The sequence below is a fragment of the Phragmites australis genome, chromosome 4 (assembly GCF_958298935.1).
Source record: "Phragmites australis chromosome 4, lpPhrAust1.1, whole genome shotgun sequence".
NCBI classification, from domain to species: Eukaryota; Viridiplantae; Streptophyta; class Magnoliopsida; order Poales; family Poaceae; genus Phragmites; species Phragmites australis.
The window spans coordinates 19,503,076-19,647,254 of NC_084924.1; the positions used below are offsets into that span (position 1 = coordinate 19,503,076).

At 43.8% G+C, this 144,179-nt stretch overlaps 4 protein-coding genes and 1 pseudogene across 4 annotated transcripts in view; 2 read left to right on the top strand and 3 right to left on the bottom strand.

The window, feature by feature from the left end:
• The window catches only part of LOC133914656 (actin cytoskeleton-regulatory complex protein PAN1-like), a 16,866-nt gene extending 7,934 nt beyond the window's left edge, over nt 1–8,932 (bottom strand). The window contains exons 1-3 of the mRNA XM_062357713.1: nt 8,793–8,932; nt 7,645–8,244; nt 6,996–7,546 (exon numbers count right to left, since the gene is read on the bottom strand). Coding sequence (XP_062213697.1) covers nt 6,996–7,546; nt 7,645–8,244; nt 8,793–8,932 — 1,291 coding nt within the window. The remainder of the gene's footprint in view (nt 1–6,995; nt 7,547–7,644; nt 8,245–8,792) is intronic.
• Nucleotides 8,933–26,519: 17,587 nt separating this feature from the next.
• On the top strand, nt 26,520–32,598 carry LOC133915880 (kinesin-like protein KIN-12C). The gene is made up of 15 exons (XM_062359255.1): nt 26,520–27,091; nt 27,201–27,344; nt 27,434–27,517; nt 27,603–27,728; nt 27,811–27,864; nt 27,972–28,025; nt 28,112–28,204; nt 28,995–29,090; nt 29,260–29,408; nt 29,643–29,789; nt 29,870–29,999; nt 30,068–30,997; nt 31,067–31,165; nt 31,243–32,004; nt 32,096–32,598. The coding sequence occupies exons 1-15, from the start codon at nt 26,822–26,824 to the stop codon at nt 32,345–32,347; spliced, it is 3,390 nt and encodes a 1,129-aa protein (XP_062215239.1). The 5' UTR covers nt 26,520–26,821; the 3' UTR covers nt 32,348–32,598.
• A 5,574-nt stretch (nt 32,599–38,172) lies between these two features.
• On the bottom strand, nt 38,173–55,662 carry LOC133914657 (uncharacterized; annotated as a pseudogene).
• A 19,247-nt stretch (nt 55,663–74,909) lies between these two features.
• On the bottom strand, nt 74,910–76,242 carry LOC133914262 (uncharacterized). The gene is made up of 4 exons (XM_062357388.1): nt 75,787–76,242; nt 75,465–75,708; nt 75,107–75,389; nt 74,910–75,076 (listed from the first exon to the last, which is right to left on the bottom strand). Exons 1-4 carry the CDS (start codon nt 76,110–76,112, stop codon nt 74,997–74,999), a joined length of 933 nt encoding a protein of 310 aa, XP_062213372.1. The 5' UTR covers nt 76,113–76,242; the 3' UTR covers nt 74,910–74,996.
• Nucleotides 76,243–89,265: 13,023 nt separating this feature from the next.
• Nucleotides 89,266–97,250, top strand: LOC133915881 (lysine--tRNA ligase-like). The gene is made up of 17 exons (XM_062359256.1): nt 89,266–89,527; nt 89,629–89,704; nt 89,933–90,004; nt 90,099–90,264; nt 90,342–90,435; nt 91,624–91,709; nt 92,212–92,294; nt 92,561–92,641; nt 93,768–93,893; nt 93,966–94,248; nt 94,403–94,499; nt 94,623–94,779; nt 95,143–95,286; nt 95,375–95,443; nt 95,680–95,823; nt 95,939–96,006; nt 97,007–97,250. Exons 1-16 carry the CDS (start codon nt 89,400–89,402, stop codon nt 95,975–95,977), a joined length of 1,845 nt encoding a protein of 614 aa, XP_062215240.1. The 5' UTR covers nt 89,266–89,399; the 3' UTR covers nt 95,978–96,006; nt 97,007–97,250.
• Nucleotides 97,251–144,179: the final 46,929 nt, after the last annotated feature.

A 144,179-nucleotide genomic window follows, 5' to 3' on the forward strand; every position in this document is an offset into this window, starting at 1 on the left:
TGCGTCGCCCCATAAGCCTGGAGGCAACTGTCCAATGCTACTGCACTAAAGAAAACACCACACTTTAGTTGCAACTTCACCTCACTGTTGCCTTGGATTGACAGTATGAGAACACTATGTTAGAACTGAAGGCCATTCGACAACACTTTGAAGATGTTGAAGAAGAGAACATGGGACATCGTCATCACCTACAAGATGATGCTACACCTACACCAACCTCACCCCCAAGCAAGAGATCACGCTCCGAGCCTGTTGGTGAATCAGGAACCAGGGGTCCCCGAATCCCGAGGCCAGGCCAGCAATCCGCCACGTGGCACCATCTCGCGGGGTCACCTCCGCAAGGTAAAAAAGACTAAGTCCTGGGAGAGGGCGCTCAGGGCCACAATCAATGGTCCCCGAGTACCCGGGTTCCCCGATGATCTGCGAAGATTAAGTGACCGGGAAGAAAGTGCTCAGAGAGGTAAACAGTGACCCCTGAGCACCCAAGTCCCCCGACGACCAAGAGAACCAAGTACCGGGAGGGGTATGCCCGGGGCTGCGAGCAGTAGCCCCCCGGGCACCCAAGTACCCCGAGGACCCACTGAAGGAAGTTCCGGGAGAGAGTGCTCAGGGCTGCGAGCAGCGGCCACCGAGCACTCTATTCCATAAGGATCCGTACAAGCATGCCCGGGAGAGAGTGCTCGGGGAGGTGAACAGTGGCCCCCGAGCACTCGGTTCCCCAAGGACCAAGGAAGGGCGTTCTCGGGAGAGAGTGCTCGGGGAGGTGAACAGTGACCCCCGAGCACTCGGTTCCTCGACAACCCAGGAAGCCCCTCCGTCAGTGGCCCCCACAGGGGTCCGGCGATGAGGTGTCAGCCGGTGAAAGGCCCGAGGCCGTATTTAAGAGCGCGCGCCATGCTCGGTGTCAGTTCCTGCCATATTCTGGCAGAAGGGCATGGGGACATTAAATGCACGGGTCCCATCCCATGCCATCCGATGCGCCTCGGGATAACGTCGCAAGGCCCGAGGTGTTCCGTCTGCCGCGCTGCGGTGGCAGGAGAACAAGATAGGGCTGGCACGCCGGGCCGCTCTGTGGCTGCCTGGTGGGCCCTCTCCACGGCGCCCGTTGCCAATGACATCATGACGGCTAATGACCGAGCGCGGGGCATGTTTTCAACCCCCGTCCTTCGCACAGAGGCTATGATGACGCCCTTTCCATTTATGGTGCCTTGGAACTTATGCCCTCCCATTCGGGGCACGCTACTGCCGGCGGGTATTTAAAGCAGCCGGCAGCACGGACAAAAAAAAAAGCGAAAGAAGCGCTCAAGCTGAAAAAACTCGGCAAGCTCTGCACGGTTGAAGAAGTTAAGGAAGTAGAGAAGATCGAGAAATCCAAGAGCACTCAAAGCCAACAGATACACACAGACCGAAGAACAAGGAGCCCCAGGCTCTAGGATAGACAAACATTCTTGTAACTAGCACATTCCTGAGAGACATTCTCAGGACATTTATAGCATCCACACAGGAGTAGGGTGTTACGCCTCCGTGCGGCCCGAACCTGTCTAAACCCCCAGTGCATTTACTTCGTTCCGCATTAGATCACACCACCCGACCAGCCATCACATTCATATCCATTTATTTCTTCGGAAAACTTATTCAGAATCATCACCCCGGCTGAATCTCTAAAAAGGGGTCCCTCAGGATCCCTGCGACAGGAGTTAACCCTCCGACAGCTGGTGCGCCAGGTAGGGGGAGGTATCCCTGAATTTGTTTGTTTGTTTTCTCCTACAGAAAAAATGGCTGGCAGTCATCGTCTCCAGCGCTCTGGCTCCAGCTCCAGTGAGGAAATGAAGCCCCTCGCTCAGGAGGCCCTAGTCGCTGCTGCATCCTAGCAGCAGCCACGATCTGCACGCACAGTGTTCCCCTCTCAGGGGGACCATGGCGCTGGGCCCAGCAGGGCCACCGCCACCGTCACCGGTGCACCATCCAACCCCCAACAGGTGGCCGAAACTCCTGCCGCCAGGTCCGCGTCTGGACAGCGCCGGGCGCTGCTGCGGCGTAGGCTCGCCTTCAGCGAGGCCAGTACTGGGAGCGTGTTGCTTGCGGCGTAAGCCCTCCTCAGGCACCCGCCAGTCCAGGCAGCGGGGGAAACCCCGGAAGGCCGCTGGCTCCAGGAAGTAACCGCCTTAGTCAGCACGGCCCACCGCCAGGTGCTGGCCGAAAGTTCCCGCGCTACCTCACACCGCGGCGAAGCTAAGACCGGCCCATCATCAGGTGGTGGTCGCACTGGTCGGGGGGCCTCCAAGCGGAGCGCTGTCCCACTGGCCACTACCGGAGCCCAGGACCTCCAGTTGCACCTCAACGAGCGGAGGGGCATCGAAGAAGCACGCGTCACCCTCGAGCGCTAGCGGGAGACTTAGCATGAGGCTGAAGCCGAGGACCAGGCCTCCTCTTTGCCGGCCCATGATCGCCGGGGCTCCCCGGCTCGTCGGCGTTCATCGCCCAAGGGCGCTGCCCACGCCGCAGGGTACGGCACCGGTTGCCGAGCCTTCACCAGTGAGCTCCGCCAGGTCAAATGGCCCACCAAGTTCCGCCCAGAACTTCCGGAGAAGTACGACGGGTCCATCGACCCTGTCGAGTTCCTCCAGATATACACCACTGCTGTCCAAGCAGCTGGCGGCAGTGAAAAGGTGATGGCCAACTACTTTCATGTCGCCTTGAGGGGCTCTGTCAGCTCTTGGCTTATGAACTTACCCCGAGGATCTATCAGCTCCTGGGATGATCTTTGCCACCAGTTTGTGGCTAACTTTCAGGGCACATTCATGCGCCCCGACCTGGAGCTACGGTACATCTCTCGCCGCGATAACGCTCTGGCCGATGACCTTTCTCGCCTGGCCTCCTCTCGTAAGTGTGTCCCTGCCGAATTCTTTGAAAAAAGACTCACACGGCCTTCCATCCTGCCTGCCGAACAGAACGAAGGGGAAACCTCGAGCCCAATTCAGGGGACCCCGGCGGTGCCCTCAGTGGGAAGCCCCGACAGGGTGCCACCGCCCGGCGAGTGCGCTGCACTTGCTGGCTGTTCTCAAGATGCCTCGTGGATGGATGAGATCCGAGGGTACTTGAAAGAAAAGTTCCTCCTCAGGGATGATGCCTCTGCGGAAAGAGTTGCTCGACAGTTCAAACGCTATGCCATAGTAGATGGGGATCTCTACCGGCATGGTGCAGGCGGCGTCCTCCTGAAATGCATCACCCAAGCAGAAGGCGGCGAGCTTCTCGCTGAGGTCCACGAGGGCGAGTGCGGTGGCCATGCATCGTTCTGCACGTTGGTCGGGAAGGCCTTCCGGCAAGGTTTCTACTGGTCTACAACCCTCCAGGATGCTTTTGAGCTGGTTCGGCGCTGCAGGGCGTGCCAGCTCCACGCAAAGCAGATTCACCAGCCAGCTCAGGCTCTTCAAACCATCCCCCTGTCATGGCCTTTCGCGGTCTAGGGACTGGACATTCTGGGTCCATTCCCCCGAGCAATCGGGGGCTATGAGTACCTTTATGTCGCCATTGATAAGTTCACCAAGTGGCCGGAGGCGGTTCCAGTCGTCAAGGTGACCAAGAACACGGTGCTCTAGTTTATCCACGGTATCACCAGTCGCTTCGGTGTCCCGAACCGGATCATCACCGACAATGGCACTCAGTTCACAAGTGCCCTATTCGGGGACTACTGCGAGGACCTCAGCATCAAGCTCTGCTTCACCTCTGTCGCTCATCCTCGGAGCAATGGGCAGGTCGAGCGCGCCAACGTGGAGATACTGAAGGGGCTCAAAACCCGGACCTACAATGTGCTCGCAAAGCACGAGAAAGAGTGGATCGACGAGCTGCCTGCTGTGCTATGGACCAATCGGACCACACCAAGTCGCGCTACCGGGGAGACTCCTTTCTTCCTTGTGTACTGCGCTGAGGCGGTCCTCCCCTTCGAGCTCACTCTAGGCTCCCCTCGGGTGCATGCCTACTCTGAAGAAGAACAGGAATAGCGAAGGCGCGATGACATCGACTACTTGGAGGAGCTCCGGTGGCGTGCCACCGTCCGAGCAGCCCGTTACCAGCAAAGCCTGCGGCGCTATCATCAGCGCCACATCCGGGCCCGGTCTCTCGAGGTGGGGGATCTAGTTCTCCGACATGTCCAATCACGCGAAGGAAGGAATAAACTGTCCCCTATGTGGGAAGGCCCCTTTACCGTGATCAGAGTCCCGCGAGAAGGCTCCTTTCGGCTGGCTGCAGAGGATGAGCAGTCGCTCCCCAACGCGTGGAACATCGAGCATCTGCGCAAATTCTTCCCGTAGATGGCATGTATGCGTGCTCAGGTCAACCAGGCCGGGGGCTTCCCCCCCATCCAAGTTGACTGGGGGCTACCACTAACCGGGTAAGTCACCCAGTCTTGCAAAAATTGTCAATACAATATATATGTTATCAATGTGCAGTTCTTATGTCAAATTTTATTTTTTCTGGAAACCATATGTTTAATCTGTCTGGTGAGATGCTCAATTGTGCGAGAAAAAATTTTCTCTCTCATTTTCCCCGCTGATAAAAGAATCCCGATCGGTATGCGCACGGGCAGTTGCCGCTGACTTATGTTTGTCGTGGTAGGCTGTGGTGTTCGGTGTCATGGCTGTTCCCCGGGCATCACCGAGTCCCTGGGGTTCTCGGATAATCCTATCACTCGAGCAAAGAGTAGTCCGGAGCCTAGGCCCCAGGGGCGGGCTGTCGGTGCTCGGTCTGGTCTGTCATACCCGGGCGCCACCGAACCGTAGGACCTCTAGGTTATGCCTCTGCCTGTATAGTCCGTCATTCTGGGTATTCGAGAGGTCTCAGGTCGAAAACAAGAGTAGCCTATAATAAGTACCGCACTAACAGAGCGCACCAAGCAAAGAATTTTTCTATTTTTCTCGAATCACAGATCAATAATCAAAAGCAAAAGCAGCTCGACCTCGAGGGCCTCAGTGCCTAGGTCGCTGCTCGGGCCTAGGGGTCCTCGGGTGGTCCTACTGCTCAGGCTTGAGTGGTTGGGATCGCCTGGTCCTGGGCTCCCCATCACGCTCCCCAGTGCTCGGGTGCTCCAGCTAAAGGAACCAAGTTCCCGGGCACCCCGAGCTCGGAGTGCATACCTCTCCTCGAACGGTCGGCCGAAAAGCTGACAGCTGTCCATTGAGTGGTTAAATTCATACGAATTTACATTCAGTAATATATTGTTCCCGAGTTATCCTCGGGGCCCTCGTATTCTAATCTGTTCGGCGAGATGGTCTCCTCGCGCACAAAACCCTGCCACGTGTCCGCTTTTCCCAGAACGACAGAACGGACAGTAGAAAGGTGTACCATACGAACGGTGATGTCTGACCGAAGTACTTCATGGTGGTCGTGGTGTTTGGTCCGCTTAAAAGGCCCCGGGTACTACCAAGCCTCTAGGGTTCTCGGGTAATCTCACCGCTCGAGCAAAGAGTGGTCGGGAGCCTAGACCCTGGGGGCGGGCTCTCGGTGCTCGGACCGGTCCATCCTAGCCCGGGCACCACCAAACCGTGGGGATTCTTGGTCGCATTTCCGCCCGCACGTGTCTCCAGTCTACCTGTTTGAGTGGTCACAAAATGGGAAAGTGTTCACTGGTCGTGGCGTGCTCTGTGCTGGATCGACATATCTCCCGAGCAAGGAAGTTCGTGCCTTTGTCTCTTGACTTAGCCGCTGAGGACTCGCGAGGGCTCGGGGGCTGAACGTGCAAAGAAGGCCTCACTACTCGGACGATGAGTGGTCGGGGCAACTTCGTTCTCGGGGAGGGAAAGGTCGGGCTCGGTCTGACTGAGTACTCCTCGGGACATCAAGTGAAAAGAACAGATACTTCATCAAGCATTTGGAAGAACACTGGAGTTGCGACCCCAAAGAAAGGCTTCAATTATATTCACAAGAAAGGACAGCTATTCTGAGGGATCACTCCCATATTTACATCAAATCAATGAAAAAGAAAATTACAAAAGCCTAATCTAAGTCAGAGCCGTCGGGCTCAGAAGATAGCGGGGCCTCCTCACCGCTGCTCCCCAGGTCCAGAGTCGGCGGTGCCTCCCGCATGAAGCAAGCCACCACCTCGGCGGCAACACCCTAGACTGCTTCTTGGGCGGCCTCCTCCTCAGCCTCGACCACCCCTTCCCGAGCTGGTTCCAGCGAGAAGTTCGGATCCTGGCTCCGGTAGCAGGCCAGGACGTGCTCGGCCACCGCTTGGGCCAAGCCACGCCCTTCCCGGGCGGCTAGCTCCTGCACAGCCTGGGGAAGCACCTCGAGTCACTGGCTGATTTTCTGGAAGCCAAGGGCGATATGGCCGATGCCCGTCCCCTTCGCTCCCACGTGGACTCGCCCGAGCCCGGCCACCCTCACGAACCTCCGTGCTTGCCGAAGGATGTCTTCCATCATCAGCTTCACATTGGTCCATTCGGCCCTAGCGGTCTCGAGCTCGTCCTTCATGCTCTGCAGCCGCTCCTCGAGGCTCAGTCCCTCGGCCGTGCTGGTCAGGGCGGCGTTGGGCGCCGGGGCTTCGGCCTACTTCTGCTTCACCTGCTCGGCGAGGGTAGAGAGGGCCTGCTCCTGGGTAGTCAGCTCTGACTCCCACATGGTGGCCCGCTCTTCCCGAGCAACTGAGGCCACCAACGCCTCGGCAGCCTCTGTCTCCCGGTGGATCAGTAGCTCCTCCCGGGCGTCCAGAGCCGTCGCCGTGATGCTGACGCTGGTCTCGCAGATCGCGATGTCCTCCTCCTGGCGCCGGAGTTCCTCCTCCCGACGCTGGAGCTCGGCGCGGCTCTGCTCAACCTCGCCTTTCTGGCGGGCCAAGTTCGCCTGGGAGGCCTCCACCATCCTCTCGCGAGACAGGATTGCCTCCTCCTGAGCCCGCACCAACCTCTCCCTGGCGGGCACCTCGGCGGCCCGTCGCCGCGATGTCTCGGCCAGGCGGGCGGCTTCTTCTTGCTCCTGCACGGCCTCCGTGCGTATGCCCTCCAGGGCCTCCCGCTCCGCCTCTATCACGCGCCGCTCATTCTCGTTGACGGCGCGTGCCGCGGTGACGCGGGCCTCAAAAAGGCGTCTGCCCTCGGCCAGTCGCTCCCTCACCTCAAGAAGGGCGGTGCGGCCCGCCTCAAGCTGCGTCTTCTCCCCCACCACGGCCGCCTCTAGCCGCTCGATCACCTCCCGGGCGCTTCCTAGCACGTCCAAGAGGGGTTCTGCAGGCCGGCTGGGTGACGGTCGGGCGCTGGGTCCCCTGAGAGCCCTCTTTGAGGGGCTCGGGGTCCCCGAATACTGCCACGCAGGCACCACACTCGATGTGCTCGGGGCGGGCTCCGCCGGCGCCGGTTGCTCGGGCGCGACCTCTGCCATCGGCTCAGGGCAGGGCGGCGCCTGTGGCTCTGTTTCTGTCGGCGCACTCTGCGGCTCCGGCTCCTCCCGCATGCTCAGCGGCTCTGGCTCCACTGGTGCGCTCAGCTCAGGGGCTAAAGCCGGCCTCGGCGCCTCCGGCCATCCTTGGTCTCCGGCGGTGTCTATAGGCGGCCTGAAAAAGAAAATAAGGTCAGTCTTCGAACTCACTCCGGGCAAGGCATGCTCAGGGAAAAGGGGGAAACTTACGCAGTTTTGGGTCTTCGGTATTGCCATCTTGATTCCGGGATCCTGTATTCTGGGCCTGATGGCTTTGGCTCGGAATCCTCCCTCCTCTTCTTCCACGGGAGGCTCTGCGGGGCCGCCGTGGGGTCCGTCTCTTCCGGCGGGCCGGCTTGGGCACTCGCTGTGCCCGTGCTCCCGAGCCAGCCTTGGTCTCTGGGTTCCAGACCAAGCCCAAGCAGATCAAGGTCTGGTTCCAAAACCGCAGATGCTGCCTCCATCGCCGGCCCCGCGCCGGACGGTTGGCCGCCCCGGCCTGCCTCCTTCGCGCCACCCGCCAGCGGCCGCTGCCGCGGTTGCAACGACGACGACGAAGACGTCGGCGTAGGAGCGAAAGTCCGGGGGCGCTTCCCTTTGTACCCCGGCGCTGTCGCCGCCCCACTGCCGGCGGCGCCTCCTCCACCGGCCTGGCGGCTGCTTCCATCAGCAGCCCCACGGCTGGCCTGCGGCCCGCCACCCGCGGCGCCTGGGCCGCCGGTCTGCGCTGGGCTGCTTGCGGCCTCCTCGCCGCTCGTCTGCGGCCTGCTTCTGGCGGCGTCCCCGCCGGGGGCAGTCGGAGCGCGGCCGGTCGCCTCATCCACCCCCGGGAATCTGGATAGTCCTGGGGTTCCGGCGCCCTGGCCGGTCGACCAGCCCCTGGGCGTCGAACTCCGGCAGCGTCGCTTGTAGCGCCACCCGGTTCGGGTCGGCGCAGAGCACCAACTCCTTCCATGGAAGCTCCACCCGGCCCAGGTCATCCACTCCGGTCACCACCCGGAGCAGGCCCCTCAGCGCCGCGTCGTCCAGGTCCCACTCCGCGCCGATCTGGGTCCCACTCCGCGCCGATCTGGGTCCTGGTGATGTCCTGGGGACCCGTGTACACCCAGCAAGGCCGGGCCCGCTCCCGCAGAGGCGCCAGGCGGCGGCGCAGATAGTTCGCCACCACCATCACCGAAGTGAGCCCGGCCTGGCGCAGGAAGTTGATGCGGTCCAGGACCGGCTCCATCCGCTCGTCCGCCTGTGGCGGCGCCTCCCAGGTTGGCTTCTGGGGCTCCACCGCCCTCTCCGGCAGCGTCAGGCGGTCGTGGGGACTGACGTCGACGTAGAACCAGTCGCACCGTCAGTCGTCCCATTAGCTCCACAGCACCTAGGGAATGTACTGCTCCCCCAGGCCGTCCCGCACCCGGAAATTGCAGCAGTCGGCGACGTCGGCGGTGGAGAAGCCCCTCTTCTTCTCGGCCGGCCGCAGCACAAAGAAGTGTCGGAAGAGCGACACCGTCGGCGGCACCCCCACAAACATCTCGCAGAGGTGGGCGAAGACCGCCAAGATGACGACGGAGTTCGGGCTGAGATACACCAGCTGGGTCCCGAACGTGTCGAGGATCTGGAGAAAGAAGGTCGAGAACGGCGGCACCAGCCTGGCCGCCATGAAGGAGGTGAAGAGGACGATGCGCTCTGGCCGGTCCGTCACCAGCGGAAAGCTCGCCGGCATCACCACCGAGGCCTCCCGCTGGCCTTCGGGCACCATCAATTTCCGCACTTTGTCCGCCGCCTCCTCGTTTACGAGCCGGGACTCCGGCAGCATGCTGTCGGGTGTCTTGTCGTGGCCGCTTCCTCCCGCTCTCAGCATCTTGTCAGGGTGGGAGATGATTTGGACCGGTGGGGGAAAAGTGGTGCTCTGATCGCCTAAGGGAGGATGAGGGCTCAGGAGCGCAAGGAAGAAGAAGATTTGATCGCAAAGATGGCGTAAAGAGGGGGGGGGCGGTTCGCTCCCCTCCTCCTTTTATACTCCAGGGAAATTCAAACGTCACCTGCCGTGATCCGCACGGTGAGACGGTTTCCTCGGCCAGTGCAACCGACAGGCAAATCTCCCTCGGGTCGTGCGGTTGTCAGCGGTTGCCAGGCGCACTTTCCTCGATCTGCACGGTTACCACGCGCGCCGCCTGCCTCGTTATCGCGCGCCGCCCGCCTCGTTATCACTCACCTCGGGAGTCGGCTGGACGCGCGTCCATTTGGCTCCCCGTTGGGCCGTACCAGAAGCCCAGACCGGAAGGGCCAGCGCCTAAGAGCGCGCTGCGTGGCGTCGGTGCTGGGTTCGGCCTCGTTGATGACAAAGGGCCCATCCGCAGTCTCTGGGCCATCACCTGCCAATGGGCCCGGGGGCTGCTGTCGGTGAATCAGGAACAGGGGTCCCCAAATCCCGAGGCCAGGTCAGCAATCCGCCACGTGGCACCATCCCGCGGGGTCACCTCCGCAAGGTAAAAAAGACTAAGTCCCGGGAGAGGGCGCTCGGGGCCACAGTCAGTGGTCCCCGAGTACTCGGGTTCCCCGATGATCTGCGAAGACTAAGTGACCGGGAAGAAAGTGCTCGAGGAGGTAAACAATGACCCCCAAGCATCCAAGTCCCCCGACGACCAGGAGAACCAAGTACCGGGAGGGGTATGCCCAGGGCTGTGAGCAGTAGCCCCCCGGGCGCAGCCCCGGGCACCCGAGTACCCCGAGGACCCACTGAAGGAAGTTCCGAGAGAGAGTGCTAGGGGCTGCGAGCAGCGGCCCCCGAGCACTCGGTTCCTCGAGGATCCGTACAAGCATGCCCGGGAGAGAGTGCTCGGGGAGGTGAACAGTGGCCCCCGAGCACTCGGTTCCCCAAGGACCAAGGAAGGGCGTTCTCTGGAGAGAGTGCTCGGGGAGGTGAACAGTGACCCCCGAGCACTCGGTTCCCTGACGACCCAGGAAGCCCCTCCGTCAGTGGCCCCCACAGGGGTCCGGCAATGAGGTGTCAGCCGGTGAAAGGCCCGAGGCCGCATTTAAGAGCGCGCGTGGCCTGTCACCTCCAACTGCTCCCGCCACGTTCGGTGTCAGTTCCTGCCATATTCTGGCAGAAGGGCGTGGGGACATTAAATGCACAGGTCCCATCCCGTGCCATCCGGCGCGCCTCGGGATAACATCGTAAGGCCCAAGGCGTTCCGTCTGCCGCGCTGCTGTGGCAAGAGAACAAGACAGGGCGGGCACGCCAGGCCGCTCTGTGGCTGCCCGGTGGGCCCTCTCCACGGCGCCCGTTGCCAATGACATCATGACGGCTAATGACCGGGCGCGAGGCGCGTTTTCAACCCCCGTCACTTCGCACAGAGGCTATGATGATGCCATTTCCATTTATGGTGCCTTGGAACTCGTGCCCTCCCATTTGAGGAACGCTACTGCCGGCGGGATTTAAAGCAGCCGGCAGCACGGACAAAAAAAGCGAAATAAGCGCTCAAGCTGAAAAAACTCGGCAAGCTCTGCACGGTTGAAGAAGTTAAGAAAGTAGAGAAGATCGAGAAGCCCAAGAGCACCCAAAGCCAACAGATACACACAGACCGAAGAACAAGGAGCCCCAGGCTCTAGGATAGACAAACATTCTTGTAACTAGCACATTCCTGAGAGACATTCTCAGGACATTTATAGCATCCACACAGGAGTAGGGTGTTACGCCTCTGTGTGGCCCGAACCTGTCTAAACCCCCAGTGCATTTACTTCGTTCCACATTAGATCACACCACCCCACCAGCCATCGCATTCATATCCATTTATTTCTCCGGCAAACTTATTCAGGATCATCCCCCCGGTCGAATCTCTAAAAAGGGGTCTCTCAGGATCCCTACGACAGGAGTTAACCCTCCGACAGAGCCTCTCTCATATTCAGGATCTAAGTACCAGAATAGTTACTTAGAAGGAGAACTTGTAACCCCACCATGTGTAATTGATAGCGGATCACCAATTAAGTTAGAAAAGCTCGATCAGTAGTGATGTGTAAGTCGTTTTGGTGTTTTTTTTATGGATCTTATTGCTTGTGTGTGCTAGATGTGAGTTGCAGGATCACCCCTAAGCATCATGTCTGCATCCACATCTTAGAAATTGGGTACAAAGATATTAATTAATATAAGAAGAGTTTTAAAGTAAAGCAATTCTCTATCAACATAGGCCTTTCTTAGGCCCTTGTCCTATCTTCTTACATATGCCCTACCACTACCAGATGGTCAACACTAGAAACAACCCCACAAGCAGTGACAACCATTCAACTTCCCACCTCCTCCACCACCCCCTATGCAAACCTAGATCCTGCAAGGAATGGCCGAAGCAATGGCCAATATGCAACAAGCCTCCCAAACTCAACCTCCACCACAACCACAGAACTACAACCAATCTAAGTTGGAGAATTCATGAGGATCAAGCCACCTATGTTCACCCACACAACAAAATCATTTGCTGCTGATGATTGACTGTAGATAATTGAGAAGAAGCTATTGATCGCCCAATGCAATGACCATGAGGACCATGAGTCAGTCACTTGGGTGGAATTCAAGGGAGCTTTTCATTGCCACCATGTACCAGCAAGCACCATCACCATGATGAAGAAGGAATTTCGCAACTTAAAACAGGGTTCTATGTTAGTGAATAAGTATGTGAATGAGTTCACTCGACTTTCCAAGTAAGCACCAGAGGAGGTGGACACAGATGAGAAAAAGCATGAATGTTTCTTGGATGGACTAGTCTATGGCATGCAAGCACAGTTAGGCACCCAAGACTAATCAAACTTTCAGCATTTGGTGCACAAGGCACTGGTATTGGAAAACAAGCATCACACGCTTGGAGAAGACCATAAGAGAAGGATGACTTCACAAGGATGGTACTCAGATAGCAACTCTCTCACATACATAGTGCCACAACAGGGACAATAACAACAGTCATCCACTCATTTCAGACCTCAAGCCTCAACATCACGCCTTGCATACCAACAATCTCGCTCCAACAACAACAACAACACACCGGCCCCAGCTAAGAACCCTAACCCTCAGACTATAGTCGGACACCCATGCTTCAATTGTTAGGAGATTATACACTTCGCTAACCAGTGTCCTAAGAGGAGGCAGCATTAGATACCAGTGCCATTCAACTTGAACACTCCAGTGAAGACTCCTGCTCTAGCTCAAAACTGCAATCAGTACATGACACCTGCTCCACCCAACAGAGCTCAGTAGAACCATGTGAAAGGACGTGTGAACCACGTCACCATAGAAGAATCCCAGGATGCACCAGACGTTGTACTCGGTATGCTCCTTGTCAACTCAACCCTTGTATCTATTTTGTCTGATTTGAGAGCTTCACATTCATTTATTACATCCAAGTGCATGGCTAAGTATAGTATGCAGTAACAACCCTAAAACATAAGATGGTAATTAGTTCACCTGGTGGAGAAATGAGAGCTACTCTTATATGCCCAAAGTAAACCTTAAATTAAAAGGGGGTACATTTTCTAGCCAACCTAATCATCCTAGAATCAAAAGGAATAGATGTGATCCTTGAAATGGATTTCCTAGTGAAGTTTAAAGGAGTGATATAGTGTGCCAGAAGGGCATTCACCTTGGTTAATGGAGAAGGAGTTAAGGTGGAGTTTGTGGCAGACACACCATCAAGTGGAGGAATGCAAGTTGAATCATGTGGGAGGATCGATAGTGGATCAGACTTGTGTAGTCTGTGAGATTCCAGACATATTTTTGGACAAATTGTCAAGTTTGCCACCGGACCGAGACTTAGATATTGTTATTGATTTTGTACCTGGAACTGCTCATATAGGTAAAAGGCCCTATAGGATGTGTGGTAATGACCTGCTGAACTAAAGAAGTAAGCTGCAAGAGAAGGGTTATGTTCACCCTAGTTCCTCACCTTAGGGAGCACCCATGCTTTTTGTGCAAAAGAAAGACGAAAGTCAAAGAATGTGCATAGACTACATAGCACTCAATGATGTCACTACCAAGAACAAGTACCCCTTACCAAGGATCAAAGACCTATTTGACCAACTCACCGGTGCTTGTGTTTTCTCAAAGATAGACCTAAGATCAGGTTATCACCAGCTAAAGATTCGGACATCATATATACCTAAGATAGCCTTTATCACATGATATGGATTATATGAGCTTACAGTAATGTAGTTCGGTTTGACTAATGGCTGGCTTATTTCATGTACCTCATGAATGAGGTTTTCATTGAGTATTTGAATAAGTTCGTGGTAGTTTTCATCGATGACATATTGGTTTACTCTAAGTACGAAGAAGACATGAGGACCACCTAAGAAAAGTTTTGGGAAAGCTTAGAGAATATCAATTGTCAACTAAGTTCAGGAAATGTGAGTTATGGTTAAAGGAAGTGCTATTCCTCACACATATCTTATTTGTTGGACGAGTTGCAGTGGACCCATGTAAGATGAAAGATGTGTTGAATTAGAAATCACCTACAAGTGTCATAGAAGTACGAAGTTTCTTTGGTTTAGCCGGATACTACCGTCACGTCATATAATGGTTCTCCAACAAAGCTAAACCATTCAAGGAGTTACTCAAGAAGGAGAAGAAGTATATATGGACTGCCGCTTGTTAAGCAAGTTTGAAGGAGTTTAAGAAAAAGCTGATTATTGCCCCAGTGTTAGTGTTAATTGATATTCAAGGAGTTTACGAAGAAGCTGATTATAGCCCCAGTGTTAGTGCTACTTGATATTCATGGAGTTTAAGAAGAAGCTGATTATAGCCCTAGTGTTAGTGTTACTTGATATTCAGAATAATTTTGACATATATTGTAATGCATCTCGACATGGACTTGGATGTGTTTTAATTAGGGATGACAATGGTTACAATACTTGTGGGTAGAAGCTATACAAACTCATACTCACGAGCTAATTTCTAAACCCGTACCTACACCCATTACTTGCCATGGGTAAAAATTGACACATGCACCCACCACTTGTGGGAACGCCCGTATGCCCACTAATATAGTAAATATGCATTGAACGTAAGAGCAAGTATGTAACAATAATATCATCAATTTAAATATGCATCTAAACTAATATAATGAACAATCATCTCACAGATACATAGCATAAATATCACATTAGTACATTACCACATAGCTCACACATACAACATATTGTTTCAGAACTCAACAGTGCTTAGTGCAACACAAATGAATTTTGTTCAACAAGACAACAAGTGTGGAGAGGGTATACAGGTGAAGCGACCATGGCTAAGCCTATTTCATACCCGTTGTCTTTAGCTTCAAACCTGCATACATACCCACAAGTAAAAATTGCATCCCAAACACATGCTCATTTGGGTGTTTACCCACCGACACACAGATAAAATATGCCCATTGCCATCCCTAGTTTTAATGCAAGAAGGACAAGTCGTAGCTTATGCTTCTAGATAGTTGAGAACTCATGAGAAGAACTACCCTACTCATGACTATGAATTAGCAGTTGTAGTGCATGCTTTAAAGATATGGAGGCATTACCTCATTGGTAAAAGATGTGATATATATAAAAATCATAAGAGCTTGAAGTATATAATCACTTAGATGGATCTTAACTTGAGACAACACAAATGGTTGGGGCTAATCAAGGACTACGATGTGGGAATCCATTAACATCCCAGAAAGGCAAACATAGTTGCAGATGCATTATGTTGGAAAACCTACTGCAATATGACCATGTTACAAGAAGCTCCACCAACCGTACTCGAAGAGTCTTGATGACATAACCTAGGGTTTGTCGCAGATATAGAAGCAATATCCATAGGAATGGAACCTTCTTTGAACGATAGCATTCAAAAAGGTTAGGCAGAAGATGAGAACCTCAAGGAGATCAGGCAGAATGTCAAAGTAGACAAGGCCTCAAAAATTTTGAAGGACGAGAAAGGCATAATATGGTTTGGCAAGTGTATCAAACCAGAAGCAATTTGAGGAGATAATACTAAAAGAAGGCCATGCATCAACTTATTCAATTCATCTAGGCAATACCAAGATGTACAAGATTTGAAGGATCAATATTGGGCCTGGTATGAAGCAAGAAATTGTCGAATAAATGTGTTATATATGCCAGCGTGTGAAAGTAGAACATCAGAAACTAGCCAGTTTCCTACAACCTTTGAAGACACCTGAATGGAAATAGGAAGAAATCAGTATAGATTTTATAGTTGGTTTACCATGTACCCAATCGGGATATGATTCTAGATGGGTCATTGTGGATCACCCTAAAGTAGCTCACTTCATCATGGTTAAGACTACCTATAATGGAGCTAAGTTAGTAGAGCTATGCATGTCAAGGATTGTATGTTTACATAGAGTTTCAAAGAGAATAGTGTCAGATCACGGTACCCAATTTACCTTAAGGTTTTGGAAGAACCTACATGAGTTTCTCGATACAAAATTGAACTTTAGCTTGGCATATCATCCACAGATAGATGGACAGACAGAGAGAGTAAATAAGATACTTGAGGATATGTTACGAGCATGTGCTCTCCACAATCGTAATAGTTGGGATAAGAATCTACCTTATGCAGAATTTTTGTATTAGAATAGTTATTGATCCAGTTTACAGATGGCCTCATTTGAGGCATTATATGGAAGGAAGTGTAGAATGCCTTTGCATTGGAGTGAAACTGAGAAAGCCAAGTGTTTGGACCTATGATACTTAAAGAAGCTAAATAACAAGTACGGGCAATACAAGAAAATATAAAAATAGCTCAGTCTAGACAGAAAAGTTATGCAGATAATCGTTGACAAATGTTAACAATTGACCTTGGAGATTATGTGTATCTAGAGGTTTCGCCTTTAAGAGGACTTCGTTGTTTTAAAGTTACAAGCAAACTAGCACCCCGATACATAGGACCATTTAAAGTAATTGCTAGACATGGAGAATTGGCTTACCAGTTGGAACTACCACCAAAGCTAGTAGATGACGATGGGTAGTATAAAACTATCGTATATCATTATCATATGCATATATAGATCCCATAAGGTTTTTTGTATTCTCGGAGCATTCATCCGTGCCTGGGAAGGAAATTCTTAGATGTATGTAAACTTCCCACATGAACTGGAATATCTCGTAAACATGAAAGTTCATCTCTAAGGATGATAAGAAATGAGTCCAAAGATCATACAGTGGCCTTCATATATATACAAAGCAAGGGGACCCTACAGAGGACAAGTCCATTGAGATCCATTCAAGCCTATAGAAGCCTCAAGCTCTCGAGCCTTCTGTACTTTGGATCTTCATCAGGAATTCACCGAGACTACACACAGGGAGCCCCTCGACAATGTTTAGATCCATCTGGGCTATCCAAGACCCCTCCCCTTTGTAAATAGTCTCGAAGATCAATACAAAATAAACAGGATGTAGGGCTATTGTCCTAAGTGAAGCATGAACCTGTGTAAATCTATGTGTGTGGTGTGTGATTCGATTACAGGGAGTACCCCCTACTTCATTCACAAGTTTGTATGATCAGAGGTTCACAAATCGTCGACAACAGATGTGCATGATGTGTTCCACATATCATAATTGAAGAAGTGCCTAAGAGCACTAGATGAACAATTACCATCAGAAGAGGTAGATCCTAAGGAGAATTTGACTCATTCAGAATACACAGTCAAAATTTTGGAGACAGTAGAGTGTGTGACTCGAAGAAAGGTCATAAGTATGTTCAAAGTGTATTGGAGTCACTATATTGAGGATGAAGCAACATGGGAATAAGAAGAAGAGTTAAACACAGAGTTTCCTCATCAATTTGGAGATTAGCCTGAATCTTGAGGACAAAATCTACATAAGGGGGTAGGTTTTGTAACAGCACAAAATCTTGAACCAAAAAAATAAAAACTATTTTATAGATGAAATAAAAACTTTTGCAAAAGTAAAAAAATCTTAAGTATATATATGTATACATGCTGAGTCTATGTGTGTGTGTGTATATATATGGTGAGTCTATTATGCGCCTAGGTGCACTGTAGTTCACTGTTGTGCCACTCTTCAGTTATAACTCAATCAACTGTCAGTTACAATCTGCTACGTAGACCAGTTACAACCGGACGTTCCGAAGTACATAATTGCAACACGAGAAGCTAACGAGTTACGTTTTAGATTGTACTACGATTACAATCATGTTCCTTAGGTTGTACATTATTAGGCAAGGAATTCATTAGGAGTTACGTTAATCCATAACACAATTGCAACTCAATTTTTTTATTTACATCTGGTTGTAACTCCTTGTCTTGCGGATTTTAACTCTACTATTTTTTAGATTGTACCTGAGGGTGACGCAACAATAACTAGAGTTAAGCCTAGGCACATAATATATATACTGTGTGTGTGTGAAAGGCTTTTCCTTTATATGAGTGTATATATATATATACATATAAAATGACAAAAAAAAGGTAAAGAAAAAGAGAAAACCTAACTGGGCCATTTTCCTCTCTCTCTCTCTCTCTCTCTCTCTCTCTCTCTCTCTCTCTCGGCCCGGCAGCCAACTAGCTCACCTTCTTTCCTTCTCTCCCACTCTCTCTTTCTTTCCTGGCCACGGACGCCATCCTCTTTCCGGCCCAATTTTGCCCACGCATCCGAGCAAACCCACCAGTGCCTTCGTCTTCCTCCCATCAATCCCCTCCTCTATCTCTGTAACACCCCAGGGACCACCACAAGCCCAGAGTGCTACTAAAACCAACCTACAGGACCACCAAACCTTAGAAAAAATTCGACAGCACCTTCCCTACAACTGGAGGTATAACTAACCAAACACCACACAAAGAAAGATAAATATCATCACTAACAAAATTAAACATCCTAGCAAAATGAGGAACAAGCCTCGATCATACATTCATGCCACAACTAGACAGCCAAACAACACAACTAAGAGACACCAAACTGATAATACAATCTAAAAGACAACAAGAGATGATTTGTACAAAAGTCATGATGCTACCTATCCCGCGTACTCGACGTCATCTCAAGGTACACCTAGAAAGATAGCAAGGGTGAGATTTAAAAATCAGCAAGTGAGTTGGTTTAATAAGCTATTGAGCTACAGTTGATTAAACATTCATCTTTAACAAAGATAATAAGTTGAACAGGTTGACAATAACTGAAAAACATAATTAAGTATGACAAAGCAACAATGTAACACCCAAAAATTAAATTTTGCAATAATTTAAAATTTTGCTAGAAATTTAATCAGATGTTGCAACTTAGTTCAATAGGAAATTAATTTCTAAATTTAACTTGGCCTAGGATAAATGTTTGAATGCATTCATGCCGTTGTAGATGCAATAAGGTTTTATTGGGTGGAAAAAGTTTGCAAAATTTCGCTAGGATTCACCGCTTTAAAATCTCTTTTGATAATGTGTTGAAATTCAATTGGAAAAGGCTTTGAAAATCAAGAAAATGCTTTTGGGCTGAATTCTTTTTCCCGGCCCAGCTCACCCCCTCCCTCCTCCCTTCTTTCCCCACCCGCATGGGCCGGCTATCTCCCTCCAACACGGCCCAAGCCAGCTAAGCCGGCCCTCCCCCTATCTCTCACCGCCCGGTGGGCCCAGCACCGAGCCGAGCCGAGCGCCCGCCTGAGCCGCCCCCTTTCCTTCCTCTCTCGCTACGCATGGGTCCCGCCCGAGCCGCGAGCCGAGCCGCCACCCGGTCGGCTCCCCTTCTCCGTCCTCCCGCCACAAGACCCCCGAGCTCCCAAATCCCGCCACCGCTTCAAATCACCGCCTCCCCGCGCATTGATTCGGCAATCAAAGTACATGGCCACGTTCCCCTCTTTCCTTTACCCCCAATCCGACCGTTTCCCCCTTGATTCCCCTCTCTCTTGCATGGAAACCGAAGCTTTGATTGCATTTGGAGCCGCCGGCCAATCTTCTCGAATCCAGCCGTCTCCCTCCCCCTCTCGGCTATTTAAGCCCTCCTTCGGCTTCCTTGCTCCGTCCCCCACCCGAACCACCCCTCTCCCCCTTGAATTGCGCACGGATTTGAGCTCTCCGCCGAGTCCACCATTTTTTACGGTAAGAAGCTCACCGCCGATCGATTTCTCCTCGGTTGGACCATAATTGACCCCTTTTCTTTATTTTCCGGTGTCGCCGGACCTCAAGGAGTTCACCTCGGTGCTTTTTGGAGCATCTCTCGCAGCCGGACGCCGTTTCCGCCGTGACCGAAGCACCGCCGGCCTTCTTCTCCGTCATCGGCTGTCTCCGGAGCTCCTCTACCGCCGTCAAGCCCATGGTGAGACTCCCCTTTCCCCCTTTCTCTCCTGCGCTGCTCGCCGTTGAGTTCCGTGGCCGGATACACCATTTGGCGCATCGTCGGCGAGCTCGCCGCCGCCCCTGCCGGTGCCGGCTGCCACCCCCCCCCCCCGGTTGATAGACGCCGGCACCGCCCCTTTGAATCTCAGCCGTCGGATCTCCGACCAACGGCCCAGATTAGACCGGTCGGTATCTTACCCCTTCGGTCCATGGACCGGTGGACCGATGCTCTTTCAGTGGTCCACACGCCCCGTAGACCATTTCCATGTCTTTTTCATTTGGGAAATAAATCTGGTTTCATTTTATGACATCATAAATCCAATTTCCAGTATAAAACCAATTCAAATTTTCTCTGATAATAAATAAAATTTGCAGAAACACCCCTGGAACTTCAAACGCTCATAACTTTTTGCTCGTAGCTCCGATTTAGGCGATCTTTGCGCTCATATTCTCGTAGCGACGTGTAGATTCTGTTTATAGGGTTTTTTTCTCTAGTTTTAGGACTGTTTGGTGAACTGTTCTTATGTATGATTGTGTGCTCGTGTAGACAATTCAGTCCAAGAGTTCGGGAACTTTCAAGAAGAAGATTTTGAAGGACCTGTGCATCACTTCAACGAAGGCAAGTGTCTTGACCATGTTGTGAACCTAGTTTTTACATAAAGATAGTTTTTATCAAATATGCATGCGGTTTTACCAAATGGGTAGTATAGCAAACACTAGTGTTAGTTGTAGATGTTTTATCCTTAAAATAACATCATGTTTATGCTTAGCCATGTTTTTAGATGAACATGTAGCATGTAGGCGATGAATCATGAGTTATGAACTAAAAGGTGATATAGGAAGTATGATATGAAAACTGATGTTGATAAGGGAGTTAATAACAAGGATATTTGGGGTTTTGGGCAAGAAAGGGGTTATTCTCGGCATGGTTGGTTGAATGGAGATGTTTGGTAATCTACCCTTATAGGGTTATTGGTGGTCTTGCCCAGACCTTTTTAAGGACCAGTTCGTGGAGTGACCATCCATGGCAACAGAACAACCACGAGACCAATATGGTACAGCTTGGCCTAGTAATTAGATGTTCTCCCAGTGTTGTATGAGCCAATTGGATGTGTAGATAAGGAAGGGTTACTTCCAGATTCTACCCGGCACAAGAGGGGGCTTCTGGGGTGGAGGGTTACTCCACTTATGTACAGCGGTGAAACCTCAGTGAGCAAGTGCATACTGGGAGAATCTTTGGAAAAGCCTCGTAGTGATCTCTTGGCGCACACCCCGGAAGTGTGTAAGGTACCAGCAGGTACCAGCAACAGAGAAGATCACAACTCGTGGGTAAAGTGTACAAACTCTGCAGAGTGTCAAACTGAATATTCAGTCGTGCTCACGGTTATGAGCAGCATAGACCCTCACATGATTAGTCGGGTGGATGTCTTACATGGTTGAGAATTGGTTGGATTCTCGGAGGTTAATGGAAATCTTTTGTACATCTTTTCCTTTTTAAAATAAAATTATTTTTCCATAGTTCAAGGATAAAAATTGGCTTTTATGCAAATAAAACCCTAGAGAATAGAAAATCTTGGTTCAAGCCACCATATCATAGTTTTTCCCCACTTGTTGAGTATTGGAAATACCTACGCTTGCTGTTTTAGAAGGTGAAGCTTTTGAAGATTTCCCTGAAGATGATGCCGAGTTCTAGGCTTGTGGAGTTTCCGGTCGACTGCCTATTGTCGTGGAGCTGCGCTGTGTTCTGTTCCGCTATAGTGTATTTTCTTTTAGACCCGTGTGTGGTTATTTTGTAATAAATAACGTTGTAATAAGAAGCATTGTGTCTGTTATGCACTGATGACGTCGCTATATGTATGAATAAACTGATCCTGGCATACATATAGTTTACACTTGATTTTAATCTTAAAATCGGGTGTGACAAACAACAACCACATACTATCATCTTCTAGCTATGATTCACCATATCGGTTTCATCCAATACGGTATTAAAGACTTCATTGCAATAAAAAAACAACGTCGAAGCAATTAAAGACTTCCATATGAATGCATATGTATGAATATGCCATGCTCTTTCTCACCTTTACCCCTCCACTAGCAATGTAAGGGTGTATCCGTGTATGCCATACCTCTCCATGGGCAACATACGACATTGTACCGGTACGGTCGTGGCTATAAGACGGCGACATAACTTTCAATGCACGAGATGCATATGAATGTCATGCTTCATGCATAGCCAACAACATAACTTCCAATATATGTGTAATACTTCAAGAATTGCATGTTATAGTAAATGAACAACTTCAACGTGACAAATCTCGCTTACTTCGCTTCTTAATTCAATAAATCAAGAAACTTCAAAAAAGTAAAAATTAAAGCAACATGCTCAAGCATAATCGAAGGATATAATTCCAATAGAGGTATATGTGTCATGCTTTGCATACGAGAGAAATAAACAACTGCAAGAAACAATACCTATCCTACTTCCTTTACCTGATCAAGGAAAACATTCAATCTTCAAAAGATGGAAAGTAAGTAACATGTTCATATTTCATTTAATAAATTATTAGTAAGTGCTACAATTAAAAAAATGAAGGTAACCAAATAACAAGTTATAGCGTAGCCATCCACTGCATTCACTTTCCTTCATCGATGAAAAAGGCGGGAACTAGCTGCATCATGAAGTGGCACCACCTGTACAAGTGCATAGATTAACACTAAAAAGACGCAACAACAAAATCAAAAGGAGACACGCTCCTACGCCTGAAAACCCTGCAAACATGACAATCGAGATCTATGGAAACACTTCTACCATGTAGCTTGCAAGACGCCAAGTGAGACTTTCTCTAATGAGGTCAAAGACCGAAGAATAAAAACACCTCGTAAACCACTCATCCAAATCGAACAAGAGTGGCACCATCATAAAGAAAATGACTAGACATATAACTTTCATTTTAAGCTTATGGTCGAATTCGACACCTATTCAACCTCAGAATTAAAATGCTACACGCTAGGCGGATCATCGGACACTAATCCGAGGATGAAAATGTTCATTCCTAACTATCCACAAGCATTTAAGCACTAATTAGAAGTCACCTTCGTGACGAAGAACTTGAATTGATGACGGATTCGATGATTTTCCATGAATGCTCCTCTTCTTTCCTATTTATCTTCTCTTCTTCTCTTCTCCCCCTTCCTTTCTTCTTCTTCCTCTTCCTTCTCCCTCTTCCTCTTCCTTTTGCTTTCTTTCTTTCTTTCTTTCCTTCTTTCTTCTTTCTTTCTACTTTCCTGGCTATCATCGCCAATGCACCTCACAGTCGCTCTGGTGGGGTGACAACGGGCACGGGAGCAGGCAGTAGGGCTGGGCGACGGCGGTCATGGTGGCTTGGCATGATAGCCGTGATAGCCAGTCAACGGCAATGGCCAGGCAAACAGTAGTTGATGAGCTGTCGATGGCCAACGGGCGGTCGGGCTGACAGTGGCTAGGGTTCCGGGGGAAATGGGCGAGGGCATCGAGCGGTTTTGGGTGCAGATTGGGGTGATGACCAATCCTTCCTGGACTTATCCTCTTTTTTTTTATTTTCATCAAACAATTTAGATTTATTGGTCTCGATGCGGCTTAACCGAGTGCCCAAACGAGATGTTAGATAGCAAAACAGATTTGTCTCGACAAGATCTACCATCCATTGTCTCCGATAGCCCCATCCAAGCAATGGAACAAAAAGTTAAAATTAACGCTTCTCACGGGTCCCACGACCAACTTCTGAGTTTGCAAATTTTCAGGTATTACAATCTCTGTTGTTCACTGACCGAAAAGGCTAACGGAATACAGATGAACCCGCCTCAACTACGAGTTGTCAATCATCTAGAAGGTCACCAACAGGACATAGGAGGACTCCGTGGTAGTTAAGCCGCCTGATCTCCCACCACGAGGGACTCAAACGCGAAATCCAGTCAAGATTAGAGCAGTGCCTCCACCGAATTCCTTTGAGACCTAATCCAACATGATCTCCCTTTCTCTTGCCCTCCTGACTATATAAACCAAGCCATAGGCTTCCTTGGAGCATTCCAAGCCTTTTCCCCCACTTCTCGCCATAGATTCCCTGCATGAAGATCACCATTGCCGAGCTCCGAGCACCATAGCCACCTCGCGCCACCGTAGTCCTCTCTGCTCATCCCCGACATTGACACGTAGCTCAAACGGAATCATTGAGGTCCACTTAGCCTTTTTCACTGCTCATCGGAGAACTCCGTGTAGCGCAATGTGCTCTCGATGAAGTTCTAGCAGTGCACCGCCCCGGGAAAGCTAGTGTAACCACTCTGTTTTGACCGGATACCGACAAGGTAACAATCCACCATCTGATCTCCACTTGATGATCTAGATTAGAAACTCGATACCTCTTCAAGCCGATAGATTGCAACCACTTGATCCAAAATCAACAGCTCAGATTTTATGTAGTTAACGGTGTCACTAGCAACCGTTGACGCCATCTATTGGCCATGTAGGTGTCCATGTAAGCTAGCCACATCAGCCTCTGTGCTTGCGTGTCAGTCAGCTTGTTTTGCTTGCATGGCATACACAACCAGTAATTGGTTATGTTTATATTTTAGTACTGGTGATGTCATAAATAGAGTTAATAAAATCATATATAAATTTAAATAATTACATTAATTCTGTTAATGTTTAAATAATTTGTTCCTTTAGTAAAATAATTCTAAAAATTAGGAATAAATTAGAAAATAATTTTAATAATGTTATTTATTAATTTTAATGTTTATATAGTTTATAATTCAAATAAACGCTAATAAATTCTAGAAAAATCCTAGAAAATCATAGATGACTTCAAAAAATTTTAGAAAACTTTCTAACCACATAGTTTCATCTATAGTTATCCTTTTGTCCTATTTTAATCTTTCAGAGGCTATAACTTGTTAAATGTAGCCACTATTTAACCCATTTTTTTGCCAAAATGTCTGAAAAAATGCGAGCTTGTGTGTGATGATGATTGCTATGTAATATTTTGTTCCTTTTAGATCTTGGTGTTTATGTGTTGCTTTTTTTGCTTATGTACGTGAGTAGATGCCAATGTTCCAAATGAGCTAGAAGGATTTCAGGATCAAGATTTTAAAAACTTAACTGAGTATAGTGAAGGCAAGTTGTATTCTTGAACATATTTATCTCAATTTTTAAAATATTTTTATTTTACAAACATACATGCTAATAATTTAGTTTGGAATCTTAAGAGTAAGCTTTACCCTAGTTTTCTCTTATCATCTTGTTGACATGGATTTGGGTTATGGAAGGATAGATGATGCTTAGCTTTGCTTTGAGATGGTGATCACGATAATAGCTCAATGAATATGGTAATGATCCTATGCAACAATGATAAAAGATGATTGTATAATTTTTGTAGAAACATGGTATACGGGTTTAAGCAGGGTGCGTTTAGTTGGAGAGCGATGTTAGATATGATACCATCCATATTTTTTTTGGATAGGATGATCTAATTTTCTGTTTAATTGGAATGGATGAGATGAGCGAGTTTTTTGTTTGATTAGTGAGATTAAAGTGGATAGGAGAGCCAATCTTCTGTTTAGTTAGTGGGATTAGATTGGATAGAATGATCCATTTATATTTATATGCATTCCATCAGCATTTGGATGAATTTGTGCATGTTTGAATTTGTTTAAATTCAAACTGAATTAAAAAAATAATATCACATGAAATGATAAAAAAACATATAAAATAGAGTATTACAAAGGAACTCACTTTTTCATCAAATAACCTAGGGTATTGTAAATATTTTTATAAATTAGTACATCATATGAGAAGAATATTAGTAAATTTTCCTAGACTTTTAGGAATTTATTTGAGGCGTTAAAAATTAATAGAATTTACAAAAGTAGGCTGCTTTGGAGAATTTTAATTAAATATTGGCTTATGCATTTTGGATAAAACTAATTAAAACGTGTTTCTAATGAGCTCTAATTTGCTTATAAAAATATTTAGATTTCTTGGACCACTCTTATACTTCTAAATAAAATTGAGAGTTAAATAAAAAAAAATCATAAACGCATAGTACGAGAGCGCGGATGAGCACCAAAACTGGATAGCTCGGTCCAGTTGATTTGGCAGGAATCAGCTCATCTAGGATCTTGAGGGAATATTCCTCCATCCTAGCCGCCCTATCCAATCTATTCAGCAAATCAATACCAAGAAAACTAGATAACCATCTCTCGGATGGGTTTATCCATCAAATAAAAAAAACCCGTAATAGTTTGATAATACTGGTATATGTTGTACGGTTAGGTTGTGATAATTCTACTTAAATCTAAAATCAGGTTCTACACTAGCTTTGGATTGCTAAAAAAAGTGGGACAGAGGATTCTCTTTGAAATAAATAAGAGATGATTCCTCTCATGCCACTACAAATTTGCCCAATCCTTTATATGTCATCGTAAATCCCTTATGCTATTGGTTTGTAAAATTTGAAGCATAATTCAATGACTGATATGAGGTAAAATTTGAAGCATAATTCAATGACTGATATGAGGTAAAATTTGAAATACTAAAGAAGCTAAAGTATGAAGAAAAAACGGGTACAAAAATCGAATCAGTTAAAGCAAATCACAAACGACCCGGGCGCCAGCTAGCTTTCACTGGGTATCCGACACATGGGCGCGTGCTTGCGTTCCAGCATTTGGCCTTTCCGCACGCACCAGCACCGCTCAACGCCTAGTTACGGTCCGGTAACCCTGCGGACCAGTGCACGCTACCATCAACCAGCCCACATGGCCCGCCCCACGACCGTCCATCGCTGATCGTCCCGTCGGATCGAGCCGAGCGCATCCCACTCGTTTTCCTCCCGTTCCCCCAGCGGCGCGGCGCACCGCACCCCGCCGCATGCCCGTTTCAAAAGTTTTCGAATTAATTTGAACGGATAGTTCCTCGGAGACACACACCCACAGATTACAAGCAGGCGTCGGATCCCGTCTCGTCTTCCTTCTTTCCTCCTCTCGATTTCGTTCTCCGTGCGCTTGATTCTGCGAGCGGATCGGCGTCTCGCCGTGGTACGCAGCAGAAGCAGAAGCAGCAGCAAGAAGCGATGGAGATGCTGCGGCGGAACCTGAAGCGGCAGGCATCGCGCTCCTTCTCCGCTCTGGCCGCCGCCTCCTCCCCGCGTGCCGCCGACGACCAGGAGAACCTCCACCCCAACCTCGCCTCGCCGCCGGCGTCCCCCGCCAAGAACTCCTCGGCGACGGACCGGTCGCTGCGCCCGAAGCACCCGACTGGTACCGGGGCCGCCGCTCCGCCGACGGCCGCCATCGAGGAGGAGCATGCCGCTGCGCCATCGGACGAGGAGTCCTCCGTCAAGGTAAGGATCTGCTGCAATTGGCTCACCGGATTCGCCTTCCTCCAAGGGTAGTTTGAGATCTTCTCGCTAGGGGTTGCGAGCTTTCCGTGATTTGTGGTGACGCGCGCAGGTGGTCGTGAGGGTACGGCCGACGGTGAGCCGGCCGGTGGACGGCAAGGATCTGTGGTTCGTGCGCAAGACCGCCCCGGACTCCGTCGCCGTCGGTGACCGGTCCTTCGCGGTGAATGGCGTCCTCGATGACAGGGCCTCCCAAGTAAGCAAGCTAACCCCATTACTGTGTGGAGATTGCCCAAGTGTGAGCGATCTTGAGCGAATTCTTTGAATCTTGGTGGTCATTGGCAGACGGATGCGTTTGATCTGCTGGGACTGCCCATGATCGAGAGTTCACTGGCCGGATTCAACACTTCCCTCGTTTGCTACGGCCAGGTACTGCTGATCCAACGAGTCGTTTTCGTGCTCTCTGCTTCTCTGTTCCTGTTGCTGAGCTTGTTTATGTGCTGAATACTACTAGAGTGGAACGGGGAAGACATACACCATGTGGGGGCCTCTCGCCGCCATGGTGGACAGCGTCTCCGACCACGCTGACCTGGGCGTCGTGCCTCGCGTCTTCCAGAATCTCTTCTCCCAAATCCAAAGTGTAAGGCAATTCTTCACCTGCCTTGCGTTCCATTATATCCTGCGAATGATCGTTGGCTTGATGTTGCTCTTTCCCGGTGCAGAGGCAAGAGAGTTCACCGGAGACAAGCTACCAATGGCGGTGCTCGTTCCTCGAGGTGTGTAGTATTCTGTTTGTCTCAACTGAAATGAAAACGTCTTCATATGGTTTTCAGAACTGAAATGATAAATGAATTATATTTTTCGCTCTTCAAACTTCTTGCAGGTTCATAATGAGCAGATTAATGACCTGTTGGATCCATCTCAACGCGATCTTCATGTATATTTTTCGTCCAGAAACTTATTCTGCATTTTGCAATTGCTGTTGGTTTTATGCTAATATCTTATCCAACTTCATTCTTTCAGATACGAGAGAATGCTGGCAATGGCATCCATGTCGAAAACTTGACTGATGAGTATGTGTCAACGGTAGAGGACGTCAATCAGATTCTGATGAAGGTATAAGCAGCAATGGCTTCCAATTTTTCATGCCGTTTGCTCTCTGCTTATGCACAGTCAATGCTCTAATAAGGACGTTGTTGCTTGAATCTGGAAGTTTATCTCACAAAAGAAAATAACCAGATACTAGAAGCACACATCTAGTTAGTAATATGAAAAAACATTAAGAATTTTCCAAATTATCGTTGGTTGATTTGATTATTCATATTTATCTGAAGCAGACTTTGGGCACTCATAATGTGGTTTAGATAAACTTTTCTATGCTTTCATAAAGGTTATGCTTGGAGAATAGAGTAATCCAACATTACTATTTCAAATTATGATTATGCTTTTGTACTGACTACTTTGAGCTATAAGATTAACACAAACACGTTGCCTTTTATTTTCTCTTATCTTCTTGAGCTGGAATTTTTTCATCTCTATATTGTTGTGGAATAAATTAAGACCTCACGCCTCCTGTAGCCCCACACTACATTTGGAATATAAAAGATTGCCTTGATAACAAAATGCATTTAGTTTGTATTCAGTACGTGCGCCATGATCTGTCAAAACTGCTATTTTATGCTGCATTTGCTGTAATAACTAAAGTGACTTCAGTATTTTGTTTGCCATAGTTCTAGTGTTATTTTGCCTACTGTTGACTAGTATGTTTTGCGAGGATGCTTCTCTTGATTAGTCATTTTTCCCAGGATACTTCTCTTGATTAGGCTTTTTTTTTTGTGCTTCTCTAGATTAGTCTTTTTTCCAATAATAGTTCTCTTCATTAATCTGAGCTTGTTTTCCTTTACAGGGACTATCAAACAGAAAAGTTGGCACCACTAGCATGAATTTGAAAAGTTCACGTTCTCATGTGATATTCACCTGCGTCATTGAAGCATGGAGCAAGGTAAACACCTTTTCTTCTGTTGTTTCTTGATCTTTTGATTGCTTATAGTAGTAGCCACGCCCTTGTTAAAGCCTTTGTGAAGCTCGTTATACGGCTCTCTTATTTTATTCTGTTTTGAAGTTTTTGTCAGTTGTTTAGCAGATATTACATTCTTCAACTCATTTTATAGGGATTTTCTTCAAATGGCATTCGCACTTCAAGAACTAGCAGAATTACCTTTGTTGATCTTGCTGGCCCTGAAAATGATGAACTCGATGGTGCAGCAAAGCATTGTACAAGAGAGGAAAGACATGTTAAGAAGTCCCTCTCAAGGCTTGGGTATGTAAATTTATATAACAGCTTTTTCAGTCAAATTGATGACCTCATGAGCATCTTACATTTTTTTCTTTAATAACTTGATTCATTCTTAAAGTTAGTCATACAAATACACCAATGCATGTTCTTAGTCATACCAATAAACCATACAGCATGCATTGAATGATAGAGATATACTCTGCAGTAAGAACAAAATATATAGGAAAGCATAATCCTGACAGCATATCGTTGTTTCAGGAAACTAGTCAATATTCTTTCAGAGGCACCAGAGTCCCGTAAAGTTGACTTGCCTTATGAGCAGTCTCGTTTGACTCATGTCCTGAAGGATACGCTAGGTGGCAACTCAAGGGTTACATTTTTATGTTCCATTTCTTCAGAGCACAGGTACTATGTGTTCTTGTATTTCTTTTGTGCCTTTTACATTTTCTTGGGTTGACATGTGCATCTGTACCTGGGAAATGCAGATGCAGATCTGGAACTTTAAGTACACTAAGATTTGGTGAGCGAGCAAAGCTCATGCCAAATAAAGCTGTGATAAATGAGATATCAGAAGATGATGTTAATGGTTTGAGCGATCAGATACGTCAGTTAAAGGTACTACCTCTGAAGCACATAGAAGTGACAACAATTTACACTCTTGCTAATTATTTAATAACTTGCAGGATGAGCTCATAAGAACAAAGTCTGGAGGCACCACAACTTGCAGGGCTGGATACTTCAGTGCACAAAATGCTCGTGAAAGCTTGCATAATTTGCGAGTGAGCCTCAATCGCTCTCTAATCTTGCCTCACATAGAAGTTGATTCAGAGGAAGAAATGGATCTGGATGAAGAGGATGTGCAAGAACTGCGTGATCAAATTAACAAGCTTCACTCTTCATCTGAAGATACTTTTGAGGACTTCATGGATGCAGAGAGTGGGGATGACACTCCTTGCTCCAAGGGGAATACAAAAACAAGTGAAGAAGATGATCAGCCTATCATAGATGATTTTGAAGGTCCACGACAGGAAGAACACAAAGATGTGGCTAACAATACAAATGCTGATGAAGACCTCCTTTCCGACAGGAAATCTAATCTATCAATTGGTGCCTCCCCACGACTGTCACTAATGAAAGATCCTACATTGTGCTGTTCTCCAAAGATCCACAACAAGGCAAGAAAGAGCATCACCTCACTAGGGCTATCACCAAGCAAGCTTAGAGTATCTGACAGCCCAGGTGATAGAAATGTTGAAGCATGTAGAAATAGTGCAGTTCGTTCCTCTCTACAATCAAGCAAGCTTAGCCCCACTGATTCGTTGGCTGCAAGTCTCCAAAGGGGCTTGCACATTATAGAGTACCACCAACAGAATCCAGCCCCACGGAAATCATTTGTTGGCCTTTCATTTGAACATTTCGCACTAAATCCCCGTCAGTCAATAGCAAAAGTCAGTTCAGCTGTTCAGACGCTTGAGGACCAAGGAACCATCCTTTGTTCATCCTGCAAGAAACCAATGAATACAAATGGGGACGAGACAGAAAAAATAAATTCAGACAAGATTGTGTTGGCCCTAGGTGCCACATCTAATGAATCAGCTACTGCTTCGTTTAAGGTATGTAAAGTTATTGGATTGGACTTCTTTTCAAAACTTATCGTCTACTTACATATTTAATTCGGACAGGGCGACAACAACACTAAAGCAATTGCATCGAAGAGAGAGACTGAGCTTGAAGCTTTATGTGAAGAACAGGCAGCAAAGATTAAGGAGCTGAGCATTTTGGTATGTACAGTGATCAATCAAATATTCTTCAGACAGTGATTTCCCTTTCCTTCACATTTTCCACTGTTAAATTGCAGGTTGACCAATATAGGAAGGGCTCAGAAGATGGTCCAGATTTAAATGGTATGACACCTGCAGAAGAACTAAGTAATGAAGGCAAGAAATCTGAACAATGTGATGATAGTAAGGTGTCAGTCAATGAGAATAAGAGGGAGGCACTTCTTTCTGAAATCGAGAGTCTGAAGGAGCAACTAAAACACCAAACTAACATGTCAACAAATGGTAGCCTTCTCGATCAGATAAGGAATGGCAGCACAGACCAGGAGTATGAACTAGACAAAGAAAGACAGAAATGGATGGAGTCTGAGAGCAAATGGATCTCCCTCACTGAAGAGTTGAGGGTTGATCTAGAATCAAACCGGATGCATGCAGAGAATACTGAGATGGAGCTCTGGAATGAGAAGAAGTGCACAGCAGAGCTGGATGACGCTCTCCAACGAGCGATGTACGGTCATGCCAGGATGATTGAGCATTATGTTGAGCTCCAGGAGTTGTACAACGATCTTCTCAAGAAGCACCGCCGAGTGATGGAAACGATCTCGGAGGTGAAGAGGGCAGCTGCCAAAGCAGGCAGGAAGGGCTGCGGGACTGCTTTTGCTGCTGCGCTTGCCGCGGAGCTTTCCACCGTGAGGATCGACCGAGAAAAGGAGAGGGCGCAGCTGAAAGAGCAGAACAGAAGGCTCCGTATTCAGCTCCGCGACACTGCTGAAGCAGTTCATGCTGCTGGAGAACTACTTGTGAGATTGAGAGAAGCTGAGGAAGCATCTACACAAGAAAAGGTTAGGTGAAACTTCAAAGCAGTGTTGAATTTTATTGTAGTATGGTACTACAACAGCACCACACTCAATTGGGTACTTTGCCTTTGTGCAGGAGAGGAGCGCAGCTTTACTCCAAGAGAGCGAGAAGCTCAAGAAGCAGTTGGAGAAGCTGAGGAAGAAGCACGAGATGGAGTTGGAGACGATGAAGGTGCACCTTGCGGAGAGCCGGCTGCCGGACTCGGCGTTGGGACACTTCTACCGACACGAGAAGGAGGAGACGCCGGAGTACGCATGCGATGCTCCGTCGACGCACGACGACGACGATCAATCTTGGCGGGCTGCGTTTACATCTTCATACGAGTGAATGAAGTTACCTGATTGCTTGGGAGTTGAGACCTGTCAACTGAGCCTGGTTGACAATTAGGAAATGGGAATTTCTTCGACCTTTTTTCTACTGGTTGACAATTCATATGCCCTCTGACTGGGCGAAAATTCTTATATACTGTTGTAAGGGAATATGTATTTGAATTGTATTTTTGAGTTTACAGATAGTCTTGGGTCTCTGTGCGTACCGAATAATCAGGGGGTTGAATCTGAAGAGCAAATTTCTGAGCACATTTCTTTATACTATTACTCATTATTAGTTACTTGATGGTCTGAGTACATCTCTTGCAAGCTTAAACATAATTTTATTGCATTCATCACCACCGTTGTTAGTCAGACTAAAATTCAAACGTACATGTCACGAATGTTAATTCATCAAAATGTTGCCTCCACTCGAAGAACTTGATGCAAAAGCTGGAGCAGTGAGGATGTTCAGCCTAAAAAAAGAAAATCAAAGGGGCACATAAGCAAGAGAATTGTTGGATTGTGATCCAAATTCTTGTTGAGCTAGACAAAGGACGCCTTCGATCCATATTTCGAAACAGTCCGTATTAGACTAGAGTCGTATGTGTCCACCCCTATAAATATATCTTGTAAGCTGCAAGAAGAGCCAAGACGTTCATTGTAATCCCCTGTATTATACACATCCCTGATATAGTGAAGATCGCCGATTGACGCTCGTGGTTTTTTCTCGAAAGAGTTTTCCACGTAAAAATCGTGTCTCGTATTCGATCCTGTCGTGCTTTATTTCTAACAAGTGGTACCAGAGCCGGATTAAACACACGAGCACAAGAAAAAATAGATCGGTTTTGTTCTTCACCGAATCGATTCGCCGCACCTCTTCGTCTGGTTCGTTGCCGTCTCTCTAGATTCGTCGAATTCGCGACCCTCTCGGCCAAATCCAGCAGCCGCCGTCGTCGTCCGTTTTTCCTGCCTTCACACAATTCGACGTCGCGCAACCGGACGCCATCTGTTGATCGCTGTCCAAGACATCGACGACATCCAAGATCAGTACACGTCGACTGCGCCGATCCACACGTCGCCTGGTTTCCTCATCAGAACCATCCTCACGGAGTTCAAAACGCGAGTTACTGAACTCTCACGTGAAAAAGGAAAAGCGGATCAAGTCCCGAGGACTAGTTGTACTGGCTGCTCTCACGTGAAGAAAAAGGTGCGTGTTGTTCCGTTGCCTGTGGAGGAGAAAAGCAAAACTACACATCAATTCCCAAGGAGATTCTCTTTCCAATTGGTTCCTGCTTCGTGCACACCAGAATTTCTACCAGGAGATTGGTTTTGGCTTCATTGCTAAGCGTACACGAAGCGTACCAGGACTTCTTCAGTTTATTGCTTGCTACACACAGGCTGTACCAGAAGCGCTGCAGATTATTTTGTGCTGATTATTCTTCGCCATGGCTTCTATGAAATATGATATTCCGCTGCTAGATCATGATACAAGATTTTCTCTATGGCAAGTAAAGATGCGAGCTATTCTTGCGCACACTGATCTGGATGATGCGCTTGATAATTTTGAAAACAAAGATCAAAAGTCTTGGTCCGATAAAGAAAAGAGAAAGGATCGTAAGGCTTTGTCACAAATTCATCTTCATTTATCAAAAAATATTTTGCAGGAGGTTTTGCAGGAGAAAACCGCTGATGCTTTATGGCTAAAGCTGGAATCGATCTGCATGTCTAAGGATCTGACCAGTAAAATACATCTGAAGATGAAGTTGTTCACGCACAAATTACAGGAGGGTGGTTCTGTGTTGAATCATCTTTCGGTCTTTAAGGAGATCGTTGCTGACCTATAGTCTATGGAGATAAAATATGATGATGAGGATTTGAGTCTTATTCTTTTGTGCTCATTACCTACTTCTTTTGCAAACTTCAGAGATACCATATTATACAGTCATGATACACTAACTTTGAAAGAAGTTTATGAGGCCTTGCATGCCAAGGAAAAGATGAAACAGATGGTGTCTACTGATGGCTCTACTTCCAATGGAGAAGGTTTGATTGTGCGTGGCAGGACAAAGGAGAAGAATTCGCATAATAGCCAAAGAGATAAAAGTTCGAACGGTTACAGGAGTCGTTCAAAGTCCAGAGGAAAAGAAAAATTCTGCAGGTATTGCAAGAAAAATAATCATGACATATTTGAATGTTACAAGTTGAAGAATAAAGAAAAGAGAAAAGGTAAATCTAATGAAGAAGGTAAAACATCTGTTGCTGCTTCCGATAATAGTTCTGATGGAGAGACTCTCGTTGCTTTTGCTGGATGTGCTAGTAGTGGTGATGAATGTATTATTGACTCTGCTGCATCTTTTCATATATGCATACATAGAGATTGGTTCACCACTTATAATTCTGTTTAAAATGCTGGTTCTGTTATGATGGGTGATGACAACCCATGTCCAATTGTTGGAATTGGATCAATTATGATAAAGATGCATGATGGTATTGTTAGAACCTTGACAGATGTGAGGCATGTTCCAGGTATGAAAAGGAACCTTGTTTCTTTGAGTACTCTTGATAATAAAGGGTATGATTGGTCAGGTGGAGATGGTATTTTGAAGGTGAAAAAAGGTTCTCTTATTGTAATGAAAGGTGATTTGAAATCTGCCAATTTATATCATCTCCGAGGCACTACAATCACAGGTGATGCCGCTGTAAGTTCACATTCATTATCAGATTCTGATGCTACTAATCTTTGGCATATGCGTCTTGGGCATATGAGTGAACTTGGTTTGGCAGAATTGAGCAAGAGAGGTCTTCTTGATAGACATAGTATTGGCAAGCTGAAATTTTGTGAGCATTGTATTTTTGGCAAGCATAAGAGGGTGAAATTCAACACTTCAGTTCATACAACAGAAGGTATTCTTGATTATGTGCATTCTGATTTATGGGGACCATCTCGTAGGTCTTCACTAGGTGGTTCTCGTTATATGTTAACTATTATTGATGATTACTCGAGAAGAGTTTGGCCTTATTTCTTGAAGCATAAATCAGAAGCATTTAAAGCATTTAAAGAGTGGAAGGTTATGGTTGAAAGGCAAACTGAAAAGAAGGTAAAGAAGCTTCGCACTGATAATGGGATGGAATTCTGTTCTGATGAGTTTGATTCATATTGTAAGTCTGAAGGTATTGTGAGACACTACACTGTTCCTGGTACTCCACAACAAAACGGTGTAGCTGAGCGTATGAACAAAACTATCATCTCGAGGGCCCGTTGAATGTTGTCTAATGCAGGTATGCATAGACGTTTTTGGGCTGAAGCCGCTTCCACTGCTTGCTATCTTATTAATCGATCACCCAACATTGCTATTGATAAGAAAACTCCAATTGAGGTATGGTCTGGTTCTCCAGCTAATTATTCAGAATTGAGAGTTTTTGGTTGTCCTGCTTATGCTCATGTTGATAATGGTAAATTGGAGCCTAGAGCTGTTAAATGCATATTTCTGGGTTATAAATCTGGTGTTAAAGGTTATAAATTGTAGAATCCTGCAACACAAAAGGTGGTGATTAGCAGGAATGTTGTCTTTAATGAATCTGCTATGTTGTCAAATGCTCCTGTTCAGAGTCAGCAGAGTTCTAGCGTGCAGGTGGAGCATTTTATTAATGCAGAAAGTACACCAGATACCGTTGTCCAAGATACACCTATTGCTGAAAATTTATTTATTCATCATGATGCATCTAGTGCTCCACCTCCTTCATCCATTATGCAGCCTACACAACATTCTATTGCAGTTGATAGGCCTAGAAGGCAAATTAATCCACCTAAGAGGTTAATTGAGGAGTGTAATATTGCTGCTTATGCTCTGAGTTGTGTAGAAGAAGTTGAAGGTAATGCAGAACCTTCTAATTACAATGAGGCTATTACTTCTGCTGATTGCAATAATTGAATGACTGCAATGCAAGATGAGATTGAGTCACTTGAAAAGAATGGTACTTGGGATTTAGTCAAATTGCCAAAAGAGAAGAAGCATGTTCGTTGCAAATGGATTTTCAAAAGAAAGGAGGGTATTTCTCCTAATGAAGCAGCAAGGTATAAAGCAAGATTGGTTGCTAAAGGCTATAGCCAGATTCCAGGTATTGATTATAATGACGTCTTCTCCCCTGTTGTGAAGCATAGTTTTATTCGCACTTTACTCAGTATTGTTGCTATGCGTGATTATGAACTTGAGCAATTAGATGTTAAAACTGCATTCTTACATGGGGAGTTAGATGAAGATATTTATATGGATCAACCTGAAGGTTTTGTTATTCCTGGAAAAGAAGACTTTGTCTGTAAATTAAAGAAATCTCTTTATGGTTTGAAGCAGTCTCCTAGACAGTGGTACAAGAGGTTTGACTCATTTATGCTCTCTAATGGTTTTAAGCGTTCTAATTATGATAGCTGTGTCTATTTGAAGACTGTTAATAGTTCAGCTATTTATTTGCTTCTCTATGTCGATGATATGTTGATTACTGCAAAGGATAAATCAGAAATAGCCAAATTGAAATCACAGTTGAGTAATGAATTTGAGATGAAGGATTTAGGTGCAGCAAAGAAAATTCTTGGCATGGAGATCATTAGAAACAGGAAAGCTGGCAAGTTATATCTTAGTCAGCAAGGTTATATTGAGAAGGTCCTTCGTCGTTTTAATATGCATGATGCAAAACCAGTGAGTACTCCATTAGCTACTCATTTCAAATTATCTTCAGCTTTATGTCCTGAGTCAGAGTATGATATTGAGTACATGTCTAGAGTTCCATATTCTAGTGCAGTTGGTTCACTTATGTATGCCATGGTCTGCTCTCGTCCTGATTTATCTCATGCACTGAGTGTTGTTAGTAGATTCATGGCTAATCCTGGCAAAGAGCATTGGAAAGCTGTTCAGTGGATTTTCAATATCTACGTGGTAGTTCTAATGCCTATTTGCAGTTTGGAAAATCTGGAGATGGACTTGTTGGTTATGTTGACTCAGATTATGCTGGTGATTTGGATAAGAGGAGATCTCTCACAGGTTATGTTTTCACCGTTGGTGGTTGTGCTGTTAGTTGGAAAGCATGTTTGCAGGCTACTGTTGCTTTATCAACTACTGAAGCTGAATATATGGCTATTTCTGAAGCATGCAAAGAAGCTGTTTGGCTAAGAGGTTTGTACACTGAGCTTTGTGGAGATAATTCTTGCATTAATATATTCTGTGATAGTCAGAGTGCTATTTGCCTTACAAAGGATCAGATGTTTCATGAAAGAACAAAGCACATTGATGTGAGGTATCATTATATTCGAGATGTCATTGCTCAAGGTGATATTAAAATATGCAAGATAAGCACTCATGATAATCCTGCTGATATGATGACAAAGCCAGTTCCTGCTACTAAATTTGAGCTATGCTCAAGTTTAGTTGGTGTTACAGTTTGAGTTCTAGAGACTTTTGGCGTCGGTGATATTTATTATTGAAGGGAGTTTATTGATGATTCTTTATTTGCTACAAGATGGAATTCGTCTCAAGGTGGAGTTTGTTGGATTGTGATCCGAATTCTTGTTGGGCCAGACAAGGGACGCCTTCGGCCCATATTCCGGAACAGTCCGTATTAGACTAGAGTCGTATGTGTCCACCCCTATAAATATATCTTGTAAGCTGCAAGGAGAGCCAAGACGCTCATTGTAATCCCCTGCATTATACACATCCCTGATATAGTGAAGATCGCAGATTGGCGCCCGTGGTTTTTTCCCGAAAGGGTTTTCCACGTAAAAATCGTGTCTCGTATTCGATCCTGTCGTACTTTATTTCTAACAAGAATTCTAACGAAGAGCCTCCATCGTCAACTCGTGGCATATGAAGTTCTTTGCTGCTTCAACTGTGGCGATAAATGGTAATTTCTTTCGGCAGCAGGTACATTGTAGAACTCTGCCAAGTACTCCAAAGCTTCAAAATTCCCGTCACAAACCTTCCAAAGGGATGCCACTTCCCCTAGAGCAACCGTCCCCCACTCTTGGCAGTCATTCAGAAAGTCCAGAAGCTTGGAGTAATAAGAATCGTAGTTGAGAAGCAAGAAAGGGACCGGGAGCGCCGACCCAATCCTCTCCAGCTGAATCAGCGCCATGATCTCAAACTACTCGTCCAGCGTCCTGATCCCTCCCCCGGTAACACAACCACGGCGGTTCTGTCGGTAGGGATGCTCCACACCGCAGCATCCACCAGTCCGTGCTTCCTCCCTGAGAAGAATCTGAAATTCAGTTTAGCACAGGGTGATCACCTAAGTTTCTCCGATACGGGTACGGAGACACGGCGATACAGCGATCAACAAAAAATAAGGATATGCTCAGTATATAAAAATATTTATTTATTTTTTGCCAAAATGTAAATAATTGAGTATGCTAGAGAATGAGATTGATATAAAATTGCAGGTGTCCGCATACAACAACATAACACGATAAAATAGTTCAAGTTCAAAGGGGAAAACATTATGACATTGCATCACATTACAGAACGGATGACAATAGTAAAAAAAATAACAGTGGCATAGCCTAGAAAGAGAGAACGCGACCGAATTGAGATTATGAGAGATGGATTGTGGGCTGATTTTGTTCTGTTACACTTGGGCTTCGAAATGAGATGTTGTGGCCTAAAATATCGAAAGGAGGTATCGACAAGTATCAACGACGTATCGGGAATTTTTTGTTTTTTTGGTTTTCATATTGTAATTCCCCGATACTCCCGGATACTTGTATTATGACGTATCGATGTATCCCGCCGTATCAAATATGGGTATGTCGGTCTCCGCCATGTATCGGTGAAACTTAGGTGATCAACATGTGTGGTTCAATCTTATTCCTGCATCGTCAGGCTTCATGTACCTACAGGTGAGGTAGGTCTTGTTGAGAAATTCATGAACTTATAATGTTTTTATGGCTTTCCTCAGTTGGACCGGCTGACCCTTTTAGCCTTTGTTTGGCCTGGGCCCATTCGACTGGGAATACAAGGGCAGGGGCATCGGTGCAGCTAGGGTTGAGCAGATAAAAAAAACAAAAAAAGAGCAGAGGGGAGCGAGCGACGCTCATGCGGCGGCGGCGTAACCTCCCTCTGACCCTTTCAGGGGCTCGGGTGGTGCTGGAGGGCGCTGCTGCCAATATAGAAGGTCGCTTTCCTTCTCTCTATCCACCGATTGAAAATCCTCTCTGTGCTCTTGCTCTCACACCTTTATCTCTTTCGGTTTTTGGGGGTTTACCTCCTGGGTTGGATCTGAGTGGAGCTCGTGCTTTGGCTCGGTGATTCGGTGCTGAAAGTGATTGGATGGAGAAGCTCGGTTGTTGGGGCTCTTTGGTGCTATGGTTGCTGAGGCTCGCCCGCACGCGTCGGCTCGGTGCGGTGAGGCTTTGTATCTTCATCTTCCTCGCCGGCGGAAATGACAGCGAGTAGGATTTATAGGGTAGGGGCATGTGTGTCGTGCCTTGCCTCACTTCTTTGTGCATACTTTGTGAGTATTTTGCCCTTTCTATGTTCTGGACAACAGGTTCATACTTTTGTATGCTCGAAGATGATTGTTCTGACATTGGGATTATTTACTGAGTACACTAGCTTAGCCTGTGATTTCTCATGTCATCTGGTTGAAATTGGTAGTTCTGGAGGCTCAGTGGTGTGTGCATCGGCTATGTTCCTGTTCACAGTAATACACTTGTTGATTTGGGTCATTCATATACTACATGTTATTCTTATCATTGGATTAGTGCTGCAATGAGTTCTAAGTGCTCTTTACATGTTTGTTTCTATTTGGATTGCTAGTGCAAGCTGTTGTCTCTGTTCTATGCAACTTGCTGTACAATCTCATATATGGCTCAACAGTGATTTATTTCTATTGTTTTGTTTATGAGCACTCTGATATTGAACTGCAGCACTGTCCTTGATGAGCCTTTAGAACTTGAGAATTAAATTCAGGTTATTTTGCTAACTGAGATCTTAGAAACATTCCTCAATCGATAACTTTCTTTCTAGGACAATTAGGGAGAAGGACATTGAAAGTCCTAGGGCCAATTGTTATGTTTTTACTGAGAGCACTTTTAAACATCGTATGTATCTACTGTCCAGCTTTTGAGATATACATGAATATGGAATCTGATAGTTCTACTTTCCTGCAATTACATTCAAAGGTCATGTATACTTGGTTCATATTGTTAAGTACTTGTTTTTATATATATGGAATAATATCAATGCTCATAATATGGCATTATATACAACAATTCAGAAATCCTATTACTTCTGAGATAGTTAGTTCTAGCTCCTCTATCCTACCACCGTTATCCTCGAACGCAATTAAGCCTGAGAGTTTGAAAGGATAATGATGTCGCCTAGAGGGGGTGAATATTTTTACAAAAAATTATTCTCTTTTACTGTTTACCTAAACTTGCAGCAGAAGATAAATTAACAGATTTTTCACAAGTGAAAAAACTAAATATACTAGACTCAACTAGTGCACAACCACCCTAAATAAGTGTGAAAGTTACAATCCTAGGGTGACAAAAATTATTTAATTCTAGCAAAAGGTCTGCAAGAAAAACTCTAACTGAAAATCCTTAAAATACTATTCATCTAGAGTATCCGGGTCAATCCGGAACCTCTGGGTTGTACAGTATCTGGAACCTCCGGATTGATCCGGAATATCCGGGTTCTGTACAGAATGAGCTCGAAGCTGATATTAAAGAACGGCTAAAGAGTTCTAGCTCAAACCAAATGAAGTCGTGTGTTCCAAGTGATGATTTCAAGTAAATCCATGGAGAACCTACAATCGAATACACACGAATAAGTAGATCGAGCAAAATGCACAAATATTAAGCAAGAACACAAGAACAAGGAAATAAGAGAGGAGACACAAGGTTTATTTCCCGAAGTTCGGACACCTCCTCTAGAGGTGCTTATGTCTCTGTTGAGGGGCTTGGTCACACTTGAGCTGGGTCTCTCTCAACCATTTTCCTCTCCAAACTCGATCACACTTGAGCTTGACTTCTACTCTTGATTTCTTCCCTTGCGGAGGTGAAATCAAAGCATTCACAAACTTCTCGCGGCACACCACAACCTTGGGTGCTCGCCGGCGACGTCTAGCCGCCTAGGAGCTCAGAGCTCCAATAGTAACAAACACGACAATGAACTTCTTGTCGATGAACTCAAGCGCTCAAGAATGGATTTTAGCTCACTTGCACTCAATCTTTCAATCTCTCAACCCAACTCACTTTTCATCTCAATCTCACACTAAAATGGAGTGAGAGGGAGTTCTTTTGGCTTTGGCTTTGAGTATTTCGTGGGAAGCATCAGCAGCAACCAAAGAAGGGGTTGACGGGGTATAAATACCCAACCCCCAAAAACTAGCCGTTAAATAGCTTCTTGTACTGACTCAGAGTATCCGGGTTAGCAATAGAATGCATTATTGAAAGCCCTGGCTGGAGCTCATCCCGGAGACTCCGGCCAACCTGGAGTATCCGGGTGAAACATTTATACCCTAACAGACCACCTGGCTTGAAGCTAAACCCGGAGTCTCCGGCCAACCCGGAGTATCTGGGTCAACCCAGAGTATCCGGGTAAACCAAAAAGGCCCTAAAAGACCACTCGGCTCAGAACTTCACCCGAAGACTCCGGACAACCTGGAGTATTCGGGTTAACCCAGAGTATCCGAGTTCAACAGAACTGACCCTTGAAAAACGGCGATAACTTTTGATCCCGAGGTGCGATTTCAACGATTTTGGACTCAAAGGACTACAGAACGCTACTGAATTCATGATCCCAAACATATTTGATCAAACTAGGAACACTCTGAAACCCAATTTGGACACTTCCACACTTTCTGCATCGGATTTCTAAAAAGAACACTCACTTGGGTTTGGTTAGAAACTCTTGAGCACTGAGACATGACAATTGGCTCTACATTACATCCCTCTTAATAGTGCGGTATATCTATACTCAAATTCAAAAATAAAACTCATTTGAAACACTTTGAGCCTTTGAATACCTTCAAGTACCGCTTCTTTCATTCAAACCTTGAGGGTTGCTAACTTCCATATATTGTTCACTACATCTCTTCTTGATTCTTCAAATAATTGATGCGAACCATTCATAGCTTCCCATGGCTTCACTCGCTTTTCACCACCGTCTTAGCCTTCTACGTCAAGCCATTTGCTTGCCCTTCACCACGGATGGTCCATCGCAGCTGAGTCTCGCTTGCCTTTCATCGTCTTGCCATAGAAAACCACTTTGTATTCGACATCTTCAATAAATTCACTTTATCATATATGGAGTATAATCTTGTTCTTCACTCTTAGCAAATAGAATATCTCAACTCAACTCATGCCTTCTTATGGATCCTAACCTCAACTCACTGTCAAGCACAAAGCACATGCGTTAGTCCATAAAACCCAATTGACAATGTCATACCTTTAGTTACTTGATCTCCATAAGTAACTTAGTCTTCAAGTTTATCGCCAATCTTATCGAGCTTCTCCTTCTCCTGAGCATCACTAAGAGCTCAATGACAACGATGCATTTCTTTTGTTCTCATGGCATTTCAAATCCATGATTCATCACTTATGCATCTCATATGGAATAACCTAATAATAATTCTTAACAGAATTGTTAGTCCATCGGTATTATCATCACTTACCCGAGCATCACCTAGAACTCATTCATTTTGATGCATTTTCAATCTCCCCATTCACTTAGAGCTCATGCATATCTCTCTGGCATACATCACCTATGGAACAACTACTAACAATTCTCAATAACGTTGTTAGTCCATTGGTATTGTCATTGATTACCAAAACAACACATAAGGTCTATATGCACTTTCAAAGTTTTGATGCAACCGGCTTTAAGCACTGGCAAGCCCGGATGAGGCTATGGTTGATAGAGCTCAGACTTTTCTAGGTCCTCATCAAAGAGCCACCCGCTCCTCTAGGGGAAGTCATGCAAGATGAGGTCGAAAGAACACGTCTCAACGCGTTAAGGGCCCGTTGGGAGAAGGCAAATGCCTCATCCTTAGCACGTCTCTTAGTTGTCCTATTGAACAGGCTCTTCGACGTCTATGTGGGGTTCGGGGAAGCACGGAAGGTGTGGACGGAGCTGAATGACAAGTATGCTAAAAGCGACAATGGCAACGAGTCCTTCATGGTGGTAAGCTACCTAAACTTTCGTATGGGAGATTGCAGACCAGTCATGGAACAAATCCATAAGTTGCAGCTGATCGTGCGAGACTTAGGCCAGTACGACTGTGTCCTCCCTAAGAGTTTTTAGGATAATGCTATTCTGGCCAAGTTGCCTACTTCTTGGTGTGACTTTGTCACTGCACGTTAGCACTTAAAGCAGCGATTGACTCTTAATGAGCTCATTGCTGCTATAAATATTGAGAAGAAGTCTAAGGTAGGATATGGTGGGGGGAAGGTGCCCGCTCAAGCTAACCTTGTCGAGCACAAGAACCAGCCTGGGAGAAATATGAAGAAAGAGAAGACCAAGCCTGGCTTTTCAGGACAAAAGGCTAATGCTATGAAGAAGAAGAAGAAGAAGAAGAAGAAGAAGAAGAAGAAGAAGAAGAAGCCCGAGATTGTTTGCTACGTCTGTGTGGGTTGGATCACAAAGCCAACAAATATCGCGACCGTAAGGGCAACTGGCTGACATCTGAGCAGCAAAAGGCAACCAAAGCCCAAGTGCATGTGACAGTTGCCACAGCGGATGATACCGGCAAAGGTGACTCCACCAGTGGGTATGTACCTGAGGCCTTTATGGAAACTTCACTAGTAACTTGCTGGGTTGATATAGGTGCTATAATGCATATTTGTGCTAATCAGATATGTTTTACTTCCCTATAGGGCATAGATGGTGGATCCGTACTGATGAGGAACATGGTCTAAGCAGCAATACGCAGAGTAAGACAAGTGAGCCTGAAGCTGACTTCCGGCAAGACTCTTGTCCTAAAGGACATGCTGTTTGTGCCTGCTATGACCTGTAATCTACTTAGCGGATCGATGCTATTCTAGCAAGGAATAAAGTTAGTTTTTGAGTCAAATAAAGTATTAATGACCATGTGTGGGTCGTTTGTAGGAAAAGACTATGATTACCGAGACATGTTCCGCATTTCTAGTCTTGATAGTTTTGCAAACATTTTCCATTCTTCATATTGTAATAAGAACATTGATATTTGACATTCTTGTCTTTGTCATGTTAATAATGAAGCAATAGTGCATTTGAGTAAGATGGATCTTATTCCCTCACATAAATATGATAAGATCCATAAGTGCGAGGTGTGTGTGCAAGCAAAGTAGCCTCGCAAACCATTTCACTCGGTCGAGGGGAGAAGCACCTCGCAACTTGAGCTGATCTATTCTGATCTGTGTGAGATGACTGGAATTTTAACTAAGGGTGGCAAAAGATACTTCTTTTCTCTTATAGATGATGCTACTAGGTTTTGCTACATATATTTTCTTAGAACAAAAGATGAAGCTTTAGAATACTTTAAGATCTATAAGGCCGAGATGGAAAACCAGCTGGGGAAGAAAATAAAGAAACTAAGGTCTGACAGAGGTGAGGAATACATTCTCAGGGATTTCTCTAAGTTCTGTGAAGAAAGTGGCATAATCCATGAATTTACGTCACCATACTCACCACAGGCCAATGGAGTAGTCGAGAGAAAGAACCAAACAATTTGTGACTTGGTTAATGCCCTGTTACAAAGTTCTGGTATTGCTAACTCGTGGTGGGGTGAGGCTGTTCTCACAGTTAACTATGTCTTGAATAGGGTCGCTCCTCGAAATCGCGAGGTAACCCCCTATGAAGGATTGAAAGGGAAGACACCTGTAGCATCTAGGCCCCTAGGTAAGTGGTAAGTGTTTCGGTGATTAATGACAACCATATCATTGTGACTAACAATTTGTTTTGAAGGGAATCAAAAATTTAGTTTACAATGATAATTGGGCATCCTTGGTCCTTAAGACGATTTTGTAGACAATCAAAGTACTTGTGCATCAAAATTAAGGATCTTCTAGTTCTAAGTGTCATAAAGGAGATGAAGGACACTTAGAGTAGTTTAGGTTATTTTTCTTTAGTCTTTTGACCGTACTATAAAGAGAGGCTAAGAGTAGTAGCTTGACCTATTGAGTCTAGACTTAGTTTGATGTACACTTATGAAATTCTAGCACTAGGCATCTCATACAAGCCCATCATGTCGAGAAGCTAGAACTCAGGAAAGTTCGAATTGGACAAGCTTAGAGAAAATTTACCTCACCGGATGATCCGGTCTATGTGAAGTGATCTCACCAGAGCATATGGTTATCTCAAGATAGAAAACACTCTAGATGCACTGGATGCTCCGATGAACAAAGTGATGTAATGATCGGATGATTTTCTGGGTGACACGTGGCCAAAATTGTTAGAAGTGTTACACCGGATAGTCTGATGATAGTGTGGTGAGAGCACCAATCTATTTTCAGCAGAAGAGGCATTGCCAGGAAAAATTGAAGTTCAACTCACTAGATTATACAATGATGCAATACTGACTGCACCAGACTAATTATTCCAGAGGCCATTCCAAGGCAAGAATTTTGAAGCTAAGTTTACCGAATGGTCCGGTGAAGATGGTGTGTACACCGGACCAATTCTTGCAGAGAACAGTTTCTGGTGGCAGAAGAAACTTCAATCACCGAATGGTCTGGTGAAGGCAAGAATGGATCATTGGAGCAATATTTCTAAAGAAGGCTGTTTCGATTGGATTGAAGGAGTTCTACTCACCGGATAGTTCGGTGATTGACACATATGCACACTGGAGCTTTTCTACCAGGGAAGATTTTTAGCGCAAAAGAAGTTTAACCACCGGATAGTCCGGTGATAGACACATATGCAAACCGGAGCTTTTCTACCAGAGAAGATTTTTAGGGCAAAAGAAGTTTAACCACCGGATAGTCCAATGATGGCAATGAAATCATCACCAAAGTATTTTTTTTTCCAGAGAGGGTTGCAATGAGCAAGTTAGCTAGTTTGTACGCACAAGATGGTCTGGTGTTAGGTCGATGTTCAACGGATGATGTCACCGGACTATTTCTCAGCAGTAACGGCTAATGATAGTTGGCACAGTGGCAATAGAAGTTTATACTCACCGGATTGTCTGGTGTGAGTAAGGAGATATTCACTAGATTATCCAGTGTTAACAGAAAAAGTGGGTGGTTATGCAATAGCTAGGATCTCTAACCTATAAATACCCCTCCATTTGGTTTCATTTGGCTCTCTCGCGACTTAGAGAAGCTCATACACCGTGTGTGTCATCAAGAAGAAAGATAGAGCACTTGATATTATTTTCAAGTCCCTTATTGAAGATTAAGGACATCATTAGTGCTTGGGGAGTAGCAAGTGTGCATCTAGCTGTAGTCTAGACTTGATCTTGGTCAAGTGAAGCTATTGGCTTGTCATTCTTGGTGGTTAGCAACACCTAGCTGATCTTTGGTGATTGGTAGTGTCTCGGTGAGCTCTTGGAGTTCTTGTGAGAGCACTTGGTTTGATGCCCGCCAAACATGAGGGAGCACTTAAGTCTTAGTGACTCAAAGGGGAGTAATATCCTTAGTGGATGCTTCAATGAGGACTAGGGGGAGTGACAACTCCTCAATACCTTGGGAAAAAATCCGGTGTTCTCTTGTCCATTTCTTTACTATTCTGAAATTTAATTCGAGCATTTACATTCTTGCAAGATTTCAATTCCGCATTTTCTTAGTATCTTTAATTGCTTATTTAGTTGCCTTCTCCTAGCTTGTTCGTGCAGTTGCATTTCTTTTCATCTAGGCTAAGGTTGCTATTTGTTCTAGTTTTTTGTAGAAGTTTTTAATTGCCCAATTCACCCCACCTCTTGGGCCATTCGATCCTTTCAAAACTGAATCTGTCCTTTCTTCGCACTTGGGGCTTGTCGATGTATCAGGAACCGGGGGTCCCTGAGTCCCGAGACCAGGCCAGCCGTCCGCCACGTGTCACCATCCCGCGAGGTCCCTCCTGCAGGATGAGGAAAATCTAAGTTCCGGGAGAAGGTGCTTGGGGCCACAGCCTCTGGTCCCCGAGCACCCCAGTTCCCCGATGACCCGCAGAGTCCAAGTACCGGGAAGAAAGTGCTCGGGGAGGTGCCCGCTCGCCCCCGAGTACCCTAGTCCCCCGATGGGCCGAAGAGCCAAGTGCTCGGGAGAGAGTGCTCGGGGCTGCACATGGCAGCCCCCGAGCGCTCGGTTCCCCGAAGGTTCTACAGAAGTGCTCGGGAGAGAGTGCTCGGGGCTACACGTGGCAGCCCCCGAGCGCTCGGTTCCCCGAAGGTTCTACAGAAGTGCTCGGGAGAGAGTGCTCGGGGCTGCACGTGGCGGCCCCCGAGCACTCGGTTCCCCGAAGGTTCTACAGAAGTGCTCGGGAGAGAGTGCCCGGGGTTGCACGTGGCGGCCCCCGAGCACTCGGTTCCCCGAAGGTTCTACAGAAGTGCTCGGGGCTGCACGTGGCAGCCCCCGAGCACTCGGTTCCCCGAAGGTTCGCGCAAGAACACCCGATGCCCCGACGACCCAGAAGGGCCCGCCGACGAGGTGTCAACCAGTCAGAGGTCCAAGGCCGCATTTAATGGGCATGCGCGGCCTGACATCCTGACATCCTGATATCCCCAACTGCTCCCGCCGCAGTGTCAGTCCCTGCCATGCTTTGGCAGGGGGGTGTGGGGCCATTAATTGCACAGGTCTCGTCCCGTATCATCCGCGGTATCTCGGGATAACGTTGCCAGGATCAAAGCGTTCCGCCTGCCACCCTGCCCTGGCAGAAGAACAAGATAGGGTGGGCGCGCCGAGTGCCTCTGTGGCCGCCCGGTGGGCCCTCTCAACGGCACCAAGACGTCCACAGTGACGGGTGGTCGGATGCGCGCCGCGTTTTTCCACCGCCCCTGTCACTTCGCCCAGAGGGAATGATGACGCCTTTCTCAGTTGTGGCATCTTGGAACCTGTGCCCCCTCTTTCCCATTTGGGGTATGTCGTGGCCGGCGAGTGTATAAAAGGAAGGGATGGACAACACAGGACCGGTAGAGACAAAAAGGGAGACCAAAGAGAAAAATCGAGAACACAGACCAAGACAACCCGAACACACGAGAAAACATCCGAAGACAGATTGAGACGATCGAAGACATCATCCGAAGAACACCGCAAGAAAGCTTGAGCAGAGCTAGAGCAAGGGAGCCTCAAGCTCTCAGTTAGACAATATATTCTTGTAACCAGATATATCCCTGAGGGATCCCCTTCAAGGAAGGATATTGCATCCACACAGGAGTAGGGTATTACGCCCCCGTGCGGCCCGAACCTGTCTAAACTCCGGTGCATTTATTTCTCTTTGCACTAGGTCGACCATCCCCCACCACCGGCCACTGCATTTATTTCCAGTTCCATTTATTTCTCCGACGAACTCATTCAGGATCATCCCCCCGGCCGAATCTCTAAAAAGGGGTCTCTCGGGATCCCTGCGACAGGAGGTCATCCTCCGACAGGGTTGTTTAGCTAAAGTACATGTTCCCCTGCCAAAGAAAAGGAAATTAGGACCAAACAATGTTGATCGTGTCTTCCTAGGGTATGCACATCAGAGTACCGCATATAGATTCCTAGTGGTCCATTCTGAAGTCTCAGACATTATCGTCAATTCGATAATGGAGTCTCGGGATGTGACATTCTTTGAGCACATCTTTCCTATGCAAGCAAAGGAAGATGATATCCCGGATCTTTTAGTTGATGACCATGCTCCTCAGAGTGTTACCGACACATTTCCTGAATTGGAACTTAGGAGAAGCAAGAGGCAAAGAACTGAAAAATCATTAGGAGATGACTTTGTCACCTATGTCGTGGATGATGAACCATGAAACCTTCAAAGGCATACGCTTCTTCAGAAGCGGAGTACCGGAAGGAAACAGTCTGTAATGAGATGGATTCGATCATCACTAATGGAACCTGGGAGTTAGTAGACCTCCTTAATGGCTACAAGCGGTCGGCTGCACATGGATCTTCAAGAGAAAGCACAAACCCAATGGCACTATCGAAAAGTACAAGGTCCAATTAGTGGCTAAGGGTTTTACGCAAAAGGAAGGTGAGGACTACTTTGGTGCATATTCTCCTATTTCCAAATTGCCCACTATCCTCGTGCTCTTAGCACTGGCAGCTTCGCATAATCTCCTTGTGCATCAGACGGATATCAAGACCGCTTTCCTTAATGGAGAGCTGGATGAGGAGATTTACATGCAATAGCCAGATGGATTCGTGGTAACAGGACAGAAGAGTAAAGTATGCAGGTTAATCAAATCCTTGTATGGTCTCAAACAGGCCTCTAAGCAGTGGCATGAAAAGTTTGATACTACACTAACCTCGATCGGCTTCTGTGTTAATGAACCCAATAAGTGTGTGTATTCGATATGGTGAGGGACGAGGTTTCATTCTATATTTATGCGTGGATGAAATATTTTTGTTTGGGACAGACTAGAAAATGATCAACCAGACCAGGTCTTTTCTATCTCAGAACTTTGATATGAAGGACCTAGGAGAAGCTGATGTAATTTTAAACATCAAGCTGCTAAAGGGCGAGAATGAGATAACATTAAGTCAATCTCATTATGTGGACAAGGTGCTTACACGTTTTGGAATGACAAACTGTAAGCCTGAAGCCACACCCTATGATCCAAATGCTAAGCTGAAGAAAAATGCAGGCCACGAAAAGGACAAGTTAAAATATTCATAGGTGATAGGTTCTCTAATGTATTTCGCCGGTGCAACTAGGCCTGACATCTCGTATGCAATATGCAGGTTGAGTCATTATATATCCAACCTAAGAGATGATTATTAGATAGCACTAGAGAGGATACTTAGGTATCTGAAGGGGACAAAGAACATAGGGATTCATTATTCTAGCCATCCTGCAGTCATAGAGGGATTTAGTTATTCTAGCTGGATAAGTGACTCGGATGATATGAAGGCTACGAGTGGATATATTTTCACTCTAGCAGGTGGAGTTGTATCCTGGAGGTCATCTAAATAGACCATCCTTACTCGTTCCATGATGGAGACTGAGCTAGTAGCGCTAGACTCAGCAGCCGTAGAGGCAGAATGGATTTGAGAGCTCCTTTCTAACCTGCCGATATTGGATAAGCCAATTCTGGCCATTCTCACCTACTGCGATAACCAAACCATTCTGGTTAAAGTGAAGAGTAGGAAGAATAATATGAAGACTTTGAATCATATAAAACAGTGACTCAAGTCGTTGAGGCATGCAATAGAGACATGTATAATTGTTGTGGATTATATTCAGTCTGAAAGGAATCTTGCAGATCCTTTCATAAAAGAAATGGCTAGAACAGTTATTCAGGCAGCGTCAAGAGGAATAGGATTATTACCCACTGATAAGGTTCATACTGACAACAACCTATCCTAGGAGATCGGAGATCTCATAAACTAGGTTCTAGGAAAATAAGCTGTGTGGATATAAGAGCAAATTGATCCCACTTGCTACTTTGCTCTTCTGTAGGAGAGGGTGAGCCGTTGGCTCTTAATGAATTCAGTGTCGTATGGCAATAGATGTCGTCCTACATGACGTCTAGGAGAATTCACCTATGTGAGTGTGATTGTGTGGTCGCAATCATAGAGAAGTTGGATACTTCTCTAAGTGACACTCATGAATTAAGGTACATGGATATGACCGTAACGTCCAACCCGAGAGCTATGGCAAAAGCAGCCTCGTACAGAGTGTTGTATATGAGGAGGCTCTTGCATCAAGGCTGAGGATAAAGTTTCTTTCCTCCTCATCCTGTGTGAGCCAATTTATATTCAACTAGGTAACTTGTTCAAACCCGAAAGGTACTTGTAACTCAAATCTTGTATATCAAATCGATAACTCCAACATTAAAATCTTGGTGGGGCTTATTGAGAAATTCATGAAATTATAATATTTTCATGGGCTTTCCTCAATTGGACCGATTGGCCCTTTTGGCCTTTGTTTGGCCCGGGCCCATTTAGCTAGGAGTACAAGGGCAGGGGCGTCGATGCAGCTAGGGTTGAGCGGATAAAAAAACAAAAAAAGAGCAGTGGGGAGCGGGCGGTGTTCAAGCAATGGTGGCGTAACCGCTCTCCGACCCTTCTGAGGGCTCGGCCGGTGCTAGAGAGCGTTGCTACTGCTATATGGAGGCCGGTTTCCTTCTCCCTATTCACCGATTGAAAATCCTCTCTGTGTTCTTGCTCTCACACCTTTATCTCTTTCGGTTTTGGGGGTTCACCTCCTAGGCTGGATCCGAGTGGAACTCATGCTTTGGCTCCATGATTTGGTGCTAAAAATGATTGGGTGGAGGAGCTCGGTTGTTGGGGCTCTTTGGTGCTGTGGTTGCCGAGGCTCGCCCGCACACACCGACACAGTGCAGTGAGGCTCTGTATCTTCGTCTTCCTCGCCGGTAGAAATGACAGCGAATAGGATTTCTAGGACAGCCACAGGTGTGCCATGCCTTGCCTCGCTTCTCTGTGCATTTGAGGAAATCACTTTGTGAGTATTTTCCCCTTTCTATGTTCTGGACAGTAAGTTCATACTTTTGTATGCTCGAAGATGATTCATTATTCTGAGATTGGGATTGTTTACTGAGTACACTAGCTTAGCTTGTGATTTCTCATGTCATCTGGTTGAAATTGGTAGTTCTTGAGGCTCAGTGGTGTGTGCATCGACTCTGTTCCTGTTCACAGTGATACACTTGTTCATTTAGGTCATCCATATACTACATGTTATTCTTATCATTGGATTAGTGCTGTAGTGAGTTATAAGTGCTCTTTACATGTTTGTTTCTAGTTGGATTGCTAGTGCAAGTTGCTGTCTCTGTTCTGTGCAACTTGCTATGCAATCTCATATGTGGCTCAGCAATGATTTGTTTCTACTGTTTTATTTATGAGCACTCTGATATTGAACTGCAACACTGTTCTTGATGAGTCTTTAGAACTGTCCAGCTTTTGAGGTATACATGAATATGGAATCTGATAGTTCTGCTTTCCTGTAATTACGTTCAAAGGTCATGTATACTTAGTTCATGTTGTTAAGTTCTTGTTTTTATACACATGGAATAATATCAATGCTCATATTATCGTATTATTTATAACAGGTCTCCAGGGGCAGGTAAGGGTTGAAGTTTTGAGCTTGTCCATTCGCCTACCTCCTTGTTAATCTTGAAGCCGCCGACCAGCTTGTCTGCCTCAAGGGTGCCTTGGATGTCAACGTCCATGAGACAAGGGTTGGTTCCACTCCATGTGGTGCAGTCCAACAACTGAGCTATCTGTTGTGATGCAAAGACATGTTGTTCCACAAACTTCCAAATAAATGCGCACAGCTATAATGTATGATACCAATTGCGCATTTTACCTATAGTTCATGTCGAATTCGATATTATGCCTCATTTCTGAATAGACTCATCAACAGAATTCTCTCACATTGAAAGTGAAAATGGGTGAATAATGCGTAGAATTGCTTTCTAATATTGAAGTATAAGTGAATTATCTATCTTTTTCTATTAATTTAGTTTTTTTTGTTGAACTAGTTGATACAAAGTTCAATATGATATCGGAATCAGAAGTGTCGAGGTCAAATCCTACCACATACATTTAAAACAAAAGTTACAATCTTAGGCTTTTAGTCATCTCATACAGCTCAATATCCAATTCTCTGGGGGGGGGGGGGTTTCAAATCTAGACTGGATCGGTGAAGCAACAATCCCCACCTGTGACACCAATCAATCGAATCGATTGATGCTCACAGATGAACTGGGGTTGTTTGGAATGAGCGAAGGACAAGGAGAGGTGGTGGCGACCTCAGGGGTCTGCTCCTAGAGTCCGTCCACGGGGCTCCAAGCCAGCTTCCACCTCCGCATCGAGCTCTCCCAGCTGCCACTGCTAGTCGCGAGAAGCAGCGGCGCGGGGACGGGCTCCCCTGCCGTAGATGAGGTGCGAGGGCGGACTGGGTGAACGCAGGCACGAACGAGGATGCGAAGGGAGCATTGCATGCGATGCAAGTCCAACACCAACCGAGCAAGCTACCATGGATGTTTTGTACTTTGTCCTTCCCCTCATGGATACCTCCAGAGATCAGGTGCGGCTTTATTCCCTCCCCCCACCCAACGGGTGGCACTTGCCACAACCAGTTGCCAAATTGGCAAAATCCCTTAGCAAAAGCGATAGCACCACAGACAGCACAGCAGGGGGAAAAATGTGGAAAAGAGAAATGATCATCACAACATTTCACTCAAACATCTGATCAGATATACTGGGATTTGACATAGTGCCTTTGAAATTACTTTATTTCTTCTTCCAATCCATGACAGTGGAACAATTGCTTCAATCTGTGCACCCCCATGTCAAAACAAAGAATACCAAGAGGAAGGAAAAACTGGTGCTGTTATCGTGTCCAAAAAGGTTGCGCAGAACAAAGCTGCTGATGTAGAATTGCATGAAACATTTGCCTCGACAATAGATTATTAATGATACGACAAGGCAACTTTATTTTCTTGTTCTACTTCATCAACAATCCTAATAGTTATTTCAGCTTGTATCGCCCAATTCTTTGATGAACTGATCTTTCAAGAAACTGTTTGATCCCGCAATTCTTCGCGCCATCGGATTGAATTCTCTACCACTTCTTCAAGTCATAACGATAGAATAACACAATCAAAGACACTCATCAAATTATGGTCATAAGAGCTGGCAATATGTTTGACAAAAATTGATGACTTACGGATAAAAAACAAGGCCGCCAGCTTCCTGAAGAATTACAGCTCCAGCAGCGACATCCCTAGAGGAGAAAAATTAGCAATTTTGGATCAACAAGCTACTATTTCAGTAGAGTTATTGTTAACAATTTGGTTAATCATGCCAGGGGTCACCAAACCCAATCCCGTAACACAAATCAAGCCTACCACAGGCAACTCCACACATGTTTAACGCCAAGGAGACACACATCCGTATTGATCTAGTCTGAAAAGGTCAATACTCTGTTAAGAATATTGATGTGTTAAACTGTATCCATATTTGAGGCACCTAATGTAGCTTTACAGGGTTTACCTTGAATAGTAGCTTGTTGATTCTGTTGGTTGTATCATCCACAGTGGACTTGTCTCTTGTGGTTCCAGCCTGCACAATTGGTACTATTATCAGTTTCATATTTCCAGTAAGTTCTTTTAAGTAAAAGGTCTTCAGATTTAAATCGTTATGATATTCAGAAGATGTATCATATGCAGTTACATGGGAGCATGTGCCATACAAACAAAAATCAAGTTTCAGCTAAAAATGTATCAAGTATGCTAAGTGATGATAGTTCCTGCTGATTTGGTAGATGTAGTAATTCTTACAACTAGATTGTTCTGATGAAATTATGAAATCTTAAGAGGGAATAGCAGCAATAAAGTTCCTACATATACTTATCATCTTTTAGTTAAACAAACTTGAACTGAAAAATATGACTTTATTTCTGCATACAGGTTGGTTCTTGACGGGGCAACCTACCTCTGTTACCAGAAGAGCCTTCACTAACTCGTTTTGAGATGATGCTGCATATGAAAGATACACATAATCAAATTAGCACAAGCAATTGGATAAAAAGATGTTTACTGATACTAGGAATACAAAGGATGTTATTAAGAGCAAGAGAATTAGAAGAGCTGAAAATCCTACAATGGCCAATATGCAAAATAAGCAAACTTGCACTATTAGCTATTTGAACTTGATCCTTGCCGGTGTAGCGCTCGTGCACTTGCAGGTGGTCGAGATCGCTGGTAAGATAGTCGGTGGCACCTGAGTCGATGTGCAAGTTGTTGTCGATATGTCCAATAGTGGCCAAATTTCCAGAGAGGTAATCATTTGATTGATATGTGTGATTGAAATGTTGACGGCATTTCAACTTCTTGTGAGAAAAAATGCCACAAATCTTGCACTTAGGCCAAGAATGACCACCTCCATTGCGGCCACAACCACGTCCCCGTCCTTATCCTCCACGTCCACCCCCATGGTTTCCATTGGCCATTATGGGAGCGAGAAGTCCTGCCATTGCTATCACCATGACAGAAGGTAGCATTCACTAAAGAAAGATAATCATAGTCTTTGGACAGGGTGTGCTGCTCCTCTATAGCTTCATACGAGAGAAGATATGCGTAGAAATCATTGAGGCTTACTACAGTGTTGACGATGGTGAGGGATGCCATGAGTGCATCATACTGTGTCCCGAGACCGGTGAGGATGTAGTTGATCAACTCATCATCAGACAGAGGATGTCCGACAATCACCATGGTGTTAGCAAAGCCCTTCATCTAATGGAAATATTTGGTAGCACTCATGTCCTTCTTCTTTAGCGTGGACAGTTGAAGCCGAATTTGCCAAGCGGGGAAGCAAGTTGTAAGCTCTCATCCATACAAGTCTATGATGTCTAGATCAAGAACCCTAGAGCTTCTACACACGGACCTCTTCAGACCAACTATCTAGAAAAGTCTTGTGGTAATCTCTATTGTTTTATCATTGTTGATGATTATACAAGATACACTTGGACTTTCTTTTTAAATGACAAGAGCAAGACCATTGGGATCTTCAAGAAGTTCGCGAAGAGGGCTCAAAATGAATTTGAGGCCACACTTGTGAAGATCCGGAGTGACAACCGGATGGAGTTCAAAAACACACAAATTGAAGAATTTTGTGATGCTAGAGGCATCAAGCATAACATGTTCAATGTCTAGTGTCGCAAACTTGAATCCATAACATGTTCATCAAATTGATATAAAATTCTTGCTTATGATTCAAATTCGGGTCAAATTCATTCTAATTTCTTAAACCCAATGCATTCGTTCATCTTGTTATTCATGTTTGATCTGTTAGATAGGTCATGAGCACCGTGACAAGGGCAAGGCAGTTGAGAAGTCGAAGAAGAAGAAGACAAAGGCTCAGAAAGGGTGAGATCGTGCCTTTGCAACAGCAGATGTGTTAGATGTTCAATGAGGCTTTCAGAATATAGATAACGCTTCTACGCCGTGTCAGTGCACCCGCACCCATTCTACTGCAGGGTTAGGATCAACACCTTTTGTCCAGTCAGGTAGCCGGAAGAGGGCTCGTCAGGAGCCAGAGCCTTAAGGGGAGGAGGAGGAGGAGAAGTAGACACAACAACAGTCAGAGTAGCTGCCAGCTCAGGTGGAGATTCGCTTGCTTGATTTGACAGCATACAAGTTTTCGAGGACCAAGAAGTTGCATTTTGTGCCTATCGAAGAGTGGTTTACCTCAGACAGAGATGATGGGGTAAATCCTAGATTTTGGATAGTGCTGCAGGAGAGCTTCAACGCGTCATTTCTCAGGAGGAAGGTCAGCTTGAGTGAGCACAAGACACTCAACTGGCATTACATGCAATTAGCGTTAGGGGGAGTGGATATGAGGCAACACTTTGACGCCTTCCCATGACTTTCAGCTCTGCTGACATACATGAATAGATATCTTGAGGAGCGGGTCAGAGTGTTCTACCATAGTTTGGATTGAACCAAAGAGAAACTTCATACAGTTCATGTTCCAGGGCGATTATATAAGGCTCTATAGGAATAAAATGCTCGTGGCATTGGGGGTTCAGGCGAGTTCCATGTTTCTACAGGAAATTTTCCATTCGAACGCCAACCCTCCTCGTCGTCCTCTCGTTAGCGGTGTCTTCCCTATAGATGATGAGATTCGACCACTGTTCAGACATCGTTCATTCCAGGATCGCCGAGAGTTCTAGATATGTTGACACCTGAGGCGAAGGCTATTCACATGACGAAGAGACATAGCCTGCTGCCAAGGATTGGAATATGCAAAGGCTATTACTAGCTTGCAGTAATGACTCATCCTTTCTATTCTCAGACACCAGCAGTTCAACATCGTAGACTTGATATTGTGTGAGATAGAGGATGTGATCACATACAGGATGACGTTGGTTAGACAATAGCCTTACACACATTTGATATCACATATGCTTGCTTATTCCATCAATTCTCAGAGTTCCTATAGACCTATGAGTGGTCGTCGAGATACTTCAGGCAGTATGCCCCTACTGCACCCTACGACAGACATAGTGGTCAGTGTGCTATGTTTCACACTCAGGAGCAGGTCGCAATTGCCGAGAGAGAGAGAGAGAGAGAGAGAGAGAGAGAGAGAGAGGGAAAGAGAGAGTTTCAGTTGAGGATCGGGCCCTTGTAGAGGCCGAGGCAGAGCTGTCGTATGCCTTCTTCATCAGTGATAGCAACTCAGACTCTTTAGATCTCGAGTACTTCCCTCCAGTGCCAGGTCACACGACGTTGAGGCAGGAGGATCCTCTCAGGCTGCACCACAGACTTCAGTGCCTCCCTCCTCAGCACTTGAGATGACACCTCCTGTGACTTTTGCTACACAGCCTTTAGAGCTCACTCTTATTCTTCAGTAGATGCAACAACAACAGGTAGCTTATGTGGAGATGCAGACGAAGCTTCAGGCAGATTAGGTAGAGATGCAGAAGAAGCTTTAGGAAGATATGATTCGCTAGCAAGGGCAGCAATTGGTTCTTAGTCACTCCAGCAGTAGCAGTAGCAAGTGATGTTTGTAGCTCTTCTGTATGATAGAGAGAACAATGACATGATGTTCAGTTTCATCTCAGGTTGTTTGGGATCTCTGCTTCAGGCTCCAGGCCGAGCTGCCAGCTGCACCTGCTCTAGTCGTTAGTCCTCTCTCAGGTAGTGTCAGCAGTCTCTTGGGTACTCTAGTGTTAGGCTTATCGCTTTCACCACTCTTCTCCACTGGAGTCTTCTCACAGTCTGTTGGGACTTCTCAGAGGCCAGTGTTTACTCCTTTGTCGACACCTTTGACTACTAGACTTCTCAGTTTCAAGGACTCACCATAGCTGACTGTCCCTGTTCAGTAGCCGCCAGTTGAGCCTCCTCTAGTTGTGCAGTCAGCATTTGATGAACTCAATGTTACGCTTCAGGAGTTGGTTGATCAGGGTCACGATACTTCCAACTCCGTCCCCTATCTCAACATAGTGTCGTAAGAGGTTCCTGCTCCTTTAGCTTCTGATCAGCCTTCAGTAGGATCTCTCTCACTTGTCATCAACACTACTGCCTCCGAGCTCGATTCTTCTGCATTTGACTCGGAGTCAAATTCCGGCTCTCGGTTCGTGGTGCGTCCTTCTTCGGCAGTGCCAGCTCCTCCGTCTCCTCCGACCCCAGGTGTTTAAATGTGTTATCTTTTTGGTGCTTAAATGCCAAGAGGGGAGAGAGTTTAGTGTTAGGGGGAGTTAGGATAGGAGAGAGAGATAGATAGAGAGAGAGAGAGAGAGAGAGAGAGAGCTAGCTTGAGTGTATAGAGAGTTTCTTAGTTTTAGGGGGAGCTTAGCTTAAGTGCTTGGGTAGTTAGGGTCTGCTTGTTGGATCTTCATAGATTTTGATGTTATGATAGGCTATTTGGCTCTCTCTATTGATGTGTTTTGCTTATCATCACATTGTGTTTCCTTTCATGCTCAGATTATTTCTTATTCTACTAGCATGATAGGTTGTTCTAGTTCTAGACTTTCTCTTATTTAATTGCTTTATGCTATAAATTGCCTTATGCTATAAATTGCCTAGTTTGATAGGGTGTACTTCAATTCATATCTTAATCTTCTAATTTGTGTTGTTATCAATCATCAAAAAAGGGATTGTAGTATCTAGATCCCTAGGTAAGTGGTAACTATTTTGGTGATTAATGATAATCGTATCATTGTGACTAATAAGTTTGTTTTGAAGGGTATCAAAAATTTTAGAGAAGCCTATGGTTGAAATGTCAAGAAATTAGAGCCCAAGTAAGTTCGAATTGGACAAGCTCAGAAAATTTTGTTCTTACCGAATGGTGCCCTTAATGAGTTAAATTCACAGGAGCATTCTTGGCTCAGGTCAGAGAGATGATAAGTACACCTGATGGTCTAGTGATCAACAAGTTACTCTCACCGAAGTATTTTGGTTGGAAAAATCACAAGTCAACATCGGATGGTCTGGTGTTAGAGTGAAGTGAACACCGAAGCATTTTACAGGACTTGTGCAAACTCACTGAAGATGGAGTTGAATACACCATATGGTCCGGTGTTCAATCGGTTGTAACACCGAAGTATTTTCCAGTAGAATTGCTTTTTAGCAAAGTGGATATGCTACTCACTGGATGGTTCGGTATGTAGATAGCAGAAGCACTGGAGCATTTCTCAGTAGTAATGACTAATGACAATTGACACAATGTGGGATTTGAAATTTATACAACACTGGATGGTTCGGTGTGTGTGAGATTATGTACACCAGATCATTCGGTGTTCACAGAAAATATGGGTGATTGGGCAACGGCTAGATTTGTACCTCTAGCCTATAAATACCCTCTCATTTTATCTCACTATGTACTCTTGCTTACCCAGAGGAACCTATACACTATGTGTGTCATCAAGAAGCAAGAGACTACACTATGGTGATTTGCAAAGTTCTTAATTAAATATTAAGGACATCATTAGTACATAGAGAGTGGCAAGTGTGCATCTAGCTGTAGTTTAGGCTTGATCTTGATCAAGTGAAGCTATCGACTTATTACTTTTGATGGTTGGAAACACCTAACTGGCCTTTGGTGATTGGAGGTGTCTTGGTAAGCTCTTAGAGTTCTTATGGGAGCCTCGAGAAGAGCGATGTGCTTGGTTTGATGCCCACCAATCTAGAGATGGAGAAGTGACAATCATGAAAGAGTACTTGAGTCTTGGTGTTTCAAGGAGGAGCGATATCCTTAGTGGGTGCTCTAACGAGGACTAAGAGGGAGTGACAACTCCTCGATACCTTGGGAAAGAATTGGTATCTTCTTGTCCATCTTTTTATATTGTCGCATTTACATTCTTGCAAGCTTTTAAACTCTACATTTACTTTGTATTCTAGCTTGTTTGATTACTTGCTTGTTCGAGTAGTTGCATTTCTTTTCATCTAGGCTAAGGTTGCTATTTGTTTTAGAATTCGGTAGAATTAGTTTTTAATTAGAGCCCAACTCACCCTCCCCTCTTGGGCCATTCAATCCTTTCACCCTCTTCTTTGATTACCTAAAATAGCATGCTTATACATTTGACAAATAATTGGTAGCAGGCTATATAATTTCAAGAAACAAGATTTAAAGAAGATTACCTGAATTTTTTAATTAAATGATATCATCACCATTTCCGATCACATTGCTAGCTATGTTGTCTCGAGTAGCGTCTAAAACATTTGAAAGGGATTCAATATGTAGTTAAACACAAAATAATTAGTTAGCATATATAACAAAAGCTATACTCTTAGTATGGAGGAGAGTAAATGTACCATTTGTTCTAATCTAATCTTGGAGACAAATAAGAGCTTCTACGGTATCACTAGCTAGTCTGCTTTTATAATCATTGATCACCCTCTCTTTGCAAGAAAATGTAGATTCTGAAGCCACTGTTGATGTGGGACTACCAATAAATCAAGTGCCATATGTGCAAGTATAGGATACTTAGCTGAATACATCTTTTAAAACTATAGAATATCGAAATCAACACCTACGTTCATAGTTTCTTCTTCCAAATACTTGTCTAGCTCACTAACTCTTTTCATTTGTTGCGCACTTTGATGTTGGCTCCAATCTGCCCAAGGGCCACTTCCATCAATATTTAACTCATTATTGTTGCATGTATGTGCATTCTCAGAGACTGAGTCACCCATTTGTAAGTAATATTCATCAAAGAGCTTTCTAGTTGTCTTCTCAATTATGGAAAGGCAACTAGATATTGTACCCTTAAAGCTTTGCCTCAAGTGAAACTCAAGAAACTTCAACTTAAACTGAGGAACAAGAACATCAGGAATGCAAATTTTCAAGAATAACAGATCCCAATATTTCTTAAGTTTTTGCTTCATCTCAATCCATAATGGTGTTGGAGATGCATGTTTACTTGTCTAGTGTTGTGCAAGTGATGTATGCAACTTGGCGATCGACGGCAAGATGATTGGGGCTAAGAGGGGTGCTTAGTGCCGAATGATCAAGGAGGCCGGACGGAGTCAAGGGTAATCCTAGCTATGCACATTGAGGTCAAGAAAAGCGTGTGAAGATGGATGAAGACGACATGTTGACAAATTCAAGCAAAGGGATACCCAGAAAGGTGAAGTCTTTCTTTTTGTTGCTAGAGCCATAAAATTCACATACAAATGTATGCAAGTGGGTCTTGAATTCCCTTGCCTCTAGATCATCAACTTGGAGAATTTCTTCTTTCGGTGATCTTTTTGATTGGTTCAAAGGTTTCTTCCTTCTAATTATTATCTTTTGTGGCGATTTCATGAGATGAGTTTCAATGAAACCTAGGGTTCATGTACATCCACGACAACCATGTCTTTCCTTGAAAATTTCTATAGCAACTTGTCTCTCTCTGATTTTTGCTTTCACTCTTGGTTTTGAGGTGTATTGGGTGACGAAAATAGGAGGTCATCATTTCGAAAGAAATTAATAAGACACCTATTCATCCTCTTTAGTCGTTATTCTCGGTCCTACAAAAGATAACAAATAAACATAAAGATCCCAAAAGAACCAAATAGCACAAAAAAACATCACTAGATAGATTAGGTTTTTCTAGAAATTTTGGAGAAAGAACAGATCAAAACAGAGGTACAATTGACAACCTATGGCTTCTAGAAGATTAAAATAGGACAAAAAGATTAACTATCGGTAAAACTAAGTGATTAGGAATTTTCCAGAATTTTTCAGAGTAATCTATGATTTTTATGATTTTCTAGATTTTTTGGAATCATTTTGAATTATTTAACCATAGAAAAGCATTAACATAATTATTAGAGCATTATTAAAACTATTATCAGATTAATCCTATTTATAAGAATTACTTTTATACTAAAAACATATTTATTACATCATTAATCTATTTATGATGTTAATAATAGAAAACAAATAAACAAGAAAATGAAAAGATGACTAAGCTGCTGACTGCAATGACACGTGGTTGCCACTGGTCTGACACGTCGGATGATTTGCCAAGGTGGTTGTTGATGTGGATGATATGTGGTGCTGATGGGTCTGTTGAGATGGCATACCAACTAAGCTAACAGGTGCTGAGTAGGGCTGACATGGTGGCCGAAGTCATTGTGCTGGTGCACACGTGGTAAGCTAATTGGGATTATGAGCTATAGATATGGGCACTCGATCTAACATCAAATGGTCAAGATCTAAAAGGGACAGAGAAGTATGCATTTCTAATATGAGTCGTTGGGCACAGATTGGATGGTGGAATCCTCACCTCATTGGTTTTCGATGAGAAGATAGTGGCGGCACTATGTTCCACGGCGGTGCATCACCCGAGTATCTCCAGAATTGTGCGCTACGTGATCTTCTCCGACGGGTGGAGCTACACTTCTCCAATGCACGATGACGAACCCGTTTGAGCTACACATCGACGTCGGCTATGTCTTCCGAAGGCTGGTGACGATAGAAGGCAGAGGAGGAGCTTAGGTGGCGTAGAAGATAGTGCTCTAGCTTCGATTTCTCATCGAGAAGAGTGGGGATTTCCTTGGTCTAGTTTGGGAATGGTGTAGGGGCCTCTCTTGAACCGATTTGGTCTAGGGTTTGGGGAGTCCAGCGGCGGCTCTATCTCTAACTCAATCTCTTTCTTTTGAATGTTGATCTGACTAGAGATAAGAGAAGATTCGGAGGAGATGTCCCTATCCCATCCGTGATGAACTTCTATAGGTTCCTCCCTTCGTATCCGACACGGATTCTTGTGATCCATGTTATTGTCGGAGGGATACAGAAGAAGGGGATCGATCCAACACGGAGAGGAAGGAGACGATGGTGCTATGGGTTGGCTTGCATCTTCACGCGGAGATGGGCCAACTTGGGTTGTGGCCTATAACAGAAAGGGAGGGAGAGTGAGATAGAGCAGGAGAGAGAGGAGCAGAGTGGGCCGAATAGATATGGCGGCCCAAAGAAGCGAAGGCTCCGTGGGCTGAAAAGAAGAGAGGAGGGAAAGGTGGGCTGGGCTCGGATGGAAAGGGAGGAGAGGGAAGAGGTCGGCTGAGGATTGGCTGAGAGGAGGAGGTCTCGGCCCAGGTTTTCAACAAGGGTTTTCCTTCATTGCATTTCCATGTATTTACATATACATACATGTATATGTATACTATATATTATTTAATGTACACTACAAAACAAAAGCAGCATATAATCAAATAATTCAACAAACATACATCAAACTATTACAATAAAAAATTAGAAACCCTATATACGTCTATTTATATATGTATGAATTGATTTTGTTTATTCCATTTATTTGATTTCCTTTGTATTAAAATAAATCTTTATTTATTCCAATTAGGGCTGGTACAAAAGAATCCAACCATAAATCTATTATTAAAGTGATTAATAATACCAATACCAGAACCAGTTTGTCACGGCAGGCGACAAGTCCCGAACACATCATGATCAACTCACCGAGAAGATCAGCGCCGCAATAGCAGCAGCGCCTCTACGGTATCCACATATACTGGGTAGAAACACCGAGCGTCAATGTGCTAGCACCGCACACACGGCTAGGGTTTTGGGAGATTGTGTAGAAGGTTGCGGTTAGGGTTCGGAAAGGCTCAACCTTAGCACGCCCTACCCATGCCTCTCCTTATATAGAGCTCGCCAATAGGCTTTCACGTTGGAAGCCCTTTAGGACTCTAACTTATCACTAATCACAATCCAATCCAAACCCATATACAAATCCAATTCGCATGTTTTGTTCCAACCCATTAAGTGTGTGACCCGTTAGGTTCATGTACAAACTGCTACGACTCGGAAACCCATTCCAAACTGAAATCAATAGTGATCCCTAGCATGACATGTTGACTCCCGAGTATACACAAAAGATTATATCGGTTGAACCTTGATATACACATGCACCGATCTCTTCGCCTCACGATATCAGTCAAGCTCAAGGAGAGATATGTGCCACCCTTGTGATAGCTCACTCGATCAAGTAGTGGATTCATCATGACTAACTCTTTAATCATATTGGTATGGCCATGCACTTTCTCAATCCAACTACATCGAGGGGCACAGAGATATCTCTCCCGTTATCAAGGAGGGGTAAATTCTATCTTGATGTCTCACACCCCATGACATGTTTTATGACAAGCCTAAAAACTACATTTATGACTACTCAGTTACGAAATAGCGTTTGGCAGCCTCAAAGTATGCACTACACATTTTAGGATCAATAAAGATCTCAGGTCTAAGGATCCTATAGGTACACCATTTGAGATAACAACTGATAGCACATCATAAATAACAATCCCAGCAGTATCTCAAGGTGGATCTATCCAACATCATGTTCTCTAGCATAAATGTTCACATTATTGACTTAGTATCTTTATACCTGTGATCCATGAAATGTGATCATCAATCAATACATGTGCTGGTCTTATGTATCATCACAAAGATATGCGACAAGGAATCGATTAAGAATAACATCATGATATAAACAAAGAGTTTCATGAACAAGTCACAAAAGGTAGTCATTCTTAGAATAACATATTATTCAAAAGTACATTAACATAAATATGTGATATAATCATCTTTATGATACCCTTAGGGGCATATCACCTTCATTTATAACATTACATTGCTATAAGCTGAGATGAAGAAATTGGCTATAAAGACATGGGTACAAAATCATCTCTAGTAACACTAAGAAAATCATAACCCGAGATATCTTGACCGGATAAACATTGAACATTCCCGTGTTGCCAATCTACCAAAGCATCGTCTAAAGCAACAAAAACTGATGTATCCGTATGGACAACCTCTACTTCATCATCTATCCATTGAATCAAGAATTGGTGCAAACTAGAAGGTACATAATGATTTGCATGAATCCAATCACGTCCTAATAACACGTTGTAGTTACCTTGCATATCGACGACGAAGAAATCCATAGGCACCATCCTGCTCCCATTGGTGAGCTCCATAGAAATCACACCCTTAGCCTCCGTAGGATCACCAGTGAAGACATTAAACACCAAGTTCGTCTTCAAGAGCTCATTGTCCTCCTGGCATTAAGTTCATGGTAGCTCCACCATCCACTAGCATCCTAAAAATCATCCTTCCATCAATATGTCCCTTAACATACAATGGTCTCATATTTAGCCAAAAGTGTACTAAATTTAGGTTTGTCCTTTTCAAGCTTCTTAGTGGTTTTGCTCTTGCTTTCATTGACATTCCAATGACCAACCTTTGAACTTCTAGGCGTGACCACCTTTGGCCTCACATTATCCTCACTAATGATTACATTCTTGCCTTTAGTCAGTTCGTCTTGAGATGGTCGAATCAAGACTTTTTTCTCCTCAAAGTTCATCATGTTGATAGGATCAATATCAAGCTTCATCTTAGAATTTTCAGCAAAGTTCAATCGTCCTTCATTATTGGCCGATTGAACCTGTCCACGAAAAACATTACAATAATTACTAGTGTGAGAATACGAATTATGCCTTTAAAATATGCATGCTTTTTAATCTCCTCAAGTGGTGGAATGACATGATTAGGAGACAAACTAATTTGTTTTTCTTGTAGTAAGGGATCAAATATTCTATCACACTTAGTAACATCAAATGTAAATTTCATCTCTTCTTACCGATTCTTTTGTGGAGTCGGCTTTAAAGCAGAGCATACAAATGGCTTAGAATTAGAGTTATGTCCATTCGGCTATGCACATGTCTACACTATCATAATCTGATGAATCATCCTCATATTCAACTACATTAACACTCGGACGATCCACTTTGTGCTTTTCATTAATTTTTTAAACTTTTCTATGCTCTTTGGCACAACTTTCTTGAGCTAGAGCCAACTCAAAATTTGGTTCACATCTAAAAATTATTGTCCTTCTAATCTCTCTTTGATGTGTGCATGCAAACTAGCAAAAACTAATTCAGCTAGATCCCTATCGGAGAAAATTACATTAAAACATCAATTTTTAGTATCTCTAAACCACCTAATGTATTCAGAAATAGACTCATTATACTTTTGTGTAACATACATCAAGTAAATTAACCTCAACTCTGTGTCTCCGGTATAGAAATATTCATGAAATTTTTCCTCAAATTTTTCCTCCAGAATAGAGTTAGGCGCAAGCGAAGTAAACCAAGTAAATGCATTGCCGAAAAGTGATAACATAAATAAGCGTAATCTTAAAGCATCACTACCACCGGCTTTACCACATTGCGCAAGAAATTGTCCTATGTGTTCCATTGTGGTTCTACCACCCTCCTTGTTGAATTTAACAAAATTAGGAACTTTAAACCTACAAGAATATAGAATTGTGTCATAATAATTAGGGTATAATTTTTTATAAATATGTGATTTACCTTTAAGTGCTACCCCAAAATAGTTTGCCCTCAAAATATTAGTCATTTGCTCTTTGATGCTTTTAGGCCACAAAAGCGTTTCGGCCATGGGCCGATTGGATGGCACATTAGAATATGGTTGTGGCCTAAAAGGTTGTGGTTGTGACGTATCATGAGAGTAGGAAACTATGAGCTGCACATGTGGAGTATTTTGTAAAGAACCATTAAAATAAGTATCCAGTAATGGACCATAAGGCATGCCGGTACCTTGTGGGGGTATAGGAGGTGTGCTATATGCCACGGTATTGTAGAGAACTAATGGCATGCTTGCTAAAATTTTATTAGTTTGGCTATTAGTTGCATGTGGAACCAAACTAGTTATGCTAGATGAAGTGTTTGGGAAAAAAAACAAATGAAGAGACATCCGGTTTGCTAGTACTCAGTGTATTTAATGGAGGTGTCACCATGTTGGACGAACCTTCATTGGTTCAGTTATAGGTTTGTTGCATCGGTATATTTTGTTGTGTAGGCAAAGATGTTGCAAATTATACTGATGAAGCTAAAGGTACTTGTTGAAATTAGTTATTACCATTGGAATTCAATGTGCTAGCATCATGCAATTGGGGCTATTTTTCACCTTTTTCATCTTGCAATTAAACAAACAAAGCCCTAACACGACTAGATAATACATGATCTAGACTTTTAACCAATGTTTCAGAATTATTAAATATAGCAGCACCAACAGAATGATCAACGGTATGTGCAATGTGCTCTTTTAAATCACAAGTGAAATCACTTACATTGGTCTTTACCTCATGCTTGGCACGGACAATTGACATCAGATCGCCCTTCTTGATGATGCCTTGACGTGTTCTCTGATAGCATGCAAGCATAATCTTCTCCACCTTTCGCTTTTGAGCTTCAATAGCTTGGTGATCCCTCTCGAGAAGCTCTTCAAGCATCGATGCAATAATGTTGTCAGGAGAATTTCGGCCTCCTTGCCGTCCATGGCCGAACGATGGTGCAAAGGGAGATGGCGCCAAAACCCTAGGTGTGAATGTTGATGGAGAACCGTCGATTCCTAGTGGAGTCACCAATTTGTGTTGGGCGAGGAATTTAGCAATCCCATGCAACATACAGATCCGTCCTGGATAACTATCGCTTTTGCAGCGACACGCGACCTATTTATAAGCAAATAAGCAAAGGATTTTGACCAGCAACCTTGGGGACCATCGCTCGGACGATTTATGAGCAAATCGACAAAGAACTACTACCCAAATCACAAGGATTCGAAGTAGGAACGAAGAACTACTCTAAAACTATCCTAAAGTGCAGAAAAGTAGATGTAATAGTTACGATTTACTAAGTTGTTGTTGCAACCGATCACCACCCTCAACTATTTATAAGGGGGACATGGTCTTGGTCCTAGGGAATCAATGTAGGACTCTATTCCAACCCTACACGCCCTGTTCAACCAAAAACGTGAAAGAAATCTGAACAGATCTTCGAATCTAAACCGACTCGGATTTGGTCTGAACACCGGATGTTCCGGCGAGAATAAATTTCTGAACACCAGACCTTTTGGCAAGTTTAATTCGGCTGGAACTCTAAACTGTGTCTTTACGTACAAAGGATGTTCCGATGGCCGAAATGAACTCACCGGAGGCTTCACCGGATGGTTTTCCAGAGAATCAATTTTCGACAAAATATCCCATTTGCGCGCACCGGATAATCCAACGTCCATCAAATACCTCATCGGACTGTTTTTTTCTTGAGAGTATGTTATTATGCATGAAATCTCCGTTGTTCACACTGGATAGTTCGGTGTCCGCTAGATGCACTGCCGGACTAATTTATTAAGAAAGCATGTTTTCAGCACAAACTTGAGCTACATTGGCCGGATAGTCTTACGTTCACTTCATGCCTCACCGAACTATTTTCCAGAGAGCATGTTTTTTCAACAATAATTAGCTTAACTCACCGGATAGTCCGGCAACTACAAATTCTCCACACAGGACTATCCGGCGTTAAAAAAACCTGGATCGTGCCACTTCTACTATCAACAACCACTCACAAATTATTTATTTCGAGCAATTAATTTGTCGAAAAGTATGCACACTTACATTTGTTACTTACATTTGAATATGTGCACTTGCTTCTGTCGTAATCTAAAAAAAATAAAAAAAAACAACACCAGCCTGCAACTGCCCAGAGCATCGGTGTTGCCTGCCTCCTTCATCATCGCTTTTTCAGCTTGCCATTGCCAATGCCTCCTGACCGCTTCTCCAAGTCCCCTCTGCATTACCTCATATCCCATGGCTCACCGTCGTCGGATCTACCATCCACTGATAACCATAACTCACACTACCCTCTAGTCCTCCACCCACAGTCCTTGTGCCGTTAGGGTTGCTAGTTGTGGATCAAGAGATTATCCAACACCAATTCAAAACATTATACAAGTACTATATTATTTCTGAGAATTGCAAGAGCACTTCTATTTTACCCAGTTCCTCTGTTTACTCGCACCATCACACACTTACGAGAAGGTGCTAATTCAATGGGTTTGTGAATATGGTTGCAATGTTATAAAACCTTGATAATTCCAGCACACTGTCGAAAAATAAATAGGAGCTTAGACGGATCAAGAGATTGGATGAATATGATGCAGATTCTATCCACGGCAAAAGATAAAAGGCGAAATTTGCTACATGACACTCTGACTATGTGGGCAAATTTGGAAATTTAGACAACATACGCGACCGTATTTGCGAAATTAGACAACATATTGACGTATTTGCAAATCTAGCACTCGTATTCGGTATCTCAAATTCCGAAATTTGGATTTCGGTAACTAAAATTCCGAAAACACCCCGGGCCCACTGAATTCGGCAACTGAGGTGTTGAATACGGCACTGTGGGCCGTATTCGGCACCTCAGTTGCCGAATACACCCTGTACTCTGCTGTATTCGGCAACTGAGGTGCCGAATACGGCCCACAGTGCCGTATTCGGCACCTCAGTTGCCGAATTGAGTGCATATGTCACTTTCACGTCCTGTTGATGCTTTCGGTGTGTGCGTGCCAGCGGGATGCTGCTTTTGCGCTTAATAAAAAGCCTTGACTCGCAGAAGAGAGAAGGGAGAAGAGAAGAGAGCAGCAAAGGAGAGAGGGGAGAAGAGAAGAGAGCAGCAAAGGAGAGAAGGGAGAAGAAAAGAGAGCAGCAGTGGAGAGAAGAGAGCAGCAGCGGAGCAACGCTAGGAGAAGCAGCTCGAGTAGAGGGGGCAGCCGGAGAGGATCAACGCGAGCAGCAGCCGCGCTCAATTTCCTTAAGGTAAGTTTTTAGATTACGTAGTTAATTAGTAATTGTAATTAGATTTTTCTTAGTTCGTTCAGAAGTATATTAGTCCTTTCGTCAGTATATTGTTAAATTCATTCAAGTACATTTGATTAATTATATTATTTTGGTAAATTAGAGTATTTAAATTAATGATTTAGTTGGGTTATATAATTTTTATTAGTAAGTGTGATTAGATTCTTTACTTAATATAGTAACATGAATTTATGTGATTTAATCTAGGTAATTAGTTTTATTAAAGTAATATAATTAATCAATTAACTTGATTAATTAGTTTAATCACTTAGGTTTGGTAGAACCGTAGAAGATAGTGTCCAGTAGCAACAAAGATGCATATTAGTTGTATATTGCACTATTTAATTAGTATTATTTTTGTACTTATTATTTATTACATGTACATTTATTTAGGAGATACGGTATGATTTTCCATATTTATTATGGAGAACGTCCCACAGTTTTGCACGGGAGACTTGTAACAATTCAGAACTGTCAGCACATAGAGAGTTCGGTTGAGGTACCTATTGATCTAGATGGTCTGAAATCACATATTATGCGCCTTTTGCGTGTGAACCTGCAGTCCCATACTGTTGTCTTAGAGGGTGTACGGCCGCGGCTTGTTCCAAATAGCTCGGTCGTTGTCCATACGTTGTTCGAGATGAGTAGGAACAACGCATGGGCTTTGTACTCACGCAAGGCATTGGAGGAGAACTTTGATATGGCGGTGTACGTAAACATAGTGTCACGACTGGTGCAAGGTGATGCAGTGACCACTGTGGAAGGCTCAGGCCAGCAGGTGATGCATGAAGAGGATGGAGGGCATGTCGGGGAGGGCAGTTCCAGTATAGAGGGAGGTAGAGTGGACCCTTGTGAGGTCGATGCAGGATGCATGGATAATGAAGACGGTGGTAGCGGGGATGAAGAAGCTGCTGACAATGATGACCCGGTCCCGGCGATCCAATACTTTCGTGGTACTAGGCTCCTGATTGTGTCGTCGTTGAGTATAACACCTTATCTAACTAGGGATACTAGAATAGCGACATTCAGGTCGGGCAACAGTTTCGTAATAGAGGGGAGGTCATCCATTTTATTAGCAACTATGCTGTAATAACAAGAAGGGACCACAAGTGCGCCCGGTCTAACCCTACGGAGTATGAGGTCAGGTGTACGAAGCACCCGAATTGCCCTTACTTCGTACGAGCACATCAGCCGAAATATGAGAACTATTTTGTGATCAGTAGACACACCCCACATACATGCAGCGAAGAGGCTATTAGGAATGTGAGCCACGCCGTTGATGCGAGGTTCGTACCCCAACTCCTCATCACGCTTATTGGCACAGAAATTTGTTTGTCGCCAAAATCGATTATGGGAGAGGTGCACACTAAGACTGGCATGCTTATCAATTACCACACCGCGTGGCGAGCGAAGCAGAAGGCGTTGAAGATGCTATTTGGAAGCTTCGAAGAGTCATACAACAATGCTCTGAGACTGCTGCAGAAGATTGCCATGACGAATCCAGGGACTCAGTGGGCCATGGCGGATGAGCCGATCAGGCTAGATGATGGGTCATATAGCACCACTGACCGATACCTCATTAGGTTATTCTGGTCCTTTGGACAATGCATCGAAGCATTCAGGCATTGTAGGCCGGTTGTATGCGTGGATGCCACATTTCTAAGCGGCAAGTTCCATGGTACCCTTATGACAGCAATGGCGGCGGATGAAAATAATCAGATCATTCCTCTCGCCTTTGCAATGGTTGAGAGTGAAAACAATGATAGTTGGTTGTGGTTCCTCACCTTGGTAAGGACACGTGTCGTGGGAAATAGGGAACGAGTTTGCGTCATCTCAGACCGCAACAAGGGTCTTCTGCATGCATTGGACGTGCTGCATGATAGCACAAACTGCTCCATTGCATGGCCTGATGTGGAGAGAAAATGGTGCATGCGACACTTGGGCGCGAACCTGTACACAAGGTACCGCAGCAAGTCTCTTGTAAAGAGATTCAAAGGGCTATGTCTTCAGAACCAGCAGGCGAAGTTCAATGAGATATGGAGAGAGTTAAATGAGACCACTCGCAAGATGATGGCAGACCAGCAAGCAGGGGAGGATCAACTGCGGGCGCAAATGGTTGGGGGCCAAACTATCGTTAGTCGTTCACGTGGTACATTTAGCCAGTGGATAGCGGGGAAGCCGGCGGAGCGTTGGGCCCTTATCCATGACACTCATGGTGCCAGGTTAGCGCATAGAATTGTAATGATCATATTGTACCGATTCTTATGCAAATAGCCATTCTAAAATTATTGTATCCCATGTTAGGTACTCCATCATGACAACGAACATAGCGGAGGCGTTCAACAATGTCCTAAAGGGAGTACGGGGCCTCCCATTGTGTGCCATTATTGAGCTCACATTCTACAGAACGGCGAACTACTTTCGAGACCGTGGTAATGCTGCTATGAAGTGCAGCACACGGTTTGCACCTAAGGTGGAGCAAATCATATCAAGAAGGAGGAGCAAGGCACACTTTCATCAGTCGAGGATCTACGACTTGGCCAACAATGACTTTGAGGTCATGTGCCGCCGTAGGTATGCTTCAGGGTATAGCGCCGGGGACACCGTGCAGCAATGTCAACTTGGACCTAACGAGGTGAAGTGCACATGCAATAAGCCAAAACTGCACCATATCCCGTGTTCGCATGTCTTAGCCGCTTGCAGGGATATAGATGGCAATGACGGATCACAGTACGTATCACCGTACTTCACGATCGATGCATTGAGGAGCACATGGCTTCCAAAGATGCGGTCCTTTAACATCGGAACCAACTACAAATCGATCGAGGGCCCTAAGTGGGTACCTTATCCACGAGCACGACGCACAGATCCTGGAAGGCCTAGATCTATGAGGCTGCAAGGTGACATGGATGAAGCAGATGCTGTTGATGGCCTTCGCAGGTGCAAACTTTGCAAACAACCTGGCCATGACAGGAGGACTTGCCCGACCCGTCAGTAAACTATCAGCCCACTGTCAAACTGAACTGTCTTAGAGACTTTGTATTGTAAAATGTTATTCACCTGTTAGTTGTACTACTTATTGTGCATTATGTGGTTTGCATTGTACCCCTTTAGACAAGAAGTGACCATTGTATTGTAAATGTAATTTTATTTATTTATTTCGTGTTTCTTAAATATTCATGGATCCGTGTTTTGATGCAGAGATAGAGCGTAGGTAGTCAGTGAGCAAGAAATCTATGGCGGAATCCTCTAGTACAGGCTTTCCATGGACACCTGCAATGATCGCTATAGCACTTAATGCCTCCTTACAGGTTATGCGCGAAGGAAACGATGATCCGTTAAAGGAGAACAACATAATCCAAGCCGTGGCGAAATTGCATGCAAGACCCATATGTTCTAGGTTAACCGCGCCGCTCCAATGTGTAACCACCGAGGACCTTAGGGCCCTCTTGTATCACCGGCGTCAAATGTATCTGAGGGTCCGCGAACTGGCCGACCATCCTTCTGTGATAGGTTTCTCTAGGAGGCAAAGAACGATAGTAATGTCGCCGGACCAGTATGCATCCCATATTCAGGTATGTCATATAAACATTTGGTCACCCTACTTATCTTATTTCCATTTATTCGAACGGTCCTCTTCTGCGTCAGGCTTTCCCGGAAGATGAACAGTTGATCAACAAAGAAATCTCACACTTCTTGACGATGTATATGCTCTTCGGCGGAGGTGTGATGCCTGGTTCGCGTAGAAGACGACGATAGTCAGCGAATCAAAGGGGTACAGAGGCGACCTCTACGAATCATCCAGATAATGACGAGGACGAAGACGATGACGATTTCATGCCCCCCATGCCTAGACGTTCGAACAGAAATACAGGAGAAAGTTCTAGGAACACTGCAAAAGGACGTTCACGCACAACATCGAGATGCCATACAACTGATAGGGAAATAGGACGTGGTACCACCTCGGAGAAACCTCAAGATGATGACGACGACGACGATTTCATGCCACAACGACCCCGCCCTCCGAGGCTTCCATCTCCGGAGGACACCGATGACCCTGAAAATGATGATGGATTTGCTCGTACTCATTTTTACAACTTTCCAGAACCACCTCGGAGACGACAACCATCTTACCCGGAGAGCTTTGACCATCGCACCTGGAATTCTTACGCTAATTTACGTCGCCACTTTCCTTCGCCCTAAGCATCTATTGTAACCCTATATATTTTATTCCCTTAAGGCATGTTATTATGTTCTTTAGGCGTATCGTACATGATAATGTTTGTTGTTGTCCGCTCTTTATGTGTAACCTCTGTACCGGGTTTCATGCTACTTATGCTTTACAACTACTATTGTTTCCTCTGTACTGAGAATTTCTTAAATTAACAATACAGTGAATAAGACATAATAGGGATGACCTTGACATTAAAATCAATAATACATGTGTCATGACAAATTGTCCTGGCTACTCAACGGCGACGATGCCTCACACAATCTCCAGGCGTGTAAGCGTCTGGCGGGTGTGTGGCTCTCATCCCAGCAGCCTGCGCAGGCCCCTGCCTTGCGTGCCCTTGGTCGTCTTCATCATCATCTGCCTGCCCTGTGGGAACCCCACCGAACGTGTATCCCGCCCCGCTTACTCGACTCTGCATGTACCATGCCGAAGGATCCTCGTGCGGAAGTGTGGACGGCCCTAGAACGTGCTCCGATGGAGTCCAGTGTGCCGAAGGCTCGCCATGCTGGTACCAATGTGAACTTCCAGGTTCATTGAGATCATGGGAGGACTGTCCACCGAGTAGATCAGTGAAGGTGGCGGTCGCATGCATTGCAGCACCCCAGTCAAAAGCATTAGGGTCGCTCCAGCAAGGGGTCTGCTGCGTGTAGTCAACGACGTCCTCCTGATGAGTAGATGCTGCAGCCGGAGGTGTCATCGTAGCCGGAGGTGCTAGTGAACCCAGCGTAACCTACTCGGGCACCGGAACATGAGACATGACGCGCCGAAGCTGAAGATGTATGTCGTGATTCTGACCGGACGGGTTCCTCACGAGCACTGGATGACCGCCTGCTGTGGGAGGCACGAGACGGGTCCATGGCATGTTGGTCGTACCCCCTCCATTGCGGGGCACACCCACCTAGACCACGTATAGCGTTTAGGAAGCGGGATCCTCTTGTCCTCATGTACTCCCGGAGAGGGTTACGATCCCTCCGCGATGATGACCTGCTTGGTTCCCCACAAGCTTGATCCGCTTGAGTATGCATCTCATACGCCTCTTCAGTCTGTATAAGATGAGGGACATGTCAGTAATACAGAGATTTTCCAAAGAAAACCATTATAAGTAACGCATCACTTACCACAACATGAAGTAGGCGGGCACGATCCTCGGGGAAGGGTCTGGGGCCTGGCTGTACAGGTCCGCTGAGTAAGGTGGCACGTGTGCGCGGACGGTACCAAGCAAGGTAGTCCCAGTACGTGGCCTCGTCGTATTGTCCAGCAGTAATGATGACATCGACCGCAGCTGACTCTGTCCACCTCCGTATGTAGTCGGCATTCTTGGATGCCCAGTTCTGCATGCCTCCACCCCCCTGTGAGCTCCTCCTGTACGTGACATAAACAGTTATAATTTGTTAACATGGATAACCAATGTACTAAGGCAACATACAATAACACACTTACTCGTGCGCCCGTCCGGCGTCTCGTGGTGGTGGTACTGGCACTACCTGTCGATACCCGAACTGCCTCTGTACACGTTCTGGAGAATATACTTCTACGCAGTTCATGTACAACAAGAAGCATGTGGTCAACCATAAGTCTGCGTCACGGCTACAAGAGGATGCGATGAGTCCACCATCTGCAATTTCTTCTACTCGTGCCATACGCCATGGATCCCACTCCACTAGATCAGCGCTGAGGACGTCCAGGTCACTGATCACCCTGGAGTAGTTACCATGGTCTTGCTGCTGACTCCATCTTAGCCTGGCATGAATCCACCGATACCCCATCGTTGGCCTTATGTCATCGGCAATGCCATCGGAGATGTGGACTGGGTAGTAGCACTTGAGCACCCAAGGTCTGAAAACCGGGAGGTATTCCCAACTCCATAGCTATAAGAGGTGTAAGCACCCTGTAATAGTTGCCTTCCTCTTTGTTCGCTGGGTTGCATCACACAAACCTCTATAGGTTGCAACGAACACTGCAGATCCCAACTATAAGATGTAGGCTCAAAAGGATGTGACGCGAGGTGGGCTGCTAACTATACAATATGGGGGACGACATAATCGCCTGCTGTATTGCAGAACATGATGCCTCCGAGCAGGATGTACAAGTACACCTCATAGTGCTGCATAAGTGTAGCCTCGTCCGCATCCAGTGGGCAAGGACCGAACTGTGGGAGCCCATGAACCCAGGACATGGAGAGGTCAACATCCTTCCCGTCGTATTGCACACCAAACCTATAAGATGCAGATGGTCAGATGAAGCTTTAATAGCACTATAATATTTGAAGTGCATTACATAACAAATAATTACCTATCCGCAACATAACCCTTCCACTCCTCCCTTGCGGGTCACGAAACTATTAACGGGGCGCCCCTGATTGGTAGCCCGGTCAGCACGGCCACGTCCCTCAATGTTACAGCCATCTCGCCAAAAGGAAAGTGGAACGTGTGCGTCTCAGGACGCCACCGGTCGACGAGACCTGTGAGCAGTGCCTCATCAATCGCCGGCAGAGGTGTCCTACCGCCGACCTCCATGGGAGCTCCGGCCATCATGAGAGCGAAAGGTAGTAGTCCCGCCCGTGCGAGTGGCTCGTGGAATCGAGGGTCCAACTCCTTAATCTTGTGCACACTCCGGGCTCGTAACGGACCCAACTGCATGAGTTATCCAATACATGTACAGAGTTAGTTCAAAATTATCATGGCAATAAAATAGCACATATAAACGTGGTACCTGCTGTCCTGTGAATATCATCATTCCCCTATGGTTCTCGTCGTACCGCTGCTGAAGAAGCTCGAGAAGACCACCATGAGCCATGATAATGATTTAAGACTTCATGGTTCAACAAATAGGTGAACAACATATTAGAATAATCTAAGTACTCTAATTAAATAAACTAAGTACTCTAATTAAATAATCTAAGTAATATAATAACGTAATTAAATAATCTAATTTGTATAATCTCAAAACTCTAATTAAATAAACTAAGTACTCTAATAAAATAGTCTAAGTAATATAATAACGTAATTAAATATTCTAATTTGTATAATCTAAGTACTCTAATTAAATAAACTAAGTACCCTAATTAAATAATCTAAGTAATATAATAACGTAATTAAATAATCTAATTAGAATAATCTGACTACTCTAATTAAATAAACTAAGTAATCTAATTAAATAATCTAAGTAATATAATAACGTAATTAAATTATCTAATTAGAATAATCTGAATACTCTAATTAAATAAACTAAGTACTCTAATTAAATAATCTAAGTAATATAATAACGTAATTAAATTATCTAATTTGTATAATCTAAGTACTCTAATTAAATAAACTAAGTACCTAATTAAATAATCTAAGTAATATAATAACGTAATTAAATAATCTAATTAGAATAATCTAAGTACTCTAATTAAATAAACTAAGTACTCTAATTAAATAATCTAAGTAATATAATAACATAATTAAATAATCTAATTTGTATAATCTAAGTACTCTAATTAAATAAACTAATATAATTAAATAAATGTAATTAAACGGATTAAACAATCTACTACCGAAAGAACTAATCTATTTCGAAACTGACTAACCAAATAAGCTAATTACTCTAAATATTATTACTAACCTAAGTATTAAATAGGTAATCTAATAACTAACCGGTACGAAAGTGACTGATCTCGAAGTATTAAACTGCCGCTGCTGCTGCTCGCGTTGCTCCTCTTCTGCTGCTCGCGTTGCTCCTCTTCTGCTGCTTTCTCTACTCGAGATGCTGCTCCTCTGCCACTCCTCGCATTCCTTGCTCCCTTCTCTGCTCTGCTGCTGCTCTCTTCTTCGCGACCTCAATTTATTTAGCTCTCCGCAGACCAACGTGCATGCATCCTGCACCAATAATTCACCGGCCGGCCGAACTCACGGGATGCAAAAAAACGAACGACGTGACGTGACAAAGATTGATGTGACACGGCAAAAAGAAGATGGGACGCCGGCCGGCTGTATTCGGCAACTGAGGTGCCGAATACGGCTGGGCCGTATTCGACACCTCAGTTGCCGAATTCAGTGTTTTCGGAATTTCAGTTACCGAAATCCAAATTTCGGAATTTGAGATACCGAATACGAGTGCTAGATTTGCAAATACGTCGATATGTTGTCTAATTTCGCAAATACGGTCGTGTATGTTGTCTAAATTTCCAAATTTACCGACTATGTGGTTTTTGCTACAGGGCACTAAATTTTTTGCCTTTTGCTACTGGACACTACAAAACAATGGATATTTGCTTCAAGACACCGAAGGGCAAAATAAACATTTCAACCTGTTTCTCTCTCCTATTCACTGGGATATTACTATTTTAATAGGAGCGGTGTCTTCTAGAAAATTTTCAGTTTTATGTAGAGTCCAACAGCAAAGATTAAAACATTGTGTCATTTGGCAGAAGTCACAAAGTCAGAGTGTCCTGTAGCAAAACTTGCCTCCTACACTATTCCACTCTCTTGCATTTAACATTTCGCTCCAATGATGCTGGCAACCGCAGAAAAACACATCATACATTCTTAATAAAAAGCAAAAGATCGTCTAAAAAATAAAAATAAATAAAAAGCAAAAGGTAGGTAGGAACCAGAGCATTACAATGGCTTCCCATGAAGCTCCTATCTACTGGTTTCCATGGATATGCTAGTTGCTAGATGCCATCGGGCACACATGCGCTGCCAAAGTGCCACTCCACCTCTCATGTGCAAGAAGATTGACAAATCAATCACAATTCGCAGGAATATTTTCACTGAACCGAGTTTGCGTAGAAGTGCGGATATCATGGCTGCCACACCAGTCAGGTGCTCTGGTATTCTGATGCGCTCAAGTACTCCCAGTTCTCCTCAAAGTATTCAACCAAGCGTTTCAAGAATCTGTCGTTGCTCACAGTCTCCACGTCGCACACCAGGCAGCACTGCCTCCTCGCTCGTGTGACGGCCACATTTATCCGCCTGTGATCACTCAAGAACCCTACCCGATAGAACCAAGGTTTGCTAAGCAATGGCTATAGAAAAGTGTCGAAGACAACCATTGTGTCTGGATCAGGATTCACCTTACCGACCGGAGCTCGGTTACCGAACCCAGCAGTAACCGAAAATGCGCGATAACCGCGATTACCGGTCAAAAATTCAAAAAAAATCGGAGAAAATTCATTTGGCAAAATTTAAAATTTAGAAAAAAAAATCGCGATTTTAGCCGTTCGGTAACCGCTCGGTTTTGGTCGGTTACCGAGCAGTTTGGGTCGGTTACCGAGCGATTTTCTCGCATTTTTGAATTGGTTGGTTACCGAGCGGTTTGGGTCGGTAACCGCTCGGTTTTCTCGATTTATCGAGCGGTTTTATCGAATTTCAGCGCAGTTCAACAAAAAATCCAAAAAATGGCTCAACCTTGTAAAATCAATAATTAATTCATCTGAGCTTCAAATCAAGTGAAACAAATTTTGTTGGTTTCCTTGTAACATGATCTACATGATAAAAGCATTTATACTAAAAAAAAGTTCAAAATTTTCTGTGAGAAATTGTATTTGTTAAACCAAGTTAAATGCATAGTTTACTCGTTGCTAATCCAAAAATCATGAAACTAATTTTGTTAGTCTTCTTACATGATCCTATGTCTTTTAAAAATACATGAACTCATGAATTAGTTATTGTAACATGCATGATTGTGTAAATATGTTACGACTAGATTAATTCATAACTGACCCATCACACCTCAAAAATTAGTGAAACCACTTAAATTAGCTTATTTATACTATGATTTACGTAGAAAAAATAATAGTAGACATGAAAAAGTTAATTACAATGATGTTTCTTAACATATTCACTTTATGCTTGTGAACTTTGTAAAAATCATAGAGAATTTAATAAAATTCTAAATAAAGTGAAATCAATTTTAAAGATTCTCTTAAAATACGTTTTACACAAGAAAAATATGTGTTTGCATGTTACACTTTTCCTTAACGTGAGTTAATAACTGAGCTGCACGCTTCAATTTTTTTTCATTTTTTTCAAACTTTCTCCCTATAGAATATGATGCAAACGATATTATTTTTGAAAAAAAATTCACAGAAGGTCTTACAATTATGTCTAGTTTTTTTTAAGATTTTTTTGAATTTTTTATTTTATTTTTTTTTTCGAATTTTTTGGATTCAAATTTCGGTTACCGTTCAGTTTCTGAAACCGGATCGGACCGAGAAGGTCGGTAACCGCGATTTTTGGGCGGTTACCGACGCATTTGTGAACCGTGGTCTGGATTCGATGGCGACATGAGTCCCCATCTTATATAATAAAAAACAATTAAGAACATCTTGTTTCAACAGTGAAGTCAGATTATTCCTTCTATTTTATTGGATCTGTAGGAGAACAGATATTACACACCAAACCATTTGCTAGTTGGTTAGCTTCTTACAGATTCTCACGGCTCTACTGCCTACCCTCCTGATCTCACGTTCACCATCCACGCATGTAGGCCAATCACTTCTCACGATCGGCTTCTTGCCCTTGTACAAATACCGGTAACTGAGTTGAATATAGGTGTGCTTTGTATCTACTTCTTTCTCAACATGGTATCAGCGAAAACTCGATCCAATCTCTAACTTTTCCGCTGCCTCTCGCTTTCCATGGCCAGCCCCTCTGGCTCCTCCACCTCCGGTTCATCTGTGAACCTGTCCAACCCGTTTCTTCCTCTGACGTGACTTGAAGAGCAGGTAGTACATATAGTATATGGGTGCAAACTTTTACAGACAATTAAAAAAACAAGGACTTGATGAAGCCTTTCAAGAAATTATGTAGCCAGAACCAGTAGAAAAAGTTCAAGGCCCTATGAGTAAGACTAAACGAATTAACCATAAAGCAGACAGCTGAGCTAGTAGCCACAGGTGATGAACCGATTGCTCTTGAACCTCTCTCAACAGATACTCCTCAGATAGTTCAATGTCCTATGGGCAAGACTAGACGAACTAACCATAAAGCAGACAGCTGAGCTAGTAGCCACAGGTGATGAACCGATTGCTCTTGAACCTCTCTCAACAGATACTCCTCAGATAGTAAGGAGGTCAGGATCATCTATTAGGAACTTTTTGCAGTGGATACAAAATGAGTCAAAAGAAAAATGGACTTTGATGTACGACAGTGGTGGGGCAAGGTAAGAGATAATGATAACTAATCTTGCTGAGATCTACAATTGGGTCACACGGGGTATGAGGTCCCTCCCACTTGTTGGAATTGTAGAAGGTATTATGCATGGGCTTGCAAATATTTTATTAATCGCTACGCAACTACTTCAAAGGCAATGAAAGATAACCATATGCTGTATAGATCGATGCTATGTGAGTACATAGAGAAGGCCACAAAGAAAGCACATATGTACCGCGCCAATCAGGAGGGAGCTACGGAGCACAGGTTCGGTGTCATGTGCCGTGATAAGGGTCATAGGGGTGGCAATCGTGAGCGACATGTGCAATAGTGTGTGCTTAGGATTGAAACATACATCTGTACGTGCCAGAAGCCACAATTACTACACAAGCCATGTACACATGTCATAGCTGCATGTGCGGAGCACAATATGCTTCAATATGTTTCTAAGTACTTTATGAAGGATCAGATACTGAATATATGAAACCATGAGTTATATAGCTACGACATTGTTGATACATCTACAAGTAATCCAAGTCCCTCACAAATCTATGTGCCAGACTTCGAAAGGATGAAGAACACACCAGGACGTCGACAAACTCGCCGGATTCAAAACGATATGGACGAATCCGAGGCGGGTCCAAGGGTGAAGCGATGCAACAAGTGCAAAGAAACAGGTCACATATACAAGTATTGTCCGAAAAATGTACATGTTATGTAGGTGGGGGCATAACCTCGGTTAAGTGTGAATGTATTTAGCGTATCTCACTCTTATATTTGTAAGGTATTACCCTTAGTTACCTACGTTGAATTTGGACCTTAAATTTGTACCTGATTGTGTACCTACATGTTGCAATATATTTATATAACTTTTCGTACGTGTATGTTATATGTTATTCACATAACTTTTCGTACGTGTATGTTATAGTTGGTTTCAACACAGATATGGCGCACCCACCGACCCCCGAGCTTCTTGACCCTGCAGTGGACAAGAAGTACCGCAACTTCTTGTCAGCCGTTCACCAAACGGAGTTAGGGGTTTTCCGACCACGTGGCCCTTGGAAGCTACTTACGATTGGCGATCGTTGAAAGCATCGGTATGTCGCTAATTAGCTATGTATGTGCCAATTTATTTATTTGTTGCATGCCCCACATTCATGTGCTATTCCCAATGGTGCAGGTTGGTAGCATCTGGACTCCTACCGCTGTGTCATTTGGTGGAGGCCCGAGCGACAAAAAACCCTGAGGCAACGGCAAGACGATTCTATTTCGACCGCTCGCTGATCGCTGCACTGGTTGACCGATGGAGGCCTAAGACCCATACTTTCCACCTCCCTTGCGGAGAGATGGTTCCAACGTTGCAGGACGTAGCCTACCTGTTAGGCTTACCTTGCGCTGGAGCTGTCGTTGAAGTCGTTGACATGGATACAGACTAGATGAATGTCATGCATCACTGGTTCCCACCTACGTGCCTGAGTTCCTGTCGGATCCGCGAGGGCCCACGAAGAAGTGGATCCTACAGTTACAGATACCTTCCAATTTACCTTCCCAATTACTTTACGATTTTTTAGATATTTTACTCATCATCATTTGCATTACTTGTAGCCTGCATACATGCACCCGAAGGCCGGCTTGTACTCGGTCTCAAGGCACTTGGAGGCCTACCTGCTTTGGTTGTTTGGCTGGGTTATGTTCACCAGCGGCCAAGACCTTCTGTACGCGAGGTGGATAGCGGATGCGGAGCCCGATGATGTCCCACAGTTGAGCTGAGCCTCTAATGTCCTTGCTGTGACGTATCGAGCGTTATGCGATGCGTGCACGAAGAATGAGTCACTAACCACATTTGCTGGGTGCCCACTACTGCTGCAATTATGGTCTTACGAGCAATTCGCGATAGGCCGACCTATTGTGGACCAGTCCCCATACCCTGAGGAATGGTACGGCGAGCCTGAGGAGGACAAGCCCACCATGGTCTCGTTGTGGTGTCAACGCTGGGTACATACACAATATTTTAATGCTTTACTTGCCATATATTTTTTCTGGATTTTTACTATGTTTCTCCACAGCCGCACTTAGCGTATGAGCAGGCCCATAGCGCATACGAGCTTTTTAGGTCGCAGTTCGACCGTCTTCGTCTAGACGACATGGTGTGGACCCCCTGTAGCTACTTGTTCATCCAAGTCTGTGCGTCTTTGGGTCTGTCTCCGTTGTGTAGCCGCAATGAGGAGTACTTGCTTACGAAGAAGCCGCTCTTCTTCGATATCTACGTCGAGGAGTACTGTCACACCGGGTTTTAGAAAGGGGCAAAACCAGATGTAAACCACATGTATGCCAGGATTAAATTTCATACATGCAACGACTTCATCAGTGTATCACACCCAGTGTCATTATTACAACGCTTTAACTATAATAAATAATGAGACCAAAAGTCTTTAACCAAAAAGCACACAGCAAAACTCCGCGAAACTCCAACTTCCACAGGCATTTGACCGGGGGAAACGCCAGCCTAGCAGCCTTCCTCTTCATCATCAAAGAAATCTGGATCTCCTTCAATGTCTGAGCAGCGCTTGAACAGCATTTGGGGTAAAAACAACAAGTGTGAGTACAACTAGTACTCCGCAAGTGTGGGAAATAAAATGCTATGCAAGCTTAAACAAGGAGCAGGCCATAACAGTTATAGTTTTGCATAAAAGACAACTGTACTAACGAAGTTTTATTGAAAGCAACCTACTTAACTAGGTTCATCATCATTAGACCTCCAGCTCCTAGAACCATCTCCACGGTTTTTCCCTCCACCTGAGTTCCCACATCAGGCTCCCAACAGACCAAAATGACCCAACCCTCTTGGCTAATCATGTGAGGATCCAAGTCACTCATAACCGTGAGCACAGCTGTTATAACAGTTTTTACACTCTGCAGAGGTTGTCCAGCTTTCCCCGCGAGTCGTGATTTCCATGTTGCCATGTTAGCTAGACACTTAACACACGCCAATGGTGTGTCGCCCGGAAAGTCACTTCAAAGCTGTTACAAAGTTTCATCCAGTACGTGCATCCCCGCTAGGTTTCACTGCCGTCAAAGTGGCATCACACCACCCAGAAGCCCCCTTTTGCACCTTGTAGCTCCAAGAAGTTTTCACCCTTCCCTTCCACTACACATCTCATACCACTAACCAAATAGTTCTAGCCTTTGCCGTCTCCACACATCCACTCTTCCGTTTGGCACACACAAAAACTGGAATTCACTAATTAATAGGCTAGGCCTGTCCCATACCAGGTCTCGTGGTTGGTACGAAATTTCTTGGGTTGTCGCTCCACGACCTGGTCCTTACTTAGGTTATTTGAGCAAAGACTAAACCAACATCATAACTTCATCATCACTGACCCAACTTTGCTCAAGGCCTAAGATTCCATGTTGCTATTGCCATCATTAATATTCCCAACTCATAATTGCATTAATTAGTTAATCATGTTTAACCCTTAACCCTTCAATCCCCTTGTACGAAGCTAAGCATGATTACCTATCATATCCTCTACTATCAACATGGCGACAAGGAATTATATGGAACAGGGTGCTATACATACATAGGATTCAGGATTAACAGCATACATGTTTGAAAGAATGCATTTTAAACAAACTGGGATCAAAATGTTCAAGGACACTTGCCTCTCCCAACTTGCTGCTCAGACTCTTCAAAAACTTGGTCCTGAAGGTTCTCGAACTGCTCTTCGTCTACTTTCGACACGCACCGGAAAAGCAAACAACAAAATCAACTAAGAACAGTACACCACATAGTAGCTCACATCTATGAAAAAGGTACTACAAGATAGTACACGTTGCTACGAACATGTGAGCGCAAAAATCATCTAAATCGGAGCTAAAACGAGAAAGTTATGCTATAAATACGATTAGGGTTACATCTGAAAAAATAACAAGGGCTTAATTTAATTAAAACAGAGAGGTTAGGGGCCTTTTTGCAAAAATTGAGGGACCTATTTGTAATTAAGAAAAAGTTCAGGGACTAATCTGCATAATTACAAGGATTTTTATTTAAATATAGGAAAGTACAGGGGCTTAATTGCAAAACTGTCATTATTCCCGAATTAAATCAAATAGAAAAAAGGACTGGAAAAGGTGTGCTGACGTGTCATTGCCACGTCGACTAAAAGGATGAGGTGGCTGGCTATGCAAGCGATGATGTGGCATGATCTGCTGACTAGGATTAAGTGGCCACGTGGCAGGAGGTGATTGGACACCGAAGGGGTATGGGAAGCTTTTAATCCGGGCCATCCAGGATAGATCTAACGGCTACCGGTGTGGGGGGGCTTTAGCTGACCAGCACCAGAGGAGAAGCGGTGGCGGACTGCTCGGTGCGGCGGCGCTATTCGCCGGAGGGGCGGCGGACCTCGTCGCCAGCTACGGGGGGTGACGGCGAGCGGCGGCAAAGAGAGAAGGGAGCACGGGGGTTCCGTTTTAGTCACGTACCGACGACGGCGCGGCTCGGGTGGTGTGCGGCGGCGGGGTTGACGTCGGCGAGCCTCGGGCGATGTCGGGGAGGGAGTTCCGGTGACCGAAATTCGACGGAGAAGGCGGAGGCGGGTGCGGCAGAAGGTGTAGATGCTCAAACGCAGCTCAGCTACGGCGAGCGAGCGTCAGAACGGCGGCGGCGATGCTTGGGGCGGCTCGGCTATGGCAGCGGCGAAACGACTTGTGCAGGCGCGATGCTTAGATGGGAAAAGGCCAAGGGTGTTCGGGTGTTTATATAGGCGGGTATGCGGCTACGGATAGGCCTGAGTCAGTTGGGATTCGGACGCGGAAGGTTCGGCGAACGGCGCTGGTTTTGATCCGATATCGGGCGGAGTCCGGCGCAGGCGGGAGAAGGAAGAAGGCGCGGGCCCCACTTGGCAGCTTCTGCGGGTGAAGACGGAAAATGGCCAGGCGCCACTGGAGAAAAACGCCCCGGCATTGCCGGGCCGCGGCCTTCGGCCGGCCCAAGTGGGGAGGCGGAAGAAAAAGCAGGCCGGCTCGGGCGGGGAGGAAGAAAAAGGCCGGGAAAAGAAGGTTTCAGCCCAGAGAGAGAAAAAGGTTTTTCTTTAATAGCATTTTCCAATTTCTTTTTTTTGTTTCTTTATTTTATTTTCTTTTTAATTACAAATAACGCGCTCGGGGATTTTCAAAAGTATATTTTCCACACAATAAAAACTCTAATGTAGATAAACTCAATTATGAATGCGACAAACTATAATAAAGCCTAAATTCAAAATTCTAACTTATTTTTTTTAGAAAAAAAATATTTTTCTCCTAAAGTCTTAAGGCAAAGTAAAACACCATATTCTAAGGAAAAGGACATTTATTACTATTTCCAGAAAGTTGAAATAACTAGGGTGTGATAAGTACTCACCCCACCGTATCATGAGGTAATTTGGACGCTTCCAGACTTTCCCCCTCATCAATGTTCGCACGGTTCCAGGCCACGTCCACAGGTAACTAAAATCAAGTAAATAATCCATAGTATTCGTCTCATTGATAGTCTATTTAACGTCGTTGACTTGTAGGTATATACGAAAGGGACAGCTGGATGGCAACCTCTGGGTAGATCGCTTGGCGCCGTATATCTCAGCATGGTCCTATGCCCTTGAGGATATCATGGAGGAGGCTTGTCCTTTCGACAAGCCGAGCTTCGAGGAGTACATGCGGTGGTACGTGCCACGTACACATACACGAGTCACCTACACCTCAGAGACTGTCCGGCACCACGTCGCGTCGACTACGGATGCCTACTTGGGCCATTGGGATGAGGACATTGCATTAGCGGTATGTGTAATTAACATCTCATTTATTTATCATATACTCCTATAAGAACGACTATAAACTGAAATTCTCATTTCTTGTTGTTTCCACAGACCGATATCATTTAAGATATCCATAGGGACGCGACTGAAACTATGGACCGCCTCAGGCAAGGGGTGTAGCTCAGTGCGGCGGATGTAGCGCGGTTTGTCAAGCGGGTTTTCGACAAGACCATGCGGGCCCTGAAGCTTACCTCTTGCCGATCCACCGCAGACATCATCGGTGCTCCAGCCAAGTCGAGTGGCGTCCACACAGAATCGTCCAGAAGGTCTGATGTGCAACACCGTCCACCAGGACTGACACCCACACGGCCACCTGGACCATGCCCTACGTGCGCGGACACAATATGTATGGATATTGCATACGCACAACGTCTAGGGATATTCTTTTGTTACTAATGCATTAATTTTAAACAAATATTAGGTGTACCTACACACGTCTCGATACTGCCACCTAGACCAAGCCCAGTGCCAACACCCTCACCGCTTGCAGGCCTCTCAGGTAATGGGCGACACTACATTGCCACATTCAATGTATTCAATAGTATATCTAATATTTTCCACATGTTACTACGGTGATGAGGCCGGGCCGTCTTCAGTTGCACCTCGACTGGTCACACCTCCACCGTTCGCCCCCTACTACGGCACGCACGTTTGGCCATCTACTGCTGCACCTGCATACCACACAGGTACAATATTGTATTTTATACAAATACTTTCATTTGCACATTTTCTGTATCTAATAAATTCATCTGTTCGTAGACCCCTCTAGTCAGTACACATGGACGACTGTGGAACATTCGTAGTCGTCATACCTGAGTCAGGAGGATGAGTCTGGGCCAGACCCTCATTTGACCTCGTGAGGGACTTCTTCGGAGACACACTGGACTACGACGTCGTCGCGCAGTCCCAGGTGCCTAGTGCTCCACTTCGGACACAGCACACCCAGGAGGAGGCCTCGACACCTTTGATCCCTACTAGAGCTACCAGACAGGTTGGTCTACCCGACACCCTGACCTACTCTAGGGGGCATGTGAGGGCGAACCAGAGGCAGCGGCTCCAGAACCATGATGGTGGGACTGGCCGACGGCAGTGGGGGAGACAATAGTAGGATTGTACCTTTGCTTTTGTAACTTACATGTTTTGTTTCATGATGAATCTTCGATTAGCGAACTATTCTTACATATTTGGACGTGTCTATTCTCTATGGTCTACTTACCATGTCATAGCTGCATTTCTTACATATTTGGCTAAGGCGGCTGGCCCCGATACCTTGAGAAAGAGCAAATATCCTAGGTGCACTCAGTAGAGAGCATCTAATGTAACCCGTCATGTTTTCACTCCCTAAGACATGTTAGGATTAACAGCAGCACGCTATTAGGTAAGTCTTTATGCGTACCGTACATATCACCATTTTTTGTCATCGTGTCTTCATGGTTAGGGTCCCATGTAATATTTGTCACCGTATGTCCCATATACTGTTTGTCCATTTGTAACCTCCGTATCGTGTAATATGTTAAGAGTGCTTCACATCTATAATTTATTCACAAAATTAGATTTTGTATCATCCCAACAATACATCACTACAAAATTATTGATAGAATTTTACATCAAATACATAAACAAATATCGACAAATTTACAACGATCCACAATTTCTATAATATCACTACTCCATGATGCCGTATTAGCACTTTTTGACTATTTTGATCCAAAATTTGCAACATATCAGTTTCAAATATTTTTCGTATACTTTTTAGATTGAGCTATACACACGTAATTTCACCAAATTTGAGCCTAACCACCCTCTTAGAGGCGGGTAGGACGGTAAAAAGGTGGTTTTGCCATTGTGGCCATCCTTACCTCTCTGAAATTTAAATATTTAATAGAATAGAAAAAATATAAAAATAAAAGGTGAGTTGGCGAGCAGTTTACTTTTCTCCGCGCCGCCACAGTCCTAAAACCCTAGACCACCTGCGCCTCCGTTTTCCTACCCCCTCCGTGACTCATCTGCTCCTTCTCCGTTGTTGCGCTCCGCCTCCCCAGGAAACCCTAGAATCCGGTGCGGCATGGCGGACGGCGAGGCCTCGGCGTTGGGTTTGGCGGAGAAGCTCGCAGGGCTCTCCGCGGGCGGCGGCGGCGGCGACGAGCAGCAGCCCCCGCCTGCTGGGGACGAGGAACCGCAGCTCTCGAAGAAGTGCGCCCCCCCCCCCCCCGGGCTTCCATTTTGCGTCGTCGGATTTTCCTAGGTTTTTTAATCTGATTTTTGGTTGATCGTCGCGTGCTTGATGGGTGCAGCGCGAGGAAGAGGGAGGAGAAGAGGAAGAAGCTGGAGGAGGAGCGGCGGCTCAAGGAGGAAGAGAGGAGGAACAAGGTGGAAACCGTTCAATTATTTAGCCATTTCTTTGTCATATCAAAACTCTTACTAATTACTAGCTGAGCGAATCGTTAATTTATTTAGTTAATTCATGTAATATCGTCCAATAAATATTTATTTGTTCCAGTAGCTGTAGAGATGACTCCAATGCTGCAGTTGAAAGTTCAGTTATTCGCTATCTTGGTGGCTAAACTCTAAATACGAATGTGTGCTTCGTTGTTTTAGGCAACTGCCGCTGCTGCCAGCGGAAAGCCCCAGAAGCCATCTGCTGCCGACGATGATGACATGGACCCCACTGTATGTTTAGTTGCCCCTGTTCCTCTGTTTATTTATGGAATTGCTCCCTTTTCTTTTATTGCAAAGATTCATATGAATATGTTTCCTGCTGCAGCAATATTACGAGAATAGGCTCAAGACGCTTGATTCACTCAAGTTCACTGGTGTAAATCCCTATCCACATAAGTTTCCAGTTGGCATATCTGTAGCCAATTACATTGGGAAGTACAAGGGCTTGAGTGATGGGGAGAAGCTTGCTGATGTGACAGAGTGTTTAGCTGGTAACTCCTTTTAGTCTAGGGTTGTGTTCTTAACTTGGAGATGCATAGGGTCTCATTTGTGAATTTATTTTTCTAAGGGAGGATCATGAACAAGAGAACATCATCGTCTAAGCTATTCTTTTATGATCTTTATGGTGATGGTGTGAAGGTTCAAGTGATGGCTGATGCCAGGTAAAACTTTTAAGTTCAATATGATGTCCATTGTCATGTTGACACTATGCAACTGGCGTTTATTGCATGAGGTGGTTATCAATCACCACATGGGGTTTATCCTTTTAATGATTTCACTAAACTTTTCCTCATATGCTGCACTTAGGCCCTGTTTGGTTCAACTTCGGCTAGCTTTTGCTACTTAGAAGGAGAAAGACGAACCAAACAATCCGCTTCTAGAAATGGCTTCTGAGAAGCAAAAGCTGGCAAAAGCTATTATTATTACTAAGAAGCCAGGAGCTAGTTTGGAGGAGCTTTTGTAGCTTATGAGGGATGATGTTCTGAGGGGTATTACATATATTATACATTTCATCAGCATTAAAAGCCAATTCAAAATCAGCTTTTCTATAAGCATCTTTTCAATAGTAGCTTTTAAAAGTGGCTTTTGGAAAATCCTTAGCCCAACTAAACAGGCCCTTAGTCAGTAGTTTATGGTACCATAACAAAAAAGGGTCTGATTGCTCAGCTGGGTGAATGTCATGAAATAGTGTGCTTATTTCATAGAAAAAAGTTCCCTAGTGGTAGAATGCGCGCATGAATTTTGCACATAAATGCCAGGTCAAGTATTGAAATTTAGAAGAAATCAAAGTTCTAAACCAAGGCCACTCAAGGTGCATTATGAGTTTGTATGAGCATTATTGATCTATGAATTGCTAATCCTATTTGGCCGCTTATATGTAATTTGTGTTGGGAATATTCCCTAAACAACACGAAACACATGCTGCTTAGCTAGTTTTTAACTTTTTGTTATTTGGTCAGAACTATTATTTTTATGCACATTTCATTTATCTAGCATATTGCTCTGCTATATATATAAATATTTGTATCTTGTACAGTAGTTAAGCCAGATATGATGCTGAATATCTCATTAGTAGAACAAGACTTTAGGGATCTATTGTTTATTCCCTAAACAACACGAAACACATGCTGCTTAGCTAGTTTTTAACTTTTTGTTATTTGGTCAGCACTGTTATTTTTATGCACATTTCACATATCTAGCATATTGCTCTGTTATATATATAAATGTTTGTATCTTGTACAGTAGTTAAGCCAGATATGATGCTGAATATCTCATTAGTAGAACAAGCCTTTAGGGATCTATTGTTTATTTAAACTGGACTGTCTTGTTGACATTTTTATACATCATAGGACCTCGGAATTGGAAGAAACTGAATTCTCTAGGTACCACTCTGGTGTGAAGCGTGGTGATATTGTCGGTATATGTGGCTATCCAGGTTTGTAAAACTTGCATTCTGCTTAAAGTTTCAAGCTCTTAACTATAAAAGCAGGCATTTCAATTCAACCTTTATTGACTCTGTTGATATCACTTGTTGTTCGTAGCCTATAGAAATGTAAATAAGTAGGTACTTGCAATCTACTCTTGCAGTTTCAATACACTTAAATTCAAGTAATATGTTTTTCTATCACTGAAATTAATACCTCTTGAATTTGATACAAGTAAAGTGTACTATTATGTAACTTATGTCCCCGATTAGCTGTGCAGTTCTAAAACAAGTGTCCCAATGGTGCACTTTTTTTGCCCAAGTAATCACCAAATGATAATTGATAAGATGATTGTTCATTGTGTACTATTTTTGCTATATTTGATTACTCGGAGTTCTCAATTTGTTGAACAAGAAAAGGCAATAGACAAGCAATTACCAAAAGATAAGACGATTGTTCATTTTACTATTTTTGCTACATTTGATAACTTGGAGTTCTCAATTTGTTGACCAGGAAAAAGCAATAGAGGGGAGCTTAGTGTATTCCCACGGAAATTTGTTGTGCTCTCTCCGTGTCTGCATATGATGCCTCGACAGGTGAGAATCAAAACCTAGTTGAAAGAAATATCTCAATTTTTGTATCATTTAATCCATGAGAAGGAAGGCGTCCTGTATGGTGTTAAGCATATTTGTAAGTTTCAATTTGTGTACCTTCTGAATGTGTTGTGGGGATTGGAGCTCTGCTTTAGTCCACTTTATTTTCTTAAGAAGGCCCATTATATAATATTAATTGGAATATTTACAATTGATCGATTATTTGCATAAGCATATAATATTTACAAATTTAGTGTTTATCTCTACAGAAGGGTGAAGGAAGTGCAGTACCTGCACCGTGGACTCCAGGAATGGGTAGGAACATCGAAAATTATGTTTTGAGAGATCAGGTTCGCTATCATTCTTCATTACATATTAAACTGCTACTGTTGTCACTCTAAACACTGGTTACTGTTTACTTATTTTGCAAGCAAGTAGCATTATTCCTTTTCTGGCATGGTATGGTTGCAAATAGTTATAATTTAAAATTGCTTTTTTGTGAATTTAATATTTATTTATGTCTGCTTTCACATCAGTAGTTACAATTTTTTCCCCCAATTTTGCATAAAGCATGCTTTGCAAGAATAACATGCTTTCCATTTGTATCCTATATATGTAACGAACAATTATAGGCAGGCTTAAGATTCTTAGTGGACTCCTGTAATTTAATCTAGGGTAAGGGCTTACCTGGAGGTGAGTCATAGATCTACTCATCTTGCAGCTATGCAATGCAAATGACATCTTTGGGTTCATGTGGCTGATCCATTTTTGTCATCACGTTTTGGCTGAATGTGGATAAGTCGGGCATGCAATATCAGCACAATTTAAGAATTAGCAAGCTTGTTAAAATAATATATTTACTTGTTTATGCTTTGTTTGAATGATGGTCCAGGATGGTGTGGGATCCCGGCCCAGGATCCTTGGCCATTCTGGATAATGCAAAGAAGGCCTTACTGTGCATACTGACAACAGTAACATGCCGAGAGGTCAATCATTTTATCTCTTGTTTTGTGACCTACCCAGTACCTGTATGGGGTGTTTGTTTTGATGGTATGGTGATGAACCGTCCGATCCTGACTCCGAACCTAACCCATTTGTTTGGCCTAAGTAATTGAATGGGTTGGTCCATCACCACCTCATTACGCATAAGCACATGTTTAGTATAGAAGCGAGGAATGGTGTCATCCCACAAGGTCATGGGATGATCCCAAAATGGACCATCCAATCTGGATGAGTTGGATCCTCAAACCAAACACCTCCATAGTTTCTTTAGCAAGCTAATTGGCCATGCCACTTGTTTCTGATCTGATTTAAACAGTGAGACCATTAAGTTGATGCAGGTGGCTTTCAACTAGCCCTAATCTCTCAATGGGTGTCAATGATGAATAGTTCGCTTTTTTCTTTAGCCTATGTTCATATGTTAATAATAACTACAAATAGTGCTTTAATTATGAAGTGTTTGTTTTCTGATGTTAGGAAACTCGGTATCGTCAACGGTATCTTGATCTTATGGTAAACCATGAAGTGAGGCATATCTTCAAGACACGATCCAAAGTAGTCTCTTTTATCCGAAAGTTTCTTGATGACCGTGAATTTTTGGAGGTAAGCACTCGGGATTTATTTAGTTGCACTTCAGTTGATAGTTTGATATCTGACCCTTTCATATGTTTCTAGGTGGAGACTCCAATGATGAACATGATCGCTGGTGGAGCAGCTGCAAGGCCTTTCGTCACACACCACAATGAATTAAACATGAGGCTTTATATGCGCATTGCTCCTGAGTTATATCTGAAGGAATTGGTTGTCGGTGGACTGGACCGCGTTTATGAAATTGGAAAACAATTCAGGAATGAAGGGATTGATTTAACACACAATCCTGAATTCACAACTTGTGAATTTTATATGGCCTATGCAGATTACGATGATTTGATGGAGCTTACTGAAGCCATGTTATCTTGTAAGAAACAGTTATGTTTGTATCTGAATTAAGCATCTGAATCTTTTACCTAAATAGTAATGCAATAGTGTAGCTTTACATCATTCAAAGGAGGACCTATGAAATATTTCCCTTTTGTAGTGTAACCTATTCATTTTTCTTTCATGGTCGACAGGCATGGTTAAGGAGCTGACGGGTGGCTACAAGATAAAATATCATGCAAATGGAGTTACAAATCCCCCAATAGAGATTGATTTCTCACCTCCCTTCAGGTTATAGACAAGATATTCATCAAAGCATCTGATAACTCATATTTTCCCTAGATGTTCTTTTAGCTTTCCATGTTCTTCAGTTGCTACAAAAACTTATACAAGTTCTCTGTTATCTTATCACAGAAGGATAGATATGATTCAAGAATTGGAGGCTATGGCCAATCTCAATATACCAAAAGATCTATCAAGTGATGAAGCAAATGCATACCTGATAGAAGCATGTGCTCAGTATGATGTGAAATGCCCACCTCCCCAAACGACGTCACGGTTGCTTGACAAGGTTTTATTTTTTACTTCTTGTACATGGCAATTTGGTGCTGTACTTGATTTTGTTAGTTAGATTGCAGTGTTGGCAATATGGTTTTGTTGCTTGAAGAAGCATGCATTGTCCATCCAGCTGGTTGATTTTTTTTTTTAATTTCCAGTTGAATCCCTGATTTGTTAAGATCCTTAACATGTTGATTTCTTTAATAATGTTTCCACTCTCCTGGAAACAAACACCCAAATTCTCAGGGATGTTAGCTTAATCTAAATTCATTTTTATATATGCCAAGGTATTGGCTTTTGAGTTGTTCGTTTCTGTTTTAGTGTCTTCTTTATAATTATATTTGTTGTATTGATGTGCTCTGTTGCTCTTTGATAGTTAGTTGGCCACTTCTTGGAGGAAACATGCGTGAATCCAACATTTCTCATCAATCATCCAGAGATAATGAGTCCATTGGCAAAGTGGCATAGGTCCCGACCTGGATTAACTGAGAGATTTGAGCTCTTTGTTAACAAACATGAGGTATACACTTTTCTTCTTTGGCACTTCGCCACTTCCATAGTTGGCTTCCTTCAGGCTGTCTCACAGTATGACCTTCAAATGGTCGTAGGTGTGCAATGCATACACAGAGTTAAACGATCCTGTTGTGCAGAGGCAACGGTTTGAAGAACAACTAAAGGTACATTTCGAACTTATTGAACAGATTGTAAATTCCTGTTGCAACCAACATATTCGCTATGTTTGGGATTTCTGAATCCATCATGTATGCACATGCATGTGTGCACTTAAGAATATCAAGCCAAGAATGTACACTGAAAAAAATGGGATAAAGGATGACAAGAAGAGGAGTCTGAAAGAGAATGCTCATTGGGAAGTTGTATAATCTTCAAGTTTATATCCTGTATTCCTGTCCAGGATCGTCAATCTGGTGATGATGAAGCTATGGCCTTGGACGAAACATTCTGTACTGCCCTTGAGTATGGCCTGCCACCAACAGGTGGTTGGGGCTTGGGAATTGATCGCCTCACGATGTTGCTAACAGATTCCCAGAACATCAAGGTTTGAGTCTTTCCATCACTTGTTCTTTTCCATATGAATGCTCAAATTTTTTTACTTTCTTGATGTTCACTGGAGTATTATCCGTTTGATATATTATCTTTTGATGCAAACTCAGGAAGTACTTTTGTTCCCGGCTATGAAGCCTCAAGAGTAGTTGTCCACAAAGCCGAAATCCACAAATGAGTATGTTATACGATTCTGTAACTTGTAACTCCATTTTGTTTGCATCTGTTATTTTAATAGGGCATTTTTTTCAAGTTCAAATATCCGACTACTATTAAAAATAAAGTGCGCTTTTAGAGTTATAGCTTAGAATTGCACATAGTGTACAATGTCTGCAAGTGTTTGAGATCTCATTGTGCGATCAAAGTAAACGGAATGACTTCTTAGGCCAAGTGACCTCTTTACATTTTTCTGGTTTTCATTGCGGATGTAGGGTTTGTCATGTAGTTTTGAACCTTCCATTTCATTTGGGCATTCGGATATTTTCTTCAAGGGCCTGAAGAGCCTACATTCCTTACTGAACTCTGGATAAAAGCATTTTGCATTGTACAACTAGTTTGTTAAGGTATGTTTTTTTATTGCTAACGCACGATTAGCTGAGCCCAGATGAGACGCAGAACTTGGAGAGTCACATTACCATTTGCATTGTGGAGTATCCCTGAAAAATCAAAACTGACTAATAGTATCCTATATGTTATTGATATCTCCCTCTTTGGCACCAAGCAAGCAATAAGGATTGCCTATCACCCAATGCTGAGCTGAGATGATACTCTGAACTAGCCATTATGACGAAAATCATAATGCTACGAGCTATGAGCCCAATCTTCAGTTATTTAGGCTGTCTGACAAAAGAAAGTTATAAGCATTTCATTGGTGTCAGATTTTTTAGGGAAAACTGGAAATGGTCGAATGCTGCATATCTACCTCCTTATAGGGTTGAGGTTTAAATACTACAGGATGGAGGCATTTCGTGATTTTCTGAAACCTGAATGCTTGCAGAATTTTAAAATTTTAATTTTACCTTGTACCGCTGAGTGCATTGTTCTATCTTTTTATTAAGCTTTATTTGAGATGCTGCTATTTCAGTTTTAGTTATATTATTCTCGTTTGCTCTATGCTGATTCTGTTGTATAATTCAGACTTACTGTTGCCTTTACACACTGAGGTGCTTCTTGTGCAGTTTTTTTTTTCAATCCAGTCTGGATGCTACGCTACAGGATATATGAAGTTTAAGGATCTGTAGGGAACATGTTTTTTTGCCTGTGCGTGAGGTTATTTGTGATAAACCATGTGCTTACCTTGCTGCCAGTTAATCAAATGTAGTCACTGGGGAAAATTCAGTGTAACTTCAATTGTGGAGTTTAAGAAGCTTGTGCAAATTTATCTGGGTCTATGCAGAAATGTGAGTGCTCTAATTCTACGAAGATCTGTGAAGCATCATTTTTTTTTTCTGCCGATGGTCTTGACTTCTTATGGAAGATAATAGTGTGCTAATGAGTGGAAGCTATCTCAAGTATCACGTGTGGTTTTGCCACCTTGTCCTAAACTCCTAACGGCATGTGGGCGTGCACAATGCCAGAAGCGTTTAGATGGATGCTGAAAGGGAATAATGAAGCATATGCATAAGAGTTCCAATCTACAATGAATAAAACCATTTTATGGCTCTGTTTGGTTCCACTTAGCTGATTTTGGCCAAAAAAAAAAAAAAATCAACAGAGCCCCGATCTCCTCACTTTTGGGCCGCTTTATGTGGAAGAGATTCTCGCGTATGGAGCCCTTTGAACTATAATGGAAAAGCGGTTTTGGAATCTGCCTATGTGGAACGTGGTGGCTTTTGCGAAGGCAAGAAATGAAAATGATCCTGTAGTTTGGAGGAAATTAGCCGCAAATAACATTGCTATACCCTCTTTCCCATCCGCTCGGCCTTGTGTTGCAGCTAGACTCGTGCTGGACGTGGGCTCCCAAGCTGTGGCGATTAGGGTTTTCACTTTGTCGGCACTCAGACCCGAAGTCCGGCCTTCCTAACTCAGATTTAAATTGTCTTCATCAGCGTATCGGGCTGTGAGTAAATCTTTTGTTAGTGGTTTGAGGTATTTTATGATTAATGAGAAATATATCTCATATAGATTCATAATTTCTTGCGAGGGTCTATTGATGTATACTGCGGTGGTGATATCGGTACATATATAATGTAACCAAATTATCATAGATGAAAAATACTTATTTGATTTTCACGTACTTAACCATAATAGGAAAACCATATAATGTGCAGTTGGTTTTATTTGAATTAAATCTACGACGTATAAGACTGTATGATTTCCATCATGAGGTTAATAAATTATAATTCTAAAGTAATGGTATTGCAATCAAATTAACTCTTTTAATAAGATATTCAGTCAGACCATTTAGAGTGTGCACATATGGTACTTAATGAGTGACTTATATTTAATTTTAAGGTAAGAGGTCCTTAAAATTAATTTTCCTATAGCACATGCAGTGCGAAAAAAATATGAGGATTTTTGGAATTTTGTAACATTTGATGTTGTGACCGAATTAATGATAATTTTTTATTATCCCTAAACCATGATGACCAAAGCGATCATACCAAATCTTGACTTTATCAAGATTCTAAAAATTATCTAGAACGCAACATATGGTATGAGATTGATATATGTATGATACAATTCATATGAAACTGAAGGAATTTTTTTAAGCCTTTGCTTGGCATATCCGTGGTGATGAAGATATATTAATCTTTGTTGTCATTATGAGTTTTTAATGGAAACCATTTTGATGGATATCTTTATAATTTAATACGGTATGTGTAGAATCAAAATATATGAGTGTATCCTCGATTACTATTTGAGTACCCATATGGAGTATGATTTTGATCATGCCGGAATTGACAATCGCACCCAATGATTTGTCTCAATATTTTCTTGCCTCTTTTTAAGAGTATGAAACTATTTTGTCTCGCTTGATTTTGTATTAGTGGTACAACTATATAAAGTAAATTAGAGTTAACTCATATATAGAATTCATGTTAAAAGTATTTTTTGAGATAAAAATAATGACAACAATCAAATTACAATAGTAAGTAGTACGTAGATAGGTTGATAACAATTTATTGGGATTTAGGGAACTAATTGAGATCTTCAAATATGTCTTGGTAATTGTATTCCGTGAGAATGTTATCTTTAATGAGGAAGTCATCCAATCTCTTGTTAAATCATGTTGTTGTTATGCTCTTGAGGAACATATTGAGAACAATTTTCTTTCATATTATTTCCTTGTTTGTTTGTTTGAAGTGAGCTTCAAATATATCCCCTTGAAATTGTTTTCCTTATCCAACAGATTTGAGGTATAGATCATCCAAATGTTTAGGTACGATATTTCATAGAACACTGATTCATATAACCACACTTATGACAAACTTGCAAGTTATCATTGTGGTCATTTTTTCTTGAAAAATACCTTTACTCTTGTTAGATCCATGAAAATTATACTTAATATTGTGTTTCCAGTTTCCTTTGAATTTCATCCAGGTGCGGTATTGTTGTAGAAATGACCAGTTAGTTGGAAAGAAAATGGATAAAGTCTTCTTGGTCATATCCACGTTTGATATGGTTGATCATAGAAATGAAATTGTGAGCAAATTTTATGAACAACAGAGTTATACTCTACCATGGGCTTTAAGTCCTGTAAATGAATAAGTGATCATTCGTGTATACTTCTAGCAGAATAACAGTCTTTTGCTGATCATATCACTCTTTGAGAGATATTCAAACAACATGCAAATTTTCTTCCATCAGATACTCATTGTTTAGATCTGATGGAGGTGATGTCTTGAAAATATAAGACACAATCTTTGAGTTGTTCAGAGACCTCTGGGCTTGATGATGAGGTTCATTTATTGATGTAATGAAACCTTAGAGCATTAACTTGATGTTTACGTCCATAACTCAGGTTAGATACTTGTGACCATGTAACACAAGTTTATTAAACTCTTTGCTGGAAATATGAGCTACGTACTATATGAAATTACCATGTACTCAATTAATGTACCATGATATTAAATAAAATAGCAAGGAAATGTTGTATCGTGCAAAATTTAAAATTCAAGATGAGTCTTGAATATAGATATAGTCATCTATAAATAACATGTGACAAAGTCGCTGCTAATGTTTTGTATTCCATTCCTGGGGGAATAGGTGATTTGATAACCACTATCAAAATATAGGCTATGTTTTATAAATCTTGGTTATACACGTTGAAGATAGTCATCATTTTGATTTGCAACATGATATAGACCTCACAGTAGTGGGCGGGAAACTAACTACTATGAGCATGAACTCTATCATATAAAGACGGATGACACTATAATCAAAGCCAATGCTATAGTCTCCATTGCCTTATGTTCTACCAATATTATAGAAGATATTCATCAAAAATATTTTACAATATTTTTTGCTATTTATTTAAGCAAATGTGAATCAAAATATGTCAAGAGTGCCGTATAGGTGTAAACCTGCAATACAAGACAGGTGAAAATTCACTGCTAATGTCTCAGACTTCACTTCTGAGGAAGTGGGTGATATATGCTCACTGCCAAAGACATAGACTCTGTACATGTTAAATATTATGTAATAATGAAAAATTAAATTCAATATGAGTATTGAATAATTATTGGTGTAAACCTTCATAACTAACGAATACTTCGCTACTAAAGTATTGGTCCCCATTTTGAAAATGGGTGACATGCATTCACTGCCAAATACCTAGTTTTTGTGCATGTAAATATTGGATAACACGTTGAATCACCATTTGGTGTATGCCTCACAACAGTAGGCGAGTAACTCGCTGCTATTGAAGGTGATATGCTCTAGAGGCAATCATAGAGATGATTGTATCACACGTGTATGTTCATGTATTACCGAATAATGTGTTATTTCAAGAATGACTATCATTTACATTGATTGGCAAGTATGTGATTTGTTCATGAAACTCTTTATTTAAATCATGATATTATTCTTAGTAGATCTCTGGTCGCATATCAGTGTGATGATACATAAAATCAGCACATGTATCGATTGATGATCACGTTTCATGGATCATAGGTATAGAGATACCAGGTCAATAATGTGGATATTTATGTTAGAGAACATGATGTTGGATAGATCCACCTTGAGATACTGCTAGGATTGTTATTTATGATGTGCCATCAGTTATCATCTCAAATGGTGTACCTGCAGGATTCTTAGACCTGATATCGTCATTGATTCCCAGAATGTATAGTGGCATACTTTGAGGCTGCCAAACGCTATTCTGTAATTGGATAGTCATAAAGGTAGTTTTTGGGTTTGTCATGAAACATGTCGTGGAGTATGAGCGATCAAGATGTAATTTTCCACTCCTTGATAACGGGGGAGATATCTCTGGGCCTCTCGAGGTAGTTGGATTGAGAAAATGCATGGCCATGCCAATATGATTAAACAATAAATCATGATGAATCCACTATTTGATCAAGTGAATGGTTGGGCTATCACAAGGGTGGCACGTATCTCACCTTGAGCTTGACTGGTATCATGAGGCAAAGGGATCGGTGCATGTGTATATCAAGGTTCAGTCGATATGATGTTTTATGTATACTCGGGAGTTAACATGTACTACTAGGGATCGCTATTGATTTCTGTTTGGAAAGGGTTTCCAAGTCATAGCCATTTATACATGAACTTAACGGGTCATACACTTAATGGGTTGGAACAAAACATGCGAATTGGATTCGTATTATGGGTTTTGATTGGATTGTGATCCATGAGAAGTTAGAGTCCTAAAGGGACTCCAACATGGGAGCCCATTGACACGCTCTATATAAGAAGAGGCGTGGGTAGGGCGTGCTGAGGTTGAGCCACTCCGAAACCCTAGCCGCAACCCTCCAAACGATCTCCCAAAACCCTAGTTGTGCGTGAGGTGTTTGCACACCAGTGCTCGACGTTTCTGCCCAGTACATGTGGATACCATAGAGGCACTGCTACTATTGCAGCACTGATCTTCTGCGAGTCGAACTTGAGTTGGTCGAGAAGCACGATCACATGCTCAAAGTTGGTCGAGGAGCACAACTACCTGCTCAGATTTTAGTAAAGGAGCATGACCATCTGCTTGGGGTTGGTCGAGGAGCGCGGCCACCTGCTCGGAGTTGGTCGAGGAGTGTGACCACCTGCGCGGGGCTTGTCACGGATCTAATCAAGAAGCTGTTCGAGGAGTTTGATACACACGACATTGGATCGGTCCACTCCAACTCTTCTTTCTCTACACTGCGTGTCAAGCGGTAACAATCTATGATCTCATACTAGCATGATTTCCTGGGTGAATGCGGTAGAATTTTTTTTTAGGCTAGCATAGCCTGCCCGTTCCCCTATAGCTATAACATAGTCTCTATCCAATTAAGGTGGATGACACTATAGTGGCAACCAATGGCATAAACTCTATTACCTTGTGTTTGTGCCAATATAATAGAAAAAGGTCATCACCAAAATAATTTTGCATAATTTTTTACAAATTATTTACGAACATGTGTTGAATGTAAATGAAAGTGAACAACAAAATGTTCGAATTCCATCATTTCTCATTGATCTCATGTGTTATTTATTAAGTATGAGAAGGTGTCTTCACATCGAGGAGACACCTATTCGGCCCATGTGTAGGATCAATGAGGCTGACTAGAGGGGGTGAATTGGTGGTTCTAAAATTTTTAGCAAGATTTTACCAATTCTAATGTGGAATTAAAATGATTGGTCACAACACATATAACACCCCCAAAATCTATGTCTCAACAAAGTGATCAATTATATTTCTATGTCAATGTTCACAATTCAGGGTGACATGGAAGCAATTATAATTCTAAGAATGTAAATTGTATACACTAAATAAGCTTAAGTAGATATACCACAAAGGAGACACCGAATTTTGTACCTTGGTCTCGGAGACTTACCGGTCTCCCCTAATTCACGTTGAGGTGAGTTCAAGCCTTTAATTGCTCCTCTATCAAGCCACTAATTCTCATACCGAGATGGACTTGACTTTTGGGACGGATTAATCCAATGAACCACTCACTACCTTGATTCACTATAGTTGCACTTTACTGCTCTAGCAAGGCATGCATAAAGCCTTTCACAATCACACCAGGCCTTCTCACAAGCTTCTTTCAGAAGATTACCAGACCACAACAGCACCGTGAAGTCTAGGTGTGACAAATTCGACTCTCATCAAGTACCTAAAGCTCAATCTTGAACTCAAATGCACTTGATTCTTGCCTTACAACTCTCTCTATGTGCAACACATGCACAAATATGTGGGGATGACTTTACTTAGCTCAAGTATGCTCAATGGAGGTTAGAGTTCAACTCTAAGTCAGTGGACAAGAGGTATATATAGGCCACACCACTAAAACTAGTTGTTACACCCGAGATGACCCAAACCTCTATATTTGAAGGTCAAACCTCATTACACAACCCAACCACTCAAGCCAACGGCTATAAAACTAGCTGCTACAATCTTTTTAGGCCTCTAGTGGTCATATCAGCCACATTAGCAGTCAGACCACCAACCGTTCTAGAGAAATGAAAGTTCACTGTTAGTTCAAGTAGGAAGACTGGCCACCATGGCGGTTAGACCACCAATCTTTCCAGGAAAAAGAAGGTTTTCTGTCAACTCTAGCAGTCAAACTGGCAATCTTGGTGGTCAGACCACCACTGCCAGATTATCACAGCTGACACTTAGAGAAACAACGATAACTTTTGAACTTGATGTCCGATTATGGTGATCTTGAACTCCAAAAAAGCTTATTTAGAGGTCTACACATACTAACTAATTTCTTAATCTCAAACATATTGGATCAAACCTAGAAATATAGTCTAAATATCCACCACAAGGATAACTGCATGAATCTCATTCATCTGCAAAACAAATTTACAAACTAATGGTTCCATACGTCCAATGATTAAAGCATTCACTATGACAACTTGCAAACACATTTGCGAACTTAGTGACATGCCACAAGGAGTAAGAACATGGGCTTAAGATAATTTCAAACTATAGCATCCAACAAAAGAGAGGATGCACATGCAAGATCGAGCTTATCGAAATATGGTAAAACTCAAACAATCATCTAGACCCCTCTTAATAGTATGTCATTTATCCTATCAATCTAGTCATTTTTCTTCTCTAATCACCATTGACTGGCAAAAGAAAATGGCATACATTTTATACCTTTTCCTTGTGTTAGCCATCTTGTTAGACTTGACAAACACATCATACGAGTCTTGATGCTTCTTCTAGGCGTGTCTTCAACTGTTCACTTGAGCTTGATGACAATGTTCATTCTCGCTTCTCATCTCGATCCTCTCTTGATATTTCTAAAGCTTGGTGAATTTTACTTGATTGCTTCCTATGCACCAAGCGTGAAAGACTTCTCTTTTCCCATCATCTTTATCTGGTTCACTACCAAGACATGAATCGCAAGCATCAAACACACAAGTTTCCACTAAGATTATCTTGGTCTTGCTTTTCCAACTCGACACATTGAATATCTCAATTCAATACTTGGTTTCATACGGAACCTGACCCCATTCGCTCAAGCACATAGGTTAGTCCATAAAAACTCAATTGACAATCTCATACATTTAGTCACTTAATCTCCACAAGTGACTTAGCCTTCACGTTTATCGTCAATCTTCTTTGAGCTCTCTTTCATCTCATGAGCATCACCTAGAGCTCAATGACTTTGATGTATCTCTTTGATCTCATGTCATTCCTCAACGAATACACGCTTTATCACTTATGCATCTCCTATGAAACAACCTACTAACAATTCTCAACATGTTTGTTAGTTATAGGTATTATCACCACTCACTCAAGTATCATCTAGAGATCATTCCTCTTGATGCATTTCTTTTGATCATATGACATTCCTTAATGAATCCATACTAAATCTCTCATACATCATCTATAGAACAACCTACTAATATTTTTTTTAAATTATTAGTCCATAGGTATTGTTATTAATTACCAAACCACACTTAGGGGTTAGATGCACCTTCAATCTTCATTATGTTGGTAATTGATGGAAACCTCACTAGATGGTTATATTTGAAAAATGAAGTTCTTAGTATACATATAATCCGTGGATACAATGTATATTGAGAACAAGTTTTGTAGCATCAAACACCACTAAGTTGTTTGAGATTACCAAAACCTGCTTTACTAGCATAAAACACCACTAAGAGTTTGATGCGAGTAGAGATACACTTATGTATATAGCAAACTCCCTTATAATCTATGCTTGTGTGAATGAATATTGAATATCATTGCATATATTATCTATCTAAAATTTTGGATGGAGTTTTCTTTGTACATGAGAACCATAAAGGCATGCTTATGCATATCAAGTAAATATGCATGCTACTTAACCATGCAACACATGCATACAAAAACTTTCACCTCATCAGGTATAGCCTTTAAAACTCCCCCATAAGCAAATCCCTCTTACAAATATAACATCTAGTACAAATTCTCTCACAATTGACAATAATGTCAAAATGGAAGAATTTTGGAGGACTTGGCTAAAAAGAATTTCTCCCCCAAGCACATTAGCACTATCCATCAAAAGGAATCATCGATAGCTAATGCACTACCACTTGTAGTATGAGCTTCCCCAAAAAGTGTGCATTTCTTACAGATTGAGTGAAATCAAATGCATTTATCCAATTACGAATAATTTAAGGAGATCATACTATTCAATGGACTCAAGGGGTGTAAAGAGATGTCAATTGAAAATTCAAGGCATACCAATTGAAAGAAATGTCAATTGAAACAAATTCAATTGAAAGCAAGTCAAGCATGAGTCCGAAATCAATGTCCAAAACACAAATGCAATGGATTAGACTCAAATTGAATATAGCAAAATTGTTTACATTATAATAAGTATTTTATTTATCACAAAGTGTCCATATCTTATAAGCTTATATGTTCAATGAAGCCATTTAAATCAGACTAAGATGAGAGAGTTCAACATAACTCAACTTAAAAGGCAAAAGTTAAGATGTTTCTAACCAAAGCTTATAAACCTCAAGCAGAAGGATAAATTTTACAATCTTCATCAATATTGCATATAAGAGCAACTCAAATATTTGATATGAATTCTTTTGCATATTTGAGATTTTAATCATAAACATGATTATAGAGTTCCCACAAAAATATGCTATACAAATTGTTCATATTTCCAATAAAAAATTTTCAGGCACTTGCAAGAGAAAAGTGTTTTTCTCAAGAATTTGCATGCTATGATGCAACCTACACAAGGTTAAATCTTTGACATTAAATGCATGAGTTAAGAATAATTTATCTAAAAGCATTGGATTGATGTAGTAGGTTACTGCTCATCATTGCTTGGCTTCACTTTGACACAATCATTTCTATGATGACAATTGAGGTTGAAGTTGAAGGAGAAGATCTTCTTTATGAATACCAATTGAAAAAGAAGACATTCTTTATGATTTTCAATTGAAATGATCTTCCTTTTGAAAAGACATTCTCTATGAATGAGTCAAGCATCCAATGCATCTCCAATGTACCTAAAACCTATTCAAGTACAATTTAGTTCTCAAACTCATTGGGTAAGGTTAGCAGAAACCTCAACACATAGAGAAAACTCTCCCATAAATGATGCATATCAATATGAAATAGAACCAATTGAAATACACACGCACATTTTGGCCATTTTAAAAATAACAATAAAAATTTAGACAAGCATGCACACCACTTCCAAAATCCAATAAAGACATAATTTGGATAAAAGGCACATAAATCATAAAAGCTTGTCCAAAATACATCTAAGGAATAAGATCAACAAATGATTATTCACAAAGTTCAATAAATGAACTAAGCAATATGGTTGATGTCACATCCCAAAACCCATAATCATGTAATTAAGCATAATTATGCTTCATACATGTCATGCTTAATTTTGAGCCATTTTGTTCTAGAGCACTAGAACACTTTGTTTTGAGTCAATAGGATGAGAGAAAGAAATTCGGGAGAGAAAGAATCAAAACTTGCATTGAAAATATCTTGTCTCTCTAGCAAATAGGGCCCACATGGGTGGGCCAACCATCCCATCTCTTGATGGGGCAGCAGCCCCACCCACTCCCTCCCTCTCCCTCACTCACTCCCTTGCTCCCTGTCCTCCCAACCAACCAAGATCAAGGAGCTCTCCCCCCTCTCTAGCTCTCTCTCCTTCTCCTCAGATTCCTCCCTCAAGAAGGGAAACTGAGGTATGTATCTAGTGCCCACGCGATCACTAGCTCCTAAGCTTCCCATCCATCCAATTCTTTTGCATGTTCCCTAAGGATTCGAGCCGTTCTTGACTCGTTTTGGTGTTCTTGATTGAAGAATGAGGAGCATTGGCTTTCTTCCTCTTCCCTGAGCTTTTTCGCCGTTTCCTCCTTCAACCAACGATCACCAACCTCAGTAAAGAACCCTGGGTAAGTCCCCTAGGCATCTATGGTGAGAATGCGCATTTTAGTTGGACGGATTTTGAGTTTGTAGCTTTGGTTGTGAAGTTACAACGCGTCTCGAGTTCTTGAGCTTTGGAGCTAATGAGAGGATTTTGGATGAGTTTGAGCCAGAGAATTGTGTGGCTGTGTTGGTAAGATGAAGTCTAGAACCCATGAGTTAGTGCAAAGCCCTTGTACCTTTGAATTGGTGAGGCATGCAATCGAATCGACCAAAGTTTCCCTATGAAAATGCTCTCTGCAGTAACCCGGATGTTTCGGGTTCAACCCGGAAGTTTTGGGGTAGCTATGAGAAATCCCAATTGAATTATCCTCGGGAATCGTGAGAATTTAGGGTGCAAATTGAGTCTAGAACCTTTTGTATAGTGCATATGCAGGTTTATGTGGGGGTAGATCTAACGTGTGAGTTGAATCAGTCGAGAAAAATCATCGCGAAACTTAAGTCTGCCCAACCCGGAGGTTCCAGGTTAGAAACAAGTTTTAGATACCTCGAGTTAGGTTTAATAGAGTCCCCTCGCTCGGAGCCTCACCCAGAAAATCCAACCACCTGGAAGTTCTAAGATAAATGGAGCAAAGCCAAACAGAGAGCCCTCACCCAGAAGCTAATCCAGATATTCTGGCCCAACACGGAAATTTTGAGTTAATTCAGAAATTGCTAACCAAGGACCCCTATCCGGAGGTCAACTCGGAAGTCCTAAACCCAGAGGTTCCGAGTTGAAACCAAAACTTTTGAATTCTGTTTGAGTTTCCGAAGCTGTTTAGATCGCAAACTTCGTTATTCTTCCGCATGTCTTGCACTTTTAACTTAATGTTAAGAATCATGTGGCATACTTTATTGCATCCTTTTCATACTCATCATTGCACGCATTCTTCTTTATTGAATGAAGGACTGGAGTGTGACACGAGCGCGACCGAGGGCGGTTTGGAATTCTGTAGTGTTGCGCCGGTAGTATCAGGCAGGCACTAGAGCAGTAAGGAAAGTATATAAGCATACTCTATCTACTACTTTGGATCATGCGTTGTCTAATTTGATAAATTATGCTCTACGTATGTTTTCACGAGTGGTGAGTTGAATGTCAGGAGTCTTGTGGGTAGAACCTATGTTGATGCATTACTTCTACCTTAATTTTGATAATTATCTTATTCCTTATAACCTGGGTATAATATTATTGATGTCTAACTTCAAAGGTTAACTGAAATGCTTATCAATGCGTAGGTCCTCGGTAGAAGTCGATCGGTGGTTCGACCATAATTTGTGAGCTATAGGGCTTATCTAATTGTTCACAAGGGTAACAATAAGGTTGAGATGTATGTGATGTAAGGATAAGACAAGATGTGGGCAGTGCTAGGGGTAAGTCAGGAGAGGAATCTGGATGTCATAGACCGCTTGCATCGTTTAAGCACCGTTTGTTGGTGCCATTAGCTTTAGCACATTCCGTACTAATCACATGTTGATATAATGATAAGACAAGGTTGTAGAGAAAATGGCTCTATTAGGTTATGATTGTGATTTTAATGATTAATGACAATATAGTCATTGAGACTAACATGTTTGTCAAGAATATATATTAGTAGGTCCCATGGATGCAATACATCAAGAAGCCACCGCAACAGGGACAAAGTTTGATTGAATTGGAAAAAGTCATAGAGAAATTGTTCTCACCAGAAGGTCCAACGTTGGAAGAATTGCACTCATCGGAACATTATGTCTAGAGGTAGTTTGCCTCACCAGATGATCCGGTGATAAAGAGTGTACACACCAGAGCAATTCTGTCAGAAGGAGTCAGAGTAGATTGCACTCACCGAAGGTTCGACGATCAGAAGAGATGTACACCGGACTAATTCTTATAGAGAAGAATCCAAGCGCAGAAAATCAAAAATATACTCACTAGATAGTCCGGTGATGAAGTGATGCACACCAGAGCATTTAACAGAAGGTGTGTAAAATCCGGAAATGGAGAAGTTCAACACACCGGAAGGTCCGGCAATGAAGACAATAAATGTCGAAGCAATTTACACAGAGAGGCTATCGAATATGAGAAGGCTCAAGTGTACTCATCGGATAGTTGGATGATGGATTGAAGATTACACCAGACAATCCAGTGTTCAGAAGAACTCTGAGTGGAGTTCCAACGGCTAGTTTATGAGAATATACACATTGGATGGTTTGGTGCTTGTACCCCTGTTAACACCAGATAGTCCGGTGTTCACAGAATATGTGAGCTATTGGGATAACGGCTAGTCTGCGGGGTTAAGGCTATAAATACCCATCCACTCATTCATTTGAAGTTGCTGGAGTCTAGAGAGACCCTTGTACACCTAAGAAGACATTCAAGACATCCAAGAGTATAAAATGTTCATCTAAGGCAACTAAACACACCATTAGTAAGTGATTAGTGCTTATAGGCCTAGAGAGAAGAGTCGATAGGTTCTGCAACCTAGAGTGCGTATCAAGGAGTGATCCAAATGTGTACCAAGAGGTACGCCTGAACTTTGGAGTCTTGGTGACTCACCGGTAACTTGTTGACCACTGACTTGGTGTGGAGCAGCGGCAAAAGGATTGTGCAGGGATGCGGAGGCCCTTGTCTTTGTGACTAAAGCTCCGAAGTGAAGATGGTGTATAAGTGACCGGAAGAGAGGTTAGTGGTGAGACCTCACATTGGTGGCATTGTCTTGGTGACTTGGTATCTCAAGAGCCGTGACTGGAAGAGACTTGACGACCGGGAGCATATCCTTTGTGGAGTTCTAACGTGGACTAGGGGTGGCTTGTGTGCCACCAATACCACGGGATAAAAATCCCTCATGCTGAGTTTGTCTCTTTACCTCATTTACATTTCTACATTTACTTACTTGCAATTTACCTTGCAATTCTGTTAAGCATTAGAGTAGACACACTAGATAAGCCTAGAGCACATTTAGATAGAAACTGAGATAGGTTTATCTTGTGGAAGTTTTGGAGTCAATAGTTTTAAGTGTCCTAATTCACCCCCCTCTTAGAACGTCCTCGATTCCCTTCAAAGCCAATTATCATACGCCGTGCTAACACTTGTTGTGCATCCCTGTGATGTGTAATAGAAAAAGAAAAGGAGAATCAAGGTGGTGGGAAGTCGGAGGTGTCCGGGACACACTCGCGGTAACCCCAGTGCCATAGGGGCATGTGCAAGTGGGTAGTTTCGGGTATGAGAAAAGTTGACACGAGTACCCTTGTATGAGCCTGTGTGGTCACGCAAGCCGAATGGTCCTTGAGTCGTATGCGTAAAGATGTATCCCTCTGCAGGGTGTAAGATCAATTAGAATTGCTGCGCTCTCGGTCATGAGTATACTTCTGTCCATCCGCATCGATCGTAGAGTCACGAGTGTGGGATGAATGGTATGTTGGGATTTGGTAGGTGATGCCATTTGACTAATTATTATGTTTATGTTGATAAATATCGAATAGAAAGATACATGTGGGTAAGTTAGATACTATCATATTGTGTCAAAATGGCTTTTGCATATGAATTTACTTAACCTTATGGATGACTCCTTGCTAATTAACCAAATGCATTCTCCTTCAAATCAGGTTATTTATATGTACCTAGTATGGATTAAGTATTGTGAGTACCTTCATACTCACGCTGCTCTTTCAGATGCTACTGGCGAGGATGAGCTAGTGATTGGCTACTTCACGCTCACCGACGTTGGTGGAGGGTATGAGTAGGCAACTACTCGGGTGATGTTATTTTGGGGTGGAGGCTAAGGGCATATGGCTCCACCTATCTTTTGTTGTTCATAGCTTTTGTCTTTTCCTGTGTAGTTTCTTTTGTTGTCTAGGAGTTGATTTATTTTATTGTCCTCCTAGCTCTCTTTTCCTGCAAATTATTATAATTGTTAATGCTTAAGGACTTGTAGTATAATGTTAATTACTTGCTCTTTATTAAGTTTTGTTATGATAGTATATGTTGGAAAGACGTGTATTCCGACCTTAAGCACAAATTACATGTCGGGACTACCAGAATGATATTCTGTTTAATCATTGTAGTCGTGATTATGTAAATGATCAACTTAATAATTAATTAGAATACTATTTGAACGGTTCCTCATAGTTGAGCATATAATAACCAAAAGAATTACATTTATGCTCAAAAGCTTATCTCAACTAAGTACATTTAAATGATAAAAGGAGTGAGATAGCAAAACCTTAGCTTCTATAAACAAGTTTGACAAAAGAAACCAATTATTAGAAGCATAAAGTTGAAAGGAAGATGATCAACAAATATTACTACTTTTATAATTACCAGCTGTAAGTAAATACAATGGTATATCAAGATATCTCAAAATAGTAATTGCAAAATAGCATAGCTCAATTTTCTTTCAATGAAGCATATGATGAAAGTTTAGAATTAAGCACCATATTTCATATCACATTCTTCACAAGATCAACTAGCATAAGTAATTTTTCATAAAGCTATTAGTTGATTTGATCCGAATGAGAAAAACGATTCCATTTAAAATCTTGAGATTAAAAGAGAAGCATAAAACATAATGAAGATATCAAATTTCATTTAAAACTACATAACAATCAATTAATGGATATTTTGTGACACTAAGTCTTATGTGAGCTTTCCATACCACATAAATGCTAGATAAACGATTATATCAATTCTAAGTGGTATTCCTCAATTAGTCACAATTCATGAGTAAGTAATATGCACAAGGCATAATACACCCTCATAATGTGATAATCCAATAATTTTTCAAAAGAACCAAATATATTTCAATAAAATGAATAATATCAAATAGGTGCTGACGATCAGACCGGGAGAATGAGTGGTCAGACCGCTAGAAGCAGAAGCCTCAGAAACCACTATGTATAACTCTAGCGGTCTGACCAGCACCCTGGTGGTTAGACCGCTAAAACCAAAATTTCAGAAATTCTATTTAACTATGTATCTATCACAAAGCTGTAAATATGAATTTTAAGAACACTTATCTTATTAAAAATATTGTGATAGAGTGTTACCTATGGAGTGACATTGGATAGATGATAATTGTTCTTCGCCACATATATAACATGTCACTTTTAGCAATTTAAGAAATATTCAAATAATTAGCCAAATCTCCAATGCTCTCCTTTTCACCTATTGATTATTTTTGAGCTTTTTAGTCCCCAACAATGTTGGGTCCTCAAACATTAGTCACAATAGGCTTGGTAACTCAAATGACATTTTTCTCTTTTAAGCCATGTTGAGTATCGATTAATTTGGCAAACACATTACCAAATTTATCATATCTTTAGTCACTTAATCTATACAAGTGACTTAGCATTCACACTTATCATCAATCTTCTTTGATCTTCTCCTTCATTTCATGAGTATCACCTAGAGCTCAATGACCTTGATGCATCTCTTTGATCTCATCGAATTCCTCAATGAATCCATACTTTATCACTTATGCATCTCCTATGAAACAACCTACTAACAATTCTCAACATGATTGTTAGTCTATAGGTATTGTCACCACTTACTCAAGCATCATCTAGAGCTCATTCATCTTGATGCATCTCTCTTGATCACATGCCATTCCTTAATGAATCCATACTTAATCTCCATGCATCACCTATAGAACAACCTACTAACAATTCTCTATAAATTGTTAGTCTATAGATACTATCATTATTTATTAAAATCACACTTAGGGGATAGAGGCACCTTCACCATAGCAACTGCCACGAGGTTGGAGATCACTTCATTTCCTAATAGTCTCATGGCACCTGCCAACTAGACCCATTCTATGGCCTAACTGTAAGGATGTCTTTTGCAAGTTAGAAACCATGTGTGAGTAAACTATGTGTTGGAACCAGGTTGGATTTCCAAAGGGGTCTTAGGGCCCATTTGTTCGTGTTGTGGTTTTTCCAAAAAAACTGCTTCTAGCTGGTGAACCTGGAGAAGCTACTTCTGTAAAAGCTATGTCCGTTTGGTAACCCTGCTTTTGGATAGTCTAGCCAGGCTTTTGAGCTGAATGAAGTATACAATGTCTGTAATGCCTTTGGCTGTTCTAAGTTAATATTTATTTTTGTAAACTATTTTAGTGAGTGTTATTAATATTGTAGGAGAAAAAAGTATAGAAGTTGTATGTACATGTAACTAGTTTTTATTGAAAATTTAAATACTTGAGCATCAATATATTTTACTTTTTGAAAACATGCGTGACTCACAAAATAGATTGTGATTATTCCATTGATTATAAAAATACAAAAGGATGAACATGAACATAACATGTAGCTTATTCTCTCATGATCATCAAAGCATTAGCAATACTATCATAAAAGACATTCATATCGATCTCTTAATGCCCTAGTGTACTAGGTTGAGACAATGATGCTTTAGTAACATTTGGTGTGTAGTGTTCATTGGATAAAGTTGTGAAAAACCATGCACGCTATGATAGTCTTTTATTGCTTTCTCATTGGATAACTTGGCAACTTCAATAATATTTTCTACTTCATCTTCAAAACACTGAATGATCTCTCTATCATATTGCGAAGCGATGAATGCAAATGGTAGAACACTACCCCTTAGAGCTGGGCCCTATCGAAACTCAGGTAAATAGTACTTTAGTTTAAGAAATTCACTCAAACCAAGGTTCTCATAGTCAGCACTAATGTATTTATTGAACAACATAGTCCATATTGTCACTCATGGGCCTTATCAACTGAGTCAAAAAACATTACAATTGTAGTACCTACCACTACGTGAAAAAGGACATAAATGACGGGTGATAATCGTCATGGGTAATGGGTCCTGTACCTATCACCCCAAACGCGTCACTGATGTCTATTCATAAGTGATAGGTAAGGACCTACCGTCAGTAAGATTATTGGTGATAGGTCACAACTTGACCAGTCACTAATGAAGGTCATAAGTGACGGGTCATAACTGTGACTTATCACTTATAAAAAATCATAAGTGACGTGTCACAGTTATGACCTGTCGCTTATGACTGATGAACGTTTTTTGTGTTTTTACAAAAAAAGTCAAAAAATATATATTTTCTTCATCCGAGCCATCCCAACGCAGGTGCCATCAACACTCGCCATATATCACATGCTATTTTTCACACTATTTTTAAACTTTACATTCTGTAGGAATCGAACTCATGACCTCCGCTTTCGTGCGTTGCCCCTTACCACCACATCCTCACGTGCGTTCTGAAGGAATCCGAATATTTTATCCTTTTAATATTTTTTGCCGAAGGTCATAAGTGATGGGTCATAACCGTGACCCGTCACTTATGACTAAAAGAAGTGATGGGTCACAGTTATGACCCGTCACTTATGACTATTTTTTTTACCAAATTGTAATTTGATAGGTGATCCGGAGTGACCTTCTGCAAAATAGGCATTACTTTTGTATACAGACTCTAACTTTGACTTTTTTTTACTCTACCGACATCTATAGAAAAAGTTACATCTATTTCTCTCTAACTTTGTTGAGTTTGGTGAATTTTTTGAGATAAAAAACAACCTAGAATATTGAGTTCTCGCCCTCTAAAATTTCTGCACCGAATGTATTAGTCCATAGCCATCACCCCTTACATCAAACTTGAGCAGAAATATACTATAGTTCATATTCTAGTGCTGCTGAGGTGAGAAAAAATAACAAAAAAATAAAAAAAAAATTATAGCATCATGTTATGTACATATCTACTGTATAAGAAAAAAAATTAAGTAAGTTGTGATAGGAAACTGATTGATTAATATATCTAATGATTGATTAATTAAAAAATTTTCACCTACTTTGTTTCATCAAACTGGTCATTAGTGACGGGTCACAATTTGATCTGTCACTAATGACTCTTAGGATGACCCATCACTGTTGGTTTGATCATTAGTGTCGGGTCATAACTTGACCCGTCACTTATGATTGGCTAAGGATGACCCGTCACTTATGACTTATAATAAGTGATAGGTCACAATTTGACTCGTCACTTATAATTGGTTTAGGATGACCTGTCACTTATGACTGATAATAAGTGACGAGTCACAACTACGACCTATCATTATTATTATTATAAATGACGGATCATATTATGACCCGTCGTTAATTTTATGTCTTATTTATCTATTTTTTTACATAGTGTACTAACAAAATAATTTGTTTTAGGTGGATCACAATTCTACAGAACTGTATTCTTACAACCTAACACAGCCTCTGCGCAGGATGAACATAAGATAATGAGCATCAGCTTGTGCTTGCAACAGTTTACACACCATCCATACATCCATACATCCAGCAAAGCAATGCAATGGGGAAAGAAAACAACACCATCTCTGAAGATAATAGCCCACGGAGTGACAGCAAAATCACAAATTCCTTATACTGGAGTAAAGTTCCTAAGAAACTACCAACCATTTTTAACACAAACGCAAAATCTCATACTGTACAGTGATCTAAAGTAGTCACATAAGAACCCAAGTTTGCAAGTGAAAATTGCAACTACATGACCAACAAAAATCATGGCATCAGAACCCACGTTTACAGCTACATATTAGATCTTGCAAAATCAACTAGGGACCGACAGTGAGTGAGATATCATTCCTCCTTTTTTCTTTTCTGGAGAACAACTAGTGAAAACCTGCACAAGTACAAGGCTACATATCCAAATCACACCTCGAGCGTTGGCAGGGACGGCGGGAAAACCCTAATCGCCTGACGTCGCGAGGTCATTTGCCAGAGATCACGTTTCGTCACGAGAGCAGTGGACGGTGCCAGTTCGAAATATTTATAAGATGACATTTCTGGGTAAATATGCCCGAAGTTCATGGCTAGTCTATGTTTCACCCACCCGCAGAAGCCACAAAAGCCCACCTAGTCTTGCTTCTTGCTTGCAATGCAAAGTCGGCTTTTGGGAGGGGCCAGTTTTTGAGAAGTGGCCTTTAAAAACGGGCTATTTATTTGGACTTCTGGGGGCAAAAGGCTGGAAATAAGCCCAAACAAATGACGCCTTAATGCGTCTCCAACAATATAGGTATCTGCTAGCTAATGTCACTGCTACCTCATCTCAAAGATAGCGTATATGTTCTGTTTGTAATAACTTCCTTTTGATGAGCTTTTTTGATAAGCTGATTGGCCTGAGAAACTGCTACCTAGAGAATCAGTTGGCTGATGAAGCTGGCATTTTGGCAACTGGAATTTCTTTTGAGAGATTGTTTATCTTGAGTGTGTAATGACTAATATGCCTTTGAATCGTATGAATGTTTGGCTTATGAATAAGCGTCTACGCTATTATTTTTATTTTTTGCATTTAACCATAGAAACATATAGTACGGCAATTTCGTATCACGGTAAAGTACTACAGGATGTAACAAGAAATTAAGAGTCAACAGGGTGTGACAAGAAATTAGTTAATTCATGAAGTTCAATCAACATCATTTGGTTACTTGGATCACATGACACGTATTCAGACAAAATTTTCAGAGAATAATGCGAGCAGAGCACGCACAATAACACATAATATTCAGATAACATAAATTTTGAGTATCTCAGTACACACATCTCCATCTCCCTTAGATTATGTTCACCAGCTCATTATTTCTGCCATAGGAATACAATTGCATGCAGTTCATTCATGTTCACCATTTATTCGCTACAAATTCTTTTGCTAGCACAAGTCATTGAGGTTCCTACCATTTCTGAAGCGCAAGAACAAATATTCATGTCAACAACCCAATCCTAGGCTTGATTTTTTGTCCACATGAATAATCCAGGAAGAAAATGCATCATCAAGGACAAACACAAGCTATTGTCATGTCATGTATTAATATATTCAGAAAAATAGCAGACAGCATGTTCATCTTCTGCATGTCGTCCAATCTGGAAAAAGAGCTCTACCATCTCCCAGGTCTAATACTATGAATACAAAATCACAACAGGGAACAACCCAAACCAGGCTCGAATCAGTCCAGATCTTGGGAGACACAGCCCAGATCTGGCCGCGTCGAGCAGCACACAGAAACTCAAGGGAGGACTCCCATTGACCACAACTCCAGCAAAAATTGATGATATACCTTATCATTGGCGCTTTTGATCCTACTGATCCAACTTTCACATTGACGTTTATGACACATATTGTTGGAAAATAAGACACATTTAGGTTTAATTTAATCTATAAATAATCCATGAGGAGAAACTGATAAACTAATATGATCATATTATCAGAGCATAATCTAGATATGTGTACGAAAGCACAACATATAATAAGATCTACTATACTCAAAATGGAATCGCAAGAAATAAAATACAAGTAACATGGTTTTTATGTACTAGCTTTGCATTGTGGAGGTTGCTGAAGATGCTAGTTGCAATGTATTGACGGCACGATCTATCATGCTGATGACACACCGAATTTATTGACGATGACAGCGGGTAGCGCGCAAGCGACTAGAAAAATGATCTGTTGAAGAACTTGAGCAGTCACATGGAGCGCTTCCCAAAAACCGTATTCATACTCTCCCGGTGCAAGATCTCGAGAGCGAGAGTTTTGAAGACATGCTCTTCCGTTCATCGGTGCACGTTCGTCGGTGCACGCCGACGCCGGGATGGAATAAACTACAACGGCAGTACAACCGAGAGAAAGAGGCAAAACACTAACTATTATATAGACTCACGTAATGAGAGCATTCCCAATTTTAGGACTACTCTCAATTAGCAATCTATACGGGGATCCTTGCATATATATAGGGAGAAAACTTCCCATCTCTACCTCCATTAGCAATATAGTACTAATTGAGGGTGTGTCTCAATATGGGTCACCTCTCCACAATATGTGTCTTTGAGATTTATTAGGAATTATTATATGGGACGACTCCAATAATTCTAACAATCTCCCACCAGATCTCAAAGTCCCATAGAGAATTATCAATTTCTCATTGTTGTTTGATATACCAGTGTTTCAGTGAAGACTATTAAGTTGAATATCTAACTAAAACATTAAGGTACACTCATTCACAACTTGAACAATGGACTATGCCTTGAATTGTAAGTTTTGTGTAAACAAGTTTACTTAAAGTCATAACTGATATTTGGGTGCCAGCAAGCTACCCTGCAGGTGGAGCATATAAGTCTTACTCCATAGTCTCTTCATGAGTTTACTAGAGATCACCTAAATTTTATAGACTACGACCAACAGTCAGTCTCATATAGGTGTGTTCTTTCAAGAATACCATGTAGGTCAGCATCTTCGCTACTTAAAGACAACAGAACACATTAAGGTAATAGCCAACCTGTCTTACAGATCTATGAGAGTATTGCATCTTCACTCAAGTGGGTCAAACAAAAAAGGTACTATACTCTAGTTAGACCAATAGCTTATTCTTCCCAAGTCCTAATTCACGGGATCTCCGATCGTATAGGTTGGGTTACCACTATAGTATAGCTCACATGGGTCTCATATCCATCTCCTTCAATGCATTATCTATCACACTCCATGACTGTCCCTTTGTAAAAGGATCTTCTAGGTTCTTAGCTATTTGGATATAATCCAAGGTTATTACTCTGGAGTTTCTCAATTTCCTGACAGACTTCAATGGTCTATTTACGTGCCTTGAGGACTTATCATTATCCTTAGAACTATTTACTTTGATAATAACTGTCTGATTACCACAGTTCATAAGGATAGCCGGTACCAGTTTCTCAACCACATGTAAGTCCATCAGCAACTCATGCAACCATTCTACCTCAATAGTGGCTGTGTCTAAAATAGTTAGTTTTGCTTTCATAGTTGACCTCATCAAGATAGTCTGTTTGCAAAGATCTCCATGACATAGTAGCACCACCTAGAGTGAATACATATCCACTTGTGGCGTAAATCTCATCAGCATCCGATATCCAATTTTAATCACTATAACCCTCCAGTACCGATAGGTACCCCGAATAGTGAAGATCATAACTCATAGCACCAAGCAAATAGCGCATAACTTGCTCAAGCACACGCTAATGTTCATCACCCTGTTAGAAGTAAAGCGACTCAATTTGCTCATAGCAAATGAGATGTCAGACCTTGTAGCACCAGCTAGGTACATAAGTGATCCAACAATCTAAGAGTATCTCAGTTGGTTCTTGACACTTTTCTTATTCTTTTGAAGTATCACACTGGGATCATAAGGTGTTGGCGAAGGCTTATTGTCTTGGTAGCCAAAGCGGCTCAAGACCTTCTCAACATAATGAGATTGTGTAAGAGTAATCCCATTCTCTCCTTTGATTAACTTGATATTTAAGATTACATCAGCCTCTCCCAGATCTTTTATATCAAAACTTTGAGATAAGAAAGATCTGACCTCAATAACCACATCAAGGTTTGTCCCAAATATCAGTATGTCATCAACATACAAGCATAATATAACTCCCTCACCCCACCATGGTGATAGTACACACATTTATCTACCTCATTGACCAAAAAACCTGCAGATGTTAAAGTTCTATCGAACTTCTCATGCCATTGTTTAGGAGCTTGTTTAAGGCTATACAAGGATTTTCTAGGGAAGTTGGGTGCTCCTCCTCTTCAAAAGCTTGCATTAGTGTCTCTCCTTGGGGGAGATGAAGCAGGTGTCGCTAGGGACTGGCCCGACTCAAGTGGGACGTCCTCATGAGGAGGTGAGGAGAAAAAGATTTAGACGGTGTCATCTTCAGAGGCGGTACTCGCACTATTTGTGCTAAGTACCCTCTGGTGTCATCCCTATTTGTGCTAAGTACCCTCTGGTGTCATCCCACGGCTACTTTCCTTAGTTGCTTTATGGGATGTTGTTCATCAAAGCTAGAGGAGGAATGGACATTACGATGTCTCATATTTCCTACCCGCTAATCCTAGAAGGAGATACTTGGGATGATGACTTGAGCTATGAAAGAATATGCAGCGATTACAGAGTAAGGGTTACTACTCAAAGACTGGAAGTTGATAAGTCATATCATGATGAAGATCCTTACCTAGATCATGGCCTCTAGAGTCTCTATCGAAAGTCTCATAGCGCCTTCAGGACATCATCGCGATCGGCCGTGGGAGGGGGGGGGGGAAGGGCTGATTGGTCAGGAGGTTCCTAACCCTCCTCAAAATGGCTTCTTCTGATAGAACTACAGGTATGAGTAAAAATTTGTTTAAAAATTGTTATATGCAAGAAACATAAAAAGAAAATTCTCAATGATGTCTTGCCATCAGGTCTATCTCAAGTCGAATCAAAAGACCCCAAGTACTCCCAGGGCAGGTGGTCTCTAGCCTTCAAGGGGCTGATGTGTGCCAAATGAATTTGATGGCCACATCCCATGCGGTCAATCCTTGCCCCTTGAGGTTTTTGATCACCTCGAGGAGCGCTTGAATTTGGGGACTCACTGTGACCCATGACTGCCAGCAAATTTTCTTTTTTCCCAAGTACCCTTGTACTCGAGAGGACCATGAGTGGGACACTCACAGTAAAAGTAGTTAGAGTGACATCCCAACCATGAAGTTTTGTTCAAGGTAGTGAGGTACTCGTCGTATACTTTCCCCCTAATAAGAAGTAAGAAGTAGGAAGTTAAAATCCATAGTACGTAAATTCCTAAAACATCATGATCTCTTCGATGTACGGGGTGGTAAAGCTCTCCTTCTCCACTGACCTCCAAGGGATCAGGCTCTGAGAAGGGAGGAGGCCCTCCCCTACCAATTTGTTAAGGCAAGAGTCATTCATCTCCTTTGTCTGGTAACAGTTAGGGGTGGAAGCCATGGATGGACACTTTAGAAGGCTAGAGGTTGAAGAGGGGAAATAAATTTCTTAATGATAGAAAAATTGAAAAATACAAAGGTGTGAGGTCTAACAGATGGCTATCATTTATGTTTATAAAGGCGAGTGAGATGACAATGTCTCCTTCTATGACATCGTGATTGTCGCGCTCGCGGTAACGATAAATTTTTTTATTGCAACAACTGTGTTACCGCATTTTTCTCTCTCATTTTTCTGATAGCTTGACGCCTTGGGTACCCTCGAGTGGTGCTGCACTTTAAATACAATGCTACTTGAGGAGAGAGATGCGACATGCTTACAACACTCAAGTGCTACTGCAATCGGAATTTTTCCCAGTCATGTGGGTTTCCCAGTCCTATGTTTTCTATTACCTCAAAAAAGAAGTCCTATGTTTTCTATTTAGAGGAGCCTTTGACTGGGTCAAGGTCCTATTTGATAGAATGATTTTCTCGATTAGAGGGGAAAAGGTCTAGTCAAGGATGGTTTTTAGGTAGATGAATCTAATAATAAGGGAAACTCAGCGAAAGCAAAATCACAAAGATTTTCTGATAAGGATTTTCTTCATTAACTTCCAAATGTGTTACATCCAAAAAGTGCTCTTTCGCACCACAAAAGGTCCTCGAGTCCTAACATGGGCAACTCGGGACAACTAAGAAAGAAGGAAGGAGAAGAAAAAGAAAAACTAATAAAAGAGCCGACACCTCTAGTTTCTTCGTCTGAGCAAGGCATTGTGGTTGATGGCAACAAAGTTGCTCATCACCCCGTCGGTGGTGGAGGAGGAATAAGAGGAGGAAAATGAGAAGCTGGATGATTCCCTGACTTCCTACTCTCCTCTTTCTTTCTCTTCCCCCTCCTCCTCAAGGAACACTCAGTCAACCTTATATGTCTATGAAGTATGCCTCCCAAGGTCAAAGAGTTCATCCGGCCATACAAATTCTACCTCCACATCTTCCAAAACTCCCCCTAGTGCTTCCGCCACCTCCTCCTCATTGGAGGAGATGATGATGACCTCCAACTCCAGCCCTTGAGGGACGGGGGATGAGGGACAACGGTGAGACATTTGGCAGAGAAGCCAGTCATGAAGGGGGAGGCCCCCTCGGTGACAAGCTGGAGGAGACCCTAGGCCTGGGGGGCTTTCTGTTTATAAAGACATGGTGCCTCATGACTATTCAATTGGCAGGCGGGGATAGTGCTATTTGGCATTAATGATGCGTGCATTCTTTCAACTTTTGATAAGGTACGGTATATGTCAAAGCGCACTAAATTAATTATTCTTGGCCTCTAAGATGATGAGGCAAGGGTCTAATCATGTCAACTCCCCTCAAAAGTCATGTGCATTTAATAAGACATTGAGAGTGAGGAAAAGGAAGGCAGCACTCTTTTAAGCATTCCCGATTGAAGTAATTTCTTGACTCATGTGTCTCAAGAACTTTATTCGGTAAAAACTCTCTATTACATGGACCCGGTTTGTGTAGTTGAATGAATTCTCGACTAAGAAGAGCGTGGTCAAACAAGGAGAATTTCTCAAATAGGTGAGTTTTGACAAAGATCAAATTCTCAACATATACCAGCGACCCTCTTCTGATAAAGAGAAAGTTGAGGGCAAACCGATGAGGATATATAATTATTTATTATATATTATATAAATACGGTGTATCTGCAAGGGGTACCCACGCCGCACGTGTCCTTCACTCATTCTGGTATGGTTTGTAGCTGCCACAAAGTATCTAAGGCATATAGTAAATAATTGTACCCGACAAGGAAATCACCCTGTTATTTGGTAGGTTTCTCCTTGATATCCAGAGGATCTACAATTCGGGGGAAATACGCTTGGAGGAGTACGAGTAGATTATGCCTACTTTGCCCCAACTATAAATGGAGGGGAGTGGGTACATCCAAGATAGGGAATTCAAGCCTACAAGCCTTGCAAAAGCAGAACAACTCGCACATTCAAGATCTACAAAGTCACAAAACCCTAGATCTAGCCTAGTCGGGTAGAAACCATACACTCATCAAAGATCCATGACAGAAACCATCATCATCCGACTAGGTTTATAGAACTATGAACATGGAGTAATCTTGCCTAAATCTTTATGACTAGACACACTCCTCCCCTTTTGTTTGGAATATATATTCCTGAGATAATCAAGGCAAGATATGACATAGAGTTATTATCCCCCGAGAGACTCGAAACTGTATAAAGGTCCATATCTTTTTTACGAGATACTTATATGATCAATAGATTTCCTTATCTTACCTATAAATATTTCGGTAGTCGTTTACACGACAAGGTCCAAAAGACAATGTGAAAACTTGGGTCAAGTAAATAGTAAACAGTCCACGCAACGTGTTTTACTTTACTAGCTGGGAGATTTCAGGAGCTATAACGGTCACGACCCCTCTCTCACTTGTCGTGCATCTGGAATGCCGTGTAACCCTGAGTTACATTTGGTTTCAAGTTGTTCAGATGGCGCCTTGTTTCACCAAAAAAAAAAAGTTCAAGCTTTGGGATTTCCGTCGTTCCCGGGCTTGTTTCGATTAGTTGGTATAAATCTAATTTCTTTGGATGATTACTTCCCCTGCAAGTCCCAAGAGAATATGTGTTATTCTTTCCTATCCAAACCAGCTTTGAGCTAAACTTTCGGCAACAATCGTGAAATCTTTGAGGCTAAAACAATCGTGTCAGTCTGCTATGCATGAGCACATTTGGCCTGTTGGCAGTGAAGCAGTTCATGCGTTAAATATCCATTCTACATGTGAACTCTCAAGTATATTCTCGTGCGCGACGTAGCCGAATAAGAATTGGAGAAATTTTAATGTGTGCGTGGGTGGGGAGGGGAGCCCGGGATTAGGTATTTTTGAAATAGTTGTTTACAGAATAGATACTAGCATTGTGGATCTGCTCTAAATATGAATACTTGTAAAGCTGTCACTAACTTGTCCTATATATGACAACATAATGTTATGTCACCATCGGTATATGAAGTAGTGGCAAAGCGATATTCTGCCACTGCATATTTGTCGCTGCTAGATGTTGAGATCGGTCCAAGCAACCTATCAATTTCAGCTATGTACTGAATTTATAAATCAATTCAAATATATAGCAACTTCATTGATGATAATTATTACAATATCTAACTTAATCATACTTAAACTATTTTAAAAAAGTGACATTCGATGATCGAAGAAATAAATAAAACTTCAGTGGATTTATATAGTTCTTTTGTTTTTGGCAAACCAATGAAGAACCACATTAGATCACTCCATCTTCCATAGACTTATGAAATTCTTCTCCAACTGAGTGTGTTTGATTATAGAAAATGTGAGTATATATCGCACTACGCAAGTTAGGAGAAAAATATGCATATGAAAGCTTGAACAGTAGCATGGCTAACCATGGCAACAAGAATGTTAAAGGATCTTTTAATAGTTGCATAAAATCATTATCATATTCAGTTAACCATTATTATTATCACCATGCCATAGTAAGACTAAACATCATCTAACCTTTCATAACCATAACCATGGCAACAAGAATATTGAAAGAAAACTAGGGTAAAGCCTAATTTAGAATTTACGGCAATGTTATTAGCATCCGTGTTTTTAAAACAAAAATATTTGAAAACTAAGATCAATATGATCAAAGACACAACTTTCCTTCATAATACTCATTTGGATCTTCAGCGAAGTTATAGTCCTGTAGTCCTTCCTCCTCTAGAAAGTTGGCATCTACCACAAAAGTAAGTGGAAAGGTAACAAATAAATATCATGGATAAAAAAGAACCAAATAGCACACAACAAACAACGTCGCTGGATACATTAGGATTTTCTGAGAATTTTGGTACAAGAATGGATCAAATCGGAGTTACAATTGACAAGTTAGGACTATCAGAGATCAAACAGACAAAAAAAATTAATTACAGGTGAAACTAAGTGATTCAAAAAAAATTGTAGAACTTTTCAGAGTGATCTAGGATTTTCTTGAAATTATTAGAATTATTTAACTATTTAATCATTAAAGAAAAACCTTATATAAATTATAATCAAATTAAAACTACTTAATATAATTATTTTTATATTGAAAACATATATATTGTGTCATTAATCTATTTATGATGTTAGCAACCAAAAACAAAACAAAAGGAAAATAAAAGCTGATTTTGCATGACGCGTGGCTTGACACATCAACAAAGGTGCTGAGATGGCGATGACGGAGCACTGACGAGGCCGCTGTAGTGGCTAGCTAACGAGGCTGATGACCGAGATGCTGACTAAGCACTATGTGGGTTGACACATCAAAAGAAGAGGCTGATCTAGTACCCATATGGCAAGACGATGTGTCGGCTGACTGGTTAAAAGGGTAGGGTTCATCTCAACCCTATCTCATGTTTGAGTTGATCTCTGTTGTAGATGTTGCAGGCTAAAGATAGAGGAGGATACACATAATCTGTCTGGCTCGAGCTTGCCTAGAATCCGTCTCGAATTCGACCGGGCCAACATGGGAGTTGTGTTGTCTCGCGCGCGTGCCAAACAAGAACAGAGAGAGCGAGAGGAGGGTGATGATGCTGAATGGGATGTGTCGCTTGTGTGGAGAACAGGCTGGCTTGGCCTTCGGCCCATGTGCATGCATGGTGAGAGGGTGTGTGTGTTAGAGAGAAACAGCTGACTAACTGTTTAGACCAAGAGGAGGAAGGACGATCGGGCCGGGCGAGCAGGCCGGGGAGGTCTTTTGGCTGGTGCAGACAGGCCAGGAGGGAGAGGAGACAGGGGAGATTTGGCCCAGGGTCCAAAGAGGATTTTTCTTCTTTTATTTTTCTTCTAATCTATTTCTTCCTTCATTTATCTATTTCATGAGCTAATATATATATACATATATGTATATTATTTAGCAAATACCACAGTTCAAAAATGCAAAAAACAAATAATTGTCAAGCAATATTGAAGACACTTTTTAATATATATATATATATATATAGATTTTTATTTATTCCATTTATTGTATTTATTTATTTATTTTCCTTTCTATAAAATAAATTTTGAAAAGTTTCAAATTTGGACTGTTACACTAGATAGGGTATTCATGCCAAAGTCATAATTTGTGACTTAAGTATCTTTGAAAAGTTCCTTCTGACAGTAAATTGCGTTAGCAATTCCAAAACATGTTTTCATCACTATGTCGAACACTCAAAAGGCCAAACTCTTGTGAAAGTTTGCATAAATGAAACAAATTACTTACTATTTCGTTACTATGGGGAGCCAAATAAATATAGATACTCGATCGGTGCAGACCCAGCATTTGAAACTTTTCATCTAGCTAGTGACGTGGCGTAACAAAGCGAGAAGCCATCACTTGTCGGTGAGAATTAACTTGTGGTGCAAGCTCTTTGACCAGCCATGGCACCACAAGAAGGCTTGTCCTCCACTCGACCCCAACGAACATTGTACGCAACAAATTTACTGCCTCCTTTTGTTTGTTGTCGCGCGTTGCATCACGAAGTTGTCACCAGCATAGCTTTTGGCTTGTATCGCGAGATGTGATGGTTAACTAAATTAAAGTACCAGGCGGTTCTTGGAGCTACGCGTCGCGCATGCTTTCCTTCCACCATAAAGCATCATCGTTACGTAAAAAAAGCGCGGAGATTTGGAGGTAAACAAGATGACGATCAGATCCATTGGCAAGGCAGAGGAGGAGGAGGAAATGAGCAACGGCGAAAGTGGCCGGTGCAGCCGGGCGTGCCCGTCCGGAAAGGGCAGGGAGAGGGAAACGTGGGCTCTCATGCTCTATGCACCTATGACATTTAATGGTTATCTCTAGCTTCCATTTTTTTATTTCTTTCAGTATATTTCTTATAAAGTTTTATTTTTATTTTTTTTATACCTCATAATGCTTAGAGTTATCTCTTATTTTTTTCTCCTCAAGAGTGTAGTGGAGTGGTATCAGAGCCACGCTTGGCTGTAGGACGTGACATTAGGATAGTCTTGTCGTGTCAGTGTGCTTGTCAAAAACTATGTTATAAAACTTCCTTCTCCGATACTTTCTGGCTGTTTAGTTGGAGTTGTTATTCTGGTTCTGATCTGCCCTTTTTTCCTGGCAGATGGAGGACGAGGACTGGACGACAGTCCGTTGTGAGCGGGTGTCGTACTTTCCCAAGATGTTGTGGGAAGCCTGCATGCGCTTGGGGTACACCAAACGCCCCGAGTACACTGGGCGCGAGTACGAGGAGTGTGGCTCCCAGATATGTGAGGTGTACCTACAGGTGTTCGACTGCTCGAGAGACGTCAGTTTGCAGCCGTGGCGCATCCACACCGTAGGCGTCCGGTTCACTGACACCTACCAGTTGGCGGCCAGACAGGCCCTTCAGCACCTTTGTGGGATTCACGTGCGGGAGGTGACTCGCGGACCTATGAGGCACCTTCCAGCGAGTGCTGGCCAGTACGCCGCCTGGTGCGCGCGCATGTCAGCGATGGAGGACTCCGGACGTGGAGATGTTGAGGACGACACCACTGCAGTAGTTACAGCACAGTACGTCCACGCTCAGGAGCACCTGTACGACGACTACTACCGTCTGTTTGAGGATGCCCGTCAGAGGGCAGTGGAGTCGGAGATACGGGAGCGAGCTCTCCGTATCTTGCTAGACGAGGCCAGAGTCCAGGCAGCCGCCGCAGAGGACACCGTAGTGAGGTATCGCGAGGGTTGGCAGAGAGCAGTGAGGGCCCACACACGGGACCTCAACAGAGGGCACGCCATGAGTGGCTCCCGGATCAGGACTACCGCGAGGAAGAGTACCTACCGTCTACCGGTGAGTCGGACTCAGGACGTCTTCATCGCAGGTGTTCCCCTCTTACCGGCTCGCATAGCAGAGGCCATAGCAGATGGCCGGGTCGGACCCTTCCCAGTCCCAGCAGCCACTGGAGGTTTAGCGCCTGCGGAGCCGATCCAGGACGGTGACATAGAGTTACCAGTCGACGGCTCCGAGGAGGAGGACCCCAGCGAGCGTGAGCTCGTTGACGACGACAACGGCTTCGACATAGACGGGGGCACCGGCCTCGTCACCACCTCGACACCAGCCAGGACTTACTCGCCTACTGAGTCAGCCGTCGGCAGTACCGCTGACAGGTCCCCAAGCGACACTTAAGGACGTCGCATAACATGTAGCTAGCAGTAGGAATAGGCCCTGATATAGCTTTTGTTGTAGATAACCATGTAGTCAGATGCTCTGCAAAGCACGCTTTTGCCGTTGCGGATCGAGAGCTTTTGTACTAGTGACCTAGTTGAGATAGTCCTAGGTTTGTTTAGAACATGTTGCTTGTATATGATATATGTTGTTGCTTCTTGTTGTATCTTTGATTGTATGATTAGCAAGGATGTCCTTGCTTCTACCTTACTTGCCCCTGCCTTATAGCTGTATCTCAGCTTTTACTCCCTCTCTTGTCACATAAACAGATGGACTCGTCTGAGGGATCTGCCCGTCATCGTGCAGAGCACCAGATAGTACCTGTTGGTGAAGTACATAGGAGAGGATCTCGCTCGGGTAGTACTGATGGATCCCGAGGAAGGAATTCAGGAGAACAGTACAGAAGGAGAGATAGGAGTGCTGGTCCGCAGCCCAGTCATGAAGTTCTCCAGAGCCACCACAGCAGTCAGAGAACCCAGCTGCCCCCACCACCGGAGAATGATCTGGTGGCAGTAATGGCAAATCAGACCCGTCTGATGGAGGCAATCGCGCAAGCGGGATTCAATAACAGAGGTTATGGACCTCAGAGTAAGATAGGAGAATTCATGAGAGTTAGACCTCCAAGCTTCGACAGTACTGATGATCCCCTTGAGGCTGATGATTGGCTCAGGGCAATCACTAGGAAGCTGCAGGTTATCAATTGTGAAGGCCAGGACAGAGTGAAGCTTGCCGCTCACCAACTCACTGGGTCAGCAGCAGAATGGTGGGAAAATTACTGCGAGGCATCAGCAGATGCCGAGGCCATCACTTGGGAGGAATTCTGTGAGGAGTTCAGGAGGTATCATGTGCCAACTGGGATTATGGAGATGAAGGCTGACGAGTTCCGTGAGCTGAAACAAGGGCCAATGACTGTCAATCAGTATATTCGGAAGTTCATCCGCCTTTCCCGATATGCGCCGGAGGAGATATCGACTGATAAGAAGAAACAAGATCGGTTCAAAAAGGGGTTGCGACACAGCCTGTATGTGCAGCTTTTGCCAGTGTTCTATACTGACTTTAATGCATTAATGAACAAAGCTCTCCTATTAGAGGAGGCTTGCGCACCTCTTGAGGCAGAAAAGAAGAGAAAGTTTGCTGACCGGAAACAACAGGGCAATAAGTCCCAAGGAACCAAATTTGGCCAGAGGCAGAGAGTCCAGTATCAACAACAGCCGACCATGCAGTATCCAGCTTCGGGATCTATATCCCGTATAGCAGCATCAGGTTCTCGCAGCTCCAATACAGGAAGGTCTCAACAGAGTAGTGCTCAGACGCCAGCGGCTACGCAGAGGACTTGTTTCATCTGCCACCAGCCAGGGCACTATATGAAGGACTGCCCCCAGGCTAACCCGAACAATGCACCAGCCCGTTCAGCCCCAGCAGCAGGAGCAGGACGAGGAGGAAATCGATCAGCGGGTCAATCCAGGAATGTTGGACAAGGCCGCGTCAATCACATTGACGCTCGAGAAGCTCAGGAAGCACCAGAAGTTGTACTCGGTGAGTTTCCCATTAACTCAACCCTTGCAACGGTTTTGTTTGATTCTGGGGCTTCGCATTCGTTTGTCTCTTCAAAGTTTGCTACACTGCATAAGTTGCCTACTGTGGTTCTTAAGAACCCTAAGATGGTTCAATCCCCTGCGGGAAATATCCTGTGTCGTTTAGAATGCCCCCGGGTTAAACTCCAGTTAAGTGGGGTAGAGTTTCTAGCAAACCTGGTAATTCTAGATTCAAATGGAATAGATGTCATTATGGGAATGCGATTGACCAAGCACCAGGGCAATATAGCCTGTGCAAGTAGAAAGGTTACACTGGTCAATCACAAAGGGGTCAAAGTAGAGTTTGAGCCCAAGAATCCCCAGACTGACCCAATGGCATATAGTATGGCCGAGCAATTAATTGAAGATGTGCCAATAATATGCGAGTATCTAGATGTGTTTCCTGATGAATTACCTGGTATGCCACCGGATCGAGAGGTGAAGTTTGTGATTGATCTCTTACCAGGGACAGCCCCAATTGCCAAGAGACCTTATAGGATGCCAGTTAATGAACTGGAGTTGCTGAAGGAACAGATTAGAGAGTTGCTAGCAATTGGCTTCATCAGACCAAGTTCTTCACCTTGGGGTTCGCCAGTTCTTTTCGTAGAAAAGAAGGATGGGAGTCAACGGATGTGTGTGGATTATCGCTCCCTGAATGAAGTAACCATCAAGAATAAATATCCACTGCCAAGAATTGATGATCTATTTGATCAGCTCCGAGGAGCTATATATTTCTCGAACATAGATTTGAGATCTGGGTACTATCAAATGAAGATCAGGAAAAGTGATATCCAGAAAACCGCCTTTGTGACGAGGTATGGATTATATGAGTTTACAGTTATGTCGTTTGGACTAACCAATGCCCCAGCATATTTCATGAATCTGATAAATAAAGTATTCATGGATGAATTGGATAACTTCGTAATAGTATTCATTGATGATATTCTGGTCTATTCAAGGAGTGCAGAGGAGCACAAACAACATCTGAGAGTGGTTATGGAAAGACTAAGAGCAAACCAGCTTTATGCCAAATTCAGTAAATGTAAGTTCTGGCTTCAAGAAGTGGCATTTCTCGGACATGTTTTGACGGCTCAAGGAGTCTCAGTGGATCTGTCACGGCCCAGAGTTTCTAAACACGTAGTTAAGTGCTAATGAGCATCATTTGTTTTTGTTTTGAGCCATATAGACTTGCAGTGTGGGTTAAACCGAATTTAGTTGAATGGGGTTTAACTGATGCGTTGTGAAGCATCTCCTAAAACTTCTATGGAACCTAGGGCTGGTGATAATTTTAGAAATTAATAGATGCCAGGAGGAGAATATAAATGAATTTTCCCAAATTTTTGGGGGTTGTTTTCAAGGCATAAAAATCAGCACAAGTTTGAAAATCTTGCCTATTTGGAGAATTTTCATTTGAAATTGGTGCAAGCTTTCTGAGTCAAACAAGTTCAAATGGGTTCCTTATGAGTTTTAGTTTCCAGCAAAATTTGTTTTGCAAATTTTGGACTTTGGTAAGGTGTTCAAATGGATGGCTAAAGTGGTGGAGATATTTTTGCCTGGCGGTTGCTGTTCATGCGGGACCCACTCGTCATCCTCCCTCCTCACTCAGCTGCGCTGCTTCCAGAGCGCGGCGCCGGCTTTGTTGACTTCCGCGGCCGGCAAACCCAGCACGCCATCGAGTCACCGGCCGAGCCTTCGAGTGGAAGCGTCGTCGGCTTTAACCCCCCCCCCCCCCCCGGACGCTCTCTCGTGGTGTCTCTCTTCTCTCTTCCTCGCTTGCTCTCCCGGTCGCCCAGCACACCTCAGAGCAGAGCCACGTTGCGCCGCACCGCCGGCCAAATCCGACGCGCCGTCGACGGTTTCCATCGAGCCCGAGCCCCGTGGAGCCGCAGGGAGGAGCACCCCGAGCTCCTCCGCCGTTTCCCCTCCTTCCCCGGCCGTTTCCCGCGCGGATTGGAGCCGCCCGCGCCTTCTTCCCCAACGGCGGCAGCCGAGCTCCGCCGTCTCCCGTCGCCCCACTGTTCTGCAGCCTCACCGGCCTAACCCGCTGCACGGTGAGCTTCCCCATGCTCCTGTACGCCTTATGCGCGCGCCGTCTTCTCTCTGCCCGGTCGCCGGCACGGTGTTCCGCGGTGGTTGAATCGCCGCCGCCTCCCCACGCACGCTGCCGGTCGGGCCGCCATCGAGCTCGTCGGTCGGGAAGCGCGCCGTTAGGTCTACGCGCTCACGAAGGACGTGTAGGTGTGCTCGGCTGGGCTTGTTGCGTCGCCGTTCGCCGTCGGCGCGTCAAGCCGTGCCGCCGCCGTGCTAGTTCTGCCCCTCGCCGCCGCTCGCCGTGCTCCGGCCGTCGCCGGCGTCGACATGTGCCCCCGCCGTAACCACGTGCTCGCGCTAGTGCCGTTTTCACCCTCGGCCGGGACGTTCAGGCCGCCGCTCGCCGCCGGCGATGTCGCCCGAGCCGCCGGCGCGCTGTATACTGGGCGCGGGTCGATTTTGACTCGGGTCAAAATGCGCCGGCCCCACTGTCAGTCACAGCGGCTGGCCGAACCCGAGTGGAGAAAGATTTAGGGTATTTAAGTATTCGGAAAAATCGGAAAATGCAAAATTGGGTATTTGTTGAACTAATAAATCGGCTGGAATCTTGAAAAATGCATAGGAAATTATGTAGAGCTCCAAAATTCGTGAAACCAATTTTGTTGGTTTTGTTGTAACATGATCTATCCATTAAAAATACCAGTGGCCATGAAATGTGTGCTGTGAGTTGTTGAGTTAATGAAATATGTCTAAGCTTTGATAATTCATAGTTAAAGTTTGGTATTTCCAAAATTGATGAATCTAATTTTGTTGGCCTTGTATTATCATTCTCTGCACATGAAAAATACTAGGTGTTGTGAAATGTATAATTAAATTTGTTCAATTAATGAAATGTGTTTAATCTTCAATAATTCTTAAACAATTTTTGATAAGTCCAAAGTTGGTAAATCCAATTTTGTCAATCTTGTTAAATTATGCCATGTTCTTTAAAAATGCTAGGGTTTATGAAATACTTACTGAGGATTAATGAGTTGTTAAATGCTAAACAGTAGTTCAGATAAGGAAATCCTTAAGGCTTTTAACTCATGGCATAAGTGTATTGCATCTCCACTGTTGTCTTGCAGTGAATCATCTTTCATTACATGTCATTCATATTCATTACATTGCATGCGTAATTCTTTTAGGGAACTTCGACCCGGCGAACGAGGCGAACGAGGCTGTCCCCGGAGGTTCCCGCAGTGGTGATCGTGACTCGGGTAGCTGTGAGCAGCAGCTAGGGCAGCAAGGCAAGCATCTATCATATTGCACCGTGTCTACTTGAAAATCTAATATGTTATCTACGCTTATGTATACATTGCATGTGACGGGCACCGAGTTGGGTAGAACCTATGCCTATGCATTCTCCCATTTCGGTCACGTGTCATGTGTTATTCCTTGGAGCCTAGTGGTGTCGTCGAGGTCTAATGATAGTTCGCTATGCTTAGTGGTACTTAGGCTTTCCGGTAGAAGTCGACGACGGCGTCCACCGTTGTCGCGAGCCTAGGGCTTATTACTTGTTCACACTTGTGGTTGTGTTGAGGATGAGTCGGTTTGGTGAGTGGTGAGTTGAGACGAGGTGTGGGCGGTGTTAGGGGTGTCATCTGCTCACGAGGAGTCCTCAGGCAGTTCGGGGAGGGAACCCGGACACCGTAGACCGCTTGTACCGGTTAAGCACCGATCATCGGTGTAGTCGGCTTTAGCACTTATCTTACTCACCACATGCTGATATAATGGTAGGCGAGCCGATTACCTTCGCAGACGTGGTCATGTGGGCCTCGTCATAGACGGTGTGAGTCCGGTTTGAGTCCGGGCTTTTAGCGGTATTAGTTTGCTCGAGGAGTAGTTCTAATACCGCCTCGCCGAGCTATGGTTGATCCACATGGTTGGGCCTGGTTGGGAAAGGTTGTCACGGGTACCCCCTTGTGTGCATCTTAGCGGGTGGCACAAGCCGTATGGTACCTGTGTCGTGTGGGTCCAGGAGTATCCCCCTGCAGGGTGTATAACCAGTTCGAACTGCCGCGCTCTCGGTCATGAGCATCGCTATCGCTTATCTCCACCGAGCGACCATGTTTGGTCGTAGAGTTTCGATGTGGGTTGTGGCATGGTTGGATTGGGGTGGTTTGGTTGGTATGTGGTCGGTGGTTTGGTGGTGTTGGCTTACTTTTATACACTTGTTGTTTACATGTCCGATATGGTCAGTTGGTTGGCAAAGTTTGAGTTGGTGGTTGGTTAAGTCAGTTGCTTACACCTAGAGTCTAGGTTGCTTACCGCTTAATGAACTTAAACATGTCTTAATCCTTGCTACAGCTTTAAATGCATGATCCTTGGAGTCGAGAATATATATATATACTCATACTGTGTAAGACTTGCTAGTACCTTCGTACTAAGGGGTGCTACCCTTAAGTTGTTTTCAGGTTCTCAGGTTGGCGAGGAAGAGGCGGTGTTCGGCTACTTTGTGCCTGCCGATCAGGGTGGCGGGCAGGAGTAGCACCTTCTACTCCGAACTCCGGCGCTTTTGGTATGGAGCCTAAGGGCATACGGCTCCATACTCTTTTGTTGTATAGGTTTTTCTTCCGCTGCTTAGTTGTTGTTGTTCCTCTTTTGTTGTAAATTGTGGAAGCAGTTGCATGTTTTATAATTGTCATCCAGTTTAATTATTTGCTCTCTATTAAACTGTGTTGTGATATTTGAGTTGGAAGGCATGTGTTCCGATCCTGGGCACAAAACACGTGCCGGGACTACCGGAATGGTATTCTGGTTAATCATCGAGGTTGTGATCATGAATAATGATTCTCCTGATGATTAATTAGAATACTATTTGGACGGTTCCTCACAGCTTGGTATCAGAGCCTGGTTTAGTTCAGTAGCCTAAACATAATTAGTGCGTTGTTTAGTAAGTCGACAACTCCACCTAAACAACCCACAATTTATGTTTACGCCTCTTCATGTTCAATATGTATTAAACTGCTACCGTTTATGCCCCTAAGTTAAAATGCGTATTATGAGTGGCGTTTATATGTCTTATACCACATTGTTTCGCCTTCGACCCTGCATTAATTCATGTTGAGCATTGCATCTTCGGCTTTGCATCGTCGGAAGGTAAGGTACGACGCTCGGTGGCGGTTAATCACCGAGGGCTCAGCCGGATGCGAGGCAGGGGCCCGGCATGTTCCGTACGGTGATCCGTACGGGAAGTGAATACGCTAGCAATAGCGTATGAACATCCACCATGCGATGGGAGACATGGTCGTCTACTCGTGTGGCGTTTACACGAGATGTTCCGTAGGGTCTACGGGAAGTGAATACGTCGTTGTCGACGTATGGATTGTCGCTTGTACGGCATGTGGTACAAGGGCCGTTCGCGCTCTTACCCTTTCTAGCGCGAAGGGTACGTTCTGGATGTTATAAACTGCCTGTGGTTTGATGTTTGCAGGTGCGGTTCTTATTTTGAGAAAGAAGCGGTAGTTAGGTTCGAGCATGCATCATTTCATGGCATTCATGCATGCATTCATATTTATACATGTATTAAGGGATTCTAACAATGTATCCGGCGAATGCATGGTGCTAAGTCGGAGTTTGATGTTTCCCCTTTTGTTTACAGTTCAGAATGGTTGTCACTCGGCGTGGTGGGGAAGTTCCGGAGGGTTCCGGTCAGAACAACCCTCCTCCACCACCGACTATGGCGGATGTGCTCATGCAAATCGAGCAGAACCGCCAAGCGAATCACGCTCTCCTCCAGACGAACCAAGCGCTCCTGGAGGCTCTCGTGCGCAACGCGGCTCCTCATGGAGGAGGTGGAGCCGTGCGCCGAGACGACTTCTCAGACTTCTTGCGGACTCAGCCGCCGGTCTTCTCGCGAGCTGAGGATCCTCTGGATGCCGATCACTGGCTCCGGACGATCGAGCAGAAGCTCGTCCTTCTTCACTGCGAGGATCACGAGAAGGCGCTTTTCGCCGCCCATCAGCTTCAGGGCCCGGCGGGTGCGTGGTGGTCCGGCTTTCTGGCCATGCACCCCGCCGATCACCGCGTGTAATGGGCGGAGTTCCGTGAGGCCTTCCGCTCGTTTCACATACCTAGTGGTCTCATGGAGGCTAAGAGGCGGGAGTTTGAGGACCTCAAGCAAGGAGGTCGGGCGGTGATGGAGTACGTGCAGGTGTTCAACCACCTTGCACAATACGCTACTGAGGAGGTCAGCACAGATGCGCGCAAGCAGCGCCGCTTCGTGAATGGCCTGAACTCGAAGATGCAGGACCGGTTGTCTGCGCATAAGTTTGCCGACTTCAACGAGTTGGTGAGCACGTCGATCACGGTGGAGCTCAAGTATAAGAGCCACCAAGAGGAGAAGAGGCGGAAGAGGGGTTCCTCGTCTTCTGTGGGCGGTAGCTCGCAGCGCGCCCGCACTGAGAGTCAGCCTCCACAGTCTCAGGTGCCGTCGGCTGGCAACCCACGGCCGATGTGGTTTGTACCACGTCCTGCGTTCTCCGCTCCATAGGGGCAGGCTACACGACCAGCCGGCTCCCAAGTGAGTGTGACCGGTGGCTCAGGTGGTCCGTGCTTCAACTGTGGCCGCGTCGGCCATTTCTCGAGGGAGTGCCCGTATCCGAGGCCGGGAGCCGCGGTGAGTGCCCCACGACCACCGCCGGCTCAGTCAGCACCGCAGTCTTCGCAGGCGACCCACGTTCCCAAGCGTGGTCGAGCTCGCCATACTACCGCCGACGAGGTTCAGGAGGGTGACACCGTCCTGATGGGTACGTTGGATATGAGTTTCAACTCTGACATCTTTTCTGCAGTGGTTTTGTTTGATTCAGGAGCCTCTCACTCCTTTATATCTTCGGATTATGTTTGGAAGAGTGGGTTGAGAGTCAGTGCTACCCACACACCGTATCTTATAGACGCCCCGGGGGCCAAAGTTCTAATCAACCAGTGTGTGAATAAAGCGGCGGTAATGGTCAACGAAGTGCCTTTCTTTGTCAATCTGTTAGTGATGAACTCGAAGGGAATTGATGTTATTTTGGGAATGAATTGGCTCTCCAAGAACAAGGCTGTGTTGGACTGTGCTCGGCGAACCGTCACCCTAAATGGTCTGTCAGGTACTCGGGTCAAGTTGAAGCTAAAGGGGGTCAAGTCCTGCATGTTTGCCATAAAGGCTGTCCCCGCCAGGATTATGGAGACCATTCCTGTGGTGTGGGAATTTCCGGATGTCTTTCCGGATGAGTTGCCTGGAATGCCGCCTGGCAGGGCAGTGGAGTTCTCGATTGATCTCGTGCCCGGTGCGGCCCCGATTTCGAAGAAGATGTACAAGATGTCACCAGTTGAGCTAGTTGAGCTGAAGAAGCAGATTCAGGAGCTGCTGGCGAAGGGTTTCATTCGTCCGAGTTCCTCACCTTGGGGATGCTCGGCTCTTTTTGTGAAGAAGAAAGATGACACTCTTCGGATGTGTGTTGATTACCGTCCGCTGAATGCAGTCACGGTGAAGAATGTGTATCCGCTTCCTAGGATTGACATCTTGTTTGATCAGTTGACTGGAGCCCGAGTCTTCTCAAAGATTGACTTAAGGCTGGGCTATCACCAGATCAAGGTCCGGCCAGAGGATATTCCAAAGACAGCGTTCTCTACTCGATACGGCTTGTATGAGTTCACCGTTATGTCGTTTGGCTTGACTAATGCGCCGGCTTTCTTTATGTACCTCATGAACTTGGTGTTCATGGAGGAATTGGACAAGTTTGTCATTGTTTTCATCGACGACATTCTGATATACTCCAAGACTGAGCAAGAACACATTGGGCATCTTCGGGTTGTTCTGGGCAGACTCCGAGAGCATCAGCTGTACGCCAAGTTCAGTAAGTGTGAATTCTGGCTCAGGAAGGTGGCCTTTCTAGGACATGTTCTATCAGAGAACGGGGTGGCAGTTGACCCGAGCAAGGTGCAGGATGTGCTCGACTGGGTTCAGCCCCAGAATGTCAGTGAGATCCGGAGTTTTCTTGGACTTGCGGGCTATTACCGTCGGTTCATCGAGAACTTCTCCAAGGTTGCGAAGCCGATGACTGAGTTGTTGAAGCAAGGTAGCGTGTTTGAGTGGTCAGATGCCTGTGAGTCTGCCTTCTAGACATTGAAGAAGCTGCTCACGACCGCTCCAGTGCTTGCTCAGCCTGATGTCACCAGAGGATTTGATGTGTATTGCGACGCGTCCGGCATCGGTCTCGGCTGTGTTTTGATGCAGGAGGACCGAGTCGTTGCATATGCATCCCGACAGCTGAAGCGTCACGAGGAGAACTATCCGACACATGATCTTGAACTTGCAGCTGTCGTGCACGCTCTGAAGATGTGGCGCCACTACTTGATGGGCAACTTGTGCCGTATCTACACGGATCACAAGAGCCTGAAGTACATCTTCACGCAGTCAGATTTGAACATGAGGCAGCCCCGGTGGCTTGAGTTGATCAAAGACTACGAACTGGAGGTTCACTACCATCCTGGCAAGGCGAATGTGGTCGCCGATGCTTTGAGTCGAAGGGCTCATTGTCATTGCCTTGTAGCCTCGCCGATGGATTCCACGTTATGCGACGATTTCTGGCGTCTTGGGCTTGATATGGTGCCGGATGGTTTTATTGCCAATCTCGAAATTAAGTCCACGCTCATTGATGAGATTGAGGCTGCACAGAGGGATGATAAGGGTATGGCCCGAATTCGAGAGAAAAGGAAGATCGGGCAGGCCTTGTGCTTTACTGAGGATGATCGAGGCGTTATCTGGTTTGGGGACCGTCTAGTGGTAGCGAGGGTCGAGGCGCTGAGGAAGAAGATCCTTGATGAGGCTCATGATTCGTTGCTATCCATTCACCCTGGCAGTACGAAGATGTATCAGGATTTGAAACCCCGTTTCTGGTGGACTCGCATGAAGCGGGAGATTGCTAGGTATGTGTCTGAGTGTGACGTCTGCCGAAGGGTGAAGGCTGAACACATCAAGCCTGCCGGCACACTCCAGCCTTTGCCCATTCCATCTTGGAAGTGGGAAGAAGTTGGGATGGATTTCATTACCGGCTTACCGAAGACTTCGAGTGGGTATGACTCTATTTGGGTCATCGTGGACCGGTTGACAAAGTCCGCACACTTCCTTCCTGTCAGAACCACTTATTCTGCTAAGCAGTATGCGGAATTGTACCTCACTAGAATTGTTTGCCTCCATGGGGTGCCGAAGAAGATCATCTCTGATCGAGGTACACAGTTTACTTCGCATTTCTGGAGAAATTTCCAGGAGGCTATGGAGACTGAGTTGTTCCACAGCACGGCGTATCACCCACAGACGGATGGTCAGACGGAGAGGGTAAATCAGATTCTCGAAGATATGCTCCATGCTTGTGTGCTCACTTATGGGAAGAAGTGGGACATATGCCTGCCGTTCGCGGAATTTTCGTATAACAACAGTTTTCAGGCTAGTATTGAGATGGCGCCATTCGAGGCCCTTTATGGTCGAAGGTGCCGTACGCCGCTGAATTGGTCCGAATCCGGTGAACGGGCCTTTTTGGGTCCGGATTTGGTCAAGGAGGCAGAAGATCATGTCCAGAATGTCCGCAAGAGTATTCTCACGGCCCAGTCAAGGCAGAAGAGCTATGCAGATCGACGTCGCCGAGAGCTCACATTTGAGGTGGGGGACCACGTGTACCTGAGGGTCTCACCTCTCAAAGGCGTTCGTCGATTCCAAGTCCGAGGCAAGTTGGCGCCTCGGTATGTTGGACCATTTCAGATTCTAGCTCGGCGTGGAGAGGTTGCATATCAATTGGAGTTGCCTCCGTCCCTCTCCGCGGTACATAATGTGTTTCATGTCTCGCAACTCAAGAAGTGTCTCCGAGTCCCGACCGATGTCATTGATGTTGCGCCCGAAGAATTACAACCGGACTTGACATATTGTGAGAAACCGATGCGAGTCTTGGGTGAAACCGAGCGCAAGACGCGGCGGAGTTCAACCAAATTCTTGAAGATTCAGTGGAGTAACCACTCCGAGTCCGAAGCGACTTGGGAGCGGGAAGATCAGCTTCGTTCCGAGTATCCCGAGTTCTTTGAGAATTTGTAATGCCAATGTAATATAGTGTATTTGGAATCTCTCGCATGTATGTGTTCGTCTCTATGATTGAATAAAAATCTGCGTTGGATTCCATCTCATGCGTCGTAATGTCGGCTCACAACCTGCTAAGTCATCACAGCGTTCTCATTGTCCCCTCTCCGGCTCGTACCGAATCTCGGGACGAGATTCTTTTTAGGGGGAGAGGTTTGTCACGGCCCAGAGTTTCTAAACACGTAGTTAAGTGCTAATGAGCATCATTTGTTTTTGTTTTGAGCCATATAGACTTGCAGTGTGGGTTAAACCGAATTTAGTTGAATGGGGTTTAACTGATGCGTTGTGAAGCATCTCCTAAAACTTCTATGGAACCTAGGGCTGGTGATAATTTTAGAAATTAATAGATGCCAGGAGGAGAATATAAATGAATTTTCCCAAATTTTTGGGGGTTGTTTTCAAGGCATAAAAATCAGCACAAGTTTGAAAATCTTGCCTCTTTGGAGAATTTTCATTTGAAATTGGTGCAAGCTTTCTGAGTCAAACAAGTTCAAATGGGTTCCTTATGAGTTTTAGTTTCCAGCAAAATTTGTTTTGCAAATTTTGGACTTTGGTAAGGTGTTCAAATGGATGGCTAAAGTGGTGGAGATATTTTTGCCTGGCGGTTGCTGTTCATGCGGGACCCACTCGTCATCCTCCCTCCTCACTCAGCTGCGCTGCTTCCAGAGCGCGGCGCCGGCTTTGTTGACTTTCGCAGCCGGCAAACCCAGCACGCCGTTGAGTCACCGGCCGAGCCTTCGAGTGGAAGCGTCGTCGGCTTTAACCCCCCCCCCCCCCGGACGCTCTCTCGTGGTGTCTCTCTTCTCTCTTCCTCGCTTGCTCTCCCGGTCGCCCAGCACACCTCAGAGCAGAGCCACGTTGCGCCGCACCGCCGGCCAAATCCGACGCGCCGTCGACGGTTTCCATCGAGCCCGAGCCCCGTGGAGCCGCAGGGAGGAGCACCCCGAGCTCCTCCGCCGTTTCCCCTCCTTCCCCGGCCGTTTCCCACGCGGATTGGAGCCGCCCGCGCCTTCTTCCCCAACGGCGGCAGCCGAGCTCCGCCGTCTCCCGTCGCCCCACTGTTCTGCAGCCTCACCGGCCTAACCCGCTGCACGGTGAGCTTCCCCATGCTCCTGTACGCCTTATGCGCGCGCCGTCTTCTCTCTGCCCGGTCGCCGGCACGGTGTTCCGCGGTGGTTGAATCGCCGCCGCCTCCCCACGCACGCTGCCGGTCGGGCCGCCATCGAGCTCGTCGGTCGGGAAGCGCGCCGTTAGGTCTACGCGCTCACGAAGGACGTGTAGGTGTGCTCGGCTGGGCTTGTTGCGTCGCCGTTCGCCGTCGGCGCGTCAAGCCGTGCCGCCGCCGTGCTAGTTCTGCCGCTCGCCGTGCTCCGGCCGTCGCCGGCGTCGACATGTGCCCCCGCCGTAACCACGTGCTCGCGCTAGTGCCGTTTTCACCCTCGGCCGGGACGTTCAGGCCGCCGCTCGCCGCCGGCGATGTCGCCCGAGCCGCCGGCGCGCTGTATACTGGGCGCGGGTCGATTTTGACTCGGGTCAAAATGCGCCGGCCCCACTGTCAGTCACAGCGGCTGGCCGAACCCGAGTGGAGAAAGATTTAGGGTATTTAAGTATTCGGAAAAATCGGAAAATGCAAAATTGGGTATTTGTTGAACTAATAAATCGGCTGGAATCTTGAAAAATGCATAGGAAATTATGTAGAGCTCCAAAATTCGTGAAACCAATTTTGTTGGTTTTGTTGTAACATGATCTATCCATTAAAAATACCAGTGGCCATGAAATGTGTGCTGTGAGTTGTTGAGTTAATGAAATATGTCTAAGCTTTGATAATTCATAGTTAAAGTTTGGTATTTCCAAAATTGATGAATCTAATTTTGTTGGCCTTGTATTATCATTCTCTGCACATGAAAAATACTAGGTGTTGTGAAATGTATAATTAAATTTGTTCAATTAATGAAATGTGTTTAATCTTCAATAATTCTTAAACAATTTTTGATAAGTCCAAAGTTGGTAAATCCAATTTTGTCAATCTTGTTAAATTATGCCATGTTCTTTAAAAATGCTAGGGTTTATGAAATACTTACTGAGGATTAATGAGTTGTTAAATGCTAAACAGTAGTTCAGATAAGGAAATCCTTAAGGCTTTTAACTCATGGCATAAGTGTATTGCATCTCCACTGTTGTCTTGCAGTGAATCATCTTTCATTACATGTCATTCATATTCATTACATTGCATGCGTAATTCTTTTAGGGAACTTCGACCCGGCGAACGAGGCGAACGAGGCTGTCCCCGGAGGTTCCCGCAGTGGTGATCGTGACTCGGGTAGCTGTGAGCAGCAGCTAGGGCAGCAAGGCAAGCATCTATCATATTGCACCGTGTCTACTTGAAAATCTAATATGTTATCTACGCTTATGTATACATTGCATGTGTCGGGCACCGAGTTGGGTAGAACCTATGCCTATGCATTCTCCCATTTCGGTCACGTGTCATGTGTTATTCCTTGGAGCCTAGTGGTGTCGTCGAGGTCTAATGATAGTTCGCTATGCTTAGTGGTACTTAGGCTTTCCGGTAGAAGTCGACGACGGCGTCCACCGTTGTCGCGAGCCTAGGGCTTATTACTTGTTCACACTTGTGGTTGTGTTGAGGATGAGTCGGTTTGGTGAGTGGTGAGTTGAGACGAGGTGTGGGCGGTGTTAGGGGTGTCATCTGCTCACGAGGAGTCCTCAGGCAGTTCGGGGAGGGAACCCGGACACCGTAGACCGCTTGTACCGGTTAAGCACCGATCATCGGTGTAGTCGGCTTTAGCACTTATCTTACTCACCACATGCTGATATAATGGTAGGCGAGCCGATTACCTTCGCAGACGTGGTCATGTGGGCCTCGTCATAGACGGTGTGAGTCCGGTTTGAGTCCGGGCTTTTAGCGGTATTAGTTTGCTCGAGGAGTAGTTCTAATACCGCCTCGCCGAGCTATGGTTGATCCACATGGTTGGGCCTGGTTGGGAAAGGTTGTCACGGGTACCCCCCTTGTGTGCATCTTAGCGGGTGGCACAAGCCGTATGGTCCCTGTGTCGTGTGGGTCCAGGAGTATCCCCCTGCAGGGTGTATAACCAGTTCGAACTGCCGCGCTCTCGGTCATGAGCATCGCTATCGCTTATCTCCACCGAGCGACCATGTTTGGTCGTAGAGTTTCGATGTGGGTTGTGGCATGGTTGGATTGGGGTGGTTTGGTTGGTATGTGGTCGGTGGTTTGGTGGTGTTGGCTTACTTTTATACACTTGTTGTTTACATGTCCGATATGGTCAGTTGGTTGGCAAAGTTTGAGTTGGTGGTTGGTTAAGTCAGTTGCTTACACCTAGAGTCTAGGTTGCTTACCGCTTAATGAACTTAAACATGTCTTAATCCTTGCTACAGCTTTAAATGTATGATCCTTGGAGTCGAGAATATATATATATACTCATACTGTGTAAGACTTGCTAGTACCTTCGTACTAAGGGGTGCTACCCTTAAGTTGTTTTCAGGTTCTCAGGTTGGCGAGGAAGAGGCGGTGTTCGGCTACTTTGTGCCTGCCGATCAGGGTGGCGGGCAGGAGTAGCACCTTCTACTCCGAACTCCGGCGCTTTTGGTATGGAGCCTAAGGGCATACGGCTCCATACTCTTTTGTTGTATAGGTTTTTCTTCCGCTGCTTAGTTGTTGTTGTTCCTCTTTTGTTGTAAATTGTGGAAGCAGTTGCATGTTTTATAATTGTCATCCAGTTTAATTATTTGCTCTCTATTAAACTGTGTTGTGATATTTGAGTTGGAAGGCATGTGTTCTGATCCTGGGCACAAAACACGTGCCGGGACTACCGGAATGGTATTCTGGTTAATCATCGAGGTTGTGATCATGAATAATGATTCTCCTGATGATTAATTAGAATACTATTTGGACGGTTCCTCACAGGATCCTTCCAAGGTTGAGACAGTAGTTGACTGGATTCAACCAATCAATGTCTCGGAAATTAGAAGCTTTCTAGGAATGGCAGGTTATTACCGCAAGTTCATTGAGGGATTCTCGAAGATAGCCAAACCAATGACGAAGCTTCTCCAGAAAGACGCCACATTTGA

What these genes read in the sequence shown, in the direction of transcription:
- LOC133915880 (XM_062359255.1), top strand. Translation starts at nt 26,822, where the DNA reads ATGGAGATGCTGCGGCGGAACCTGAAGCGGCAGGCATCGCGCTCCTTC. An exon ending in CCCTCGTTTGCTACGGCCAG is followed by an intron (nt 27,518 to 27,602) that starts GTACTGCTGATC and finishes GAATACTACTAG; the next exon opens with AGTGGAACGGGGAAGACATA. An exon ending in TCCATTTCTTCAGAGCACAG is followed by an intron (nt 29,790 to 29,869) that starts GTACTATGTGTT and finishes TGGGAAATGCAG; the next exon opens with ATGCAGATCTGGAACTTTAA.
- LOC133914262 (XM_062357388.1), bottom strand. Translation starts at nt 76,112, where the DNA reads ATGGGGTATCGGTGGATTCATGCCAGGCTAAGATGGAGTCAGCAGCAA. An exon ending in GACGCCGGACGGGCGCACGA is followed by an intron (nt 75,709 to 75,786) that starts GTAAGTGTGTTA and finishes TGTCACGTACAG; the next exon opens with GAGGAGCTCACAGGGGGGTG. An exon ending in TACATCTTCAGCTTCGGCGC is followed by an intron (nt 75,077 to 75,106) that starts GTCATGTCTCAT and finishes GTGCCCGAGTAG; the next exon opens with GTTACGCTGGGTTCACTAGC.
- LOC133915881 (XM_062359256.1), top strand. Translation starts at nt 89,400, where the DNA reads ATGGCGGACGGCGAGGCCTCGGCGTTGGGTTTGGCGGAGAAGCTCGCA. An exon ending in TGTGACAGAGTGTTTAGCTG is followed by an intron (nt 90,265 to 90,341) that starts GTAACTCCTTTT and finishes TATTTTTCTAAG; the next exon opens with GGAGGATCATGAACAAGAGA. An exon ending in CGGTATATGTGGCTATCCAG is followed by an intron (nt 91,710 to 92,211) that starts GTTTGTAAAACT and finishes TTTGTTGACCAG; the next exon opens with GAAAAAGCAATAGAGGGGAG.